This window comes from Lytechinus pictus, chromosome 5 (genome assembly GCF_037042905.1).
Source record: "Lytechinus pictus isolate F3 Inbred chromosome 5, Lp3.0, whole genome shotgun sequence".
Taxonomy (NCBI): domain Eukaryota; kingdom Metazoa; phylum Echinodermata; class Echinoidea; order Temnopleuroida; family Toxopneustidae; genus Lytechinus; species Lytechinus pictus.
This window is the reverse complement of record NC_087249.1, coordinates 50810517-50946878: the sequence shown is the minus strand read 5'-3', so window position 1 is coordinate 50946878 and position 136362 is coordinate 50810517. Positions and strand designations below refer to the sequence as shown.

At 36.3% G+C, this 136362-nt stretch overlaps 5 protein-coding genes across 5 annotated transcripts in view; 2 read left to right on the top strand and 3 right to left on the bottom strand.

The window, feature by feature from the left end:
- Positions 1–38540: 38540 nt before the first annotated feature.
- LOC129260119 (uncharacterized) lies at positions 38541–60579 on the bottom strand. Its single transcript, XM_054898165.2, has 6 exons — positions 60336–60579; positions 54148–54223; positions 53629–53729; positions 53061–53153; positions 44313–44375; positions 38541–41506 (listed from the first exon to the last, which is right to left on the bottom strand). Exons 1-6 carry the CDS (start codon positions 60408–60410, stop codon positions 41429–41431), a joined length of 486 nt encoding a protein of 161 aa, XP_054754140.2. The 5' UTR covers positions 60411–60579; the 3' UTR covers positions 38541–41428.
- A 12907-nt stretch (positions 60580–73486) lies between these two features.
- On the top strand, positions 73487–80099 carry LOC129261300 (uncharacterized). The gene is made up of 6 exons (XM_064099548.1): positions 73487–73571; positions 74197–74318; positions 75284–75388; positions 76114–76176; positions 76768–76854; positions 77726–80099. Exons 1-6 carry the CDS (start codon positions 73487–73489, stop codon positions 77795–77797), a joined length of 534 nt encoding a protein of 177 aa, XP_063955618.1. The 3' UTR covers positions 77798–80099.
- A 5672-nt stretch (positions 80100–85771) lies between these two features.
- On the top strand, positions 85772–106016 carry LOC129261301 (protein SpAN-like). Its single transcript, XM_064099546.1, has 5 exons — positions 85772–85990; positions 98707–98839; positions 99541–99740; positions 100011–100232; positions 103892–106016. Exons 1-5 carry the CDS (start codon positions 85772–85774, stop codon positions 104207–104209), a joined length of 1092 nt encoding a protein of 363 aa, XP_063955616.1. The 3' UTR covers positions 104210–106016.
- LOC129261302 (homeobox protein CDX-4-like) lies at positions 105682–121747 on the bottom strand. Its single transcript, XM_064099545.1, has 3 exons — positions 120939–121747; positions 110110–110255; positions 105682–109593 (listed from the first exon to the last, which is right to left on the bottom strand). The coding sequence occupies exons 1-3, from the start codon at positions 121483–121485 to the stop codon at positions 109054–109056; spliced, it is 1233 nt and encodes a 410-aa protein (XP_063955615.1). The 5' UTR covers positions 121486–121747; the 3' UTR covers positions 105682–109053.
- A 14524-nt stretch (positions 121748–136271) lies between these two features.
- Positions 136272–136362, bottom strand: part of LOC129261303 (fibrous sheath CABYR-binding protein-like) — a 7467-nt gene continuing 7376 nt past the window's right edge. The window contains exon 13 of the mRNA XM_064099544.1: positions 136272–136362. This exon is cut by the window's right edge and continues 1247 nt beyond it. Within this exon, the coding sequence (XP_063955614.1) occupies positions 136272–136362 (91 nt within the window).

Here is a 136362-nt window from a genome sequence, read left to right as displayed (position 1 = left end):
GCAATTTTTTTTTCCAGCTCGCTTTGCACGCTGGCGACTTTTTACAAATTTTTCCCACATTGCTATGTTTTGTCCCCTCAAAATATATGGTTCATTACGCAAATGGGTTGAATAAATGTGTTAATTGTGTAAAAGCTATATTCTGTATAAGCCCGCGATTTGATTAAAATAGCGGCAAACTGTGAGGTTTAACGGCTTTGATATCAAGAAGTTCCGGGGGCTCCGCCCCGGACCCCAACCGCACAGCACTGCGTATGGAAGGGTTGGGCCATGGCCCCAAAAAGTTCTACAAACAAGAACAAAAAAAGGAGGATGAAAAGCAAAGGAAAAGTGTAGGATATGATTTTATTTACTGAATATAATGTCAAAAAATAGCTCAAAGTTAGATTCTCGTGAAAAGGTGATTTTTTCTCGCTCGCTTCGCTCGCTCGGGACTTATGTAAAGCAGCTTTTTAGCACATGTGCTATACTGCGCCCTTCGTTTTTTTTTTTTTTACTCTTCACGCTACTGCCGCAAAGAATCCTGTTCACAGTGGCGTACAGACCACAAAAAAGGGAATCTAAAGAGAGAAGAGTGAAATATATTATTCTCTGGATATCATGTCAAAATCTATCACAAAATTTGATTTTTGCATTAAAAAGGTCAAAAATTTTGCTCGCTCGCTTCGCTCGCTCGCAAATTTTTTTTAAAGATAAATTTTGCCCGATACACAATATCTGGCCTTCTCAAAATAGTCGCCTCATTACACCATCACGCCTGTTCATACCATGATATGACCGGGAAATTTTTGGCTCCTGCCCCCCCTGGCCACCGACCCCTGTTACGCCGCTGGAAGGATCTTTGTCTTCACAAGGAGCTGATAATAAAACAGAGACAGTTTGAAGTGTATGGGGGCTTGGAGTGTGCGAGTGAGGGTGTGCGTGCGTGTGTGTGTGGGTGAGATTGGTGTGTGCGGTTGAAAGAGCTTCTTTTGACGTCTGTGAGGATTAAATCATTGTGAAAATGCGATAGAGCGTTCCAAAAACCAGACATGTTTAAGTCCGGGTTATAACTGAGCAAGGTGCCACTTGGAGAAGGAGAAATTTTCATATAGTGCCTCTAGACCAGTTTTTTACGCTGAATATGAATATATGAGATAAACAGGCTGTATCCTGAAAATTAACCTGTGAGGGCGCTTTTTTCAAAATGGCCGCCATATTTTCCGAGAATTTGAATTTTCGTACATAGATTTTGACATAAGCATTCAATTGCCATAAAATTAGTTTCATATGAAAGCCAAATAAATTTCCTACAATTTGGTACTATTTATAGGGGATAAGTTGGTCATTTGGCTGAGATTTTAAGTAGAAAACTGCATTTTTTGTAATTTTTTCCCAAAAATTAAAAATTTTACAAATACATGATTTTACATAATTTTATGAAAAATTAATCAATTACCTTAAAATGTTCCTGAAAACTTTATTGATATACTATTATTATGTGGATGAAATTCCAACTCTGAATCATTCTTTTTAGCAAATTTATAAGGTATCAAACTTGAATACTTCAATTTCAGAAATGTCGCTTTTTGTATGCATTTCCATAGATTAATACGTATAACATTACATGTACGTATAATACATGTATGTATAATGTATAGTTAAAACTTAAATGCTATTATCTCCGCTAGTTAATCACTTGCAGAGTTAAGAGTAGGCTTTTCTCTATCAGCTACATCAAACAAAATGTTGGCACATCGAAGCCTAACATTTTCAGGGGGTGGGGGTGTCGAAGTCCTTCCCCCCCCGTTGCTATATCATGTTGTTGTATATTGCCTATTTGTTAGAAAAATAACTGTTTTTAGGAGCACCCATTGAGGCAAAAGGCATTTCTGTTGTACAGTACATCCACTTTAATTACTTTAAAACCACTTGGAGAGGAAAAGAGTAGGCTTTGTTCTACCAGCTACATCAAAAGAAGTAGCACATCAAAGCCTAGGCCTACCCCTCTCGGGGGGGGGGGGCTGTTGAAGTCACCCCTCCCCTTTTGCTTATTGCTAATTTATTTGGAAATTCACCATTTTGGACCCAACATTGAGGCAAAAAAGCGTTTATGCTGTATTATTTATTTTATTGATTTTAAAGAGTAGAGTTCGTTCTACCAGCTACATAAATAAGCGCAGCACATCGAACGCTAGCCCTATCAGCCTCTCAGGTGCTGTCTAAGTCACCCCACCGGCTCACCCCCTCCTCTATATCATGTATATTGCCTATTTATTGGCAATTTCACCATTTTGGATCATCCATTGACATGATTGAGGCATAAGGGCATTTCTACTATATATCATACAGCCAATTTTATTTTCTTGCTATTACTTGGAGAGGAAAGCATGGGCTTTTGTATATCAGCTACACATTAAGAAGCGCTTGCACATCGAAACCTAGCCCTCTCAGGGGCTGTCTTAGTCAACCTCTCCCCCTCTATATTATGTTTATTGCCTGTGTATTGGAAATTACACCATTTTAAATCACCCATTGAGGCAAAAGGGCATTTCTACTATGTAGTATAGCCAATTTTATTTTCTTGCAATGACTTGGATAGGAAAGAGTAGGCTTTGTTTTATCAGCCAAATATGAAGAAGTGCTGGCAAATAAAAGCCTACCCCCTCCGGGTGGCTGTTGAAATCACACAATCCCTTTTTCATTATCGCCTATTTATTGGAAAATTCACCATTTTGGAGCCCCCATTTATGCAAAAAAGCGTTCTGATATATAGTTCTACCACTTTTACTGCCTTGAAACCACTTAGGGAGGAAAGAATAGATTTTGCCTTATCAGGCACATATAAAGAAGTGCCGGCAAATAAAAGCCTGCTCCCTTCAGGGGACTGTCGAAATTACTCCCCCCCCTCTTGAAATTCACCATTTTGGAGCCCCCATTGAGGCAAAAAGGCATTTCTGATATATAGTTCTGCCTTTTTTCACCCTTGAAACCATTTGGAGAGAAAATAATAAAGGCTTTGCTTTAAACAACTACATGTAAAGACATGCTCGAAAATAAAAGCATATCCCCATGAGAGGGCTGTTGAAATCACCCCGCCCCTTTTTCATTATTGTTTACTTATATGAAAATTCACAATTTTGGAGCCCCCATTGAGGCAAAAAGGCGGTTCTGATATATAGTTCTGCCACTATTACCGCCTTGAAACTACTTGGACAGGAAAGAGTAGGCTCTATCCTCTATCAGCTATATATAAAGAAGTGGCTCTACTATATACCAGAAACACATTTTTTGCCTCAATGGGGGCTCCAAAATGGCGAGTTTTCCAATGAATTGGCAAAAAATCGTAAAAAAAGGTGGGGTAACATCTATAGTCCCCTGAAGTAGGTCAGGCTTCGATATGGCAGCAATTCGACATATATAGCTGAAAGAGGGGAATCTATACTCTCCAAACTCTTCCTCTCCAAATGGTTTCAAGAAAATGAAATCGGGTGTTTATACAGCAGAAGTGCATATTGCCTCAATGGGGGCTCACAAATTGTGAATTTTCAAATAATTAGGCAATAATGCAAAAGGGGTGGGATGGTTTGACAACCGCCCAGATGGGTAAGCTTCAATGTGCCAGCACTTCTTTATAGGTAGCTGATAGAGCAAAGCATATTCTGTCCTCCTTAATTGGTTTCAAGGCAGTAAAAGTGGCAGAACTATATATCAGAGATGCCTTTTTACCTCAATGGGGGCTCAAAAATTGTGAATTTTCCAATAAATAGGCAATAATGCAAAGGGGGGAGGGTGTGATTTCGACAGACCCCAGAAGGGGATAGGCTTTTATTTGCCAGCACATCTTTATAGATGATAAAGCGAAGTCCATTCTTTCCTCTCTATAGGCGGTATCAAGGCAATAAAAGTGGCAGAACTATATATCAGAGACGCCTTTTTGCTTCAATGGGGGCTCCAAAATGGTGTATTTTCAACAAGTAGCCAAATACCGAAAATTAGTGGGGTAACTTTTACAGCCGCCTGAATGAGATAGGCTTCAATTTGCCAACACTTCTTTATATGGAGCTAATAGAGCAAAGCCTACCCTTTCCTCTCCAAGTCATTGCAAGAAAATAGAATTTGCTGTACTATATAGTAGAAACGCCCTTTTGCCTTAATGAGTGATCCAAAATTGTGAATGTCCAATAGATAGTCAAATACCGAAAATTGGTGAGGTAAATTTTACAGCCCCCGAACATTCTGAAGGGGATAGGCTTCGATTTGACGACACTTCTTTACAGCTGATAGAGCAAAGCCTACTCTTTCTTCTCCGATCGAGTCATTGCAAGAAAATAAAATTGGCTGTACTTTATAGTAGAAACGCGATTTTGCCTCAATGGGTGATCCAAAATGGTGAAATATCCAATAAAATATGCAATATACATGATATAGAGGAGGGGGGTTGACTTAGACAGCCCCTGAGAGGGCTAGGGTTCGACGAGCCAGCGCTTATTTATATGTAGCTGGTAAACTCTACTCTACCCTACGCTTTCCTCTCTAAGTGGTCTCAAATCAATAAAATGGGGTGTACAACAAAGCACAAACGCTTTTTGGCCTCTATGTTGTGAATTTTCAAATAAATTGGCAATATTAAGCAAAAGCTCCCCCTCCCCGAGAGGGGTAGGCTTCGATGTGCCACTTCTTTAGATGTAGCTGGTAGAAAAAAGCCTACTCTTTCCTCGCCAAGTGGTTTCAAAGCAATTAAAGTGGATGTACTGTATAACAGAAATGCCTTTTGCCTCAATGGGTGCTCCAAAAAAACAGTTATTTTTCTAACAAATAGGCAATATACAACGAAATGATGAAGCAACGGGGGGGGGGGGGGGGGGAGGACTTCGACACCCCCACCCCCTGAAAATGTTAGGCTTCGATGTGCCAACATTTTGTTAATGTAGCTGATAAAGAAAAGCCTACTCTTAACTCTGCAAGTGATTAACTAGCGGAGATAATAGCATTTAAGTTTTAACTATACATTATACATACATGTATTATACGTACATGTAATGTTATACGTATTAATCTATGGAAATGCATACAAAAAGCGACATTTCTGAAATTGAAGTATTCAAGTTTGATACCTTATAAATTTGCTAAAAAGAATGATTCAGAGTTGGAATTTCATCCACATAATACTAGTATATCAAGAAAGTTTTCAGGAACATTTCAAGGTAATTGATTAATTCTTCATAGAATTATGTAAAATCATGTATTTGTAAAATTTTTAATTTTTGGAAAAAATTACATAAAATGCAGTTTTCTACTTAAAATCTCAGCCAAATGACCTACTTATCCCCTAAAAATAGTACCAAATTGTAGAAAATTTATTTGGCTTTCATATGAAACTAATTTTATGGCAATTGAATGCTTATGTCAAAATCTATGTACGAAAATTTAAATTCTCAGAAAATATGGCGGCCATTTTGAAAAAAGCGCCCTCACAGGTTAATTTTCAGGATACAGCCTGTTTATCTCATATATTCATATTCAGCGTAAAAAACTGGTCTAGAGGCACTATATGAAAATTTCTCCTTCTCCAAGTGGCACCTTGCTCAGTTATAACCCGGACTAGTTGGAGAACATTGTTTTAATGGTATAATGCAAAGGTCTTCCATAATAGACCAGTTCGTAGTTACTTCATGGACGATTTTGGTCAAATGACCTTTCATTTCTTTCATTATGATAGGCAGATTTCAGAGCAAGATATTACGTAAGCATGTCTTACATAGCAGTATGAAGTATTTGAATAGACCAGCTGACTAGAATAGCACACCAATGAACACTCTAAGAAGGTACTATACATTTCTACTTTGAATTAATTTTATAGCATGTTGTACAATGTATACTTGGCAAACTGTGAAATACCAGTCGTTCGTGGACGCATTGTTGTTTTTTGTGGATATAAATGAAAAACACAATACAAAATAATATATGAATAATCAAGACATCAAAGTTGGTGCTTATCTCATTAGATTTTAAACCAACATGTCACTTTAGTACCAACGACCTTCCTCTGATCATGCGCAGAGAGGAACTACGAACTGGCTTGTTGTGCCTTCCACTGTAACATTATCTGTAACGCTGTACAATGCACATTTTTCAGACTTCTCTGTGTTATCTGAAGCGTAACTCGCAGCGATGCAATGGTCCTGACTTAGATAGCCATATTGCTATTGATAATTCCCTGTATACAGTTAGTATATTCCTGTACCAACCCAAGCCATTTGGCACGATCCGTAACGGTATTTTGCATTACAAGTTATCACAACAATGGCGTACGCAGAAAGGCCTAAGAGTGATTCAAACAAGAAACGAACTACCAGCAAACAGTTTGATTTATTAGGAGGCTACAGATCGAATATGAAAACAATATTTATTTGGTGGGGTATCGAAGGGGTCACTCATGGGCCCGCTGCTATTTTACACTGTGTATTCAATATATAAAATAATTATGATCATTGACACCATTACAAATTTCATTGATTTTAGTTTTACATGCAAAAATATCTGAAAATATACTTACTTGAGCAATCTGGACCGTACCAGCCATCTCGACAGGTACATGTACAGTCACGATTCTTTGTTCCACAGTTATGGCAAACTACCCTGCATTCTAGTATATTAAACCATAATGAAGGTGAGAAGCAAAGCAGTAATTAATGTTAGTAATAGAACAAACTATCAATTCGAGGTATATGTGAGCACTGTAACTTAAATGTTAGCGAATAATCGTTAATTTTAAAGAGAAATGCGGTTTGGTTCTTAGTCAGCATATACTACGAAAATTAGTATGCAACAATGATCTTGATAGGCCAATATATTCAGCGATTGCCCAGGTCAAACAAAACTGAGCAAGATGGCCGTAAGAGTTAGTGCGATGGTTTATGTTTGGGAGTTTTCACGACCGCTACGCAGACGCTTTCTGGAAGGTAGTGAATCTATTGTCAAAAGTCCCTCATGACAAAAAAGTCTTTGTCGAAAATGGGTGAATCAAAGCAGCGGTGTTGTCCATGGCTCTGGACAAACGACATTTTTGCAATTTTTCGTCAGCTCCGAATCTTAGGACAATCAGGTGTCCCGGTTCACCAATTTTCGACAAGTCCTTCCAGGTTTTCATTGTGATTAGACTTCCATTGTCAATGCATTTGCTGCGTGATGGGATTGATTCCGAGTAGTTGAGAGGAATCACTTGGTTTAAACATGGACCTATGAAAGCTGGACATTCATCGGTTAGTTAATGAATTCACTAACATCTGACTGTCATTGTCATGTGAATAACATTCTCTTCATATTTATCTCCTGTGATACCATCATGGTCGCCGTCAATTAAACCATGAGTTACAGAAGCTTTCGGTGATTAGACATTTAACATTAGACAAATTATATGCGCAGAAGGTAATAAATTACCTGAATTCTCGGAAATTAATGTGCAGTTCTGGTTTACAAATGGTTATCTAAGTTCCATGGTTTTTATTTGGAAAAATGTATGAATATTTCAAGATAGAGGCTGAAATGAAATTGATTGATTGTAATTTATAATCACATTTTAAAGATTTCCTCATAATATTCCAGAGAAACATGGTAGGTTTCTTGTAGGGGTCGTCCCCCTCTCGTTGTTAGAAAAGTCATTATGAGTGTGCAGAAGCGTGCAAATCGATAATAATAAATTTGATATCACAAAAATCGTCTGCTTCTCAATTTGCTGTTCCAAATCTGAAACATCTCATCTTAATTGAAAGGTATAATCTGCTACAAGACATCAGCCAACAAACGGCAAAAAGAGCAAAACATTCCTTTGTGAAGATCAGATTCGCCTTGGTAGTCGCTATTGTCAAAGCACCTGTATGTTATCATTAATATGCACATAATCAGGAGACGGCGACTATGATTGCATCAAAAGAATGCTCGCGTTAATCGTCCATTTCTTATAGGTCCATGGTTTAAAAGACGCAAGTCTGTATTTCAGATTGATAAAACCGCATGAAATTTTCATTTGATCTAATTGCCGTTTAGTGTACGCTTCACTTGGTCTGTTGCACCACAAATTGTCTATTCGACGATTCGGCAATTGTACCGACCAATTATATTCGACCAAGTCCTATAACATTAGACCCAGTGGAAGTTAGACCAAACTGTTACTAGAGAAAATGGGTTTAGCTCCTATAGTATTAGACGATCAGAGAGTTTGACCAACTTCTACTGCTAGACCAAGTGGATATTCCCCCTCAAACAAAAACAACAACTAATAATAACAAATAATGATAACAATACACAACAATGTGCAACATGGTCTAATACCAACTCAGTTTATTCACATGTATTTGAATGCCCAGTTTGTCCATATTCAACTTCGTCTACTTATGAGGGCACGGCCGTACGCAGCGGAGGCAGGAGGGCAGTTGCCCCCTATAATTTTTTTTAATTACATTTTTTACTGAAATTTTTCACAAAATTCCCCTAGAGAATGCACGAAATTCGTCAATTTCAATTTACAAAATGTAAAAGCGCCCAAATGACAAGCTCGATCGCTTTTTTTCTCGAAAAAATGATTTGTCCTGCCCCCGCCCCCAGCAAAATCAAATCTTCGTACGGCCATAAGGGTTCATATGTCTACGGGGACCAGACAAAAATGTCCCCTTTGCGTTTTTAGGGGTTTTATACGCATGTTCCATAATGGATGGAATAAATATTAACTGGAAAAGTAATCAGGTTAATAATGAAAGAGTTGAATTTTAAGTAACGATTTAAATGTTTCAGTGGAGGGAGCATTTTGAATATGAATTGGGAGTCTGTTCCAGAAGGTGGGAGCAATTACAGAAAACATTGATCAACGTATATGTGGTCGAAATCATGGCCCTGGGAAGCGGGGGTGCTGGGGTGGTATTCTGGAAAATGTGAAAATGGAAAAATGACCTTCATCCTTTATTGAACCCCCCTTTTATTGCTTTTCAAATTACCTGCGACCAATTTGATATTCAATTCTTTTATTTCATTTCCATTCAAAACATAATACAAAGTAATATAAAGTAATACAAATCAGGTACAATTTTACAGAAGGGCATTCTTACTTCGTAAAAAAACCCAGAAAAAACAGATCATCCACTAAAAAGCAAAGCTTGTAAAGTGTATCTATTATATGGTAAAACTTTTTTTTTTCTATTCAAATTTACATCAGCACCCCCAGTAAAAAAAAATTCCCAGGGGACGGGTAAAAATAATGAAAATCGTTTCGGATTTGAAGAATAAAAACAGTTCAGGATATGATGAAATCAACAATGTTATATTTAAATCCATAATACCGTTTATCGTCGACCCTTTGGTCCGTGTTTTTAATCTTTCACTATCGTGTGGTCAATTTTCCAATGCAATGAAAACTGTGAAGGTCATTCCACTTTTTAAAAAAGGTGATAAGCTTGATGTTGGAAACTATAGACCTATCTCTTTATTATCTTCGTTTTCTAAGTTATTGGAAAAGATTGTATATACTCGTGTAATTTCGTTTTTAAAGAAGTTTGATATATTTTCTCACTTTCAGTTTGGCTTCCGTGAGAAGCACAGTACCGTACACGCTTTATTGTCTTTTGTTGAGAAAGTCTCTCACTCAATTGATTTATCGTCCCACACTACAGTGCGTATAAAAAAAAAACGGGACAGATTTGAAAAGTCTATAAAAATTTTGTTTCAAATTATAATGTCTATATTTTGGTGTTAATAGGTGCTCTAAGGTCTTATCTTTCAAATGCTATTAAAAAAATTAGTTTCGTTAATGCTTGAGCGAACACAGAATGTTTTTGTCTGGGGTTAAACAGAAGGCTTGCGCCAAAATGGCCGAAAATGATAAATATGATGACCGGACTTCTTGCTAATTAGCAGACTTCCTCTTAACCTTTTCATTATCTTTGCCATAATTTTCAAATCATGCGGTCAAAATTCATTTTCAGATCTATTTATTTGCTTGAATTGTTCTGTTGTTTCTTTTTAATATGCTCTCTGTTAGCTTTGAATATTCCTCCTTCAAGCTAAAACAATTTTGTTTCAACCGAAGTATGGGAGAGCGTGGATTTTCTTTATAAATCCTTTCATTGTGTGCTACAAAGGTTATGGTGCTTTTGAATAGTGCCACACAGATGGACGGGAGCTTGGGATGCTCCCCCCCCCCTCAATAAAAAAAAAATCATGACCAAGAAAAAAGGTAGACATGAAATAAGATGAAAGATAGAAAGTAAAATATTATTTTATTTTCTGAATATTATGTCCAAATCTATCACAAAATTTGATATTGTAATAAAAAAGTGGGAATATTTGCGTGCTCACTACGCCCGCTCACAACTTTTTAATACATTTTACCCGATCTGCCCTATCTAGCTCCTTCAAAATTGACTCAATACACCATTGTCATTGAAAGACATGAATCCTTTCCCGTTTGGCCTGTCAAGCACATAATTAAACTTGGCCAAGGAATCAATGACCCCTTGGAAAATAGATTCATGTCTTTTAAAGGTACATAACATAATTTGTTTCACATAATAAAAGCATTTGAATAATCACAAGTTTTCCCAATTAATAATGCAAATCTTCTTGCTTGGGTTGACAAAAAACTTCTTTTCTCAGTTACTTATGAAGGAAAATTAAAAGGTAAGAGAAGTTTAAATGAAAAAACAAAATAATTCAAGTAAATTAATAAATTTGTAAATCAAATTTGACAGTATAATTCGAAAATTGTGGCACAGATAATGCAAAGGTCAAAAGGAAGTCTTCTGATTAGCAATAAGTCTGATCATCATATTACTCATATTATGCAATTCTGGCACAAGCCTCTTTTTGAACCCCCAACAAAAACGTCCCGTGTTCGCTCAAGCATGAGCAAAATTTATTTATTTTTAATTGCATTTCAAAGATAAGACCTTAGAGCACATATTTACACCAAAATATAGACATCATAATTTGAAGAAAAAAAATGTATAGACTTTTCAAATCTGTCCCGTTTTTTTTATACGCACTGTATAGGTATATTCCTGGACTTCTCCAAGGCCTTCGACACCATTAACCATAACATTTTACTTTATAAACTGTCGCACTATGGTGTGCGTGGGAAGGCCTTGGAGTGGTTCAGGAGTTATTTACTGAATAGGAAACAATATGTATCTTTAAACGAATATGAATCTGAACTACGAAACACCAGTTGCGGTGTACCGCAAGGAAGTTTACTTGGCCCTCTTCTTTTTGTTTTGTACATAAACGACTTCTATAGATCATCAAACTCCGTATCATTTATATTATTTGCTGATGATACCAATATTTTCTTTTCACATAAAGATCCAAATATTTTAGTTGATACAATTAATACTGAGTTATTAAGTATATCGCAATGGATACGTGCGAACAAACTTTCACTTAATTTACAAAAGACAAATTACATGCTATTTAGCAACTCTTTAGATTCATTACCTTCAGATATAATTCTAAACAACACACCATTAAAACAGGTTTCTCATACTAAATTTTTGGGGGTCATAGTTGATACCCATCTTACATGGAAAATGCACATTAACAATGTGTGTAAAACTGTATCAAGAAATATTGGTGTTATCAATATAATGAAATTTCTTTTACCACAATCCTCATTATTTATGCTTTATTCGTCATTGATTTTGCCATACCTGAATTACGGTCTTTTGATTTGGGGTAATACCCATCAAACATTGATAGAAAAGATGTTTATACTGCAAAAGAAGTTTATCCGGATCATTTGTAATGCTCCAATACGCTCTCATACTAATTCTTTATTTTTCGAAAACAAGATTTTAAAAATTAAGGATTTATATTCATGTCAACTAGGTCAGTTAATGTATCAATATAATAGCAATAATTTACCTATTGTTTTTCATGACATGTTACATAAAAATGAGAGCATGCATAAATACCCAACTAGGCAATCAGATGAATTCCATTTACCGCTTTTCAGGACGTTCAAAGCCAAAAATACTTTCATATATAAAGGCCCAACATTTTGGAATTCCCTTTTTAACGACTTAAAAAAAATCCCCCTCTCTGTACACTTTTAAAAGAAAATTAAAATCTTTCTTACTGAAATCCTATAGTCACGTCTAAAAAATACATCATCACAGATCTATATCTTCATTCACCGTTCCTTTTCACTCATGCGCTACTTTGCTTCTGTTTGTCTACACTCCTCTCTCTGTAGTTCATATGCAGTTCTCACATTCATTCCTCACCTTTCCTCTCTCTCCCCCTCTCTCATTCATCCGCTTCCTTTCTTTAGTTTCTCATTCCTGAGTTTTTTGCGTAATTGAAATTATTTAATATTTTCTTTTAATAATGTCTCCTGTTGGCGATCATGGTTTATATTTTGATTTGTATATATAAAATTTATTTCTCGCTTGACATATTTTGAGGAGCCCACAATATACAAGCTTTGCTTTTTAGTGGGATCCTCCACTTTCACAAATTGTAAATCACAAATCCTTTACACACAATTATTTTGTATGTATCTTTCTTATAACATGTCTTTTTCAAGTTGATTTTATGACCTTGGTATATTTTTTTATGATGTCGACTTGTTATGATTGTATTTATTTGATTTATATTTTGTTGAAATGAAATAAATGAAATGAAATGAAAATAGTAGGCCGACATATGCTTACCACAGTTCCCGTCTCTTTGCGGTGAGCAGTCACCTTAGGAGAGAGGGAGAGCGAGAGAGCGAGAGATATAAAACACATCGAAAAATCTCAACGAAAATTCATGTAAAAATCAAACAGGTGAGAAACAATTATCGCTATAGATTTTTTTAATAATAATTTTGAAATTAAAATGTAACTAATTTCTCAAATAACATATTCTATCACCAAACATCGATTGGTTAAATTCTGACAGTTGGGTACGAGACATATGCTGCCCGAAGTTGGTTAATAGCTGGCCAATGGGAATTAGCGAAGGTTGGGTAAAGAAAAATGGTCCATACTGGGTAATGCTATTTATGAACAAAAGTTGTAAATTTACGTGCAGTATAGCCAAACATCAAACGGACAAAGCAGCGGCGGATCCTTGATTCATATTTGGGTGGGGCACAACAGTTTATTATGTATGGTTATTATTAATTTTTGATGTGATTCAGGAGCGAGATACCAGATTAACCTAATAATGCAGCTCTCCTTTCGTAGGCATTACACAATAACACAAAGGTGCACTGTATCCAGTGGCGTAACAGGCGGGGGGGGGGGGCAGGGGGGGGGGCAAGCTGCCCCCCTGGCGAATTTCACCGGGAAAATAAAAGAAAAACAGGAAAAAGAAAGGGAAAGGGGAAGGAAAAGGGAAAAGGAAAGGAGGAAAAGGAAAGTGAAAGGGGGAAAAAACGAAGAAAAAACACTTTTTTAAAATGGAAAAGGAAGGAAAGTGGGAAAATGTACGAAAGAAGAACATTTGAGAAAGAACAAATCATTCCGAAATAGGCCTATGTAATGCGATAGTACGGTGGGAAATAAATTAAAAGATGACAAAACGGCAAGAAATAGCGAAAACGAAGGTAGGATGTAATTAATCAAAAGCTAAATTGGAAAACAGAGAAAAGGGACAAGAAAAAAATAACACGACCGGGCTGCCGATAATTGAAATTAAAGAGCGGGAAGAAAAGATAAATTTCATGCAAATAAGCTACCGGGGCTTTGCCCCAGACCCCACGCAGTAGGGGCTCTTCATTTATGACCTTCAAATTGCTCTATAACGCCCCCCCGTTCAATCACTTGCGCATAGGCGCGGGGGAGGGGGGTTGGTCTTGGTTCCACACCCAAGAGGAAATAAAAGTAACTATAGGAGACAACGTATAATGAAATGAATAGAAACAATGAAATGTGTTATTTGCTGAATATAATGGAAAAATCTATCACATAATTAGAATTTAATTTCAATAGGCAATTTCTTTTTTCCAGCTCGCTTTGCACGCTGGCGACTTTTTACAAATTTTTCCCACATTGCTATGTTTTGCCCCCTCAAAGTATTTGGTTCATTACGCAACTGGGTCGAATGAATGTGTTGTGTAAAAGCTATATTCTGTATATGCCCGCGATTTGATTAAAAATAATAGCGGCAATCTGCGAGGTCTAAATGGCTTTGATATCAAGAAATTCCGGGGGCTCCGCCCCGGACCCCAACCGCACAGCAATGCGCATGGAAGGGTTGGGCCATGGCTCCAAAAAGTTCTACAAACAAGAACAAAAAAAAGGAGGAAAGAGAAGCAAAGGAAAAGTGTGGGATATGATTTTATTTACTGAATATAATGTCAATAATAGCTCAAAGTTAGATTCTCATGAAAAGGTGATTTTTTTTCTCGCTCGCTTCGCTCGCTCGGGACTTATATAAAGCAACTTTTTAGCACATGTGCTATACTGCGCCCCTCGTTTTTTTTTTTTTACTCTCACGCTACTGTCGCAAAGAATCCTGTTCACAGTGGCTTACAGACCACAAAAAGGGAATTTAAAGAGAGAAGAGTGAAATATGTTATTCTCTGGATATCATGTCAAAATTTGATTCTTGTATCAAAAAGGTCAAAATTTTTGCTCGCTCGCTTCGCTCGCTCGCAATTTTTTTTCAAGATAAATTTTGCCCGATACGCAATATCTGGCCTTTTCAAAATAGTCGCCTTATTACACCATTACGCCTGTTCATACCATGATATGACCGGGAAATTTTTTGCTCTTGCCCCCCCTGGCCACCGACCCCTGTTACGCCGCTGACTGTATCATTTGATGTCCATGTGTGATGCCGCCAGTTTCATGGGAAAAGTGAATAATGATATGTTTTGAAAAGATGATTGGAAAAATCTCCTGTTTTATTCGGGTACAAACCATTATGCACACGACACAATATATAATATATCAGAACTTCATCATGCCCTGATATTTTGTTAAATATTTTATGCTAACACTTTAATAAAGAATAAAGAATAAACAAATGACAATTTTTAACGAACTTGATTCAATAAACTATCATGTCCTAACTTACAAAAAAAATGAAGATGAGCTTGTTGAAAAAAAAATTATATGAGGGGTTATGCGTCATATGCGTCATATGTGGAGCGTTGTGGCCCAGTGGATTAGTCTCCGGACTTTGACACAGAGGGTCGTGGGTTCAAATCCCAGCCATGGCGTAGTTTCCTTCAGCAAGAAATTTATCCACATTGTGCTGCACTCAACCCAGTTGAGGTGAATGGGTACCTGGCAGGAATTAATTCCTTGAAATGCCGAGCGCTGGAATGGCTGCTTAAGCTTACAGCCAGGGTAATAATATCCAAGTCCTTTGGAAGCGCATAGAGACGTTATTCATAATGTGTTATGCGCTATACAAGAACTGACTGTTATTATTTTCATTATTATTATTATTATTATCATATGCGTCATATTTGGGGCAACATAGACACAGTTTCTGAGTTAGTTTGATTGTCTTTATTTATTCACATTCAAAAATGATGATATTATCTATTCCTCTAAAATATTAAAATTTGTACTGTATGCAGATGATACTAATATTATATTGTCACATAAAAATGAACTAAAATTGATTGAATTAGCTAATAGTGAACTTTTGTCCGTTGCAAATTGGCTTAAAGCAAATGAATTGATGATTAATATAAATAAAACCAAGTACATAATATTCCGTTCATTCAAAAAACATTCTGTCTCCAACTTAACAGTTAAAATAGATAATACTGAAATCGAAAATGTTCACAGCATAAACTTTTTAGGTGTAATAATCGACGAAAGACTAAATTGGACAGAACATGTTAATAATATCCATGGGAAAATAAGTATGTACATAGGTATTATGCGCAAAATTCGCCATTTTATACCTTTAAAAACCCTATTCATGTTATACAATGCCTTCATCTTGCCGTATTTAAATTATTGTGGAACAGTTTGGTCAGGCACTAATTCAAAAAACATTAATCGGTTATTTGTTTTGCAAAAGAAAGCAATTCGGATTTGCACAAACTCGCACTACCTTGCTCACACTACTTCTCTTTTCAAAAACTTAAATACATTAAAGCTCTCTGATTTGATTAACCTGAAATTGGCAATCTTTATGTTTTCTCATTTTAACGGCTCATTACCTCCTATTTTAGATGATTTATTTTCTAATAGTAAATTCAAGCACTCATTTAATACACGTAATAAGAATAACACTATCTTGCCACATTGTCGTATAAATCTCACTCAGCGTAACTCCATCAGTTTTAAATGTACTAAGTTATGGAATGCTCTTACATCTGAAATGAAAAATATACATTCACAATATGCTTTTAAATCTAAATATAGAAAAGTTGTTTTATCTGCATATTGATTCTACAAAACCTACACAAACATTTTTTTTAATGTTTTTGTGTGTGTGTGTGTGTGTGTCTGTTGTTTGTAGTCTGGTTGTACTTGACCTATTGTAGATTTGATTGTTCTTTTAAGTTCTTGATTTACCATGTCATAATATATATTTTGTATGAAAGGGGATCACTGCTTAGCAAGCCATAGGCTTTTGTTGTGATTCTCTTACACATTTTATTGTATATATCTGTTTGGATTTTATGAATTATTAATAAATTGAATTGAATTGAAAAACATAAAATATGGACCTTTTGAAAAAAAATTAGTTTTTCATGATGCAAGCGAGCTGATTGATCGGTGTTTATGCACACTGTAAAGTATTTTTTTGTCATGAGTACGCTGCTAATCTTCTTCAGTAACTATAATAATCATGATTGTAATGTAACTCTATATATCTATAAAATTTGACGTAATTTTTGTTCATGGGTAGTTCCTACTATGTATTGTTATCTGCAGAGGTAACACTATTTTCTGTCAATATGAGTATTCATTTCGCATAGTGAAAAATAAAACAAATGACACAGTGGCGTACCGTGGGTCCAGCGGCGTAACAGGGGTCGGTGGCCAGGGGGGGGGGGCAAGAGCAAAAAATTTCCCGGTCATATCATGGTATGAACAGGCGTAATGGTGTAATAAGGCGACTATTTTGAAAAGGCCGGATATTGCGTATCGGGCAAAATTTATCTTTAAAAAAAATTGCGAGCGAGCGAAGCGAGCGAGCAAAAATTTTGACCTTTTTGATACAAGAATCAAATATTGACATGATATCCAGAGAATAACATATTTCACTCTTCTCTCTTTAAATTCCCTTTTTGTGGTCTGTAAGCCACTGTGAACAGGATTCTTTGCGACAGTAGCGTGAGAGTAAAAAAAAAAAAAAAACGAGGGGCGCAGTATAGCACATGTGCTAAAAAGTTGCTTTATATAAGTCCCGAGCGAGCGAAGCGAGCGAGAAAAAAATCACCTTTTCATGAGAATCTAACTTTGAGCTATTATTGACATTATATTCAGTAAATAAAATCATATCCCACACTTTTCCTTTGCTTCTCTTTCCTCCTTTTTTTTGTTCTTGTTTGTAGAACTTTTTGGAGCCATGGCCCAACCCTTCCATGCGCATTGCTGTGCGGTTGGGACCGGGGCGGAGCCCCCGGAATTTCTTGATATCAAAGCCATTTAAACCTCGCAGATTGCCGCTATTATTTTTAATCAAATCGCGGGCATATACAGAATATAGCTTTTACACAACACATTCATTCGACCCAGTTGCGTAATGAACCAAATACTTTGAGGGGGCAAAACATAGCAATGTGGGAAAAATTTGTAAAAAGTCGCCAGCGTGCAAAGCGAGCTGGAAAAAAGAAATTGCCTATTGAAATTAAATTCTAATTATGTGATAGATTTTTCCATTATATTCAGCAAATAACACATTTCATTGTTTCTATTCATTTCATTATACGTTGTCTCCTATAGTTACTTTTATTTCCTCTTAGGTGTGGAACCAAGACCAACCCCCCTCCCCCGCGCCTATGCGCAAGTGATTGAACGGGGGGCGTTATAGAGCAATTTGAAGGTCATAAATGAAGAGCCCCTACTGCGTGGGGTCTGGGGCAAAGCCCCGGTAAGCTTATTTGCATGAAATTTATCTTTTCTTCCCGCTCTTTAATTTCAATTATCGGCAGCCCGGTCGTGTTATTTTTTTCTTGTCCCTTTTCTCTGTTTTCCAATTTAGCTTTTGATTAATTACATCCTACCTTCGTTTTCGCTATTTCTTGCCGTTTTGTCATCTTTTAATTTATTTCCCACCGTACTATCGCATTACATAGGCCTATTTCGGAATGATTTGTTCTTTCTCAAATGTTCTTCTTTCGTACATTTTCCCACTTTCCTTCCTTTTCCATTTTAAAAAAGTGTTTTTTCTTCGTTTTTTCCCCCTTTCACTTTCCTTTTCCTCCTTTCCTTTTCCCTTTTCCTTCCCCTTTCCCTTTCTTTTTCCTGTTTTTCTTTTATTTTCCCGGTGAAATTCGCCAGGGGGGGGGGGGGCAGCTTGCCCCCCCTGCCCCCCTCCCCCGCCTGTTACGCCACTGCGTGGGTCAAGGCACGAGAGGGCACCAGCAAAATTTTTGAGTCACTTTTAGTGGGCGCGCTAAGCGCACTCAATTGCCAGGTATACTGAACTAATAGAGACATATTAAAGACTGGGCCATTAAACGGATATGTATCTCACGGATTAATTTTTTTATATTCAAACCTAAAAAGGGATATTGTAGGCAAATTTTTGTAATCATGATACGTACCCGTCTCGCTAAACAAACAATGCGAGCGCGAGCTGAAATTTTTGTTTGTATTGATCCCAAACAGGCACATTTTAAGGACTATTAAAGAGTATACATATTTCACCATAGTCATCTAATGCGAGTGCAAAGCGCTTGTTGATTTTGTTAGAATTACATTTAAACACTTGAAGCACTTATTGTAGTCATTGTAATCATGCTTAACAAACACATCTCACTAATCAAATATTGCGAGCGCGAAGCGCGAGCTGAAAATTTAGGAAATTCAGACCTGAAGAAGGGCATATAAGGCTTGTTTGTAGGAATTCACGAAGACCATACGTATTTTACTAATCAAATGATGCGAGCGCGAAGCGCGAGCAGAAAGTTTTGTATATGAAGAGTTTAGTTGCAAAAGGAGTTAGGTCAACTTTGGACTATTCCAAGAAAAAACATGTTTTTTATTTTCACTTATTGCAATATTCTTATGAAAAACTAAATTGTCATGATGCACTACCCTATCATGTGAACGTAAAATTGGGTATAAAAGAAATCTACCTGTCTTCAAATGTTTTTCTATGTATTAAAAAAATATCATTGTGGACCTAACCCCTTTTGCAAGTAAACTGAAATGAATCCAATCTCTTTTGATTAAAAAAGTGATTTTTCTTTGCCACCTTTATTCACGTTTTCATTTGAATTTCAAATTGTCTTTGGTATCATCAGAGTGACTAAAAATATAGAGGTTTAGAGACAGAAAACAATAAATTCATGAAAAATGGACCTAACCCCTTTTGACAAAAGAGTTCTTCAAAAGAGTTTAGTTGCAAAAGGGGTTAGGTCCAATCCAAGAAAATAATTTTTTCCCATATTGCAATATTCTTATGCGAAACTAAATCTTCATGATACCCTACCATGAAAACATAAAATTAGGTATACGAGAAATATACCTGTCTTCATATTTTTTAAGATATTCTTTTCCAAAAAAATATGTGTGGACCTAACCCCTTTTGCAAATAAACTCATATGGACCTAACCCCTTTTGAAAAAAAAATCACTTTTCTTTGCCATTTTAGTTCACTTTTTAATAGGAATTTCAACTTTTCTTTGGAATCATCTTACAGAGCTACTAAAGATCTATAAATTAAGATATAAAAAAATCAAATTTGATAAAAAATTGACATAACCCCTTTTGCAAGTGAGCTCTTCATATATTGACCCCAAACAGGGACATTTTAAGGACTATTTTTAGGAATCAATAAAGAGTATACATATCTCACCATAGTCATCTAATGCGAGTGCCAAGCGCTTGCTGATTTTGTTAGACCTACATCAAAACATAAGCACTTTTTGTAGTCATTGTAATCATGATTATCAAACGCATCTCACTAATCAAATCTTGCGAGCGCGAGCTGAAAATTTAGGAAATTCAAATATATTTGGTCAGCGGCGTATCCAGGATTTTCCAAAAAGGTCTTCAAGTTCAAAAGAGGGGGCACACGTCTGTTTTCAAGGCATTTTTACATTACACATTTTCCTCTCTTTCCTTATTCCTCTTTTCTTTTTTCTTTCCTTTTTTTTCGCTTCCTTTTTTTTTTTTTTTTTTTTTGGGGGGGGCTTGTGACTCGTCAGGGGGGGGGGGCAGTCGGCCCCCCTTAGATACGCTAGTATATTTGGTGTATATTGACTTGAAAACGGGATGTTTTAGTACAACAGGATATCTCGTTAAACAGACAGTGCGAGCACCAAGTAGAATGAACACAGGCCATAAAAAAAAGCATGTTTCATATACTTATGAAACAAATATTTCTTATGTAATATAACATAATATATATAATAGAACATATCATAATGTACAATAATTTATTTCCCCACTATGTTTCTCTTCCTTTCTCCATTTTTTGCCAGCCAATGGGGGGGGGGGGGGGACATGTACCCCGTACCCCTCCCCCCGTAGTTACACCACCGAAACAGCAAACAAATTAACCTGACGACAACTCTATCAAAATGGAATCTAGAATCTAAATCCAAATAAACTTACTGCACAGATTATCCTTACAGAACCTGCTTCACTGTCACATTTGGAACACGCTGGTCCTGTCTCGTATGGCCTTTGACCTACAACATTACCGCTGTGGAAAAAACAACAAAATCATGTAAAATAAGGCTATATTTCACAGCATATCCGAAGTTACGAAATGCCCGCTTATAATGTATCAATTTCAGGACCTTACTTGATATGATGACAAATAAGGTAAAGATGAAAAATAAAGATAACGGTAATGCTAATGATAATGAAAATGATAACGATAATGATAAAAAATAATGATAATGATATTACGATAATGATAACGAGAATGATGACAATGGTTACGATTATGATATAATAATAATAATGATTATGATAATAATGGTTATGAAAATAACGATACAATTATGATATAAATGTAACGACGATGATAATCATAATGATGATACTGATAATAATGATAATGACAATGATTATTATATTAAATGCTGAAAACAAACTGCAATAAAGCTTGAGATACAAGCTAAAATCTACAAATGTGTGATTAATTATCCTTGTTTTATTCCTACGAACCCCGGAAAGAACTTGCACAGTATGTTCACATATAGTGGACTATGTGAAAACATTATTCACACTGTTAAAAGACTCAAGTCCAACAGTTTGAAGATATTTCCACACTGTGAACACATCGACAGTGTGGCTGTTCACAGCATGTTCACACGGTCAACTATGTGAATTTATATGTGATTCAGACTGTTGAGATGCTCAAATTTAACAGTGTTAAGGTGATTTCACATTGTGTTACACACTGTGAACACACTGTGGCACACACTGTGAGACGCTGTGTTCTTTCCAGTAGGGAAATTACCTAGGTCCATAGTTGCAGGTGACTAGCCAAGCATTCCGGTATATTTTACCTGTGCTGCCGATTGCTAAAGGGCAGAATGCCCGTCCACAACCTACTGCATACGTCGACGCCCACACATTCTACACAAAAATGAAATCATAATAATCATCATTTGAAAATATACTGTAAAACTATTCATATTCAGGTTAGTCACACGTATCGAAGTGGATTTTGAATTCCCTCTTTTCCGGGGATCTGCAGAAAAAAAGTACTGACCTTTAAAAAAAAATCATATTAGATTTTGAAGAAAAAAATGTATACAAAAATCACAACAATATTTATCAATAAGAGCACTCCTTGTGAAAAATGATATAAAATGCATACTAAATTTGTAATGTACTGTATTATATATATTACTCGATTGATAACAGTACAGGGTGCCATTTCATAAAGATGTTCGTAAGTTAAGAGCGACTTTAAGAACGACTGGTGATCGTTTTTTATGCACTAAACAATCGCCAATGATTATACCATTTACCAGAAGAAAGGATCACCAGTCGTTCTTGAAGTTGCTCTTAACTTACGAACAGCTTTATGAAACACCCAAGTTCAGATGATGTCAAATTCACCCCCTAGTCCACCCTCTCCAATAAATTAAACAATTGATAAGACATTGAAAGATTGAACCCAGTTGTTTAATGAGCCAAAAATTATGAGGGGGCATATCAGGTACATTATTCAAAGAGTTGCGAGCAAGCGAGCAAAAATTTCAGCATTTGTTATCACAAAAATCTAATTATGTAATAGATTTAGAAAATAATATCATATTTCACTTTTCTCTCTTAACTTTTCTCTCCTTTTCCTTTTTTCTTGGTTGTGATTTATTTATTTATTTTTTTTTTAATTTTTTTTTTAATTTTTTTAATTTTTTATTTATTTATTTATTTTATTATTATTATTATTATTATTATTTTTTTTTTTTTGGGGGGGTAAGCCCCGCATCTGCACGCCACTCATTAAACCCTTATAAAACAAAGTCGGTGAATTTATGCCTCAATATTAAATATAAATATAGTTTCCCTTGTTTAGAACACACACACAAAGGAAAATCAAATCAACTTTTGTATTCATATGGGACATATGGGTTATTCTGATCGTGAATCAACCCGTACCTACGTGGAATTTGAAATTCCTCGAGTCGGTGCAAAAACGCTCTCAGCAAAGCATTTTTGCGCATGATATCGGTGTACGAACTGCACATGTAAGGGCTGTGTGCTACGGGCGTTTTTTTTGCGCGCATGCGATGCGCGAAATTGTGTTGTCACTGATTTTGTATACTATCCGGGTGTTATGGGCGTCCTTGCACCGACACGACGAATTAATGCAATGGTAACCCTACCTGAGTGTAATGTCCGCAAAGAGCATTTGGTTTGCATCTATTGTTATCATAGTTGTAATCCTTGTGCTCATCATACCAGTGCTGCGTCGCCTCAACCCCGTTAGGCCTTGGGAATCGCTCCAAATAATGTGGAGGTTTTGGCCAGGACTTCCAAAGACGGAATGGTCTCTTAGGTGGCCGTGACCATAGTAACAGTCCTTAGACCATCTCCGAGCCATATTAGCCAGTTCGTCATCCCACACCTGCATGGTCAAAGCGGGGGGGGGGGGGGGGGGGGGTGTAAAACAGACATGAATCATACTGGTAAACATTCGTTTTTGTTGTTGTTGAGCTATGGAATATGAGGAATAAAACATATAACAGTGGGAAATATAGACCACTAGAAAGAGTAAGGTATTCTTGACCACTAAATGATTGCAGATGAGAAAACAGTTTGTTTTCGTTCTGTTTTTGTTCTTTATGTATAATCAAGTCCTTATAACCTACCTCCAATTTTACTAAATCAAGGGATGCAAGGCAAGAGTATATACATCGACTATTTCAACATTAAAGAAAACTCTATCCACTTGTATGATACGGATGGACTTCTTTGTGAAGTGACCATCAATTTATTTACTTATACAGGATAAAACATCAGCAGTTTCTTTCCATCATGGTCCTGATATAACAGTTTAAAATGAATATAATATCATCAATTATATATTAAAAACAACAAATAACATTGCCCATAACTATTTTATAAAACAAATGACAAATGAAAATTCGTAATAGGATGTTACAAGAAAACAAAATTATACAAATAAAAAAAATATTTATATATATTAGGTAGTTGCTAAAAGTTCGGGAAAAAATAGACTAAGAAATAGTTCGAAAGTATGAGAAAGCAAATGATAAAACAATAAGAATGACAATAGTTTATGAAACGGCATTTTAAACACGTTAAAAATTATTTTAGTGATTAATTTGGGTTTTTGTGGGCAAGGAGTTTCAGACGCTGACAGCATTTTCAGTGAAAATTTAGCTGAAACAATTATTTTGGATTAATTTAACATGAATACGGGAATATGTATGTATGTATGTATGTATATATATATATATATATTATATAAATAGTGTACAATCTACAGGGGCCGCGGTGGGGGGGGGGGGGGCTGAGCCATAAGTGGGGGGCTGACCATGCAAAAAATCACAATCGTATGGTCATTTTTGCGTTTTTGTACACGGATTTGTAAAAAAGTGGGGGGGGGGGGGGGCTGAAGCCCACCCAGCCCCCCGGTTCCGCGGCACCTGATCTATTGTACAATATACTGGATTATATGTACGACAAATATACAATTATCCCGAAAGCAGGTTTATTTCAGCGAGGCCGAAGGCCGAGGTGAAATGGACCTGCACGAGGGATAATTTTATTTTGGAGTTCATATTGTCCAGTAATATTGTATAATAGAACGTTCACTATTTATTATTACTGGCTAAATGCGCATTGTCATTATTCTCCCCATTCATTTAACACGGGCTTTACCCTCCAAAACGCGAAAGTTATATTGTACATATGAATAACCTTTTGAAGGGAGGTTACGTGGTACCAAATTAGCCAATCACAGCTCGTATTTTTCTACCACTATTTACTATATATATATATATATATATATATATATAAAGTGGTAGTAAAATACCAGCTGTGATTGGTTCGATTGGTACCACGTGACCTCCCTTCAAAAAAGTTACATTGAACATTATGTACAATATAACTTTCGAGGGTAAAACCCGTGTTAAATGAATGGGGAGAATATCGATTAATGGCAATGCGCATTAAGCCAATTAAGCCCTACGCGTCTGCATTTACTAAGCGCATGTAATGCGTTGAATCTTAATTTTTAATGTGACGTCACCTTTTCCATGACAAGGTACATTATGGACGGTACATTTTGGATGGTACGTGACCAATGTTTGACATTCAGCCATTTGCTCGCGTACAACAAGCTGAGTAGGCGTTGTACAATTTACTATAATAAATAGCGAACGTTCTTTCATACAATATTACTGGACTATATGAACTCCAAATATGAAATTATCCCTCGTGCAGGTCTATTTTACCTCGGCATTCGGCCTCAGTGAAATAAACCTGCACTCGGGATAATTTTATATTTCGTCGTACATAATTATAATCCAGTATATTGTACACTTTTTATATAATATCTCTCTTGTGTATCAACATAAGTGCCGATTTGTTATCATTGGCGCCGCGGCGCCAGTGCTTAAAATCGATAGGCGCCAATAAGTTGGGAGCGGCGCAGGTGTTGGAATAGTCCGGACCTTTCGTTTGAGGACGCGCACGCTTATTTACGACGTTAGTTGATTTTGGAAGAGACTTTTTGGGCCCGTCATCATGGTCGTTCTGCAATGCAAATTGTGTGACATGAGATTTTTTTTTCGTTTCGCATCTGCGACGGAAACATTCAATATGCGTTTCGTGTGCAAAATTTTGGTTGCTACTATGGTAACAGCGATATATCTCATTGAGGACGACTTTCCAAAGCCACATTTGACTCCTCCTAGAGCTCGAGAGGCCGCCCGGGGGGCCCACTTCCATTGATTAGTGGATCCCAGGAGCGACCACGCGTAAAAGGGGACAGAGTGGGCAGGTACGTTACGTATAGGCCTATGTAACGTTATAAGGGTGTCAAAACGATGTTTAAAATGCTGACAAAAAAGGGATATCCAATACTTGTAGGGTTTCACAAGCCAAATTCTTGTTAAGAGATGCATTTTCATAATCTGGAAAAGAATTACTTCCCAGCTTGTTTAGGGTATTTTTCGAAACCCCATGGTCGTGCCTGGTATCCACTCATTAATGGAAGTGGTCCCCCCGGAATTTGAATCTAATCCCCATTTCTGGGGGAAGTAAAACATAATGCCCATTACATCGTGTGCGAGGGGCATATCGTTTGTGTAGAAGGAATAAACAAAAGAAACAAAAGAAACAAAAAGAAACGAGTTCAAATGTATTACATAATGGTGTGCACATATCAACTCACGCGAAATGTTCGGCTGGAGAGGTTGATCTGACCCATGAAATCAATTGCCAGTGATACACCAATAATCCACATTAAATGTAATATCGATTCGATGGACTGTAATGATCTATATCTAAGCCTTCATTCAGTAAGTTTTTCCTCACTCAATATGTACTCGATTTGTTTGAAAAACCACTTTCTTATCCATGTCATAATCTATTTTAGGTCTTCATTTCGAATATCTCAAACCATCAGTCGTAATATACATGCTATGTATGGTGCGAGTGTCGCAGAAAAGGATTTTGCACACGAAAAGCAGATCTGTAGGGCCTGTAACCCCCCTGTAACACAAAGTTTAGCATTGATTGTAGAGCAGTTTTCTACGTTTGATTCTATTGACTATAATGCACATTCAATCTTAAAAATCAAGTGTATGATTAAGCGTTAACTTTTGTGTTAGGGGACCCTAATATTAGCGTCCGTGAGGATTGCGAAAGGTCCCAAGTAGCGCCGATAGTACTCACCGGTGCCAGTGTTAGAATCAAGACGTTCTGATTAGTTTTCATCGGCGCCGGTTGAGATGCAGGCAGCGCCGATTTTTCTTGACAATCGCCGATTTTTCTTGACAATCGCCGATTCAGAACCGGTTGCTTTGCTCCCTCGCGTAGGGTCTCTCACTGTAAAAAAATGTGCCCCTTCAAGATCCCCCCTCGCAAAACTGAAAGTGTCCCGATGCGTTTGTGCATTAATATTACATAAGCGCTGATTAAAACAAATAAACATAATTTCATACGATAAAAAAAAAAAATAATAATTGGGGGACATGACATTATCAGCTAGCTCATACCATTAATGAGGACATGCAGAGAACTGTTTCACCGATATTGTGTAAGTTTTTGAATTGCAGTTGTTATTTCTTGTCGAATTTTGATGAGTAAATGGAAAATATGCAAAATAATGCAATGTTTTGTTTGTTTTATTTTCTGCCTTACCATGGTCTTCATGTTAGCAGCCGGTGGAGACACCATACCCCTGCCCTCATTGTGCTTAGCTACGATAGCATCTTTCTCGGCTTGTGTAAAACGGGGTGCGTTTGTAGCAGATCGCTTGATTCGGCCGTACCATCCATCATTATCATCATCAGCAGCAGCAGCAGCAGCATCAACATCAGCATCATCATCATCAGAGAAGTCGTGTTCTTTGCTTTCCACACTCGTTGCTTCTTGATAGAAAGCCTCGCCGTCGTAAACATCTGGCCCATTTTCTGCAGGTTCGCTACCCCGTACACCGGGGGAGATGATAAACAGCAAAGCCGTGACGGCGCAGCACAACCACAGAGGCGACATCTTCGGATGTTCGGCGATTGCTTTCTTCTGATACTCTCAAAGTCTGGTGGGAGACCCACTGATAATGAGTCGCCATGGAGGCGTCAACCATTATTATAGGGCAGTGGCGTAACTGGCGGGGGGGCAGGGGGGGCAAGCTGCCCCCCCTGGCGGATTTCACCGGGAAAAAAAAAAAACGGGAAAAAGAAAAAAAAGGAGGGAGAAAGAAAGGAAAAGGGGAAGGAGGAGAAGGAAAGGGAAATGGAAATAAAAACGAAGATAAAAATATTTTTTTTAACAGAATAGGAATAAAGGACAGCGGGAAAAGGAACGAAAGAAGAACATTTGAGAAAGGATAAATCATTCCGAAGTAGGCCTATGTAATACCATAGCGTGATGGGAAATAAATTAAAAGATGACAAAATGGCAAACAATAGCGGGAAATGAAGTTAGAAGGGAATTAGTCAAAAGCTAAAGTGGAAAACGATGAAAAGGGACAAGAAAAACAAAACACTTAAAAACACGACCGGGCTGCCGATGATTGAAAATAAAGAGCGGGAAGAAAGATGGACTGCATACAACATTGAGCTGTAAGCTTGCTAAATTTTATTCAAATAAAATACCGAGGCTATGCCCCGACCCCACACAGTAGGGGCTCTTCATCTATAACCTTCAAATGGCTTTATATAACTTCCCCTGTAGGGACCCTTCTTACATTAAGCTTTACGTTCAATCACTGGCGTACAGGCGTTGGGGGTCTTGGTTTCATACACAAAGGAAATAAAAGAAATTAAAGGAGACAACGTATAATGAAACAAATGGAAACAATGAAATGTGTTATTTACTGAATGAAAACAATCTATATATCACATAATTAGAATTTAATTTCAGCAGGCAATATTTTTATCAAGCTCGCTTTGCTCGCTGGCGACTTTTATTAAAATAATATTCCCACATTGCTCCCCCTCAAAATATTTGGTTCATTACGCAACTGGGTGGAATAAATGTGTTGTGTAAAAACTATATTCTGTATATGCCCGCGATATTTGATTAAAATAGCGGCAATCTGCGAGGTTTAAATGGCTTTGATATCGAGAAGTTCCGGGGGCTCCGCCCCCGACCCCAATCGCATAGCACTTTCGTATATGAGTATGGTAGGGTTGGGCCATTGGCCCCCAAAAGTTCTACAACCAAGAACAGAGGAAAGGAAGGCAAAGGAAAAGTGTAGGATATTATTTTTTACTGAATATTATGTCAAAATATATCTCAAAGTTAAATTCTCATTAAAAGGTGATTTTTTCTTGCTCGCTTCGCTCGCTCGGGACTTATATTAAGCAGCTTTTTAAGCACATGTGCCATACTGCGCCCCTCGTTTGTTTTTTATACTCTTCACGTTACTGCCGCAAAGAATCCTGTTCATATGATCAGACCACGAAAAAAAGGAATGGAATAAGAAAAGGTGAAATATATGATTCTCCGGATATCAAAAAATTGAATTTTTGGATTAAAAATGTCAAAATTTTTGCTCGCTCGCTTCGCTTGCTCGCAACTTTAAAAAAAAAGAAATAAATTCTGCCAATGCGCAATAGGCCTATCTGGCCCTATAAAAATTGCTGCCTCATGAATTTCTCCATTATGCCTGTTCATACCATGATTATGACCGGGAAATGTTTGGCTCTTGCCCCCCCTGGCCACCAACCCCTGTTACGCCGCTGTTATAGGGTAGTCACTGCAAAGTAATACATTATTCTTGGCACTCCTTGATGAAGCTTGCGCAATATCACTAATGATTTGTTAGTCTGTGAGAGTTTAAGTTATTGATTGTGATTTATGAAACGGCGACAAGAACAAACAAAAAACGGTTGTGTGGTTTATGGTCGGAAAATTTACTCTCCAAGACAATACAATAAAAAAGAAGAAAAAGGTGACCTATCTTTATTACTCGTCGTAGATGTCATTCATACAAAGGAGAAGTTATCTTTTCAAGTAAAGATTAAAAAGTACTCAACTGAGACAAAACTGCTCAAGTGACATGTTAAGAGAGTCTGAGTATTACTATCATCACCAGCATAATTAAAAAAAAATATTTTCATAAGGGCATCGGCGGTTGATGAGATTGAAGCCCCTACTTAAAGGGATCGTTTAACTTTGTGAGCAGCTGATTTAAAAAATTCTCAAACTGAGACAAAACATGTGTATGAGTGCATGTATTTGTCCTCAAAAACCCTGAAACAAACCACAATATAGAATGAAAAACTCTAATTTAGATACAAGTAGCAATTTATTAGCTTGATTTTGAGAACCGTCTAGTAGACAGGTTAAGCTTATGACCAGTTTACTCCAATTCAAAAAGTCCGTTGGCTATTTTGACTGCCTTCTGTTGTGTGTATCTCCTATTTACACACACACGCTATTAGCTGCACTGAACATTCAGTGTATACCTAGTACACACTGTATGTAGGCCATGCTGTGTTCATCTAGAGTTCGTGTGTTGTGGTGCACAGGTTCACTGTATACACATAGTCATTGAAACCAACTCCCAATTATTTTCAAACTTTGGTTTACATCTTTAAGGTTTTAAAATTGATCCTGTGGATATAATACTTTGAAATTTTTGGGATGGTATTTTTACACTATAAGCCTAATGTTAAGCCCAATTTCAAGAACCAAAATGAGAATTTTTTAAATCAGAACAAAGTGAAATGATCACTTTAAGCGACGCTGTGAAGATTCAATATCACTTATCTATTTAATTTCGTTAAGGACAAAATAGTAATAAACGGAGATAATTATAGCCATCACTAAAACCTCACCGTGTCAATAAGTATGCAGGCCTGTCAGTGTGAGTACTGAAAATTACAAGCGATAGCTTAGGTTTCTGCTCTTGAACTTGTCAGTTATCTTCCAGTTCGTGTGAAAGTATTAAAATGTACTGGTAGGATAGCAAAATAGGATGGACATGATATCGCTAACGGTTCAATTCAGTTCGGTTCAGGTCAAGCGTTTTTATTCCTCATGTGTCTAATGAACAATCAAAGAATACAATATAAAACATAACAAAACAAAAGTACATTAAAAAAATAAAGTAAATCGGCAATAAATCTTAGATAGGCTTACATGATACAAAATAAATAGTTTGATTACACATAATTAAAAAAAACATTAGTAATGAGACACTTAAAAAGAAGCTGAGCTTGTGAGTCGACCCAGTATACGTGTCGATCATGGGGGATAAGGGGGGTACATACTCCATTTATTTCCACGGGTGTAAATCCAGGGGGCAGGGCCGTAGCTAGAGGGGGGATGGGGTGTGACAACCCCATGGCAGTCGGCAAATCCATATACCAGTTGGCAAAATGGAGGATAGGGAAGAAAAAGAAAAATTGAAAGAAAGAAAGAAGGAAAAGAAAGAAAGAGCCTGCATGATAGAGGTACTACCTTCGAAGAAGGCTACAGAATGGAGACTTATAGAGTAAAGGCCCCCTCACACCTAACCGATTTGCCTGAAGTATGCCTTGCAATGGCTGGCGAAAGGCATTTTTTAAATTCGTTTTCAATGGTAACTGATAGTAATTCATATTTACCCTTCGTGTTTGGGTTCGTACACCTTCTGAACTGACAGCTGCGACTATTCAAATTCGCGCGGAAAATTTTGAACATGTTTAACATTTCCCGACGAATTGAAAAGTCGTTGGACATCTGTTTGAATTCGCATCTCTTATTTAGTCTGCGGTAATCGTTTATCGTTCATGTCATAGTCCCTCATCACGCTTTTGCCAAGGTGGACCGATCTCGAAAGAACCCCTTAACGAAGCAACACGATGACACAAACGTACAAGAACGCCCGATCTATTCCCTCGTCTTTGTTTCTAATCGCACGCCATATCAAACCATTGCTCACTGTTCGTTCATCTTATTGGGTTATATCAACCCTTCGCTCGCCTTCGGTTGCAATTAACTCAGAGAGGTAAAGCGAAAAATCGATATCCTTCGCACGTCATATTTATCATTCGCTTACCGTTCGTTGATAAAAATTGCATGATTTGACGGAAATTTTATTGGAATGCGTTGAATTCGCGTGCATTTCGTGCATTCTTCCCATTCGTCACCCTCCGTCCGCCTACATTCGGTCAGGTGTGAGGGGGCTGTTAAGACAACCAGTTGACATGGTTGACAAATTAAAGTTCATGTAGGCAGGCTTAGGGGCTCCATCTTTTTTGTTGACTAGTAGGGCCCTATCTTTAATAGAGACCTACCAGTCAGCAAAATACAAAGGACAAAAAATATGCAGCTATAAAAGGCTTATGAGTTTGCAAATTATACCACAATTATTGACAATTTGACCTGCACACTAGTTTTGCAAAATGAGGAGAGACAAGACGAGGTAAAGAATATGAGGTGTGGTGAATTCCAAAGTTGAATTAAATAATTAAAGCCATAGTATAGTTGGCAAATTATGGTATATTCCTATTAAAATGGCAAAACACTATAGGCTCTACCAGTTGGTAAAGCTCGGTAGAATAATACTGCCCAGTCGGCATTCAGATCTGAAAAGAACAGAAAACAAGTCTCAAAGACGGGTAACTCGTGTTCAGCAATGCAATCTACAGTTGATAAATTCATGATGACAAGTCAACAAGTTTGCAGTTGGCAAAAACAAATACAAAACTGTCCTAAGTTAATAGTAGGCTTCCTTTTTTTTATACTAAATTTTGCCGTAGACATGGTAGAATATTTTGGTTTTTTTTGTATTTTATGGAGTCATACAGAATATGCTTGGGGTGGGGGTGGGTGCATGGGAGTGCCCTTATGGAACAAACACAGTGTTGCCACAGTGTGTTCACATAGTTTACTATGTGTAAATTGTGTGTTAACCATGTGGTCACACTCCCACACTGTGACAACACTGTGACCGTCACAGTGTTGTCACAGAGTGGGACTTCAGATCACATAGTCAACCACATAATTACCCACATAGTTGGATAACAAACAATGTTGCCACAGTGTGTTCACATAGTTGACTATGTGTTAATTGTGTGTTAATCATGTGGTCAGAATGTTGTCACAGTGTGGACTTCAGATCAAATAGTTAACCACATAATTGCCCACATAGTTGGCATTTCGAACACAGAGTGACACACATATACCGCAGTGTTGTATGTATTGAACTATATGTAAACCAGTGTTTGACACAGTGTGCTCACATAGTTGACTATGTGTTAATTTTGTGTTAATCATGTGGTCACAATGTTGTCACAGTGTGGACTTCAGATCAAATAGCTAACCACATAATTACTCACATAGTTGGATAACAAACAATGTTGCCACAGTGTGTTCACATAGTTGACTTTGTGTTAATTATGTGTTAATCATGTGGTCACAATGTTGTCACAGTGTGGACTTCAGATCAAATAGTTAACCACATGATTACCCACATAGTTGGCATTCCGAACACACCATGACACATATATACCGCAGTGTGGTATGTATTGAACTATATGTAAACCAGTGTTTGTCACAGTGTGTTCACATAGTTGACAGTTGTAACTGTGTGTTAACCATGTGGTCACCGTGTTGTGACAGTGTGGGACTTCAGATCATTCATTTACCACATATCATCCCCACACACTTGGCATACTGAACACGCAGTGATTCGTATGCTTACCACAGAGTAATGCTGAACTATGTGTAGACCTTGCATGTGTTCCTAGTGTATCACACTGCGTGGTTTCACATCATTCATTAATTTACCACATCATTATGACGTAAGTACGACGTCATTTATTATTTATCAAACAATTAAATTTGTATCGACACTTATGAAGTGATTATTGATTAATCAACGACGAGTAAATGTTCAGAACTATCGGAGTAACCAGATTATATGACATTTATTTACCAAACAATCACATTTCCAGAATGTTCCTCAAACGTTTTTTTAAATGTATTTTTGCATGGCCCTGGGAAGCGGGGGTGCTTCCTTGGTGATGGTGCATGTATCATTCTCTATAAGCAGCATCCCCAGGTATTCTGGAAGATGTATAAAAATTGAAAAATGTAACCAGAATGACCTTCATTTTCTATTGTTAGAATCAAGTGGCATAGATGTATAGTTTCTCGTAATCTGATTGGTTAAAACTATACATGATTGTATTGGCTGGACTGGCATGGATGTATAGTTGGGCGGAATAGTGGTATACATGTATAATTTCTCGTAATCTGATTGGTTAAAACTATACATGTACTGGTATGCATGTATGGATGTATAGTTGGGCGGAATAGTGGCATAGGTGTATAGTTTCTCGTGATCTGATTGGTTAAAACTATACATGTATTGGCTGGACTGGCATGGATGTATCGTTGCGTGGAATAATGGCAGTTTGGCCTGCTTACTATACAACCATGCAACTAAACGAGCTTGGCTTGGGTCAGTGGGATAGATGTATAGTTTCCTGTGTTCTGATTGGTTAAAACTATACATATATTGGATAAATCTCGAATAGATGTATGGTTTCATAGTGGTCATATTAATTACCTATTTGGCTCCTCATACCCTCTTATTATACAACCATGCAACTATTAACTAAACGAGCATGGCTTGGGTCAGTGGGATAGATGTATAAATGTCTCAGAGATATATTATATCTATATGATAGATGAATAGTTTCCTGCGTTCTGATTGGTTAAAACAATACATGTATTTGACAAATCTCGAATACATGACTTGTATGGTTACGCAGTTGTCATATTAATGGCCTATTTGGCCCCTCACATATGATTCGTGCATTAAAACCAAGACATGTTCTGATATGTAAATGTGTTATATATATTTCAACCCCGGTTACGGTTTGTATACATGACTTTGTGTAAGGAATATTATTACATCCCAGTCAGGTAGATGTCATATTTTATACAAGTGTTGGAAATATCAGTATTTAATCATTTCAATTCAAAAGTGCTTCAAAAGTGTGTGTGTGTGTGTGGGGGGGGCACTGTGCCCCCCCCCCAAGATCGCCGCCACTGTGGAATACAGTCAAAGTGCCTCATTTTTCATCCTAAAAACGCAAAATTTCTCGCGCGGTGACCAAGTTCCCGCGCTCAATCTATTCTTACCAGAATTTGGCAATGACAAATCCGTATAATACTTTTAGCCCATTGCAAAAGGTTTTATCCATTGCATCATGAGAGTATAATCAATTCCATGATTTTAAACATGGTTATATATTTAAAGGAAAAATCATTTAAATACACTGTCGTGAATGTAGGGGAGGGGGGTGGGTATTATTATATCCTGGCATCTTTGTGGAAGCGGGGGATTTTATCCAAGCTTTACACTGCAAAAACGCCGGTGTAAAATTAACACCATCCTGGTATCTATATCGGTCCACACCGGAGAGGAGTTGAGACAACACCGGTTTGGCGTTAGTCTAACACCAATTCGGCATTTAAGCAACACTTATTAGTGTTGAACCAATATCGGTCTGATTCTTAACTGTTCTTTCAACATCTCTCTGGTGTGGACCTGGCTGGTGTTAAATTTACACCGGCTTTTTTGCAGTGTAGGGTAACACCTCAGTGTGTGACACCCTAGTGGCACCCTAGTGACACCAACTTGTTTCAATTTTAACACCCATTGTTTTCTTATTTTAACAGTATGCGCCTTTGAAGTTTGAAAACAACTTAAAAATGAATTTTACATGTTAAGCCCGCTGATAAACTTCACAATGTGGACCCTCAATAAAATATTTGCATAATGCGTACATGTATATTCTCAATCTTAAAAAAAGATAACACAATAAGTTTTCTACATTACACAATTCATAGTGTTGACGGATATTGAATATTTTAATACGTAATATTTCATTTGATTATGCTCATGATAATGCCGTCTTGTATTTCGCCTTATTTTGTGATTTTATTGTTGACATTTGAAGTGAGATGAATCCTTTATCGATCAATAATTCTTAATCAATTTTGAATACAATAAATTGATATACATAATACTTATAATAAAAAATGTTAAATTCTGTGTTGATTTTATTTAGGTTAACAACCCCCTCTTTTTTCATCAAACACAAGTCATGTTTCTTACACCCCACCCCAAAACACGGACCGGTAATGTTGATGGTCGGGGGGGGGGGGGTCCAATCACAGCAATACCATGTTTACTGTATATACATTCCACAGCATGACTAATATAGAAATGTCAACAACTTTTCCTGCATTCCGTGAACCAATATCCGCAAACACGTAACTCTGAATAATATCATTTGTTATCAGGTATCGCGGATCCTCTACCAGTAGCTTCCATTTTCTATGATTTTCCTGAAATAAATTGATTATAAGGGTATGATGGCGATTATGAAGCGTTGCTGTTGTTTTCCCGACACCCGAAGTGGGTCAATAGCCGTCGCGGCCTATTCATTGGTAAGTGCACACAATCATATAGAATCAAAATTCAAATCATATTGTGTATGTAGATATTGCAGTTATTATTTATGAATGGATCGTCAACGATTATTGTTACGGCATATTTGCAAATCATTCTTCCGCTGAGCTATTATAAACAATGTGCGTATTATAGACACACTGACATTTCATGAATCTGATCTTGTTAATTGTCGTTGTTTAAGCTTCGGTGCCTCTGTTGAGCAAAATATTTAATGATATTTTTTTTCTTTCTATAAAATACACTCACGGATTTCTAACCAATCCTTAAGTAGGTTGAAATGTGAATCGACCAAAGCCTTGATTAAAAAACAATCCTACACAGAAAAGGTTGTGAAAAATTAACACAACACTGTTTACTATAATTATGAACCTTGCAGTGGGTTTAATAAGTTGAAACAAGTGTTTTAAAACTTTATTTATTCATTCAGTCAGTTTTATTTCAAAACAGGGTAGCCCTTTCAAAGCCCAAAGGCCTGTTTTACAAAATAGCCCTGTAGATATAGAAAGATTTACAAAATAAATGAAATACAATTAATATAAAGTAAAATACAGTACACAATCAAAATTACATGACATATCAATGATATCACATTAAATGAATTAAAACAAAAATTACAAACCTAGATTGAGATCAAAAGACAGTTTAAAAAACAAAGAATATCATAGAAATAAAAGAAATTACTTCAAAAACATGTGACTAAAATCAAACTAAGTAAAATTAATAAATAAGTTATAAAATTGACAATTTAAAAGACAATAAAAATAATATCAATATAAAATGGCATAAAGCACATAGCATACAAGGAGAAATAAAAAATGGGTAAAATGAAAACAAAAAAGTATCATAAATACATAAAAACAATAAGAAAAGAAAACGTCAAGATAACATCAAAACAACAACAAAAATTAAATTAACCTCATGACAAAAGACATTATGAATAGGACCAGTGCATGCGTTTAAACAATAGGAGGAACTTAAAGAACAGAGTTTGGTTTTTTAATAGTAAATTCTCAATAGATAAAGCATGGTTGTTTAAAACTGTTAAACAACAACTGTAAGGACCATGTAGTAAACAGCGTTGATTAAAAGTTCAAACAGCGTTTTCACTGTGCATTTTTTTTTTTTTTTACCAGGTTCGTATATTTGAACCAACTTGTAGGTTGGCTAAAAAAATCTGAGAGTTTAAACGAGGATATCAGAGAGTTTAGAGGACAATACACATTGAAAACTACGATGCTCATTGGTGTATATCATCTTGTTCCGGTGTTGAATGTACAGTGTTATAGGCCTACATACGTGGTCAGGGGCCGCGGAAGCGGGGGGGGGGGGGGGGGGGGGCTTGGGGGGCTGGGGGCTTCAGCCCCCCCTTTTTTTCCAAAACAGTGTACAAAAACGTGAAAACGACCATATGATTGTGATTTTATGCATGGTCAGCCCCCCCCCCACTTTGAAAACCGTTCCGCGGCCCCTGGTGGTGTTATTACAACACCTTTCCCTATGGATGTTACTTTGACACTCCTTGGTGTTATGTTAAATATCCAGGGTGTAATTAACACCCGAGGATATGGTCCTCTAGTGACGTCAATTTCTATCAGTTTTAACACCTCCGTTTTTACAGGGTGTACTGTCAAAACATGACATTATAGCAAACCTACTATTTTGCAGAATCCAACAAGTATGTTTTTTCAAGCCAGTTTGATATGGAACATTTGAGTATAATTACAGTGCAACTTTACAATGGAATTATACACTTTAACGTGTGTATATTCATATTTTAGAATTTTTCATTAAACCTATTTTGATCTTGGCTAAATTATATACTTTTTTGTATTACATGATTTATGATGCTGGTAGATTATATTTTAGCTCTGTATAGTCCAGATCACAGGCGGTGATGGATAGGAAACTTTACAGTATGCACGCAATGTCTATCACAGGAGGTCGAAAGAACATGATTACATGTAGGGGACGGCGGGGTAAGTTGTGACACTTTGCAATTTGCACGTTAGAATTGATATGACTAATAATATTGTAGAAATAAGTACATAGCCTTTAGATTTGATTATTGGGAAATATTTTTCACCTATCAACCGCGTAGCCAGGATTTCATTTTGGAGGGGGCGGTAAATGCACGCGAAGCGTGCCAACACTTACAGAGCGCGCGAAGCGCGCTCCCTGGGGGTGATGCAGGGAGGGGGAGTTTCCCCCTCCCGCGCGAAGCGCGAAGCTTTTGGTGTTTCATAAATTAAAATGAAAAGGAGCCGTCTCTCTTGTCTCTAGTACCTATATCAGCTCCAATTCAGTTGACTATATTGTGATTTTGAACCTTGTTTTCTTGAACCTTGTTTTCAAAAGTGATTGTGAACACACAAAAAAGGAATACAATGGAGGAAATTGATATAATAATAACCCCGCGCGAAGCGCAGAAGCTGAAGCGTTTTATCATTTTTTTTTGGCCATGAAAAGGGTCCCGAGAAAAGGGTATTCTCAATGATATATTGAATACTTCCCTTGGAAAGATCAGATTTGATTACAAACAATTTAGCAAAACAGAGAAGAAGTGTATATGCCGGGAGGAAGATATTCCTCCCCGCGCAGAGCAATGAAAATGAAGGTTTGTTTTTATTATACATTACCATAAGAATTACTATGGCTCAACTTGCCCCATATAGGCTGGCTCAAATTACCCCAGTCCAAACTTAATGCGATATTTTCACATCCACACTTTCTTATGCATCCATCATGTAAAAGACTACGACAAGAATGAAAATCCATACCTGCATGGACTAACAATATTGTTCTTATTTCTATTTTATATTTAAAGACTGTGCGTGTAAAAAGCACTTATCTATTTCACACCCTTTTTTACTTTTTTGGCTGAAATTTGTATTATTCCCTCTAAAAATTATTTTTTGTTTCGAATTTGAAAACAATGTGGTGGGGTAAAGGGTTATGTAATGTGTCATCAATACATGACACCACCACAATGTCTGACTCATTCATTATTGGCCTGGGGGTGGTGGCTCAACTTGCCCCTATGCTCAACTTACCCCGCCTTCCACTACATAATATATTGGAAAAGGAAACGAATCATGCAATAATTGTGTATTTTTTTTTCCAATCGGGGCATTGGGAGCATTTATGCCAGGGGCCGTGATATAATAAGGAGGCGACAGCTGCCCTGTACGAATGTTGAACTCGGCCTAGTGACAAAAAGAATAGAACAAAAGATGGGGGGAGAGTAGAAAAAAAGTTTCAAAAGAGATTTACGAGTCGTGTAACTATATCATACTATTGATGAAATACCTTTCCGCCGCGCCCCTGGTCGTATGCAAAATCTACAGTAGAATTACAGACTTCATTCAACAGCATTAACAAAATCAGATTTTTTTTATTATAGTGCAACTATTTCTGATTTATTCATCCTTCGACTAAATTGCTCATTATATATATAAAAAAACACGTTTTATTCATAATTAAAGTATAAACGAACTAGCAGTCTTATAGTAGCTCCACGTGAAGCCCTCAACTACTCAAAAAGGCCTCACATTGCAACATTCTGATCTGTGTAGTCTTGTAATATAGACCTACTTGTACGATATCATACTCATTCACTATAATCGGTACATTTCATACCACACTAGTTATATTACCAAGCAGCAAAATAAGTACCTTCCTATCAAAACATGTTACTTTCTCTGTATGAATGAAATCATAGGCTAATTCTTTCTCTCCATATTATTGATGGTTATCTCGAAATGTATATTTTTTAAGATTAGTTGTTCATAACACACAGTCACTGACAGACTACACAAAAGTGTTGGTCAGTTTGCTCCCCGTAATAGTTGCAGCAAACAATTATTTCATTAGAAAGCCTTTAAAATCAAGGTTAATTGTCACAATATTATCATAAATCTAGATCTGGTACATTGCAATGAACTCATCTTTATGAAATCATGAAATATTAGCTGAAAACCGATAATTTTGATGATCACTGACGCAAAAGGAATATGTGGGACAGTGCATTAATATTACTTGGAAAATACCCGACATTTTATGGAATTCCGTGCTTTAATATATTGGTAATTTCTCAGCAATTGCACATTTTTTTCAAAGAAATTTTAGTACATATTTTGAATATAATATTATACATCCAAACACTTGGATGGCGATGTTATTGGATTCTGTTCGAACTCATTTTGATGTCGTTACCACAACCGGCCTTTATCTTGATTGGATTTTGCATTATACCATTAAATGAGAAGTTCACCCTGAAAAAATGTTTATTGTAAAGATAGTAGAAAAAAAAACAATAAAAAGCATTGTTGAATGTTTGTGGAAAATCCATCGAATATTTGAAAAGGCATTAGAATGTTAGATTTTTATTTATGACGTCATATGCAAGCAGCTTGCCATGTATCTATCGTGAATTAAAGATATCAATGAATCTCATAAAGAAATTGAAAATGGGTTTTATTGTATCTTCAGTATATACATACATACATACATACATACATACATAACAGGTACTTATATAGCGCTTTACCAAAAATATGATCAAAGCGCTTTGATATCAACAGACAAAAAAAATTCACACCCGCTCATGAAAGAAGAAAAGTTTTAGTCATCACGAACCATTAAAAACTTGGAGTTTATGCATTTTACATTACAAAAGGGCTGCTGCTCGTATATAACGTCACCAATCAAAATATTGAAATTCAAATAACTTTCTTAATCTTTACTGGATTTTCCTCAAACCCTCACTAATATTTTTTTTCTGGCATTTTACAACAAACTTTTCGTCAGGGTGAACGTCCCCTTGAAAAGCTTATTACTGCAAGACTGTATTTGGTAAAAGGAAAGGAGTGAATTTCCATTCGTTTTTTCACTCCCCTTGCAAGCGATCACTTTGGAGTGAATTTAGAGTGAGCATGTTTACTTTTTCAGAGCTAGGGGAAAAGGCGTACTTTAATTGGTTACCAATAAAAAATAAACCTCAGATTGCATAGTATGTTACTGTGAATGTATAAAGAGACAAACCATGCTTTTGAAAAAAAAATCCTTTTTCTTTTCATTTCAATTCATTTTATTGACCACTAAAACACTAGGATATCAACAAAAAGATAAATCAATAGGAAAATACCAAATAGTCTTAGATCAATCCATGTATAATATGCAAGTTACAGAATAACAGTATAATAGCAAACCTACTTTTCGATAGACATGATAGATGGCGCAATTTGAAATACATTGCAATACTTTTTATTCTTAGAATTGTACGTTATTTATGTAAAAAAAATCACAGAACCTATGCCTAAACGACGCCATCTTTCACTGTTATTTTTTACTCAGTTAAAGACTGACAGCGTAATATACAAAAATATGTGTTTGTTCCTATACAGATTTTATTTCAGCTAATAAATAAAATGATGCATTATTAATACATGAAGCCTTTCTACTTTCAAATACATCTTCAAAGATCATTGCTAAAGCTACACTTTTGCTAAAAACAGGCTTGCTACAATCTTATAACATTGTAGAGAAGATAATTCGATTATTAAGGTTGAGAAAAAAATAATAAATTCCGTGAGTTCCTTCCCATAATACCCAGCGAGGCACTTATTATATATTAGCCTCTTGGAAGATAAGGGAAAAGTTGATATTTCAAATCGTGAATTTCTGTTTACACCACATCACTTGCTTTTCCACGGCCGTCTCGAAGCTCCTGATATTGCGAAATAACGCAGAGGAGACAAGTTATCTGAAAGAGAAGATGAAAGTTATCATCATTTTAAAATGAAAAACACATATAGGCCTATACGAATTTGTACAATTTAATATCGATGGTATACTGCAGGAAGTTGGTAATGACACCCCCTTCTTCTTTTGTCTGCTATTGAATTCATTTAACATATGCTCTTTTGACAGTTGCGTAATCTTGAATTGAGAATAAATGTAATGAATCAATAAAGTTCCTAAACAATGCTAAATGGCGGCATGCAAAATCATTATCATTCACCATTATCGTCAACATTAATACCATAGTTGAATTACATCCTAAATAGCGCAATTTGCTTCTTCTTTTTTGCCTCTTTTACTCCATAATTCTAATTTTTGGTGATTATTTCTATATTTGAAAAAAAATATCAAGTTTCAACATTCCCCTTAATTGCGTGACAAGTAAGAAAAGGCTACTTGAAATAATGGAGATTGCTGGCAAATGCAACACCTTTTTCACAAAAAGACGTCTTTTACCGTTTTTCAGTAACTCGCTGATCCAGACCAGTCCCGGGCTTTGTCGTAAAACCTATACCGTTTTCAGTAACTCGTGATTTTTTGGTCCGCAACAGTCCCGCACTAAAATAGCCCGCACCACACGCGTTCAGTAACTGTAGCACAGCTGCGATACATTTACGCTTTTTTACGATGGCGCTGATACAAGCAGCAGCAAAATAGCCCGGGGTGGCGGGGGCTATTTTAGCAGGTGCCATTCATAAACTCAAAGTTTTACGGCTTAGCCCAGGCCTAGTCTGGATCAGAGAGCTACTTACGCTTCAGTCACAACTCAGAGCGGCGACCGACCGATTAGTAGCCTGCTCGGGCGCCGCTAGAATTTTTGCCGATTTTAGTAGAAGTCGAGCGGGCTGCAATACTTATCAGTGGCCGAGCAGTGCCCTGTCGATTACCCAACGGTCGCTGGTCGATTCAAGGCCTAATCTGGGGAACTTTCTGTTGGCGTCCGAGCAGTGATCGGCTGTCGTCCTACCGACTCCCGGGCCACCGGCCTATTTTTAAGCAATCGCCCGTCGTCTGCCAGGTGATCAGCAGAGCATCTGTAGCCTGTAGGTCTCTTGTAGGCCTACGAGCGGCGACCAGTCGGGCTCCACCACGGGGAATTTTTCACGACCTACCTGGGAAATTCGCCTCGAGGCCATCGACCGTTCTATGAACGGCCAGCGGCCGGTGACCGCTCGACAGAATTTGATCCAACGAGTTCAATTTTTGACTTAAATCGTTCGACGGCGACCGCTCGATTACGTCGGCGCCCGGGCACCGAGCGTATTTCGGGCGGCGAGTGAAAAGTGAGCAGGAGCCGCCAGAATTTTAAATCCGCGCTAAATCTTTAGACCGAGTGATGCGCTCAAAACCAGCGGTGCCTGGGCGAAATTGGCCTAAAAAAACACCGCCCGGTCGCCGAGCAGGCTAATTTGGGGGTCGAGACCTTAGCCTAATAGCGGTATTTGAGTTTATGAATGTCGCGGGCTAAGGCTAAGGTCACAACTCCAAAAATTAGCCTGCAAGACGACCGGGCGGCGAGTTTTCAATTTTGGCCGGGCACCTTTGGTTTTTTGGGGCATCGCTCGGTCGCCGCTCAAGATTTAGCGCGGAGTTAAATTCTGGCGGCGCCTGCTCACTTTTCACTCTCAGCTCGGTGCCCGGGCGGTCGCCGTCGAACGATTTAGGTCAAAAATTGAACTCGTTGGAACAACGGCTGTCGAGCGGTCATTGACCGGTCGCAGCCGCTGGCCGGTCAGAGATCGGTCGTTGATCTAGCGGCAAATTCAAGATCGGCCGTGCAATTACCTAAAAACAGGCCGGTGGCCGATGGGAGACCGTCCGAGAATCGGTGGGTCGTCAGCCTATCACTGCTCGGACGCCAAACAGAAAAGTTTCCCGATTTGACCAAGATTAGGCCACGAGTAATGGGCAATCGACCGGGCACTGTTCGGCCACCGCTAAGTATTTTACAGCCCGCTCGACTTCTACAAAAATAGCCTAAATTCCAGCGGCGCCCGAGCAGGCTACTAATCGGTCGGTCACCGCTCTGAGTTGTGACCTTAGCCTAAAATAGCCCGCGTCACTCCCGGGATATTTTGATGCTGTTTTTAATCAGATCCGTCTGCTAGAGTTTTTTAATGGGTGATCGTAAAAGTACAACGGCTATGCTATTTAGTTACAGTTGTGGTGCGGACTATTTTGAGTGCGGGCCTGGTGCGGACCAAAAAACCAAGAGTTATCTTCACCCCCATGGCCCCAGGCACCCCCCCCTTCCTGCCAAAAGTAGTTGAAAAGGAACCATCTTGGCAGTGAGGCGGGGGGCACGGAAAAAATACATTTGTTTACAAAAAAATGTTGGTGGCACAGAGGTATTTTGGAGGTTTGGAGGTCAGAGAAAGGGGCAGAAGATTTGTCACGTCATTTTAGTTCCCCTAATCATATCAAATAAGAATGGCATTAGGGGTACACGACCAAATCACCCCCTTTTTTGTTATCCAAACCCTCTTTTGTACCATAGGTGTAGCGACCCAATGACAATATGTGGCGTAATGGCTCAACAATTCTGAGGGGTCAGATATGGCGCAAGGTGCCAAATTTCTAAATAAAAATTTACCTTTTTTTTAACTCCAAAATTCTAATAGTTAATAGAATTTGACATAAAATTCAGAAAATAATTTCACATATCACCCTTTTCCCTTTTATTTTCTTTTTTTCTCTTAATTTTTCTTTATCGTGAACAATTTGGGGGTCCATACCCCCATCTGTACCCCATAAGAGACAATACTTACGTTGAGGGCAGTAAATAGCAACCAGACTACAAGATTACCGATCAGGAGAGTACCACCAAGGCCCTGTGAAAAAAAGTCCAATAAATTAACGTTATGATAATATCAAAATTATAATTTCATTTATCTATAATCATCATAAATTTCAAGATGACATGCGGCTTCATAAAGCTTGGGGAAGTTCACCCTGACGATAAGTTTGTTATGGAAATAAACATTAAAAATCGTGAAAAAAATGTTGGTGAAGGTTTGAAGAAAAGCCATCAAAGATTAAGAATGTTATTAGAAGTTTTGATTTGTGACGTCATACACTCTACAAATATCGGGTAAAAATGCTCCAGGAGGGTAATTATGTATCCAACCAACATTGAGCATTTCTTTGGGAATTTTTATTCATCCAGTGTAATGAAAATTTTGCCCATTCTAAAGTAATTGCTACTTATACTTTTAACCTTACTGGACAATATGCTTCCCGCAATGGGTAAAACAGTGCCCCAAGTTGGTTGGACATATCATTTCCCTCGTGGTGTTTAAATTTTACCCAATTTTTTACAGTGTATACGAGCAGCTGCCCCATATTATGTCATGTAATATAAAATGCACTAATTTCAATTTTTAGTGGTTCATTTTTTGGCAGGAGTTTCTGAATTTTATTCATAAATCTATAACAAATTAACATGTTCACATAACAAAAAAGAACGAATTCATTTTAATGTGGCAATCGAAGAGATGAATAATACTGACAAAGACTGCTAATTATTCAAAATCATACATGAAGCATGTGATACAGTAAGTTCAGTTAAATACATGGGCTAGCTATGTTAAGCACAAAGGTGCTTGGAGTGAAAGCCGCCAGAAGAGGGGGGTACATGAATAAAACCACCATGAAATGTAATACCACAAAAATAAAAACTCGGTTGGGAAGAATACAAGATTAATTATGGTAAAGAGAAGTGCACGTGCGTGCATGTTGGGTGATTGCAGGTGATAGAATTATGTATACTTAGAAATAAGAAACTTTTCAACGAAGATTTACTGTGGCAAGGCATTCCAAATATCTGGACCATGGTGTCGTATTGTCTTATGACCGAGTTTATTAGGGTTGGTTAAGTGGAGATCTGTTGAAGATCTTTGCTGTAGACAAAAGGATTACGAAATGGAATCGGAATAGCATTGGTTGAAAATCTATTCATGAATAAAGTCGTGAAATATGGGATCAGTGTGTGTGTAGTATTTTATTTTAGAAATACTCGGTAACAAAGAAATCGGTCGGTAATTGGGTCATCTTTTTTCTTATATATATTTGAATAATTTTTGCAATCTTCAGTGGATCGGAAAAAATGCCATGATGCAGAGAAAGGTTAAAAATGTGCATGAGCGGTGAAGCTATAAAGTGAATTATTTGTCTTAATACATAGACACTTATTCCATCATGCCCAGAAAATTTAGTCGGATTTCAAAGACCTAACAATTTCTAAGAACTCATGAGTATAATTTGAATAAAAAAATGAAGAATGTTTCGGGAAGTCGTTTAAGTATTCAGAAAAGTCATTGTCATTAAATATTATCTTTGAAGCTAAATTTGGACCGATATTGTTGAAGAAGTTATTAAGAGCATTATCAAAATCAGTTGGATTTTGCAAGTGTTGACCATTTGCTACGAAATTAATGTTATCATAGTTTTCTTTTTTCTTACCTAATTGTTCATTTATAGATTTCCTTAATGGATTTATAGTATCTTTATTATTCTAAATTTTGTCAGAAAAGTAAGTTTTGCGAGCAAGGCGAATAACTGATGTTAATATGTTAAGATATCTTTTGTGTTTGTTTATTTATATTTTGAATAGTATTTGTATTCCGAATAAATCTAGACCAAATTGTGTAACCCATGGTTGTTTGTTCTTCTTTTTAGCTGTTATGGATGGCACGTTTTTAACATATACAGCCAAATCTACCTTCAGTGATTATATTCTACCTTGGTTTTTAATGTTTTCTTTGTCCCTAGGTTTGTGCGGGCATTTATCATTTGGATACATTGCCAAAATATGCAGATGGTCTGAAATATCATGGTATATTATTCCACTATCATTTTTATCAAGGGAATTAGAAAAAATATCATCAGGTATTATGTCAGATACGTTTGTAATTTGAGTCAGTTTATTTATGAGATGTTGAAGTCCAAATGATCATAATGAATTAATAAAATATTGACCTAATGTAGCATAGGGAAACGACAGATCAATGTGAAAGTCACCCATGATATAGATACCTTTCCTTTCACGAAAAATTGATTCGAGGCCTGATTCCAATTCATTAAAAAATATGTCAGCTGATTGGGGGTCTATGAATTACACCAAATATTTCATTCTTGTTTTTAGCGTTAGTAATTTCTATCAATATGGATTCTATATTTTGAAGTTCAATATCGTGTCTTACTTTGTAATTAAGATCTTTATGAACATAGAGAGCGACACCTCTCCCTTACCAATTTTACAATCTATATGTAGAAATTTGTAATTATCAAATTATTGAAAATGGGAGGAGACGTTGAATGCAACCAGGCCTCTGTGGGGCCAAAATTAGAAAATGGAAATGTGTTTAATTTGGATTAAAATTCGCAGAGGATATCAAAAATCTTTTGTAAGCTTCCTATATTTAAATGCATTAAACTAAAGTAGTCAGGAATATCACTTTGAGCAGATTTATAAAGAGCATTATAAAATTCATTATCTGCATAATATTGGGGGGAAAATGCTTCACTGTTTAATATATCTTCCCTATTGGAAGTGAATAGATAAGCTTTGTTTTACAATCGTTGAAGAAATAACCGAGATGTTAGGTGCATGTGAGTGCGTGTAAAGGTGTATTGCCAGAAGCATTAAACAAAGTGTGTGATGACTAGACATACTCGGGGCTGGCGCTTCATATTATTGTCATTAAAATTAGTTATAATGGGGGGGGGGGGGGTGATAAAGCTTGAAATGATTGTCTTTTTTTAATCCAAGTTATGAATATAATCTAAAACTGATTAAAAATGAGTTTTTTAAATTCTTAGTAAATCAACAATTGGTAAGAAATATTTTTTTCAGACGGTATAAGTATAATTTCATAACATCATCGTGCCTTAAACAAATTGTATACAACATAATTTTTTGTACTATTCAACCTTTACCTAGAGCAGGCCTATATAACTGTACATATAAAATTAGATAATGAATAGTCCATCGAGAGCCATAATATAGCCAAACTCCTATAAATACGGCTCTCATTACAAAGCGGCATGAGACTCGCCATTTATCATAACACTTCAAAGAAATTTCATAGTTCAAAATGACAATGCCATTGAGAATGGAGGCAAGAACTTGGAAATAGCATATAAAATGGGGGAAAACCGCATTGGGACCTTAAATTCTTAACTTTGGAGGCAAGAGTATACGTATTAGCATATCATTTGAAAATAAATTGATTGATATTCATAAAAATTGGGATACTCATGTATATACAAAAAGGAATGACATGCAAGTATATATGACATGATCTAATTCATTTATGCAAATAAACAGGCGTCTTCATTTTGTAATAGAAAGTTTCTCGTCCTCTCTGAAAAAAAAATATAGAAAAAATAGGAAAATGTCGTGGACGTGTGAATGGGATTGGAATGCATAGCAAAGTGTTCTCTTCTATGTCAGCAAGCCATGACTGATCGATAATGTACTAGGACAATATACCACTATATTGTAAATCAAAGTACAAGATGGATAAGCATAACAAGGTCTCCATTTGTATAAAAACTAGAAATACACAGTCATTAAAAGAGCAATAAAGATCCTCATTCACATGGGAATCTGACACACCCATGTGCTGTAAGTAACCGAATTATCCAAGACTGAATTGGTGATGAAAACGATAACATATACCAAGAAAGTATGTATCATTAGACCAAGAGAGTAATCGAATCATTCGTAACAGGCATGACAGGAGCAGATGTATGTTGATAGACTCAGGGTACAATAATTGGGGGGGGGGGAGAAAATTACTTTTCATTGATTTTTTTTTAATTCATGATACATATAAAGCTGCTCGCCTATGTCGTCACAAATCAAACAAATGAAAATTGTAATAACTTTTAAACTCTTTCATGTATTTTCACCAATATTTATTATTATATCCCTTACTTAAGATTGTTGTATTGAGAGTGTACACAAGGAGAAAAGGAATAGTTTTACTACGATAAACGTTTGCCATGAAATAGTTCATTTTCCTTGCTGACGTCACGCATAGTCCATTTTTTCCCTAGGGAAAAAGTGAACTATACGTTTTTTTGACCCCCCCCCCCCCTACTTCGCGATTCGCGAGCTGTGCGGCGCGATGCGAGCAGAGCGCTGCTCAGCCAGACGGTACTCTCCACTGTATGCCACGGGAAACTTTCGGCGAGCTGCACTAACCAGGTGCCGGGCCAGGTGCGCTCGCTGAACAGACGATCCATACGGCAAGACGTATTATTTTCTCAACTTCTCAACGATTGTTCTATATCGACTTATTAAAAATCGTTTCGCTGTAAAATGGTATGAGTGGAAGGGATATAAAACAAATATACAATGACCCATTCTCGGAACAGGCTAAAACTATTCGCACTCAGGAACATCACATAGTACTATTCTCCCTCGGGCCGATGGCCCTCGGGAGAATAGTACTATGTGATGTTCCTTCGATGCGAATAGTTTTGGCCAGATCCTCGAGTGTCATTGTATATTTGTATACTATTTATTCTGTCACTTTTAAAACGAACTTTTGTCAGGTTGAACTTCTCTTTTAAAGTTCCGCATAACTTTGTAGACAGCTGCGCAGTATTTGTTCTTGCGCTAAATTTTACCTAGTGTTTAACCCTAACTAGGCCGGGCTTTTTTGGCTGTTCTGTGGCTGGGGGGGGGGGGGGGGGTTGATTCAACCCCCCCCTGAGATCTCGGCCGCCGATCACACGAGCGCCGCAAAATTTTGCACGCTGGTAGTGTGCGATGTAATCTATAAGGCTGTATGGTAAAATTATCCAAAATAATGAGATTTTATTTTATATGAATTAATTATGCTAATTTATGCATAAATTATACTTTTTGCTCTAATTCACTAAATAAAGCTCCTAGAATGCTATTTTTTGGTAAAAATATTCTTTGTAGCATTCTTAACAATCGCACTTAAAAAAAACTTCGGTTTGGAAATCAATTTCTTATGTATTTTATTGTTTTATGAATTTCTTATGTATTGCTTTGTTTTTCAACCTTTTGTCTTTCTTTGTTTTTTTCACCAGATTTATTGCACAACCTTTTTGAAGCATAATAATGCTCAAATCAATTGATTTCAGCTGTTGAAAGTAAAAATAATCATATCTTTATGAATAAAATGAGAAAACTCAATTTGCATTGACTTTGTAAACAAAATCACGTTTTGGAACAATTTTTGGTCTGACATGCACTTACGAAATGTTGCGTAATTTCGGAACCGCGTACCCGGGCGTCGTAAATTTGGTCTAAAAAAATGCGCGAGACTTAAAAGTATAAACTCTGCGAGTGGCGCGGTCAAAAAATTTCGCGCGGCGGAATGATCGTGGAAAATGTTGAGGGGGGGTTGATTCAACCCCCCCCGGCCATTTTAGGGTTAAACAAGCGGGGACGGCGAATGATTTCCCCTATAAACAAACTTTGTAAAAATAAGTGTACTTATTTACACATCCCTAAGGAATATGGAGGCAAGCCTTTAGAATTGTCTGAAAACCTTCCTCCATGCATATTTTGCTTATCGGTCTCCAGCACCTAACACAAAATAATTTCTCAAATCATCTTATTCGTGCTATTATTTCCATCATTTTATTTCTATGTCGAAAAATATGGATTTTCATTTTTGTGTGTTCATTTTCATTCAGCCCGACATAATATTGTATTCTTTAAAGGGGAAGTGAACTGTGTGTGATCTTTCATTGACTGTGTGTTATAGATGTATAGTCTTAAAATATACGTTTTCAGATACCTACTAACACTACAGAGAATAAATTAAACATGTAATTGTATTTGTTTAGAGAAACTAAAATGTTTTTGCTAATTTGTAACATAATGATTGCGGTATAAATGTATTGAGTAGTTAATTAACATGTTATCATTCAAGTTGGTCTATATTACTAGACTACAGTAGCATTATGGGTCAGGAAACTGGCCAGGTATGAGTAGTTGAGGACTCGAGATGGCGCTATTGGTTCGTATCTGCTTTAACCCACCATGGGTTTACCATTTCATTCTAATGTCCCATTTTGCCCTTTCTGTTTGATTTCAACAACATATATTTTTTTCTCACTATTATCATTTATGAACGATGGCTGATGGGGCCCCGGTCGTTGCATAAGAATTACCATTATGGTAACTTTGCCATCCAATGGTAACTACCATGGTAACGCTGATCAACAGCCAATCAAAATCAAGGATTCCATGCAAGTTTCCATTGCATGGCAAAGTTACCATAATGGTAACTTTTATGCAACTGGTCCCTAGGCCCAGGGTCTCGTTGGTTGAGGCTGGTTTACTCTCTTCTTCCTTTCTGGCATTTCACATATCCATATTCAATAAATCAAATTTTATTTTATTTCTTTGTTGGAATTACATTGTATTTCTGATTTAATATCCAAGAACAGCCTAAGTAAACGGAGCCTTTACTCTTCGCAAGAAAATAGAACAACTTCCAATTTTCAGAGGATAATTAATTTGAGCATCGAAATTGTATTTTTCAACAATAACTCAGCTTTGTGGAGTCTTTGAGAATTACATTTAAAGAGTTCTGTTTTACAAAAGACTAACCAGCTATTTTCGACAAATCTATCAATATGGAGAGCAATGAAACAAATAGCACTGTAGAAATTCAAAAGCTAAGATATTGTGAAACTCTTGGAGGCGTATAAATTCATGAAGGTAATCCGGCAGCACAATTATTAATATAGGGATAAAAAACAAATATCATTTTGCTACTAAATTTTATTTAGTTCCCATGGATTTGAAGAAAAAGAATTGCAAAAAAAAAAACGCAAGAGAAGTTACAGATAATGAAACCACTTTGAACTGTTGTCTTTTTAAAGTCTTAGATTTCATATGCAGATATTTTCTATGTTAAACAAACGTTTGCACAATTTTTTAGAAAAAGATAAGAAATCAATTAATCATTTCAAGTGAATATTGTTGAACTCTACGAGTTAAGTTTTGAAGTGTAATTCATCATAACAAACGTCAAAACCACTTTATAGAATCATCCGAAACCTGTAGCTTATGACTATAATTATGGGGGTTTGTTTTCATTTTCCAGGGTTTTTTCCTCTTTAATTCCAGGAGTACAAGTCATAACAATGAATATTATCTACGATAGAGTTATATCCGCCATATCGCATCATTGGTGTCGTTAGTGTTACGAAGTCGGAGTGTTTAGTCACATCAACGAAACTAACTCCAGACCGATCAAAGATGTTATTACCAATGACATACCATTAATCGATTTGATATCGTTTTCGTTGGTGTGACCAAAAGCATTACTACTTGAATAGGTAATGTTTTGCACACGGCACGGTTTTTTGCTTGATTGATCTCGCAAATAACGCGGCAATGTTATTTAGGTTTCAAGTTTCGACTTTTGTTATCTTTGTGATTGAGAGAGGATATCAATCAAACTTGGCTCAATAAAACAGTAAAACTGAACTGACTCAATGTAAATGTAAAATAGTCCCTCATCGCGCTTTTGCCAAAGTGGACCGATCTCGAAAGAATCCTTAACGAAGCAACACGATGACACAAACGTACAAGAACGCCCGATCTATTCACTCGTCTTTGTTTCTAATCGCACGCCATATCAAACCATTGCTCACTGTTCGTTCGTCTTATCGGGTTATATCAACCCTTCGCTTGCCTTCGGCTGCAATTTACTCAAAGAGGTGAACCGAAAAATCGATATCCTTTGCATGTCATATTTATCCTTCGCTAACCGTTCGTTGATAAAATTTGACAATTAGTCACTGATCGCATGATTTGACGGAAATTTTATTTGAATTCGTTGAATTCGCCTGCATTTTTCCCATTCGTCACCCTTCGTCCGCCTACATTCGGTCAGATGTGAGGGGGTTTTAAAGCTAATACCGGAATGCGTTTAAGCAACACCGGTCATGTGCAAAAAAAACCCCATCATCGCTTTGATTCCAAATTTCATGTTTCACAACTCTGGTGTTAAGGAGATACCGGTGTTTTTGCCATGTACAAGCCTATCACCCTGTCGACGACCTAGCTCAATACACCGCACCAGACACGCCCCCTCCCTACTTACGCCTCCAATCAGTAAATACAATAGAGTACCAAAGTGTGACGTCATCAATTTTCTGAATCAGCATTTCAGCATTTTGATACCATATTTGAGTAGAGCATGATGAAGTAGACTCCAAAACCCTAATTTAGTGCGGATCGGTCCATGGGGGCCTGAGATATGCCCTTATAAATACATAAGTAGCTCCATTGAAGTCGATATATTATTGGACTGGTTCTACATGTGACATCAAGGGGGCTAATTATGTATTATTGAGGTCATATCTCAGGCCCCCTCCAATTAGCACCTATATTTGGTTGTGGAGGTATTTCATCATGCTCTACCAAAATATGGTATAAAAAATACTGAAATGCAAAAAAAAAAAATGTGACGTCATCACTTTAGTACTCTTTTAGTGATGTTGTCACTTACGAGCAATGCGAATATTATAATCCAGGCGATGGCTTGAAGAACCATGAGCAGCATAATAGCTACCATGTACGGGATTAGCATCTCTTTATTATCCTGAAAGTGAAAAGAAATACATTTCAGTATAGAAGCTGAAGTCATACAAACATAACTGACTCAAATGTTAAAATCATTGGCCCGAATTCACAAAGGAATTTTAAACCCCCTCGGGGTTTAAAAATCCTTTGTGAAACGCAAATGAAAAACCCAGCACGGGGTTTAAACCAGGAGGGGGTTTAAACCACCAAAAACCAGGAGCTAGGTTTTTTTGTGAATTCGGGCCACTATGTTATATCAAGGGTGTATTTGGCACGCCGAAGGAAAACTTCCCTTATAGTCACGCCTACTATTATGCTTTATTTTCTTGAATCTATATTAGATACACCCAACATGCCCAGTGTGAGGTTGAGTCCTTTATCTTGTCCCTACACTGGACACGCCCACAACGACAAGAATGTGGGCAAACATGACTTGAGCATACGTTGGACATGCCCCCTAAGAGGACACAATATCTTGCCTTCCTCGAACTTACTTTAGACACGCCTACAAGGAGGACAATGGACGCGATGATCAGGAAAACGGCTACGATGATGTCAATACTGTATGCCGCGTAGATTCCATCAACTGCTGGATCTATGTAATAAAATTGCATAATGGATAATAATCCTCTATGGTCAGTTATCGAGGTACCATAATGTTAATGATAATCGAGATCTAGTCCATTGAATAAGTGTTATAGTGTTATGGTCACCTAGAACCAACCTGAATTTACATTTCAGCGAGGGGGGTAGAGAAATTAAGAACATTCAATTATTGTGATCTATAGGTAAATATTACAAGGCTGAGCGAAATACGAAGTTTTCACAAACTTTAAGGGACATGTCATGTTATAATATCCCCTTTAAAGGGAAGTGTCTTGAGGGATGTACCCCCCTAGGCCTTCCTCCTTCCCCATCCCCTTTTCCCCTCCCCGCCCCGCCACTGGATTGACGTCATGAGTTGTATCATGCGTCGAATCAGACATTAGGTTGATGATTGATGAAGGAATTACCTGATACTCCTTGGAATGCTGTAACAGCTTGAGCTAAATTGTAGGCCCATACTGCCAAATAGATGCAGGCACTTATCTGTGATTAAATATATTTTTTAAAAAATCATGAAAAAATTACATTTCTCAAATGAATTACTTTCTAGAGAATCTAGAGAAGAATGGAGCTGGATCCGGATGGCAGAAAACAAATAAAAAAATAGGATTAAGTACGGTATATATTATTATAGGGATTGGAATGTTACTGCGTGAAAAGGACATTAAAGGGATGGTCCGGGCTGAAAATATATATATTTATATCTAAATAAATAAAGTAAAATTCACAGAGCATAATGCTGAAAAATTTCATCAAAATCCGAAAATAGATAGCGAAGTTATTGAATTTTAAAGCTTAGCACGTCGTCATGAATGATCATTAGATTGGCTGATGATATGACATCCACACTTTCCTTTTTCTGATGTTATTACATAAAATCACAAATGTTTCATTTTTTTCATACAAGTGTGAATGATATGTCTACCTTATAATGAAATAAGTTCCAGTAATAAATATCTAATGCACTTAATCAGTTGTTATTCCAACATTTTGGTACTTGAAGGAAAAATTGATAAACCTATATAAAAGAACAAGTCGAGATATGACATTACCAGTTTGCTAATTTAATATTTATGAAGACGTGCCAATAACAATTTTACCGGAATAATGCAAATCTTTAAAATGCCATAACTTTGTTATTCTTTGTCCGATTTGATCAAATTTTCAGTGTTTTGTTTTGTCTGATTTTACTTAATCTGTTCAAATCGTATTTTTTCAGTCTGGAGTACCCGTTTAATCGTGTTGGTTCTGATTCGGCCTTTCGCCTCGTAGTCGGATCAACGGGCAGGGCCCACAAGGCCGAGTGTCCATAAGACCCACGAGACGTTTGTCTATAAGTACGTATTGTCAAAAGACTTTCCTCTTTTTAGCCTGATCTTCAATATAAACTGAAATTCTAAAAACACCATAGTCATTTTGATCACGTAGAAGTAAACCATGCACCTTCAGGGCGTGTTATGAAACCAGAAACAAGGTTTAAAAGATTAGGCTAAGCATAAAATAATATTTATGTAGACGGATGATAATCCTCGGCCTCGTGGACTGTCGGTCTCTTGGACCATCATCGGCCTCCCTGATGGGTCAACAGTGGCGTTATGAATCAAACATTTACAATGCATAGTCGTATTTTTTTTCTTTAGTAGACGAGAAACTGTGCAGTTTTTTATCATTATTTTAGAAACAGGCTCAAATTAATTCATAGAAAATTTTCTATATGGGGATTTTGAATATCAACAGTGAAAGAGTGTCATTTTAAGAATAAGTTCGTTTACAAAACGAACTAAACAGAGAGATATTCCGTACATGGATGAATAGAGTAAAATTTCGTTTATTTTGGTGATACTGATGGGCCTGACATTTTTTTATCTCAGGTTTTTTAAATTTTATCCAAGCTTGGTCAGTTTTCAGGCTAGTCAATTTGATTGCATTAAAACTGAAGCTATAATACTTGGCTCAGAAAACGATTTCATATACCGATTTTGCCTTCACCAATCTTGGTTTATCATGGGAAAATTGATATAAGTGTTTGGGAGTAAGTTTTTATGAATTATGAAGAAAAGATAAAGATGAATAGTTGTTGGCGTATGAGAAATTTTCTCTTGTTGAACAAGTATGTGGTATAACAAACACAGGAATTACCACAACTGATTTCTTTTTCTTCCTTTCACTATCTGGTAAGATCTCAAAAAAAGATTTATCTTTTTAAGTATTCTGTATTCAGGCATTAGAACCATAAATTCCTATTTTCAAAAAAATTGAAAAGAATTGTTTTTAATTCATTTATAATTGTAGGAATGGCAACACGTTCGGAGATGTATTACGCAAAAATAACTATTCGGAAAGTGGCCTGAAAATGATCGGTCCTTTAACATTTCTTCATACTGAATAAATGATGTGGGTAAAATATGCATATAACATGGATATGCATTCTAACATAAACACATAAGTCGATTGACAACTTGTAATTTTCACGATTACGGGACGTCAATCATGCTGAGATAACTAAGGGAGTAGAAAACAATATTTTTCAATGTTTTCTTGAAATAAATCAACATAAATACATATTTACAAAATTTGAAAGATTCCAAATAAGTACAAAATTCAAAAAATAATTATATACAGCAAAATCAAATTCAAATAATGCTAAAAGTGATACATCAGAAAGAAAAAAAAAACAAATAGTAAGATTTATCTCATAAGATAAAGAAGTGAAAAAAAAGAAAGAGGTTTTATACATCGATATGAAATCATGTTAATACAGGAATAGGTCTCAGTTTAAGGACGTTCCACAGTTAAAATTAAGTCCATGTCATTTTCACCAAATTTTGCAGAGAGTTACTTTGGTATCTATGCATTATGAAAATGCAAAAAATAATAGAGGTTCATGTGCTTATTTTTTTCTACGGGTCTTCAAAATCGCCTTTTTTTTAATGATATGCAATCTTGCGCAATCAAGAGAATTATGCCTCTCTTAGACCTCACGAATTCACCAAAATGAGTTTTAATCATCTTTACTCAGTGGATACCGCATCAAACTTCATCAAATTTTCAAGATATATAACAAAGTGTATACCAAAGTAAGAGAAAGTCTTTTAATTGGTAAAACTATATCCATTCGGAGTCAACAGCGCCCTCATTTGGCAAGAATGGTGCAAAAACTCGGAAAAAACAAATCTTCAAAGACGTGAATGTACTCAAAAAAAAAAAAAAAGTATTTTGTAAGCTGCACTTTTTCAAAATCCACGTCATTTTCATCAAATTCGGCTAAATTGTAGAGGAATGCATATCAAAGGTGTAGGGAATTTATAAATATGGGGTCCATGTGCTCGTTTTTTTAACTACGAGTGTCCAAAGTGTTGCGAGTTGGCTTGAAAATATTGAAATCCACCTAAAATGCTCCGAAAACGTGCAAAAGTCTAATAATACAGTCTAAAATGCGAATGGTTCCGTAATTGTGTTCCCTAACATTCAAAATCCATGTCATTTTCATTATACTCTCTACAACTACATCTAAGTTTCTCAAATCAACTTCTTTCTAGAGAACAGAGGAGCTAGATCCAGATGGCAGAATTCAAATGACATAATCAAGCATAATTATATCGCTTTGGACGTTGTAGTATGATGAGAATATTGATCGTGGTGTTTCCGATTCCGACTCTCGCATTATAGTCAGATCAATGGGGGGGGGGGGGGGCAAAGAGCCCTCGAGACTCACATAAGTTTGTATACATTCTAAAAAAAATAAATTAGCCATTTTAATCACGTACAGAATTAGAAGTCAACGAAGAAACTTCAGGGCATGTTTTTGAAACCGAAAGCTACGTATATCGTATGATTCTGCATATTTTTAATCGTTCCAGTCTTGTAAATATATATGTAATAATGCTGATTTATTCAAACAAGATAATAAAACAATTTCAAAGAAATATTATGTAATAATGATGAGAAAAATTACAATGCTGAATTTTATCAAAATTGAAAAAAAAATGGCTATGAAGAAACTGTAGACAGATGATATCCTCGGCCTCGTGGACTGTTGGCCACTTGGACCATCATTGGCCTCCCTGATGGGTCAACAGTGGTGTAATGAATTTAGAGGCGGCAGTGCACCGCGTATGGGGGCAATATTTAGCAAGGGAGACAAGTGAGCGAGCAAAGAATCTATCTTTGTCCTTATCAGGCTTATCAGACAAGAAATTTTGCAATTTGCTTGGCTTTAAGAACAAAATCAATTCAAGTAATATTATGCCGCATAAAAACGCTGGAACTCTGACAATTAGATTTTTTTTCTTGGTATTAGAATCCTAAAATCCCTTGTGAAGAAGTTGAAAATGAATCTGGTAAAAAAAAAATCATTTAGAATGGAGTTATTGACAGAATTGACTGACGTATTATAATTATTATTTCATACTATTTTTTCAGTAATTCTTATTTTCTTTACAAAAAGACAGGCATAATCGTCCCGTTCGCGATTTTTGTTTTATCCATCAGCACTTGTGTACCCCATGCAAGAGAGCAGTAGACCTATACCGTAACCATAACTTTTTCATGAATAAGCCTATGTAAATGACGATACAATAGGATTTATTTAGTCAGACTACAGCTCATGAATATCAATGGTGACACGAAACGTTATAGGATATATCATAATTTTCGACCCATCGAACAGCTCGAGTGATGCGGCTCAATCACTATAAGCCAATCCTACAGTCGAGGTTTAGAAGTCTGATTCAAAGCCTACTGCTCCCCCCCCCCCGCCACTTCATGTCGGGTTCACAAGTACGACGGGGGAAAAGAATTGCGTCCCGTTCAAGCAGAGGAGTCCTGTCGAATGTATATTCTTGTAAACCTAAAACACGCACAGGAATAATGATAAGAATGTCATAAGTTTTCATAGAACAAAATCATAATATGTGACTTAAGAATAACATGGAAAATGGAATGGAAATTGATATGATATTCATACAAAGACATGGTGACAGAATGAAACTTAATGTGTTTGATTTAACATTATGATATGAAAATCGATTAAGAATTTGAATATTAATAAACATGAATTTAGATGTCATAAACTGTATAGTCGAAGAGATTTTAAGCACAAAGAAATTCCCAAAGGATAATATTTGACTTTGCTCAGATATTTCCCGATAGGAGGTTTCCTTATTGGTGCAATAAAGTTCATGCACCTGCCAATTTTCAAAAACACTTTTTGTACTATTAAAGCGAAATTTACAAGGTTTTGAAGTTATAAAATATCTTTTTTTATATAAGAGAAGAGTTTCTCCAAGTCGCCCATTGTGTGATACCAAAAGTAAAACCATGGGTCATGAATATGAAAAGGTTAATTGCTCCATTACAAAGATACTTTGAATGTAATCTTTATATATCAATGTAATTAATTTCGACATTTATTTGGTATTTGCAGTCAGTTCCTCGCGTATTTGTTTTTTTTTATATTATATTCACATGTATCAGATTACAAACAATCTCTCTAATTTTCTTGCATTCCAATGCTTTGTTAAGAATTGAGACGCAGATAAATTGAATACATTTCACCTGGCCAAAAAGAGAAGAAAAGGAATACCTGCTCACTGCAAGGAGTGGCGTTTTGAGTATAGAATCTAGATGAGACTATTTCATCTGTACACATTTATTTTTTCATTTTGTCAGGTTTGCGTGTGTGATTTGCATCAGTTTCAATATCTTTTCACATAAAATTTGATATATCCACGCCTATATTCATTTGTTGGTTTACTTTTGCATCCTTCAAGAGTTTAGTATTGTATTTAAAAATAATTTTCAACGTCTTTCTTTCAAATAGTGAATGCTCTTGATTCTTTATTACACTTTAGATACGAAGGAATAACAAAAAGTATTGTATTGTCTTACCGCTATGAGAAGTCATATTTCCATTTAATTGTTTGGTGGAGTTTGTGTGAGAATGATCAATGGTGTGTTGAGTTGAAAAGTATTGGAATGGTCTATTAGGAACATTTCACCGCAGCCATAGGCTGAATTGCGAAATGTGATATGCAAATGAGAGAGAGGTTCGATGATTCCACTCGCTTATTATTTATATATTTTGTATTTTATAGGATGAATATTATACGAAATTTTGATTTTGTGTAGATTTGAAAAATTCAACAAGGCGAATCTTTATCGAATCACAGTAGCAGTTGTGTACATGGATATTCTCGTTAGGAAGGTGGATTTGCATAATATGACCGTTTTCGTGAAATCAAGAAAACATGTCATATCTCTTTAATTTTACATCCATCTCTGATGATTTTTTTTAGTATTGTGCTTTTATTATTTTCCTTTTATTTCTTTTCATGAAAATGAACTATTTGTATAAAGTGTAAAAACATGCTTGTGTTTTGCTTATCACAATCAGGCCTGTTTTTTTTTATAAGAATTTAAAAACAAATATAAGTGCTGAATAACAATAAAAACAAATTTGAAATGGAACTTGAATGGTTAAAATAATCTTTAATTGGAAATTTCGATCTGAATCCTGCACTTTCAGAAACACATTCTTGATAAAAATTGCGAAATAAGAAAATAAAATTCATAGAGATAAGAGTTACTCCCTTACCAACGAGTAGACCCCGCAAGCAGTAGAACCAGCCCTGACGTTAGAGAAACAGCAACATCTTTGCATAATCGCCATGATCTATTCCTTTCCCTTCTTTCAAATGAGATGATTTTGACAGAAATTGATTGGATCTCGCGTTATGAAAGAGAACCTTTGTCTAATAATGTCGCAGTAAGGATATTATCGGAAGCTTGTCCTGTCAGTTAGAGGTTCCACTTGGGTTTTATTCTTTTAATTCGTCTCTTTCATGTTCACCAAGTTTGGTTGCGTGGCGTTTTAACTCGCGAGAACGTGATTGGCTGCTATTTTTATCCATGGCGCAATCGTTCCTCGAAAATCGTGCCTGTTGGGGAAAAATTTCCCAAAGTTAATTATGCCATCACTTATAATAAAACCAGAACCTGATTTTTTAACAATTGCATGCCTGTGCTATGTGATCCGAAGTGGACTTAAAGAGAAATTCCAGTATTCGCAGTAAACACTGATTTCATGAGAAAGTCTGTAAAACAAGGCTTAATTGTCAGTATATCATCGAGGATCTAGATCTGGTACAGTTACATAAACTGAACTTTGTGAAATCTTGAAATCTACGCTGAAAAATGTTCACACTGAAGATCACCAACACAGATAGGCACACGTGGGACACTGTATTATTATTGCTAAAATAAAGACCCGACGGAAGTGACCGAATCCGCGCTTATTTTGCTTATTTCTCAGCAATTACACAATTTCTTCCAGAATCCTTTGGCACATATTTTTTATTCATACAAACAGACATTTAGGTGGTCATTATATTAGATTCTGTAAAAAGTCATTTTTAGATCGTTACCAAAACTGGAATTTATCTTTAATACCTCATACATTCAGCCAAAAACAATTTTATACCTTGCTCGCGCCCTTGGAATAGTAATTGCCGAACCAACCTCGGGTAAAAAATATTTCCACTATACTTTCTCAAACCCGTTATATTTGTTTAATTATATTCATCTATATTCAGGCCGAGGCTAAAGGTACAAAGTTTAAGTGCACAAAATTATTGTGTCAGAAAAAGCGTTTAACGTATTTTTATGGTGTTTAAAGAGAAATGCCAGTAGTTGCAGTAAACACTGATTTCATGAGAAAGTCATCAGTATATCATCGAGGATCTAGATCGGGTACAGTTACATAAACTGAACTTTGTGAAATCTTGAAATCTACGCTGAAAAATGTTCACACTGAAGATCACCAACACAGATAAGCGCACGTGGGACAGTGTATTATTATTGCCTTGAATGCATGTCGGCCCGACGCTTGACCCGAATCCTGTGCTTATTTGCTGATTTCTCAGCAATTACACAATTTCTTCCAGAGTTCTTTGGCACATATGTTTTATTTATACAAAAAAAACAGACACTTTGGCGGTCATTTCATTGGATTCTGTACGAACTCATTTTGATATCGTTACCACAACTGGCATTTACCTTTAATAAACACTACTCATATAGTAGACGCTTTCACAAAACCCTTTTTCCCGAAATTCTCTGATATTGTAATTTTTAAATGTGAAATGAAACGTTATTGTTTTCATCCTAAAGCTAAATAGAATACAGTGACGTTATAAGCCCCATCTTCTCAAAAATATGTGCAGAACATGGCGTCTGTGAAAAAGAGTCCCGAGCGAGGTTAAGCGAAGGAGCAACAATTTGACCTTTTTTTTAAATATGAAAGTCTTTTTTATGATAGATTTTGACATGGTATTACAGAAAATAATATCACGTCGAACCCTTTTCCATTTCCTTTTCTCCCCCCCCCCCCATTTTTTCATGGTCATTGAACCTGAAGGAGGGGGCAGGGGCATGCTCACCAAGACCTCCTCCATGATATATATGCCTCAGTGTATTTCTATGATGATTGCAACATCCAGTGTTACGTCCATGCACTTGCATTTTCCTGCGTTGATTTATATCCTTTATCACTGTTGGTCATAGCTGCAAACAGGTACTTTTCGATCCGCGTAACACAGGAAATGTATTGAAAATGCACGTCAAAATGACAAAGAATAGCTGGGGGAAATTTGTCGAAAATTGATGAACCGGAAAAGCAGTTTTGTCCATGGAAATCAAATGAATGTCCAGTTGTCTATTAACTATGGACCTACTGCCTCTTGATGTGTATTTTAACTATGCACCCTATACCGTTTAGGAATGACTTCAGGTAGTTGGCGATTGTATACCGGCCAAGAAGCCATGACTATTGGTCCGTGGGAAAATAGCTGTCGTGTTCACAAAGCAATGCGTTTACAACATGAAGAAATCAAGCTTATCTTTAGAACACGTATCGAATTTGGATTCTCTTGTCTAATTTCACCAATAATGTTTTTTTTAAACCAATGAATTGATCAATATCTACCATGGGGAAGGGGTGGTCGGACACAGACATTCACCGATACAGTATTATTATTCATGCATTTTGCTCCGTGAATTTTACTCTATTTATTGAGATACAAATATTTCCAGCCTGGACCATCCCTAATGAGCCAATCGTCGAAGATGCACGGTCGTCTATCACGAACCAATCTTGTCCAATTTTTCTGCGCAACCTGGTTTTGACGTTAAAAAGTCAAATTCGCCTTGCTCATTAATGCGTGAAGTGTTCGTCTCATATTAGGTATCAAAATAAAAAAGAATAATTGAATTATATGATTATGTAAATGAAATGTCATAATTCATTTTCCTTTGAATTAAAAAAGACATGGGAATCCCGGTTTCCTTTTTTCTGGGACGCACTGTACATGCATCATCTCAGGGTCGCCATTTTTTTTCCCGTCAGTACTTGTACACCTGACGCGAGAGGGCAGTGAAAATGGCGAAGTAATAAGGTTCATTTTTTAGTAGTTTACGCCTCATGACTATTCATGGTACACGAAACATGATCGTTTCCGACCAATCAACGAGCCCGATTGGTGTGGCTCAATCACTAAGCCAATCCTGCACTCGAGTTCATAGACGCAGGTTCGAGTCTCTCCTCGAAATATTTTTTTAAAAAGAATTTTCTTTCAATTGAATATTGAGGCAATGCTCTGAAAAACAAGTCCAAAATTCTTAATCTGATTGAAAGCAACCTAAACGATGCTCCTGCGACAATTGCGACAATTTCATCTAAGATTTGGGGTTAGAGGTGCAATAGTGTTTTATGTTACGTCTAGGGTTAGGTTTAGGGTAGGGTATAGTGTTAGACCCCAGGGTTGAAGTTGGTCATTCGATTAGTGAGTGGACTTTCGAGTGGAGCAATGGTCGCCGGAGCAAATGTCATGGAACCTCTAATACAGCCTATTATATCGTCATTCCAACTGCCCTCTAGCGTCGGGTGCACAAGTACTGACAAAAAATAGCCTCATTGCCTGCTTATGATGATAATCATTCTCATGCAAATTGAATGTTATAATAATCATCTTTGTTCGGAATTATTTATTACACTCAATTTATATGGTTCATGTCCCAAACTGCCCAAAGTAATCAGTCACCATATTGATATTATGTTTGTTATGCTTATGTTATGCAAAATCAAATCAAAGAATGTAACTAAACCTAGCTGACTATTATTTTTTTGTTTACTCTTTTTTAGCTTTACAGTATAGCGTACACCGTTATTTGGATCATACAATTCCTAGGTCTGCAGGGGTCTACTGGTGAGTCCAACAATGGCAATTCTTTATTAGTATCTGTTTATGCAATATATGAACGAAAAATAGGAAAATATATATCCGGGGTTAGGGGCACTCGGATTAGGAAAGAGTAGAGGTGTACGGCCGATAAAATCTGAAACCAACCTGAGGTTGCTTTGAAATGGGGGAGGGGGGGGGGGGGGAGAGAACTAAACGACCCCCTCCAAATTAGGGGGGGGGGGTTCTTGGGAACAGGAATTTAACATGAAATGGGTGTCTCTCGTGAACTGACCCTGAAAAAACGCATTGGTCGATAAAAAGGATGAAAATGATTTGCCTGGGAACTGCAGCTGACAAGGCGTGAAGGGGGGGGGGGGGGGCTTTAAAGGAAATCAAAGTACAAGGAGAGAATCAATCTTATCAGGTAGAATGAAATGAGAGGAGCAATCTAAAACTTGTTTCATCAAAATCGGTCATAGAATAAGCGAGTAATGAAAGTTTTAATAGTCTTGTTATACCTTCGGGATCGTCAAAATGGCAAACATGCTTCAAAATGGCTGATTTTGTGGACACTTCTCTATTTGTTTTGTACACACATTTTTAGATTTCCCCGTTTATTTTACATATTTCACATTATCTCCTCCTGACCTTGACATATTTTTTTTGTGGTGTGAATTATATTTTCCGAGTTATGCTCAGAAGGAGGCAAAATGCATTTTGAAAGAGAATGGGGAAAATCTGAAAAATTGTGTACAAAACAAATGAAGAGTTGTCCACAAAATATACCATTCTGAAGTATGTTGGCCAATTTGAGGATCCCCATAGAAAACACTTTTTAAACGCCCATAACTTGCTTTTTCATCACCGATTTTGATGAAAACTATTTTGTTCCTCTCATTTTACTCTTGCCAATAAGATTGCTTCTCTTCTTGGGATTCGGTTTGGTTTCCTTTAAAGGGCCACACATACCCATACTGCCATTATACGTGCGTGCCTTCCCCCCGGGTGGGGTACAAGGTGAATTTTGAAAACAATGTTAGACAAAATATAGAGTTTGTATGTTTGTAATAATTAGTCCGAAATATAAAATCTAAATTATGATAACACTCAATTAAAATTAAATTAATTCATTTTGGTCCTCAGTTTTTTGCCTGATTTTAACCCCTTTTTAGTAAAACCATCTATTTGGAATCATGATATGAATTCATATCATTTTTATCCTCGGATTGATGAAGCGAATATTTACTATATACATCTTTCATAAAGCACCGCTGATATACATGAATTAAGCCATTTTGCATTTGTTTCTCTCTTATCACTAAACCACCTTAATTTATGATGTTTTAGTGATAAGAGAGGAATAAATGCAAAAGAAAAAATAAAGGTGGTTTCAAACCGCCTCGATCACAAGAATCCCCGTTAAATTACGAGAACTTTTTTAGGCTGAAAAATACCCATTAATTATTCCTGCATTCACACCGCCCTGAAACATACCCTTCGGGATAAGTTCCTGAAGTTACGAGCATGCGCAGTATGGTCTGATAAGCAGCAAGGCGCGAAATTCAAAATCACTAGCCCAGCAGCAACCCATGCACGGCGCCGCACCCAACGACACGCTGGGCTAAAAGTTCCCGTAATTTGCTTTCAGACCGCCAAAATACCCACGACCTTGGAAAAATCCCCGCGAAAGTTCTCGTAATTTCGCCAAGTACCTACTATTTATCGGGTATTTTCTTTCGGGGATATTACGCGTAGTTTGCTTTCAGACCGCCAAAATACCTGGTATTTTCTGATCGGGGTAAATTTCCCGATCAGAGAATACCTGGAACTGGCGAACTTCGAGGCGGTCTGAAACCACCTTAAGTGCCAGATTCGCATTTTTGAAACGATGTTTGTACAACCATGCATGGAGCTATTACGAATGGACATTCAACGAATCCCAACCTTTGGGCCGTCACCGCTAATCCTTTTATAAACAGAGCGCTGGCAGCTGACGCCGATCAAGCCGGTCGTAAAAAACGCTCTCACTGATGGACAGCGGAAATAAATTGTACGCTGCTCCTACCCATTGCGATGTTGTTCTTTCACTTTATCAAAAGGAACGCACAGCAGCGAACGTTAGCGTTATGAAAATGATAGCAGAAACAAGAAAACAGGCGTGCATAAACGAATTTTTTACGTACATCGCAAACAACCGCACATAAAATGCATTAACTTCACATTGCAGATCCTTATATCTACGGCAAAAAACTGTTGAAATTCGACGGTGAAATGTGCGGAAAAACGTTAAAAATGCATCTTTTTCGGACAGTATTGGTGTCGGTAGTAGCGCTTACCTTCGGTCAGGTTGATTTTCATTTGGGCATAAATTCCACAGGATTGATGAAATTTAACGGGATTTTTTTGATGGTCAGACGACAATCGCACATTAAAGACAGCCTGAAATAATGTAACCGGATAACCGGATATGAATTGCGCATTGCATTCTAGGTAATGTAGGGACTTTCCCTATTGGCAATCGGGGCTAAAACATGACCGTCTTTGGTCGAAAGAGGGCCAGTGATCGATCGGTGACGATCAATGGCCGAAAGGAGCTTGTGTAAACAATCGCCCCGGGCAGTCGTCGTAAAAACCGCGTAAAGAGAAAGTTAAGGGTTAGACAGCGATTTTGACAGCTGGAAACAGGTGGTGGTCATAAAATGCTCTCGTTGAATGTCCATTCGTAATAGGTCCATTGTACAACATTCATGGACGACAAAGATGGCAAATATAGAATTCTCTTGAAATTATGTTTGAAGTATAGACCAACCATAATTTTCCTTCATTAATATGAATAAAGGAGCACCCCTTCTTTCCTCTCCACGCTCCCTGTGTCTTTTTGTTTAATTTTTAACATTTACTTCCTTCTTTCGAAACACTGCCAAACTGATATTCATTGTGCATGATCAATATTATTGTTTTGTAATTGACAATTAAATTAAATTAAAAACATTGCAGAAGATGTGAAACTTTTGAAGTCTGCCTCTCTCTCTCTCTCTCTCTGCCCATGCATGAAGGTTGGTGTTTGAGGCTAGGGAAGTGTTGAACAAACATATGCCGCTCTCTCAGGCCACTCAACCACATTATGGCCGACGCCTCCATGAATGTGCGGCAAGGGGGCTGGATAATTTTGGAAATTTAAGGGGAACCCTCTTCCACATTCGATACTGATTGATTGATTGATAACAACAATTGAAACATACACCATAAAATGGATTAACAATAATATTTCATGGTCAATTGTTAACATCCGATGCGTAGGAAGGTACAGTCGCATTTAAGCACAATGGCTTGGAAAAGGACGACTCTCTCTCTCAAAAAAAGAAAGGTAATAATGGCAGAGGTAAAAATGGCAGAGGCAAAAATGGCAGAGGTAAAAATGGCAGAGGTAAAAATGGCAGAGGTAAAATGGCAGGGGTTATAATGGGAGAGGTAAACATGACAGCTCTAGGTAAAATATGGCCAGTCTTAAACCCCATGCAATGAATTGTCAAAAAGCCCCCGCTTGTAAAATCCTGAAGATTTTTCCACATTTTAACATTAGTACAGATCCATTTAAGCAAATGACGATATAACTGTCAAAAAAGATTTCCGCTTGAGTGAGCACCACTTACTTTTGAAAAGTTAGTGAAAAGTGGGGTGCTGGTTTGTTAAGAAGCAGAGAAAAAATAGTTTTCACTCCAAAATGAAAGGGGATTTGGTTAAGGGGGGAAATGACACAAAAAATTATTTAAACTGAATGAAGTTCTTTTAGGTCAGAAAAAGAATTACAACAAAAATAATAACAATTAGATAATAAACAATGTTTTTTCTTCTGTTTGAAAAATAACAGAGATTTGTATCAAATCTCTACATTTTAGCATACCAAGCTAATTACCAAGAGGGTGCTGCTTATGGTGTACAAAATACCCAACAGTACTTCCGCTTTCAAGGGTTATGACCATCAAGGCGTTTATATCATATTGGATGCAGTGGTAAAGTTTCAGGGTATTCTTTTATGCAAAGAATCTGAACCAGACGGTCTCCCTCGATCGACCCCAAATTGGTTTACCAGTCAAAACGAGATTATTATTGATTTTCATAATCAGTTACATATTCAGTGCCAAGCCTGGGAACGCATGCTTATTGTCATTCAATTATTTAAAAAGAATAGTACAGACGACATTACAAAGAAGGACATAATATTTAACCACAATCATTCGTGATAATTTCAACGTCTAAGCTTTCCCCGCTATGTTCTCTATGTTTTTCCCCGCCCCTAACCCTCTCTGTCTCTCCACTTCTCTTATGTCTACTCCTTCTCATTTTTGCATCGGTAAACCTGGCAAAACTTTAGATATAAAAAAAACCAGCCAGACAAAAAGGAATGTTATCAAATAATGAATGAGAATAGTGCAGTTTCATTTTGCTCCTGATAAATTGAATGAACAAATATCTGTCGTTTGATTTCTTTTTAAAAAGTGTTCACGGTACACTTCCAACGAATTCGTTAATAGCATTGTTAGGCAGATGAAGACATAATGATGATGAAATGCCTAACCGTGACATGCACTTCTTATCTAATGTATATACATGCGGGGGCTTTTTGACAATTCATTGCATGGGGGTTTAAGACTGGCCATATTTTACCTAGAGCTATCATTTTTACCTTTCCCATTATAACCCCTGCCATTATTACCTCTGCCATTTTTACCTCTGCCATTTTTACCTCTGCCATATTTACCTCTGTCATTTTTACCTCTGCCATTATTACCCCTGCCATTTTACCCCTTCCATCATTACCTCTGCCATTTTTACATCTGCCGTTTTTACCTCTGCCATTTTTACCTCTGCCATTATTACCTCTGCCATTTTTACCTCTGCCATTATTACCTCTGCCATTTTTACCTCTGCCATTTTTACCTCTGCAATTATTACCTCTGCCATTTTTACCTCTGCCATTTTTACACCGAGCCAAAATGGCAAACATGCTTCAAAATGGCTGATTTTGTGGACACTTCTCTATTTGTTTTGTACACAAATTTTCAGATTTCCCCGTTTATTTTACATATTTCACATTATCTCCTCCTGACCTTGACATATTTTTTTGTGGTGTGAATTATATTTTCCGAGTTATGCTCAGAAGGAGGCAAAATGCATTTTGAAAGAGAATGGGGAAAATCTGAAAAATTGTGTACAAAACAAATGAAGAGTTGTCCACAAAATATACCATTCTGAAGTATGTTGGCCAATTTGAGGATCCCCATAGAAAGCACTTTTTACACGCGCATAACTCGCTTTTTCATCACCGATTTTGATGAAAACTATTTTGTTCCTCTCATTTTACTCTTTCCAATAAGATTGCTTCTCTTCTTGGGATTCGGTTTGGTTTCCTTTAAAGGGCTGGGCTAGCTGCAAGTACGTTCCATAGGGATGCATACGCACTCGCACGCAGGCGACCCGTTCCAAGGACCCCCGTTTTCACAAACATTTGTAGTTCCGAAGCCCGTTCCGAGGACCCTCCTTTTTACAATAAGCCCGCTCCAAGGCCCCCGTTTTTTGTCTCGCCCGCGGCACACCCCTACCACTTTTTTGGTCGAGTGCCCCCCCCCCGGGGGCCAGTGATCGATCGGTGACGATCAATGGCCGAAAGGAGCTTGTGTAAACAATCGCCCCGGGCGGTCGTCGTAAAAACCGCGTAAAGAGAAAGTTAAGGGTTAGACAGCGATTTTGACAGCTGGAAACAGGTGGTGGTCATAAAATGCTCTCGTTGAATGTCCATTCGTAATAGGTCCATGGTACAACATTCATGGACGACAAAGATGGCAAATATAGAATTCTCTTGAAATTATGTTTGAAGTATAGACCAACCATAATTTTCCTTCATTAATATGAATAAAGGAGCACTCCTTCTTTCCTCTCCACGCTCCCTGGGTCTTTTTGTTTAATTTTTAACATTTACTTCCTTCTTTCGAAACACCGCCAAACTGATATTCATTGTGCATGATCAATATTATTGTTTTGTAATTGACAATGCTTCCTTGTATAAATGAAAATAACAAATTAATTAAATTAAAAACATTGCAGAAGATGTGAAACTTTTGAAGTCTGCCTCTCTCTCTCTCTTCCCATGCATGAAGGTTGGTGTTTGAGGCTAGGGAAGTGTTGAACAAACATATGCCGCTCTCTCAGGCCACTCAACCACATTATTGGCCGACGCCTCCATGAATGTGCGGCAAGGGGGCTGGATAATTTTGGAAATTTAAGGGGAACCCTCTTCCACATTCGATACTGATTGATTGATTGATAACAATAATTGAAACATACACCATAAAATGGATTAACAATAATATTTCATGGTCAATTGTTAACATCCGATGCGTAGGAAGGTACAGTCGCATTTAAGCACAATGGCTTGGAAAAGGACGACTCTCTCTCTCAAAAAAAGAAAAGAAAAAAAAGGACGAGGTCATGTGATATCAGGCCAGTAGCCAGGGTTTTCAATCGGGGGGGGGGGGGGGTCGATCCCTTCTCTTTACCTTTCTCTCCTGCTTTTCCTCCCATTTGCTTATGAAAATTTTTAGTGTTTCGATTGAACCCCCCGGAACCCTCTCCCCACCCAATCTGGCTACGGGCGTGCATCCTTTACCCGCTATTTCAATTCATTGAAAAGCCAATCAGAATCATGGTTATGTTTCCGCCAAGCATGATCAATCACCTTACTGATTTATTTCATTTTTTTACTAGGGCCTATTGATTTTAAACAAAACTATTTATCCTGGCAAAATTCGAATGTAAATGATCACATTTCGAAGATGCTCGATCTTGTGAGTCGTTTTTTTGTGTAGTTGTACTGGTTTCGTTGTTGAGTATTTAAAAGCCCTTTTATCAGCGGAGTAACGAGCTCAATAATTTTGAGGAGTCAAACATGCCGTGATGGGGGGGGGGGGGGGGGGGAGAAAGTCATGATATTAGAAAGCAAGCGAGCGAGATTTCTGACCTTTGTAAATGTGGAAATCATTTTATGTTTATAGACTGACATAATTATGCAGAAAATACTATAGTATTTTGCCTTTTATCTTTTCCCTTTTCTTTCATTTTCTCTTTTTCTTGGTCGCGGTAATGTTAGGGGTCCAAACCCCCTCCCCCATCTAGACGATCCCACTATGATTCACAAAAATAAATCGTAAAGAAGTGGAGTATACACATATCTTTAGGAGAGAATTTCCTCTGTAAGGATCAGCGTGTGGAACGTGACTTGGTCGTTAACGATCTTCACCATCGTATCTCGCGCGTATATGAAACACAGTGAAGCGCCACCGTCGTCTTGGCCCTGAACATGGTCATATCAAGATCGTGCGCGGCTTTCGTGTCACATGAGCGTAATGTTAGTTCTCTATGCCGAAGCTATTCCATGAACAATGGACGACTCACCCGATTGATATCACGGTTGATCGGAAATATGTGGGGGTTCCGTGGTGGATGAGCAAATGCCGTGGCCGAATGGACAATTTGGGACCTTTCGCAGTCCTCACGGACGCTAATATTAGGGTCCCCTAACACAAAAGTTAACGCTTAATCATACACTTGATTTTTAAGATTGATTGTGCATTATAGTCAATAGAATCAAACGTAGAAAACTGCTCTACAATCAATGCTAAGCTTTGTGTTTATACAGGGGGTTACAGGCCCTACAGATCTGCTTTTCGTGTGCAAAATCCTTTTCCGCGACACCCACCATACATGCATGTATATTACGACTGATGGCTGGAGATATTCGAAATGCAGGACCTAAAATAGATTATGACATGGATAAGAAAGTGTTTTTTCAAACAAATTGAGTACATATTGAGTGAGGAAAACTTACTGAATGAAGGCTTAGATATAAAGGCTTCCATAAAAATGCATCCGTACACTGTTACCCAACAAGGCATTGACAATATTATCATCTCCCATTAACAAGAACTCTATTTGCAAAGAATTCATTTGTCTTTTCCGGGCCTGCCTACTGGAACTCTCTGCCTCAAGATTTTAAAGAATCCCCTGATATAAATATTTTTAAACGCAAACTGAAAAAAATGTTAATATTGCAATATTCGTTGCAAGCAGATCATGCTGAATAACTGAATATTATTTGTTATTACTGTTTTCTTCTTAAAATTGCAACTAGCCAAAGTACCTGCTCCTGCTGCCTGCTTTCTTTCTATGTTATGTACCCTGCACTTCTCTGTCCCTCACCTCACATCCCCCCTCTCTCCCTAATGCTATAAAACAAAATTTTCCTCACATCAGTTACTTCTTTTTTCGTAAAATGCACCAAAATTATATTTATTCTTAAAATTCTTTATATCATTACGACCCAGTGTTTTTTTTTTTTTTTTTTGGTAATGTAACTAAGTTTATTTAGGGGCTTGCCTTTTGTACAAGCTTTGTTTTTTTCGGCAAGACCCTCCGTTTTACTTTGAAATACAATTGTCATACTAGGTAATTTTATTTATTGAATTGTGTTCCTTAAATCTAAGATTATGTTATGTATATTTTATTACGTCTTGCATTATTTTCGACCTTGTTTTGTTATACTTATCATGCTTATGTTGTGAAACGGAAATCAATAAATCAATAAATCAAATCAAATCAATATAGATCATTACAGTCCATCGAATCGATATTACATTAAATGTGGATTATTGATGGATCACTGGCAATTGATTTCATGGGTCAGATCAACCTCTCCAGCCGAAAATTTCGCACGCGTTGATATGTGCACAGCATATGCAATACGTTTGAACTCGTTTCTTTTGTTTCTTGTGTTTCTTTTGTTTACTCCTTCTACACAAACGATATGCCTCTCGCACACGATGTAATGGGCATTATGTTTTACTTTCCCCAGAAATGGGGATTAGATTCAAATTCCGGGGGGACCACTTCCATTGATGAGCGGATGGATACCAGGCACGACCATGAGGTTTCGAAAAGTACCCGAAACAAGGGAAGCAATTCTTTTCCAGATTATGAAAATGCATCTCTTAACAAGTATTTGGCTTGTGAAACCCTACAAGTATTGGATATATATCCCTTTTTTCAGCATTTTAAACATCGTTTTGACACCCTTATTGCGTTACATAGGCCTATAAGTAACGTACCTGCCCACTCTGTCCCCTTTAACGCGTGTTCGCTCCTGGTATCCACTAATCAATGGAAGTGGGCCCCCCGGGCGGCCTCTCGAGCTCTAGGAGGAGTCAAATGTGACTTTGGAAAGTCGTCCTCAATCGGATATATCGCTGTTACCATAGTAGCAACCAGAATTTTGCACACGAAACGCATATTGAATGTTTCCGTCGCAGATGCGAAACGAAAAAAATAATCTCATGTCACACAATTTGCATTGCAGGACAGAGTTTTACGACCATGATGACGGGCCCAAAAAGTATCTTCCAAAATCAACTACCGTCGTAAATAAGCGTGCGCGTCCTCAAACGAAAGGTCGGGAATGGCGCCTAACAAGAGGCATGAAAATCCAGGGTTCGATTCCCGGTTACGGCACCTATGCCCCTTGAGCAAGGCATGTTGTTGTTGTTGGTTGGTTTGTAAAGGCGCTCTCATGAAAAAAAATATATGCGCCAATCTTTTTTTCATCATATCGCTTTATAAAGTTTTTAGTTTTTTATTACTTTCAGTAGATAAGGCCTTATATTTTAGGAGATTTGAGAATATAAGGTCGGTAGTTGGATAGAAAAAAAATTGCAAGCGCACGCAAGCTTAGTACTCGACTGTACTCTTATATCCTACATTTAAATACATGGAAATGCTACATGTTTTCTTTTAACAATGTGTGAAAAAAAAAAGGAAAAATAAAACAAAATGAAATTCTGATTCTATATCAAAAATTCGATCTCCGGCCTCGTGGAACATAATGCGAAAAAACCTCGATATTTCCCATATTTGTGATCAAGCAGATAGTTCTGGTGATTTTTTTTTTTTTTTTTTTTTTTTTTTTGGGGGGGGGGCACTTATGGAACCCCAAAAGCTAGGCTATCTGTGGATGATTATCAATTAAAATTGTATTTTTTCTATTACAAAAATCGCGATCCTTGTCTTCATCTCTGAGGAATGCGAAATACGTGTAGATTTTGGTTATAATTATACTAAATATATCTTTAGGTAAATAAAACGTCAGCGTTTATGTCTTCATAATAATAGGTGGATTTGACAAGGTATCCAGCTCAGATGTATATGGGGTCTATACCTCTTATTTCATCGACATCATTGCACTCGGACTCCTCTTCATCGCCTCCGTCATCCTCCTCATCGGTGTATTTAAGGTGTGTGGAAAACTACTTCAATTGTGTTTTCGCTCCTCGGCGCACGACGGATTCAAAAACACAGTAAATGTATTTACATTGTACGTCAAATGACAATGAACAGCTGGGAAGTCTTTGTGGAAATTGGTGAACCTGAACAGCAGTTACGTCCTAAGTTACAGAGCTGACGGAACATTGCAAATATGTCGTTTGTCAAGTGTCGGGGACGAAAACTGCTGTTTTGAATTACCAACTTTCGACAAAGACTTCTTGGTTGTTCTTTGCCATGAAAGGCATTTGACAATACATTTTCTATGTTCTTAAAGTCGTCGTGCGTCGTGAAAGCGAAAACTTCCTCATAATAATAATAATAATAATATCATAATAATAATGATAATACTATTAATAATAAGATAACAATTATGCTTAATTGTGACGTCTTGTTCGTGACGTCATCGCTTATACCGTCATCATATCGAAAGTACCCGTTTGTTTGGAGGATACAACCCATAGGTAGGCAATAGTGATAATAATGCCCATAGCCCATTCAAGCTTTTGGGTAGTCGAGAATCAGGGGCGGTGATCCGGGGACGGAGGAGGGAATAAAATTTTACCCCCGCAAAAGAATATATAATGAAAATTAATGAAATAATAAAAATGAACAAATAGAATAAAGAATGAAATAAACTAAAAATAGATTTAAAAATTGAAATGAAATTAAATAAAATGGAATAGAAATAGAATAGAATGAAATGAAATACAATAAAAATGAAATAAGATTTAATAAAATGAAATAAATTAAAATAAAATAAAACAAGATAAATTTCAATGAAAATAAATGAATGAATAAATAAAAAAATAATATATTGAATTCATTATTATTTACAAATTATTCAAATATATCACATCCATAAAATGTGAAAGTGTCATATCAATAGAACTATGTTTCCTTTTTGATCCTGGGTTTGCTTTTTTTTTTTCTTCAGAATTCCAAATGCCTCCTGATCCCGTATATGGTGGCTATTACGGCCCTCATCGTATTCCAAGCTATTGCGTGGTTCCTTCAACTGTTCAACTGGTATAAAATAAACGTGAGTATGAAATAGATACACCGCATGGCAGTGAAGTAATGCTTATTTATATGATAAATAACGATAATACAAACTTCTTCAGCATTTTAGTGTATTTGCCTGGAGCTAATTAGATTACGTAATCATCGTGCACACAGGCTATGCATATGGCCTTAGTTAAAATACAACCTCGGCAGATTACCTCTGAATGTACAGTATATGTTTTAATTTTGATAGAGTTATTAAAATTATCGCTAATCTAATGATGACACTCCGCACGTTCTACAGTCCTATATTTTTTGGTTCATTTATTTTCATATTTCTCTTGTTACCTATTATTACCGAATTAACAACAAAGTTTACTTCTTATTCCATAGAAATATAAACGATAGGCAGATAAGGGAAAGAAATGCTGAAAAGCTGTCGGCCCCGTCAATGCTCGTCTCATTGAATGCAATTATTAATATATGCAATGATTTTGTAAACTATTTTCTGTTGGAAAATAAACTTGAATGTGAATTTTATTTTTCGGGGAATTGTTTGATTCAAGTAATTTGTATAAAGTAGACATTAATAAGTAGATGGAAAATTGAATCTCTAAACTCGTGATTTGTGGTTCTGTGAAGGTATGTTGTCCAATGCTAGTTTTTCAGATTTATCTCGAATCAAAATTCATGACAATCTTGATTAAGTGATGATACAATTATCCTTTTTTTTCTTTAAAAAAATTAATTTCCTTTTCACAGAAATCCTTGACAACAACTTTAATTATAAGTCTCATTGCATGGATTTTACTAGCATTTGTAAATGTAAGTGCCAATCTGAATACAATTCTTTTATAATATCTAAATAGTGTTTTAAATGGGAATTTAAATAAGTTGTGTCAATCCCCCTCCACCCCGAGTCGTGTATATCCCCTATCCCCCACCCCCCCCCTCCTTCCACCCTGTGTCAAGATCAATGTGTTGGTTTCATAATTGACACTGGCTGACCGTTGGTGGGGGTAGACACACAATGAGCAGAAAGTGTGGAGCTCTAATATAGCTATGCTCCTCAAACAAGTATAAATCATAAAGGTGGATAAAAATCCACCTCTATGGTATAAGTAAATAAATAAACATATGAATGAATAAATTGATTAATTGATAGATAGATGTACGAATAGATAGATGGAGAGATAAATAGATAGATAGATAAATGAATAAATAAACAATAATACGTTCATTGCATAACAGCATGGCATTGATGTATTGAGTTAAAAAAAAACACTAGTTAAGGTGTTTCATCGTGTCTGTTACCATGGTTACAATAAATAGTATTTTTGTCGTTGTTCATTTCTGTCTATTGATCGACGGTTTTTCTATTATTATACAGATATTATTTATGTTCTATTTTCTCAGGTAATATGTCTTCTTTGTGTCATTTCTGAGTACCAAAAACTAAGTGAAGATCGTGGCCAGAAAAATGATGCCGCAATAGCGTACACAGTAAGTCCATATTTAGGAATACAAAGTGTTGTTGTTGTGGTTCCTCTTCTTATCTTTATTCTTTCCTCCTCCTCCTCCTCCTCGTCCTCTCCCCTTTACCTTTGTATTTCTTTTTTATCTTCTCATTTTCTTTCTACTCATCCTCCTTATTCCTTCTTTTATTATTTTACTCTCTCTTCTCCTTTTCTGCTTCTTTTTTGATATTTTTGTCTTAATTCCCTTTTTATGTTTTTATGTTATTATTCTTTTATATCTTTTAACATTATCATTATGCTTATATTCATCATCGTTATAATCACCAATACTTTATCATCATCGTAAATCATCTTCATCATGATCATCATCACTACAAGCACCACTACAACCACCGCCACCATCAACAACATCATCATCATCATCATCATTACCATCATCATCATCATCATCATCATCATCGTCGTCATCATCATCATCATCACTACAAGCACCACTACAACCACCGCCACCATAAACAAAACCATCATCATCATTACCATCATCATCATTACCATCATCATCATTACCATCATCATCATCGTCGTCATCATCATCATCATCATCATCATTTTTAATGAATTTGGAAATGAATACTTCATTCGAATCACCATCATCACTACCACCGCCACCATCAAAACCAACACTACCCCCCACCACCATTGCCTCCATCCATACCTTCGAACTGTATTCTCGAATATGTCTTTTATAGAAACTTTATCAATGATAAAGTTCGAAACCAAAATGATTTAAAGCACATTTAACGTAAATCGAACAAGAAGCGATTTCTCATTTATCATAAAAAAATTAGTAATTTTCAATCATAATTGGGTTTTTTCTTGTTTTTTTTAATTATTAGCCGACCTGTCCCCATGTAATCACATCTCCACCCGAGACTCAAGTGGCGAGCTATCCAATCGAAAACATGTAAAGACGTCAATAGTAGTGTGGTATACAACCAAGTTTCCTATCAACTCATAGCTACAACATTTACAACTGATCGCAGACATCGATCGGACAGACACCGGGACCCCGTCTCACGAAGAGTTGTGATCAATCACAACTATGCAAAGCCAGCGACCCCAACATGTAAAGTTCATATATATGTTCAAAATACTTTCTAAATATGGTGTATACAAATGCGGGTCCATGTGTCATTATCTTGACAATCAGGCGTGTTCTTCTGTTTCCAGGATATCCGATGGAGCATTCAGCAAATTTCTGGTATGAAAAGTTATGACAGTGGCCGGTGCAGCTCGATCAGACCAATACTAGTAACTCTTTATAAGAAAGGGTCCTGATTTAATTTAGTTTGCTGGAATCATCAGAAGATTCGATTTCGTCTCATGTAAAATATGATAACGTACGTGTTTGCGCTGACGATGAAAATGATGAATTGGAAAAAAGAGAAATCGATAATAATTATCAGGGAAGAAAAATACTTATAGAGGGCGCTATACTGCTACTGATTTCAGAGCCATTTATTCGGTTAGAGCATGGACCTACTAGGTCCATGGTTAGAGTTAAATAGGAAGTACATAAATGTATGTGTCACTCCTGTAAAGATTTTTCCATAGACACCTGTGTCAAACTAAAACTGTAAAAACATACATTAAATAAAAAAAGGATGACATTACGGGGGATATTTTTCACTACCCCTGGATAGGAAAATAATTATATGAAATTTCATATCTGACCAGAAAAGGGTATTTCGACCTGCTCATTTCGAAAATAAATCGACTTATAAGAAAACATCTCGTGACGAGATCTCATTCTTCACATGAAACGGTAAACACCCTAATTCTCCTGCCAGTCAACCAGTTCTTAAAGTTAAGTGATATTTCTTCCCCATATGGACAAAAGAAGAGTTGTGCATATAACTGTTTCGTGAAAAAAAGTTGTCGTGACTGTGTTAAATCGCTCAGTACATAAAACAAAATAGTAAACCGACAAACATACTTGCATGATGTGCAAAATATAATAGCTTGTTAAAGAATCGGACTATATATAGGCGTGGTAAGATTACAGCTGCAATAAACATGGATGAATTACTTTCATCCATGCTACAAGCCTACAAGGCTGATTCACTAAAACAAATTGAACATTGAGGTCGCCGGTGATATTTTGCTCCTTCTCATCAAAGAATATCAAGCCTATGTAATTATGTTTAAAGCTATGATTAGTTCTTTTTTTCTTTGTTTTTAAATGACTTTATTTTGTAAGGGTTGGTTATTGGTTGTCTATGACATGATATCTGTTTCTTTCTAATTTATATTCAGAATAGAAACTATGTATTTTAAGTGCATGTACTTACAACAACTTCTAGCAAAAGGAGTCAAAAGATAAAGACTCGAGGAAATGAAGTTAGATTCGGCGATGCGTCATTTCTTGAATGTTACGTAATAGCTCCTTACATGTTTCATCACTCTCTTATAATCATGTTCCCAATTTTGTCTGGAGCGGCGTCGGAGGGAGGGGGGGGGGGGGGGTAGTTGCAGTACGACCGCCCTCTTTAACGTACCAAGTGTAATATGCATGATATGGAAGGGGAGAAGGAGAAGGAAAACGGGAGAAAGAAAACAAAACAAAAAAGAGCTGAAAGAAAGAACTGCGTCTAGTAGAACTCAGTGTATTATCCAAATTCGTATTTTATCCATTTCCACAGAATTACATAAAATTATATATACATTCATTGTAATGGCAAAGCTGATAATAATCAAAGAGTACGAAATATAGATTATCATTGATTTATTATGTGCTTGTGTAAAAAAAGAATGATGACGTCACACTTAGGTACACTGTAAAAACAAATCTTTGAATCAGTAGTTAACACTTAATGTATTTAAGTAGAATATACAATTTGTAATTATTTTTCGTTGTTTTTAAGTAGTTTCAACTTGTCTTTTAATTTACTTGATTTACTTGATTTATTTGGGTTCAATATACATTTAAGAAAATTCACGTATTGATAGCTTGCTTTGATTGAGTAAATCTAACTCAATTAGGCAAAGATGATTGTTACTTATAAAATCATGTTGAATGTACTTATATTTTTCAATTAACGCCATATTTAAATAATGCATGAATATTCATTAGAGCAAGTAAAGGTTTTTTTTTTAATAACTGTCATATCTATTTGTGTTTGAAATTGTTTTGGATAAGGGTGTGCTAACTATTGTATTCTTTTGTTGAATCAATGAAAAGGCAATATTAAATAGTCATTTAGCAGAAAATTATTCTCACTGTTTTATTTGTAAGAATGAAACGATCGCGTATAAATATAAATGTCAGTACCTATACATGTACAGGTAAGTGACAAATCACAAAGTCTAATATTTGGATAAAACATGTCTAAAATGAAAATGATGCCACCAAAAGTGGGACGATGGGGGAGCGGACTTTCGAATCACGAAAGTCCACTCCCCCATTTGATATTTTCAAATATTTTGTTGATTGTTTTACTTAATTGAATTAAGTTATTGTAACTTAATTTTCTTGAGTAAAATGGAAGCAAAGAAAATAAGTAAATTTTACTTAAAACTGCCAAAGTCATAAATACTTGAAAAAATTAAGGCAATTTTTTGCCACAATTTTATTAAGTAATTTCTACTAATTTTTTTTTACAGTGTAGTCTGATCGCCTCTCGTTTGAAAATGCCAAGGCGCCGACCCTTTTCATAGTTTAACATTTGCATTACCATGATAATAGCGTCTCTCTGCGCTCATAATTTTGGCATGCATATTGTCATGATCAATATTTCTTGCTAAGGAGAGGACAACGATAAAAAAAGGAAAAAAACTATAAGCTACAGACTTACGACGCCTTGTTCACATGTGATTTTGTTATGCCTTGCCAGAGGACGTCGCACAGTGGGCCGAGGCGAAACAAAAGTGCGCCAAAAGTCATTTTGGGCAATTTCAGATTTTTAATTTTTGTCATGCCGAACTGAAAGACAACACTTTGAAGAATACTTAAGCAAAATATTTCATTCGGGAATTTGCATAAAGGTTGTTAATTTCCAACCTCAAATCGTAAAATGTGACATTTTGCGAAATGCCGCGTATATGACAACCTAGTTGAAAAACGAGCCATTTCACAGGAGGTTTTTCATGTAGGAATCTGAAATGGCACCCACATAATCCTGATATATTATTTGTTCGTGTTAAATGGTTCAAAGTAGATAAAAGACACATTTCAGGAGGTTTATAAGACAATTATTCCTCGAAATAGGCTGATAATCCATGTTTTTTACATTTGCATTAGAAACGTTTAGATTTCCGTAGATTTCCGTTTAAATTCTATTATCATCATTTTGCCAGATGTCTAAGCTTTAAGTTGATACCAAATTTAGCTGCCCGTTTTTGCCCGTTTTCATGTTAGAGTCTATTTTACTTGACACAACATCCCCAAAACCTGTTAAAAAACGTATATTTTTATACCGCGCAGTCATCGCAGCGCACCGTGTGGCGTGTACATTGCCGTTCACTTTTGCACGGCGAGGAGGATTCCCCTTCCATTCCATGAAAAAGACATGAATTCCGGGCAGAATGCAAACAAAATAAAGGTTGATAGTGCATATAAGGGTTACCCGCCCCTCTTCCAGAGATAAAATTTACTTGTAGAATAATTTTAGCCAAAAACCCTCCTCACAGTAAAACATTAGTGGTCCTATATACTCTGCGTTTTACCCAAGTCTACACCGCTTGATAAAGCACGGTTAATATTTTTCAGATTTTTAAGTATTTTTTAAATCTAATGATCATTTTGATGCCATAAAATTGTTTTCAGGATCTCATACACACTTGTTAGGCATGTGAGAAGCATAAACCAACATTCACTCTGGCCAATCTTAAAGTAACACATAACACAAAGTTTATATACTACACATTGTTTAGCGTAATTTGTCTTTCACAGATAGGTTTTAAGTATCCAATCAAATCTTGGTATCAAAGTGACGTCATATCGGCTTTAAATTATGTACAGTCGATTCTACGCCCAAAATTACCCTTAATCAACATGTTAAAGTAAAAATATTACACGGAATATAAATTTGGCGCACTTTCAACTCATTCTGGCGCACTGTGCGTCGGTGCTGCGATGTGTATTTTCCAATCTGCATACCTTCACTCACTTTTAATAAGAAATTAATAAAAAATATATCTTTGATGTTTGTAGTTATGGGAATCACAAATAAACAAGTTAACGTAATGCAAATAAAAATTAACCTTACAATTTGCCCCTTGTTACATTTTAAGCGTAATTCTAACCATGGAAATATAGCGTGCAATTAGACAATATAATTACAGTACAAATAAGTAGGCCTATATTTATAAGAATACAAATATTGTTTCTAAATTCGCTGTAATTAACATTCATAATAAAACTTGCTTTATTCTTATGATTAAAATGCAAAATTTATTGTACTGTGTATTAAGTTGTAAAAATTGAATATCATCATTATCCTTGTTTATTGTCATGGCAATACTTTCTGCTATGAGCTTTCGTGTATTAAGTTGAAAACCAAAGTCTGTTCTATCTTGTCATACTTACCTAAGAGGAAATCCAGGTTTTTATTGGGGTTGCCTTGAATTTCCCCTAGTCAGCATAACCGCATTGAATTTCTGGAGGGGGGGGGGAGACACATCCCGAGTGGGGGCTCACTCTTTTAGGGGGATGGGCTCATGTCATATTTTTTCGGCGCCACAAAGGGCCGTACAAATCATGTTCACTTTACTCAAACCGATCAATCGTAACCTTTCCCCCATATACTTTTTTTTTATACCGGAATATCAATTCAAAATGCATCCAAAACATGCAAAATGCGCACCAGGGTCACGTACCGTTAATTACTTTTTTCGAAATGACAATGACTAATCAAGAATATTGTCATGATGGTTGCCTGTTGTGATCAGTAACAAATTGACATGAATGTTTAATTGTGATTCGTTAAAGCAATCCTTCGTGACACGGGGACGGGGCCTATAAGATCGTGCAAATTTCAATTTTCAGATTGAAAAAGTTCAGTCCCGCGGGTTTTCGCGTTACCACATGCATTCCCTCAATTACTTACTGAATACCCCTCCCCATCCTGGGAAAGTTCGCGCTTCCTTGAACCATGCAGGAATTAAGGCTAGTTTGATTGACCTCTTTGAATGAATACGAGGTAGAAGAATAAAAGAAATAGGCCTCTGACTATATGAATCTCCTGATTGTTCAAGACTTCATTGAAACAGGTTAAATGATTATCTATCGTCGAGCCAAGAAAAGAGATCTCCCCTCAATGTGAAATTGTATTCAGCTATTCCATGTCATTCCTGCCAAAAATTTAGAATCTTATGGTTTCAGATCAACATGATCAATGATCAATAAGGCACCTAAACGAAAAGGGACAGATTATACCATTGATTTGGAAGTCATTGGAATTATATGGAACATATTGGATCAATGTCATCAAGAATCAATGAAGAATGATACTTCCCAGTGCCACACTTATTACCTTTTGCCAATATATCTATAAATCCTGATCTAATATCACCTTACACTCTAAAAACAAATCAGTAAAAATGACCCGTTAAAGGGATGCTCCGAGCTGAAAATATTTAATAAATAAATAAAGTAAAATTCACAAAACAAAATGCTGAAAATGCCATTAAAATTGGATAAAAAATAACAAAGTTATTGAATTTGGAAGTTAAGTGATATTTTGTGAAAATAGTTAAATGGACGTCATCATGAATATTCATTAGGTGGGCTGATGATGTCACATCCCCACATTCCTTTTTCTTATGTTATTACATGGAATCATAATTGTTTTTTTTTTGTACATAAATTATGTAAATGATGTGTCTCCATTATGATAAAATAAGTTGCGGCAATAAATAACTAATGCACTTAATCAGTTGTCAATCCAATTGTTCTTGGTATAATTTTTTGAATAAACCTAATTTCACACAACAAAAACAAGTGGGGATATGACATCATCAGCCTACCTAATGAATATTCATGAAGATATGCCTAAAACTGTTTCCCGGAATAATGCAAATATCTAAAATTCGATAATTTTGTTATTTGTTATCCGATTTTCAGCATTTTGCTTTGTAAATTTTACTCTATTTATTGAAATATAAATATCTTCAGACTGGAGCATCCCTTTAAAAGTGTCAGCTGTGTGCAACTGTATTCTAGTCAAAGTTGACTATTTTCTAAGTCGTATTTTACTCGAACAGAGTTATTTCTAACTAGAATATATGTCAGAAATTTGACTAGCATATCAGTTGCACCCAGCTGACTACTTGCCTAGTCAATTTGACTGATTGTTTTGAGAGTGTAACATACTCTTATAAAGTAAACTTAGGCATGAGCCTACCATTTGTTGGTTAAAAGAAAATTACATGTTAATTAAGCAATCCGACTATTTTCTTGTATTTTTTAAAACATTTTTTACACTTTTATTTTATTTTATTTAAAAACAAATTTTTTACCCCATGAAATGGGTAAAACTCCTGATCGGTTGCTTAAAATATTTCTTAAACTGAAGTGATTATAATGCAATGAAAACAAACATTTGCAATTGAACGAGCATGGCCTGACTAGTCTTATATAATATTATCATGATAGAAAACATTTTCTCCCCAATTACAATTGTAATTGATTTAAATTGTCATACTGCCAATTATCCTAAAAGGTTAAAACAATGGATGTATTTGAATTCTAATGCTAGTAATTATGATCATTTCAATCATTAATCGTTGTTTCTGACGTTAACCGGGGTGCTCACCAGGGTTTTGGCAATATTTGAAAACAAAACGAGAGAACACAGCTGTTAGCACATCTTCGTATTTAAAGAGTGACCGGAAATTCGGGAACCCCTTTCAGATAAGTGATTACGTCATATCTAGGCAAAACGGGGGCACCGGCCGAACACAGACCACTGTGTGTCACGTTTTATGGGGTTAGTCTGGGGTTCGAAGGGGGTAGTGGGGAGGGGGGGGATCGCTTATTGAAATGAAATGAAATATATATATATAATAGATTTGTGTCTTGTTTTGGTATCAACCTTTAACCTGTCAATAGCGTTTGATGATGAGATCATAGCTGTGATGGGTACTGTCGCAAGAAACGCAAAGCGTGCTGACGGTAAGACAATATTACTTTGAGTAAATCTCAGATGACAAGGTAAGGATAATGGGATTAGAAAAGATCGATGCGGGGCTCGATGCGCATAAGCACATTTAGACTCTACGATTTGGTTGACAATAATGTCAAAATATTCGTTCAACGAGAAGGCAAGAGATGTGCGAGTGCGTGTGTGTGTGTGTGTGGGGGGGGGGGTTACGGGTGGTCGAAAAAGCTGATCCAATAGAATATAATATGATCCCTCTTCACATATTATATGTTACTCTCCCCCCCCCCCCCGTTCGACTTCCCGCAGCCCTTCTCATTATTCGCATTTAGAATTGGATATTGGCGTGCTAATTGTCTTTGATTGGGATTCACAGTGACACATTCGCACGCAAGGCTCATCGTTCTTCCTCTCTCTCTCCCTCTCTCTCTTTCTCTGTCTCTATCGTTTTGGTTCTCCCGATCTGCTTTTCTCACTCTTCCACATCAGGGATGTCGCGTTGCTTTGTTGCCAGAGTTTTTTTTTCTTTTCCAACGGATCTGAATTTCAAGCAGCCCTGATGGACAAGGGAAACCATTAATGCAGGATCCCAGCTGATTCGTGTACTCATTCCGCTGTGGGTAACGTCGGAAACCGACTAGTGGTAGACCACATTATTTGGTCGAAAATATCGACGAAGCATTCACAGCGAATAAATGCAGATATCCAGCTTCAAGAATTTCCAACAGTTATATAATTCGTTGTCTCGAAAACTTCCAGTTTTATTCGCTTTCTTGTGCAATCATGGATCTAACTTCGTTGATCATTGGAATAGCATGGGTATTTTTCCAGCAGTGCATCGCTCGACCCGCCCCGATACCACGCCGCATCATGGACCCAAAGCAAGTGGGCGTGGTCAGATCGGGGAATACCCAAGTCAACGCGGGGAACGAAACCAAAGGCATGGATGAAGACCATCTCAAGTACCTCATCACGCACTTTGAAACCTTTACAGATGAACAGGTATGTCAGTCGCGAGGCTTTGATATATTACTCTGTATTCCTTTCCTTTTCATTATTTTTCATATTTTTTTAACTTTTTACCAAATGATACTATTCTGTAATGATATTATTAGATATAGACTACCGTTTTTACAGCTTTTCGCGAAGTCATTTTATCAATATGAATAGAAGATCATGAAGATGACGGGGGGGGGGGGGGGTCGAGAAATGTATATATAGAGAGATAGAGGGGGAGGATGGGGAGGTATACTATATATTTTCTTGTTCAGTCCAGTAAGGATAACTTGCAGTTGTAATTGTGCTTGCTCCAAAGTAATTGAATTGGTTTTATTCTTATTTTCTAATCTCTAATAGTAGTTCATGAGGTCGCATGCATATCAGGTTTCATTTGTTGGTTTCTTCTCAATCACTGTTCTCGGATTTCTTAATATGGAAATAATTGATTCCATCGTAGGTCTTTATAGAAGATTAGAATGACTTATAAAGACTCTGCAACTGATATTCGTAACAAGAGAACCCGATTAGAAATTAGCCGAACTGTCACTTTAATTGTGATTGCAAATGCATATAGATGTGATAGGCACGAATTTTGAACTCAACTGCAACTCCCAGTGGTATATGTTTGTTTAAATATATATAATATATATATAATTTTTGGCTTATAAAGTCAAGTGCATCTATTGGTCGGTTAGATACCATTTTCTCTCATGACTTGTCTCTCTAATAAATTTGATCTTAGTGAAATAAGAAGGCGGATGGCCAAACGTACAGTGCATCGCTTTAAGCAGGCTAAAACGTACAAGACCCCGTTGCACAAAATAGCTGCGTTTGAACGCAAGTACCAAAAAATCAAGCAAAGGTCCCTATACTCGTATTTCCTTGGTTGAAAGTCAAGTTGTGTTTGATTTCTAATTTAATGCTAGGAGCCCCACCCCCCCCCCCTTCCCCTGTGTGAAAACCCATTTACTAAAACTGCTCATGATAAAAGGTCGCTGCCCGTTGACGGTTGATGAATCCGACCTGGGGCCGTTGCAGAAAGAGTTGCGTTTAAACGCAAGCCAAAGCATCAATTGCAAGTCCCAAATGCGCGCTGTTGATTGGTTGAAAATCAAGTTGCGCGTGATTTTTTAGAGTTGCGATTGATTGCAACTCTTTCTGCAACGGGCCCCTGTGCAGCAATGTTAAAGGCGGCCATATGCGGGGGGGGGGGGGGGGGGTTCCAAGTAACAACAAAAAAACTTTCAATGGGCTCTTCCAGGGATGTCGCGGTTTCAAGCTCTGCTTTTGCGACGACCCTTGCAACGATCTCATTTATTGTGTAATAGACAATGCCTCTTAAATTATTTTTTGAAATTATGTTTGTATTTTACATTAATTCATATGCAAAATCATTTGTTCATCATCTTCATGTCATATTTTAGAAATGCATTTTTGTCAAGATTTTCGTTTATGGAAAATGTTGCAAAAACCAATGAACCAAGTGAAATTAAATGAGCAAATTACATTGCTATGTCAGTGCATACATAATTTGCTGGTGGGCATACCTGAAGCCCCCACTTAGAAATCAGCATACAAAAAATGAGGCCTAACCCGAATTGATGTATTCCGGGTTTACAAAAGGCATGCTTTGCTTTGACCAGTTGCTAGGCCTGGATGCTTCATGTTTTCTTGCAAGGGTATTGTAATAACTCTGCATTTTAACACAATAGTTATTTCAGGCTTTGGTTAGCATAAGTCATGCACATTTTAGACAGGACTGAGTTAAAACTTATCCACGGTCAATTTTTACTTTTAGATGTCTTGAAAATGCATTTTTTGCTGATTTTGAAATGCAACTGTCGCTGAACTCGAGATGTATTGAATCTGGTAATGTACTTGGACAATATTTGGTATGCATTATTATAAGCCAAATCCTGATAACGGAGATTTTCGTCGAAACCATGAATGTTGACGACATAATTGATGGATATTCATCCGCGAGTTTGATAGTTACACTTTCTATTTCCAATATTAAAGTCGAACGTTTTTTTTGTTTGGGCACATCGAAACTTGGGCAAATGAATATGCACCTGCTGACCTATTTTATCACAAGGTCAAGCATTGTACAGGTAATAAATTGCTGTCAATCAAATTACTCAGCGTGAACATGATGAACTTGTCAGAAATCACAACTTTCTTTATAATTTTAAAACAGTTGATTGTTTCTTGTTTATCTTTCACTTTTTTTGTTGTTACTTGTTTGCGTGGGGGCGTAGATCATTTCCGAAAAAAAGGATTGTTTCAAAACCATTATTGTTTATATTATTTCATTATAAAAGAATACATCATAAAAGAGAAACAAGATTGGTATATAACATGGACCTACAATATAACTACGGAAGAATCATCTCAAATACGATATACTAAGGCCTGGGGCCCGTTGCAGAAAGAGTTGCAATCAAACGCAACTCTAAAAATCACGCGCAACTTGATTTTCAACCAATCAACAGCGCGCATTTTGGACTTGCGATTGATTTTTTGGCTTGCGTTTAAACGCAACTCTTTCTGCAACGGGCCCCTGTACATACAAAACAGCAATGTTCAACTTGCGGTAATTCAGCGAGCAGTGAACTTATACATGTTATATCAGAATAAGGTACACTCATTCCCCTTTTCGGTCCATGGCTATAACCTATCCACTCTTGCCATGCATTAATACAATCATATGGCAAGTATCCAACATGAAGCTTCTATTGCAAATCTCCTTTAAATGAATTAATTCTCTAAAATGTCCAAATCTAATGTTTCCGCTATTATAAGAAGACAAAATGATAGACAACTTTCAACAACGCCGCCCCAATGGAACATCACCCGTTAATCCCCAGAGCAATACCCTGATTAACTTAAGCTAGACTTTGGGGACTTCCTTAATTATTTTCCGAAAACAGTATTCAAGTGGCAAAAGTCGCAAAACTGGACGATCTTAATTATGGGCCCTTATTTGATAACCCCCTATTTACATGATTTATTCGAGAATTATCTGAATTTTACTCCGGAAAGAATTCAAATTAATTACTTAGTTCATTAATTTCATGTTAATCTAATTCATTAATTTAATGTGAATAATCATTTTATATCGTATGCCATTGAATTGATTCAATTTTGTTTAATCATAATGGTACTTTTTTATCTTAAATTTCTATTAATTATTCCACTTATTACTGTAACTCGGTAGTTTTCTTCTAGAAATATCTAATTTAGGTGCATCAAGTTTTAATCATTGTATTCATTAGACAGATTCTTAATTTTCTTTTTATTTCTATTTAGGAGAGGTATGAAATTGTTAAGTGTATATATTCTTGATTGGGTTTTCCCTTGAGGTTACTATGCTAATATTTTTTGGTTTATATATCTGTAATATTTGTTTTTAAATTGTCATGACTGTTGATATGAACTTGTTGATTAATTTGATTTAAGCTTTCAACCTTTGTCATGCCAGTGGTTGCAATAAAGACACTCACATATATGTGGAAGCGCCGTGGTGTAGCGGTTCTTATACTCTCGCCTTGTAATCAGAGGGTCGTGTGTTCGAATCCCACCATGGCCTAGCGTCCTTTGGCAAATCGTCAATCCACAATTTGCCACTCTCCACCCAGGTGTTAAATGGGTACCCGGTAGGATGCGAAAGCCTATGTAATATGCCTAGCAATTGAGTATTTGGAACTCTTGTTGGAAAGCTCCCCATGGAGTGGAGAAGGTGCATACATTGTATGCAGGCATGCAAGGATCCGATGACCGGGGTAATAATATATCTGTAAAGCGCTTAGAGGCGTCGTTCCGATGTGTTAAGCGCTATATAAATGCGGAATATTATTATTATTATTATATATGTCGAAAACATTACCTATTATATTATCCTCCCTATTAGTTTCTTAACTCCGTCGATATTTATAATTTCCGCAATGAAAGGGAATACATGCGAATTAGCATCAACAGAAAATGTGTCAATTATTTGTAAATTGTTGATTGTTCATGGCAGATGTTTTCCGTTAACTAATGCAACCTGGATTCGACTGATGGGGACAACATCTGGTAGCGTGGAAATAATAGAAGCAAAATGTGACAGAAGTGAATTTACAATGAATTGATATCAAAATGAGTGAATATGAAATAAAAAGATACAACTGGGTATGATGTGAATCATTATTCTCAATCGAATTCAAGACGATACGCAAATAAGTATACATGAATGCCGGTCGCAACCGCTTCTCTCTCCGTTAATATTTCCTACCTACGTGTTTACCATACGTTCCTCATTCATCTCCTTCCCTTTCCCCCTCCCTACTCCTTCCCTTCCACCTACTCCCTCCTTCCCATTTCTCCTCCCTCCTTTCACCTATACTCCCTCCTCCCCTTCCTCCGTCCACCCCACCTCTCTCCGTCTCCTTTACCCGCTCTTTAATTCCCCTTACTACCTTCTTCCCATCCCTTCCCCTCCCTCCTCATTTCCCTCCGCCCTTTCCCTTTCCTCCGTCCTTCCTCCACTATCACTCCTTTCCTATCCCCTTCTCCTCCCTCTTCCTCCGCCCTTCCCCCTTTTCAGTCTGTTTCAGCTCCCCTTTCATTTCACTTATTTTTATGCCATGATATATTTTCTTAAAGTAGACTTAAGTTTTTGACGAAATACTGTTATGTTTTTGTTATTAAAAAATCTGCTTATATTCCTCAAATTGTATATTTGTTTTGTATATTCTTTGTATTTTTGTTTTGGACAAAATATTGGCGAATGCCAGTGATGTTAAATAATAAATTCAATTCAATTCTTTTACTCTGTCCGTCCCTTTATTTTGATTCGTCTGTTTCCGTTCTTTTTCTCTCTTCCATTTCTATTCTCCTCCTCCTCTACCTCCCCCTCCTTCACACTCCTCACTTCTCCCTCTTTCTTTCTCCTTGTCCCTTCTCCCATTCTTTCTCCTGCATCTGTCATCCACCCAAATCGGGCTTTCTGTAAATAGAACCGCTAACATTACTTTGAGCTCGTGGGACTTAAGTGAAAGTTCCTGTTTTACCCACACTGGTATGTACTCAGAATAAAGAAATAAAAGAGACAAAAGACACATGAATGTTGGTTTAAAGGGGAAGTTCACCCTGACAAAAATTTTATTGTAAAAATAGCAGTAAAAATAATTAAAAAGTATTACTGAAGGTTTGAAAAAATCCATCAACGAATTAAAAAGTTATTAGAATTTGAATTATTTGATTTGTGACGTCTTAATGCGAACAACATTCAAGTTACTTAACTTATCGTTATTTGTCCTATTAGGGTTTTTTCTGTAAGTTATACTTGTTTAATTGGTCTAGGAAATTGATGAATTCTACCATCAATAATGGACCAAAGTTTTCAAAGATAACTAAGCTTATGCATAATGATTCTATTATTGAAGATAAAGTTCAGATGGATTTAACCTCTTTAGAAGTATACCAACAAACTCCCATTCATTTCATCAATATCTGGGAGATAGAAATCAAAGTTATATGTTTTTCTCTCCTACGAACGCACAGGAGATAATTAGAATGATATCTAGCCTAAAATTAAATAAAAGTGCAAGATTTGATAACATTGATAATAACCTTCTACAGAAAACTATGAATTATATAATTGACCCTCTTATTTATATATTCAATTTGTCATTATCATCGGGAAAAGTACAAAAATCAATGAAAATTTATAAGATAATACCAGTCTTCAAAAAGGGTGATAGTTCTTTAGCAAGTAACTACAGATCCATTTCATTGCTTACAAACTTATCTAAAATTCTCGAAAAATTTGTTCATATACCAGTATACTAACTATATGTTTTTTTAAAGCACAACATCCTATCCGATACTCAATTTGGTTTCCGGGAAAAGAGTAGCACTTCCAATGCAATACTATATTTTGTCCAAACAGTTGCTAAAGCTTATGACAAGTCTTCGAATATGATTGGTTTGTTTTTAGATTTTTCAAAAGCATTCGATACAGTTGATCATAACATTCTCCTTTATAAACTTTCTCATTATGGAATTAGAGGGGAACCATTAAAGTGGTTCAAGAATTATCTAACCGGGCGTTTCACTTGATTGTAATATTTCTGAACGTAAACCTGTCCTTTGTGGAGTTCCACATGGCAGCATTCTTAGCCCACTTTTGTTCATTACTTATATAAATGATATTGATATGTCATCTAGATTGCTTCAATTTATACTTTTCGCTGATGACTCTAATATATTTCTGTCGCACCCCGATCCAGAGTAATTGACGCTAATTTTCAATGACAATGACAAATTTTTGGGACTGATCATTGATGAAAAACCTTCTTGGAAAGCACATATTGATAATATTTGTAAAATCATTGCTCGCAACATTGGTGTCATTAGAAAATTAAGTCACTTCTCACCCCATTATATTTTGGTATCATTATATTCAACGTTAATTTTACCTTACTTGAATTACGGAGTTGTTGCATATGGGGTAACGCAGCGAATTCTCAAATTAATAGACTTTTTATATCACAAAAAAAGAGAGATTCGTATCATTAGTCATGCAGAATTCAGGGCACATACAAACATTCTGTTCTTGAAAAATAAAGTCTTAAAGGTTACAGATTTATATTCTTTTCAACTCGGACAGTTAATGTACAAGTTTATCAATAAACAATTACCGTTACCTTTTAATAATATGTTTGTAAAAAATGATAAAATATAAGCATTTCATTCGCCGGGTGAGATCATTTCATTTACCTCTGAATAGAACATCCTTTGCACAGAAGACATTTGTTTTTACTGGTCCAAAATTATGGAATTCTTTTTCAAAGGATATTATACAATGTAATTCTATACAAAATTTCAAAGGAAAACTTAATATCTTCTGAATTTATATTAGATTATCGTTTTTCCCCAAAGTAATGTAATTCAGAACTTAATATGTAAATGTGTTTATTAATTTATCTTTGTATATGTTTAATCGTTTTATGATTTCTGTATACAGTGTATACTGAATCATTTATTTTTATTATTATTTATTTATTTTTATTTGTTTATTTTTTATTCATTGTATATACATATATATAAATATTTATTTCTTTATTTCATCTTATTTTTTTATTCATAAAATGTACTTATAAAAGGGGGCCTTCACCCTACAAGCTCTGCTTTTTAGTTGGTCTCCTTCCCTTTCGATTTCATGGTATTATTGTATTATAAAAAATGATTTAAATATTATATTTTGTAAATATGTATATTGAACTATCATTATAAATATAAAAAGATTGAAAGAGGAATTAAATAAATTGAATTGAATTGAATAGTTAAATTATACTCTCATTGTTTCTTCAACTATTTTTTTATTTTTTTTTATTTTTTTTTATTAATCAATTATTACATTCATGTGTATTCATGTAACAGATTTGATGTGATGGTTATGATAAAATTGAAAGTTACTCTTCACAGTGGCGTTATGAGTTTAATAAAATTGAGGGGAAACAGCATGACTCAAAATTTTCTTTTAAGATTACGAGCGAGAGAAGTGAGCAAGAGATTTTTTTTTACTTTTCAAGTTGAATATTTGATAATTTTCCGGACACAGCATTTGCATTTCATCTCTTTCTTTCCCTTTCTTTCTTGATCCCCTCCCCCTAGTTTTTCTTTGTCCGGGAACTTTTTTTTTGGAGGGGGGGGGGGGTGTCCAGTGCCCCAATGCCCCTATTTATTTGTTAATTTCACTCTTTTCTCTCGTCCTTACGTGAAATTGCCTTACTCATTTCTTTGAGAGCCAATGAAGACAACGACAGGAAATGCGACAATTACAACACTAAAAAATGGCTGTCGTAATGAGCAGTAGTTAAGCCCCTTTCACAATTGACGTACGACCTGTTTACGACCACCTGCAACAGTTTTTTCTTGTTGTTGCACGATCGATCCCTTGGTGTCTTGCGAGCACTCGCAGTCGTTGTAGACAATCGCACAAACTCGAGGTGGTCGGAGGTGATCGTGACTGGTCGCATCTGAACTATGAACATGTTCAAAATCCAAACGCGATCAAATACGATTGATTCACTCGCAACAGGTCGTACCATCGGTCGGGCGATCATCGTGTGAGTGTTGTTCAACGTTGTACGACTTGGTGCGAGAGGTGGCACACCTAAGTATAGTCGCATTTAGTCGACTGGAGGTCGTACAACACTTGCACATGTGCTGGAGACCTACAGAGACCAGTCTTGCGACTGGGTGCGATAATATGAGACTGTTGCAAGACCGATCGAAATTACGGCTTACTACATTCCACTACCGTTGCATTCGCATGTATGCGACCGTTCAGCCCCTTTCACAATTGAAGTCCGACCAGTTTACGACCGCCTGCAACAGTTTTTTCTTGTTGTTGCACGATCGATCTCTTGGTGTCTTGCGAGGACTCGCAGTCGTTGTAGACGGTCGCACGAACTCGAGGTGGTCGTGACTGGTCACATCTGAACTTTGAACATGTTCAAAATCCGAACGCGATCAAATACGATCGATTCACTCGCATCAGGCCGTACCCGGGGTCGTACCATCGGTCGGGCGATCATCGTGCGAGTGTTGTTCAACGTTGTACGACTTGGTGCGAGAGGTGGCACAACTAAGTAGTCGCATTTACTTGACTGGAGGTCGTGCAACACTTGCACATGTGCAAGCGACCTACATGTACAGAGACCTGTCTTGCGACTGGTTGCGATAATAATATGGGCCATAAGACTGTTGCAAGACCGATCGCAACGGCTTACAACATTGCACTACCGTTTCATTCGCATGTATGCGACCGTTCCACTCGCAATCCCTCGTGCAACACTCGCATGTGATCGCACGAGCACAATAAGAGCATATGCGACTTACTCGTGCAACGGGGTTTGCTGGTTGTTTTTGTTGTACGACAGCTGTTGCAACTGTGAAAGCCTCTGTGCGATCTTATGAGATGACTAGCGATTGATGCCTGTTGCAGCATGTCGCAAGACCAAAAGGTCGCAAATGGTCGTAAGTAAATTGTGAAAGGGGCTTTAAGCCCCTTTCACAATTGACGTACGACCTGTTTACGACCACCTGCAACAGTTTTTTTCTTGTTGTTGCACGATCGATCCCTTGGTGTCTTGCGAGCACTCGCAGTCGTTGTAGACGATCGCACAAACTCGAGGTGGTCGGAGGTGATCGTGACTGGTCGCATTGGAACTTTGAACATGTTCAAAATCCAAACGCGATCAAATACGATTGATTCACTCGCAACAGGTCGTACCATCGGTCGGGCGATCATCGTGTGAGTGTTGTTCAACGTTGTACGACTTGGTGCGAGAGGTGGCACAACTAAGTATAGTCGCATTTAGTCGACTGGAGGTCGTACAACACTTGCACATGTGCTGGAGACCTACAGAGACCAGTGTTGCGACTGGGTGCGATAATATAAGACTGTTGCAAGACCGATTGAAATTACGGCTTACAACATTCCACTACCGTTGCTTTCGCATGTATGTGACCGTTCAGCCCCTTTCACAATTGACGTCCGACCAGTTTACGACCGCCTGCAACAGTTTTTTCTTGGTGTTGAACGATCGATCTCTTGGTGTCTTGCGAGCACTCGCAGTCGTTGTAGACGGTCGCACGAACTCGAGGTGGTCGTGACTGGTCACATCTGAACTTTGAACATGTTCTAAATCCGAACGCGATCAAATACGATCGATTCACTCGCATCAGGCCGTACCCGGGGTCGTACCATCGGTCGGGCGATCATCGTGCGAGTGTTGTTCAACGTTGTACGACTTGGTGCGAGAGGTGGCACAACTAAGTAGTCGCATTTACTTGACTGGAGGTCGTACAACACTTTCACATGTGCAAGCGACCTACATGTACAGAGACATATCTTGCGACTGGTTGCGATGATAATATGGGCAATAAGACTGTTGCAAGACCGATCGCAACGGCTTACAACATTGCACTACCGTTTCATTCGCATGTATGCGACCGTTCCACTCGCAATCCCTCGTGCAACACTCGCATGTGATCGCACGAGCACAATAAGAGTATATGCGACTTACTCGTGCAACGGGGTTTACTGGTTGTTTTGTTGTACGACAGCTGTTGCAACTGTGAAAGCCTCTGTGCGATCTTATGAGATGACTAGCGATTGATGCCTGTTGCAGCCTGTCGCACGACCAAAAGGTCGCAAATGGTCGTACGTCAATTGTGAAAGGGGCTTTAGAGACCTGTCTATTTCAGTGTCATCTGTGAAATTAGAAATTTAACGAGCTATTTATTTTCAAAATGGAAATAGGCCTAGGAGTACGTGTTAAAACCTTCCTTCTCTGTTAATTTTGGAAAGGTGTTATAGGGTTGGTTAAAATCAATATACCTATTATTGAGAGGAAATAATATTTTCTTTTACATGCTATTTTGATTTAACCAACAGTTGGTAAGTTCCATCAAAGCAAACAACAATTTTTTTCCCTTGCGACAACATGATCAAAAGCGCAGACAAGGGAATATATCCCATTAGATTTATTTAAAAAATAGAAAAATTTGACAAAATCTAGACATGACAAAGTAATGTACTCTACAAGAATAGTTGTATGAAATTGAGAGGTTGCTTTACCTAACAACTGAAGTTGCTAAATTCAGCTACAATGAAAAAACCTGACACCACTTTCTACAAAGTTGTTCTCAGAGAGCGTGCAGAAAAGAAAAATATTCGAAAAGTACATTCATTCACAAAAAGAGAGTTGACTCAGTGGCAGATCGGGGGTGGGGGGGGGGTGTAAACACATCCGGCCAGTGCATCCCCCTCCCCCGTTCTTGAGAGAGCCATAATAATTAAAAAAATGAGTGGAAAATGTCGTGCATACGCAAGAAAAAGAAGTGAAGACCTGGGAGGAGGGCAAGTCAACATTTCTTGACAAAAATACCCCCTTCTGGAAAATCCTTGATCCGCCCCCGGAGTGACTTGATGTTGTAATTTTCGATTCAATCTTCAGACCTGACTGAAACATCCGCAGTGATTCGGGGAAGCTTTTAATTACTCTCACCAAGAAAAGAGAAAAGACGGGGTCACGTACATGTCATCTAAAGCTACATTGATTCACCGTGCTAACCAAACCAAAACAACAGTTTTTAACAGTTGTGCCCAATTTAAAGAACTCGCAACATGCTCGATCATTATCCTTTATATCATATTGGGGGTAAGAAAAGAGTCTCTGATTACAAAGGGAGTATGCGTTGTTTTAGGAAGTTGATATGTCAGGGATTATGAGACAAGGCATCCGAGGAAAATGTGTCTGGAGATTTCGTCCCTGTACGCAACTGTTTAGTGTTAGGATGCAATGCACAAGGGAAAAAAAACATATATGACTAGCGGCCCACTAATTATCTTTTACAAAATAATAATCATTTTCATTTTGTGTTATTTATCTATTTTTGAAAAGTAATCTATACTTCTATCTACCCATTCATCTTGTATATATTTATCAATCATTGATTCATTGTTGAGCTGCGGTTGATTGATTAATCCATTAATTCGTTCATAAATCCATTCATGCATATTCAAAAGAGCTATTGGGTTCAACTGACATTATCAAAGAGATCAGAGTGAAAGTTGAAAAGTGCTCCACCCTCCCACAAAAATTATAACAAGACCCCCAACAAAAAATAACAACTGAAACAAAGTACAAAAAACACAAGTGGACTCCGAGTCAATGTAAATGGCAATTGAAAGAAAGTATTATAATTTTTAAACTATTATCATTTAAAAAAAAAGAGGATGGGCTGAATCTACCACCCCACTACTTTCAATTGGTTACCATGGTTACTGATTACGGGGAAGAAGGAGTGGTCGCTAGACGAATGTAGTCGATAAAATAACAATCATCATTGTCACGCTGACGGCATACCGAACTTAGTAGTGCAATGCCGGTCCGGGGCTTAATTATTTCCCGAAAATAGAATGGTCATGGTCGTCGCGATATGTCATTTTTAATCGTTCATTCCGCACCTATCAGCTGATATCGGCAATAAGGTACATTAACAATAGCCACGTTCACACATCGACCAAAACAAGATTCGTTCGCGGCTTGCCATCCCTCATTCGCTGACAGTGTAATTGCATTTTCCGGTTCCATGACATTTGCTCTGGCGACAATTGCTCCGATGGAAAATCCGCACTCTTAGCCAAACATAAAACCTAAACTCCAACACTAATTAAACCCTTATCCTTATCTTTACATTATCCTAAGCCAGAATTCAATTACAATCCTCACCCTAACCCTATGCCCTCTGAGATATTAAGACCGAGCAAATGTCGCAGGAGCAAATGTCACCGTATTTTTATCCCTTAACCATTAGCCCTTTACTTACATGTTATAATAATTTAAGATTAATCTGTGACACTGCAAGGGAAATCTAAAGTTTTAGTCACAATGTGGACAAAGTCAATGTTTTGAAGCGGGTTTCCCATGCTTCTTACAAGGCTCTTTCACACCCATCATTTAAACAAAAAATCATATGGATAGAAATCTTCAGAAAGTTATTTAACAAATAGGCCTACTTAAAAATTGAAATGAAAACATCAATGCAAAATGCAGGATTGATGTTGGTTAAAGAATATCCAAAAAAAGCGCGAAAAGAATGAGAATTTTTGTTTCTTTTTTCACAGCAATTACAATAACTTTTTTTTTTCACTCTTTCAGGGTGTGAATGGTTCAACTGCGTCCAAACCGTCAACAAGCCATCTCCTCTCACGAGCTAAAAGGAAAGCTGTCGAACCCCATCATTTCTGGCCGTATGGGATCATACCGTACGAGATGACAAATACGTATGATGGTAAGGATTAAAACAACGTCTTATTACCCTTTTCAAGGGTGGCGCTACGGGGAGGGGGACTGGCGACCGCCCCCTATGGGTTTTCACGTAGTGAAGAAAAGAGGAGAAAAATGAGAGATAAAAAGCAGAAACAAGAAATAAAGATGCCGTGTAACTTTACACTCATAGAATTCAACTATAGAAAATATTATAATATGAACATAATATGGCGTTGCTTTCGGGGTCGTCTGCCTTCTCACCAACTCTCTAACAAAATATCCCAACTCCGCCTCGACCCTCTGTGAACTTAACAATAATGACGCAACAATCGGCTTTGTGAAGATGTCATTGTAATGATTTTCAATTTCAAGACTGCTCTATTGGGTCAGGAGGCAAAGCTTTTAAGGGATCATTGCATATATTTTAACTGATAAACGGAATGTTGATTGGGGGCGGGGCAAAATGACTTGAAGATGTTTTTTATCAGTATAACATAGGTTTAGAGTAAGATTGCCAAGATCTCCCTTTTTTCTATCCCCTTACTTATTTTTCCCTTATCTACCCTCTGTCTCACCCATTTTGTGGAGTGGGGGTGGCCGCACCCTTTCGAGACAACCGGGCGGCGGGGGAGATAAACTAAACCGCTTGATTCCTCACACAATTCTAATAATATTACTAGTAATGCATGTTTTGTTCTCTCTTTCTTTGCTTAAACCTTTCAGAAAAAGAAAAGAGTGAGATTTACGAAGGAATGAAATCTTGGGAGAAAGTAACATGCGTCCGTTTCGTGCCATACACGCCCCTTCTCGTTAAACAGCTGGGCCATTCAGACAGACTTTATTTAGAGAAACGGGAAGTGTGTACATCTTTTCTGGGACGACGGGTTAAAGGGCGCCATCTGATGTCGGCTTGCCCACACTGGGTAAGGAAATAACGTTCATGTTCATTTATTAAAATAAAAATATTACCTTATTAATTTCAGGAATAAGGATATTTGTGTTAGCTGTCAGATTTCCCTTCTTTGTAGAGCCGTAATTTTGATTAAAAGATGGACAAAATGAAATCCAATTTCTCATTGTGAATATTTTGAACAATTTGTTTCAACATTCATAGACAATTGATTATGTAAAATGTATACACATGATATATATTTTGCTGAAAAAGACTATAATGAAACCCCTTTACGTTGCAGACGTACACGATGGTCCACGAACTCGGGCATGCAGTTGGTATGCGACATCAACATCAAACACCGGATCGTGATCAGTACATCGATATACATTGGGAGAACATCGACGAGAAGGTGAACCTTGAACAGTCGTTCGGCATCGTAAGAAACCCGTCACTGTACGACCAGTCGTTGCTCAAAGCCACCCCCTACGATATCAACTCCATCATGCATTATCCGTTCAATGTAAGCTCTCTGATATTTAAATAAAAAAAATGTATAAAGGGTAAATGACCAGGGCCTCGGTGCATCAAAGTTACCATTATCATGATTATGGTAACTTTGCCATCCAATGGCAACTTGCATGGAATCCTTGGTTTTTTATTGGCTGTTGATCATCGTTACCATGGTAGTTACCATTGGATGGCAAAGTTGCCATGATAGTAACTTTTATGCAATGGGGCCCAAGCATGCCAGGTGTATATAATGTACACAGTATTAATGAACAATTACAATAACAATTAATAATCTAAATTATGAAATAAAACATGTGGGATGCCTGGCAAACCGCCTCCAAGTAGCCCACTTGAATTTAAAGCATAAGTTTATTTCCTGTAACCTCTATCCCACTTGTCTTTCAAAAAGCACCGCCTGGTGTCTATTTTCTGGATTTGCTTCCCCGTTCTCATTGGTATTAGGTGGCTAGTGACACCCTGCCTATTCTTTCTTCTTTACATCACCTCAATACTTCATTTTAACTTTTCTGTATCCTCACTAATACTGTATTCCTCCATTATGCAACAACACATCTTCGTTCCTATATTGAAACGTCTTTACCTTTTTATCAGTCATTATGCACAAATATCTTGCGTCCCTTTAAATTCTATCCCTTTAAAACGTCAAGCAGGAAGTTCTTAGGTACACATAAAACGCCCCCCCCCCCAAAAAAAAAAAAAAAAAAAAAACAAACTGGAAAATCTTCAAATTTTGTCAAATTCCATCCATTCAATTTTCTGCATGGGGCTGCCTTATTGTCTGTCCCCCAAAATCCAGCTGAGTCAATGTCCCTATCTCTAGATATATGCGCCTGGTGATCTTGAGATTTACGGTCTTCGCCTTTGCATCGCCGATACATTTAATTAAGTTCAATTCAATTCTTTTTTTCAATTCAATTCAAGTATCGTCACCCGCATGTTCTTCACATTGGAATTCATTGGTTTTTCGCATATGTTAATGAAAATACTGGCCGTGGTCAATTTAATGGCGTATCTTCCAAAAACAGCACTGGGGCGGGGAGGAGGATAAGAAATGTACAAACCTTTCAAATATCTTGCGTCCCTTTTAATTCTATCCCTTTAAAACGTCAAGCAGGAAGTTTTTAGGTACACATAAAACGCCCCCCCCCCCCCAAAGAAAAAAAAAAAAAAAAAAAAAAGGAAAATCTTCAAATTTTGTCAAATTCCATCCATTCAATTTTCTGCATGGGGCTGTCTTATTGTCTGTCCCCAAAAATCCAGCTGAGTCAATGTCCCTATCTCTAGATATATGCGCCTGGTGATCTTGAGATTTACGGTCTTCGCCTTTGCATCGCCGATACATTTAATTAAGTTCAATTCAATTCTTTTTTTCAATTCAATTCAAGTATCGTCACCCGCATGTTCTTCACATTGGAATTCATTGGTTTTTCGCATATGTTAATGAAAATACTGGCCGTGGTCAATTTAATGGCGTATCTTCCAAAAACAGCGGGGCGGGGAGGAGGATAAGAAATGTACACACCTTTCAAACATTTCACGCTTTGCGAACTGATGCAGAGGATCGAGGTTTGAGCCCAGGTCACGTCTTTCGGATGTTGATTACTCGGTACCAGACGTACATAATAATACCTTGGCCCCGTCTTAAAAAAAAGCCATCAATCTGAAACCACTGTCAATATCTAAACTGCATGTTTTTCATTTTCGTTTAAAATATTTTCCAGATATATGATGTATATCTTTTTTGAAAACTCGGTGTCCTACTTTTTGGTCAAAAAGGACATTGTACAAATTTTAGGCAGAAAAATATGATATTGATGGATTTCCATACATCTAAGGTTGATTAGATTGATATCCATCTGACGAAACTCAATCACAGGCAGGCGCACACACTAGAATTGCGCCATCATCAGTTCTGATCATCTTATGTTTGTTTTGCACTGGTGGCTTGATGTTCAGGAGCCTTTCTTTCTTTCTTTCTTCCTTTTTCTCGCCCTCGCTCTCGCCCCAACCCCAACCCCCGATCATCCGCATAAAATTGATTTTTGTCTGTTTCTTGAAGGGGTAGTCCTAGCAGTCACTATCGTAGATCTAAATAAAAGCTTTATTCTTTTAAAACAACATAAATATATAATAATCCCATAAGCCATATTTAAATAGTGCAAGCGCGGAGCGCGAGCTAAAGCTTTTGGAAATTTCATGTATTTTGTCCTAAAGATTGAACATTCTGGGCAATGTTTTTTAAACTGACCATATTCTATATGCGTATGTAACTAAATGATTAGAAAGTTTTAATATACATTCTAGCCTGATCGAAAAGGGACCTGTTATGGACTGTTTGGAGATAACCATGAAGACAATACATATTTCAACAATCAAAGCGCGAAGTTCAAGCTGAAATTTGTTGACGTTCTGACCTAATAAATTGAAATCTAAGCACTTTTTTGTAATCATGAACAGAAGGTGATGTATATAACTAAACGATTGGTGCGAGCGCGAAGCGCGAGCGGAAAAAAGAGAGTTAGACCTAAAAACGGGACACTCTATTCATGCTTTGTTAATCATAAAAACTGGTGGGCAATTGGGTATCTTCCTACATACATAATGCGAGCGCGAAGCGCGAGCAGATTTTTTTTTAAATATTCTGATCTGAAACCGGATAATTTAAGCACGTTTTAAATAAAGAACGAGCTGCGTATCTCAATAAACATCCGTGCTCGTTTTATAGATTTAGAGATAGAATCTGTGCGTTCTAAATACATTTTTGTATCATGCAAATCAATTATGCAAGCGCGAAGCGCTAGCTGAAAATATTTGACATTCCGATCTGAAAAGGCCCCCTGGGCCCCCTAGGATCCGCCTTTGTAACCCTAATCCCGACCCCGACACTGGGGAGGAAAAAATCCAAATAGAGTCATGTTATTTTCAAATCTTCAATCTTTTTATTAGAATTTACCATCTTCACAAAATAATTATCAAAGGGATGGTTCAGACTGGAGGTATTTATATCTCAATAAATAGAGTAAAATTCACAGAGTAAAATGCTGAAAATTTCATCAAAATCGAAAAACAAATAACGAAGTTATTGAATGTTAAGGTTTATCAATATTTTGTGAAAACAGTTATATTATGCACATCGTTATGAATATTCATTAGGTGGGCTGATGATGTCATATCCTTATTTTTTCATTTGTATTTTATTATATGAAACTAGGTTTATTCAAAAATTTTCTACCAAGAACTAAAACAATTGGATTGAAAACTGATTAAGTGCCTAAGTTATTTATTGCCGCAACTTATTTCATCATAATGGAGACATATAATTTACACATGTATGAAAAAATGAAACATTTATTATTTCATGTAATAACATAAGAAAATTGAAGGTGGGGATATGACATCATCAGCCCACCTAATGAATATTCATAACGATGTGCATAATATAACTGTTTTCACAAAATATTGATAAACATTAACATTCTAACTTCGTTATTTGTTATTCGATTTTGATGAAAATTTCAGCATTTTGCTTTGTGAATTCTACTCTATTTATTTAGATATAAATATTTTCAGCCCAGACCATCAATTTAAGTGGAATTAACATAACCTACCAAGGAGTTACTCCCTTATCTTCTCTGTTTTCTCCTCCAGGCGTTTTCAAAGCACTACACACTACCAACAATCACTGTCAAAGGAAAACCTAATCGCATTATCGAGTGGAGGACGGAGCCAAGCTTCTACGACCTCAAGCTCGTCAATCTGATGTACAAATGCGGCAACCATTGCAGCTTCAAATTGAACTGTCAAAATGGCGGCTACCAGAGTCCCACCGACTGCCGGGTCTGTCTATGCCCTCCGCTGACCTGGGGAAAGACGTGTGAGAGTGTGTCGGACCAGCCTTACGATTCGGGGAAGTCGGAAAAACCGTGGTATACGAAAACAATATTTGAGCATAACTGGTGGAGATAAAATTATGATTAATATTTATTATGTTAGATGGAAAACAAGGGTGCTAGAATCAATATACACCATTCATGTATAGTAAGTTTTTTTTTTATAAGTATACAATGTGACCTGGCACCACATAACCAACAGTAAGTAGCCAAAAAATGATTTGTAAATTATTTTTGATTAGGTTTGAAGACAAACAAAACACAAATCCTAAGCTTTAAAATGATATCTTGTCAAAATGGATCAACAATATCCCCAAAAGTACTTGATTGAATGCAGAAGAAGCGAGAGCTTCAAAATTTAAAGAGAGAACAGTGTTTGAAGTTTGAAAATCACTCAAGCATGATATAGCACACTGTCATTATGCAATCCCAATGAACAGATGAAACTTCAAGCAGTCTGCAAAAATTTGGCTCAAAGAAACTCTGGTATCTTGTTTTTCTATTTTACTTTACAACTTGATATTTTGACAGTATGAAGAAGAGGAATGATTCTTTCAAATAAGCTAAGTTTTTTTGTGTTTTGCTTTGTGAAGACCAAATTACTATTTTGGTTATTTACCATGTTTACAGAGAACCTTCCCTGGCGACTTATTATTTGTTTTTTGGTGGGTGGCCAACCATGGACCTACTACAATAATGGTCACTAATGAACATCCATCACATAACAGGGGGGGGGGGGCGAAATGATCATGTTTACCACGTTAAATATCATTTAATTACTGTGTATAGGAATAAAATAAGAGAGCAAACTAATTTAGTTTGTTGCAGGGGCCGCGGGACCAGGGGGACTGGGTGCTTCCGCGCCCCACTTTTTTTTTCAACAAACGTACAAAAACGTAAGTCCATTTTGCATGGTCAGTCCACACTGAGTGATGGTCACTTTATGTGTTTCATGATGAATCATGTTTTTTATCATGTGTTAAGAAATGGAAATATTCTATTTTTATATCTAATTGTCTAATTCAAGTCAATATGGTGAACCCGACCTCTTCGTATTCTCTTCAAGGGCTTCGGGACAGGGGGAGGAGGGGCTTCAGCAACCACGTTTTCAATAAACGTGTAAAAAAACCACGTAAGAATAGGGATACTTTTTTTCTGGCATGGTCAACCCCCTCTCTCTCCCACACACACACACACCCTCACACTCTTTCCACTCGGCCATCTACTTTCAAATAGTTAGTATAAAAACCTTGTTCTTTACAGGTCGAATTGAAACAAAAATGGTAATGTTGATCACACTGCTTGTTCGTATTTTCATTCATCATGTTCATAGGAGAGTTTGTTAAAATAGAAGCATTTGTTGATATAGTAGTATAGTCCATAGGTTATAGACTGACTGATTCATTATTTTGATTTGACCCTGCTTTTGATTATTTAAACAATTTTAATTCCCAAAGGCTTTGAACAGGGACAACCTGATTCCAATGCCTGTTGTCACAGAATGCATGCTGATGATACGCAAATAAGTACTGTAAGTAAACGTGTGTGTTCATAATTAATAAATTTATTTTATTTTTGACCAGTACAAGTAAGAAGTGTCAGAATGTGACGCTATATACATTCCTGTGTTTTGATTGGTTGTAAAAATCATGTATTTCAAAGGAAAATAAGAAATGCATAATCTTGTATTAGGAATATTGAATTCGGCTGTGTAAAAAGAATTCAATAGATATTTGTTTACATAGGACGATGATAATCATTCCAGTTATCAAATATTATCACAGTGTTGGTAAAGGAATAATTATGCAACGAATTACGAAGTATATTTATTACGGTATGCGAATACACAGGAATAACAAATAAATGCTAATGTTCAAAGGCAATCACGATATTTCACTTTTCAAGATATATTATAGAAAGAAATATAAAAATAAAGAGATGAAAAGCGAGAAAGTAAACTAATAAAGAAATTGATGAGGGGGAGAAAACATGGAAAAGAAACGGTTGGAGGTAAAGAGAGAGAGAGAGAGAGAGAGGGAGACAAAGAAAGAGAGATAACATTTATTGTGTCTTTTTGAGGCATTTTCATAATTTTGCTTATATTTATGCTATAACGAAATAAAAAGAAAAATCATTTACAGCACTGATTTTTTTTTCAAATCCCATTTCATTTCACATTGAAGACAGACTATCTTAACAGAGTTCTTCCCATGTAAAACTGATAATTTTTAAATGATAATATGCGGAAAATACTGAATATTTGGTTTGAGATGATACTGACATGTACAACGTTTTCATAAGCAAAAAAAAATCGACAACATGTCACGAAATATATGAAAAGTATTTTTGCAATGCTAACTACCCATGAAACAAAATTTGTAAATGGAATAATTTACATATTTGTGTAGATATATTGGCAACAACGTGATGATATTTACATATGGCCCGATAACCAAGAAATATCTGGATTACTAAAGTAAATATTTTCTGTCGGATATAAAACATTCAAATATCAACGAATCAAACATACATGAATACATTTTCACCATCACAACAGTGAACAAAAGGCGATAAACACTCTAAAGTGACACAATATATTCAACCATTTTCCTCTTACATTTATAATTTTATACAAGCAATATAAAACCTCGCAATAGGGCAAATTAATCATGTTAATAGTTCCAAGTAAACACTGTTCATGGTCCTGAAGAACACGATTGATTTGAAAATAAGGATAAGTAAAATCCCTAAAATTAACAAAGGAAAACAAAGAAAGTAACCAAAAACAGTTTTCTTCGTATTTTTACGGAAAATTTCGATTTGCATATTGAAAATTGAGTAAAACAATGAGAGAAAAAGAAAAAAGTTAATTTACGAAGTAAAACAAAGATAAAATAAGGGAATAATACACTTTATGTACAAAATTCAATCAGAGAGTCTGTTTTATTCAAACAGTTCTCAATTGATATAGCTAAACCCGGCCAAGCCTCTTGAAGTATGGACATATATCCATGCTGGGTCGCAAATAGCATACCCAAAAGTTTGTAAAACATAAGAATATGAAAACATAAATGTAATTTAATTATTCATTTATCTATCAAAATTGTTATAATTCCATCATACATTATTTTTATTACTACAATTTTGGTTATTACTATAACTATTATTATTATTATCATTATTACTATTGTTTTAAGTAGTAGTAGTAGTACAAGTAGAAATCGTAGTAGCAGCTTTGTTATTATTATTATTCTTTGGTATCATATAATTACTATTGTTGTTGCCACTTTCATCATACAAGTGCTAATATAGCACTTCCAGTGCTTGTATAGTGACTGCACTACCAGTGCTGATTTTCTAGTTCAAATTTAAACCAGAAAATCAGCACTCGTAGTGCAGTCACTATACAAGCACTTTAAGTGCTAAATTAGCACTTCATTTTTTACAGTGTAATATCATCATCATAACCGTAATGTCCCCCATAAAATTTGATAATTTTTTATTGAATTTTTTAAAAAGATCACCAAAAATATGCATGAACTTCTTCAATTTCACTTTACAAAATGCAAATCTCTCCAATGACAAACTCGATCGTTTCGCTCCCTCGCTTTCGATTTTTTTCGAAATATTTACCCCCCCCCCGGCCCCAGCAAAAAAAATGCATACGGCCATGATCATCATCAAAATTACAGTTTCTCTATCGTAAGTCATTCATATAAAATGGCAGAATAAAAACAAGTCGATCTGTAACATAATAATCGACTATCAAATAAATCTGTCAATATGAAAAAAAGCAAAACAAAATAAGAACAATCCGATAAACAAGAGCAAATCAAAACTAGAGTGTTGATAAAGAATAGGCATAAATAATCAAAACCAACGTATATGGTTATGTACGTTTTTTTAACGAAGGATACAAAATACAGAAAGTTAAAATAATGTTTTTTCACCCACCCCCTTTTTTTACACAAGATAATCCCCATATATGATACTTATCAAATATCATATTGATGGACAGTGATCGTCCTGTTTATTTATTAATGTATAAAAAAAAGTTTTGCATCATAAAACAACTATAAACGTAAATAATAGCTCGCAAAACAATACCCTCAACATAAAGAATAAAAGCCAAAAAGAAATGACAAAACAGTCAGCATATTCTATATTCTACAGAAAATAACCTCACGTGAAAGCTCGGTTGACACTTGCATGTATTGTGGTTCCCGCATAGTTTGCGTATGGGCACGAAATCATACGGGCCAATGCGCGAACTATGCGTACCAGCTTGCGGAAAGGTGCGTGGCAGTGCGTGAAATGCGTGCCAAAATTTTCAACATGTTGAAAATTACAAATTCGTGAACTATACGCAACCTAAGCGCAACAGCGTGGCGTCGAAATATAAATTTCGTGGCGCAAAAAAGAGTAGTAGACACACCCCCCCGGGGTATAGTGGCACGCAGTTCACGACTATAGTATTTCACAACAGGGTCGAGTATACTTCGTGCATATATTATAGGCTAATTAGCATACTTCACGCATAGTTCGCGAATGATATGCGCAAAATTGTGAGTGCAGACCACGTGATCAGTGTAAGTGGTCCTAATCAACGAACGTAGTGGGCGTCAACACCAGAACGTTGGAATAATTATTTGAATTTGCGCTAGATAGTCACAAATAGGGTGTCGAGAATATTCGCTGGGCTTAAAACACGTCGTCGGGACCGTGCGTGAACACTGGGTGAACTTCGCGCAAGCAATGATGAAACATGTTGCAAGTATGTCGTGAACGTATCGAGACAATGCGTAAATATTATTGATAAAGCCAAGTCATGCCATAAAGTGTCCCGCACTTGCATGCATCAATGCGGGCACCACAATGCGTGCAAGTGTCAACCGGGTATTTGGTTAGCGTATTATGTGATCACTGTGCTTGAAGTATGGTATTCTTATTGTTTACTAAAACAAGATTTGCAACTTCGGCAGCGGTGATGGGAATATGCAGCGAATTGTCGATCGTGTCTGCGCCGGAGCTCAAGGCGTGGCTGCTCGTCAGCGCCCTGCCATCCATGGTGACATCGTTTGACTGCAAAGTCACGTGATGCGGCGGCGACGTCGTCGGCGTCAACGGGGTCGTCTTAATGACCTCGGCGGATATCGTGGTCATCGCGGTCGCGGGAATGATAGGGAGTTTGGGCTTGGTGTCGACAGCGGTTTGGTTAGGGCTTGATGAATGCTGTAAAACGGAATGATGATGGCTATGATGATGATGAGTGTGATGATGAGGAGGAGGATGATGATGATGACTGTGTTGACTTGGATGATTAAATTCTTTACGACGTTCGTTCGGACTTCGATCATCTTCATGATGCGTTGACTGATTATGCGACTGCCCGTCTTGCATCTTTATCTTCTTTGCCATCTTTCGTTCCTTAGCTCGCCGATTCTGGAACCAAATTTTCACCTGTCAACCAATAATAATTATTAAACAAGTTAATAATGACAATATAATAGTCCAAATATAAATCATTTATGAGTCGCCGATTATCTAGTTGCCTTTTCGATTGCGCATGATTTAGTGAGATGTCTAGCCACTGTCAACTTCTCCTGCCTTCTAAAATCCGAAGTTCTGAACTAAATTTACAAATTTGAATGCAAACGAACGAACGAATTTTCATCAATTAAATAACCTACAATGAATGAATCTTTATTATTTTTCTTATTTAAATAGTAAGTGCTGAGAGTATTACGGAATCAAATTCAAATCCTGGTACACTGTCATGTAATCGTACCAGGGTATTATTTATCATCGAAATATTCCGTCCACCATTCGTCCCATCTCCTGATTACAAATATAATGTTATCATAAATGGTAATCATAGTAAAGATAATAACATCTCGCAAGTTTAAACAAAAATAAAACATGAATAAGGAAAGAAAAAAGGAAAAATTTATGAAATAAAACATGTAAAATGCCCACCTGTCTTTCGGAGAGACCCAAAGCTAAGGCAAGCTCGCTTTTTCGTCTGATAGTAATATACCGACTGTAATGGAACTCCTTCTCCAGTTCCAGTCGCTGATGATCAGTGTATACAACACGATACTTGTCTTTTGTTCTCGTCTTGCCTGAAATAGAGAGAGAAAAAAAGGTAGACGGAATGAAAATTTGCATCATTATTCCGAATCAGCAAGGAAAAATATAAAAATAAAATAAATAAACACTGTAAAAAAAATTAAGTGCTATTTTAGCACTCACAGTGCTTGTATAGTGACTGCACTACGAGTGCTGCTTTTCTAGTTCAAATTTAAACTAGAAAATCAGCACTCGTAGTGCAGTCACTATACAAGCACCGTAAGTGCTAAATTAGCACTTCATTTTTTACAGTGTACATTGTCATGATTGTGAAGGTGTCATTAAAAGGGCAAAATACCATCCATTTTCTAAAACAAATTAGTCAAAGTTAAATAACATCACTACTGTATTGATGCCATATTGACCCAACATGACGGTTTCAGGCGTGTGCCGCGAAACAATCTTTATTGTCGTTTTTATGCGCTTTAAATTCTGTGATTAAATACCTTCAAAATGTTGTATAACACTCCTATCACTTTTTAAAATTAATTACCATAATTATCCAACTCCTCTCAATATAACAGAAAGAGAAACACATATGGTCCGTGCAAAACCTGTATTTTCATCGATTTTAAAAGCGGTGCCATTGTTTTCTGATTGGAGGGGGGGGGGTACGACTCAAAAGGGACGTCGTCTTTATTATCAACTCATTAATAGGGATACAATGAAAACTTCTTCTTCTTTTTCGATGCTCCCCACCCCCTTTTTTAAATACATTTTTATTCATTTTTATTCCTTTCTTAATACTTGGAAAATCACAAGGGGGGATGTTTCAATTGTGACGCTACTAGTCTGTACCATCACCATGGTAATACATGTATGACTCCACTATATGTATTTTTTATATAGTGGTGGTGGTGGTGATTTGTTTTTTACCTGATTACTAAGAAAGGCATGAATGGTTGTAAGCAAGCAACTAGAGGACCGACGGCTTAAGGTCCTCTCCGAAGGACCTGGTACTGAGGATTAATGCCTTACCAAAGGGCACTAGCGCACCAAGTGGGAATCGAACCCGGGTTACTGGGAATACGAATCCCCCGCTCTACCGACTGAGCTATCGCGCCTCCAGCACTGGATGTTTTTAAAACTTCGCCAAAATAAAATTTTCCACCAGTATGTTCCCTCATGATAACTTCAAATACTACAAATGTGGCGACAAACATCAACATCGTAAATACGTGACGATTTGTGCTAATTGAAAAACCGTGACACGGTACAACGTGAGGAATAAGGCGCGCCTGCATGAATGACACGATGTTGAAGACTCTATCATTGTAAAAGTTTTCATGCATAACAAGTAGAAAATAGTTCAAAGATACCGAAATATCTATCGGAAGATTTATGCAACAAAACACATTTCAATATATTTACATTTTTTCCTCCACGTCATTTAGATATATCTTAACATCCTAAATATCATGATCATTAAAGGAAATACACATTCATGATATGTGATAATACATTCATAATGAATATGAATACAGACATTTATTTTGGGGGTATTTATACTTAAAGTAAAAATACGCTTTAATGATATTTTTGTAGCGTTTTCCTTTTTTATCTTTATTATGTTTTTTTTTTTTAATTCCGGAAATAACTGTCTCTTTTCATATAATCTAGTCATGAAAAGGAATAGAAACGTTTATTTGGGGGTATTTATTATTCAACTTAAAATACGCGTGAAGGATACTTTTTGTAGCATTTCACTTTTCGTTGAGGGCAAACTGTTCAGATCGCTACGGTTATTGAAATGTTTCTACATGTTTGTTTATTTACTTTTTTTATCTTGAAAAACTGGTGTATTCTTCGACTAAACAGTAAATAGAAAGCAATAAGCGTCAATCAAAATGCATGCATAATGTTGTCAATTCTTTCCAAGCAAGTCAGCGCTAATTGAGGAGAATGTAATACGGGATATGTTTACAACACATGCTATTTTCCCGCGTTTTTCATGTTGTTAAAAAGCTATTAAATGACAGATGTGCATTTCTCACAATAATCCAATCTCAATTTGTATCATGATTAAAAATACTTTTCTGTAATGGCGAAGTTGTACTTACGTGATATACTTTCAATGTCTAGAGATTAAAATGAGAGATTGAGAAGAAGAAGAAACCTGTTAATGATTTACTAAAAGAGCAACACAGGCGATACTAAACTCTTGTTTGTATAATCAGTTTCATTTTTTCGTTGTTTAAACTTATATTTCTTGTTATATAGTTAGCAATTTCTGTCTCACTCATGAAATATTCTGGCATGCATTTCAACAGAAAATGGACGTTGGCAACGTATTCCTGGTTCAAAATAAGGCAATCAATATAGGGAAATTTATGGGAAAGAATTATGAAGAATCCTCAATTTCCTCTTCGTTCTTTCGAAGGGTTGACCCGGAGTTAGCCTTCCTAGTAGGACCTCATTTGCATCCTTTAACGGCCCATGTTTTATGGCACCCCGATATGTTGCAGTAGTCAAGTAGAGAGTAACTTTATGGTACTCTTGTCAAATATCGGTTTAATATTTAACTCGCCTCGGGATTCGGGATTATAAATCATTTCGGGTTCAAACTTGTGTCAGAGATATAAGAAGGTAAAATATACATATTAACCAGTGGGAAAGTCACGCTAATTATTCGTTCATTCATTCGCCTGGCCTGTAGAATATACTTATCAACCCACAAGCCCACTCTGGCACTAAAAGACGGAGATTTGTTTCTGGTTGCATCTGTAATCCCTCAACAATAGCTTCAAATTATATTATTTTACTCTAAATGGTTTTGAAAATGATAGAAAAGTTTAGCCCTACCCCCAAACCACCCTAACTTATATGTATTATGAAATCTATATAATTATGGAACACATCATCATTGGATTATTCTGTTTACATGACCATATATATCTATTCATTGAAAACCACATGGCAGTGAGTTAGCTTTTGTCAAGACGATGAAGCGACAATGAAAACTTTTTTTATCCAAGTATAAGAATGGAATGGACAAGACGAGTTTAATTATATTTCTTTTGTAAATTTCGACGAGTTTATTTCAGTCAAGGAAAGGAAAAATATATGCGTAATGATAGGATAAGATACGGCAAATGGTAGGAGGGGGCCTACCCCTTTCGTTGACAATTCAAGAATTGAAATTCTTCATTATAATTTTCACTGAAACTGTGATTGCCATAAGAATTTTCTTTTGGTGTATTTATGATGATCTGTAAAAATGTAATGTAAAACCATTGTATTTCTGCTTCTGTTATTGTTGAAATAAGTGAAACGAAATGAAATTGAAACTTTTTTAATAATGGGGAAGCGGTGAGCCGCGGCGTTGCAAGAAACTTACCTTCAATTACAAGCAAATACATATTTGTGTTTAATAAAAGTATTCATGCCTAATTTGGGGGCTGGTGGTGGATTTGGAATTAAACCAATTTCCTTACAACGGCCTATAAGTCATCCCATGATGAAGCTATATGCAAATCGGGGCGGCATGAACACTGGTTTCAAAAGGCGTCGGGGCGTTTTTATTTTCATTAGATACTTTTCTTGTGGTGTGGAACAAATAGATACAATGAATGCAGACTATTCGTCGTTATCTATCTGCAAACTGTAGAATGATTTGCTCGTTCATCCCACTAACGAGATTTTCATGTCAGTTGGTGTTTATTTACAACGGTCTTTGACACCGCTAACGGCTTCTTCTTTTGTTTATTTACCCCCCTCTTATCTCTCTCCTCTCTTTTTGATGATGGGGCGAAAACATTAGTCGCTATTGCAAAGATAAATAAAAAAAAGGCTTAAAAAATGGGTATAAACTGTACATATAAGGTTCTTTACAAGATATGCAAAATATTAACAATGTAAAATGTGTTAAGATATAATTTATTACAGTCAATGCTTGTAAAGTGTGGATCCCCCTTGGAAATCAAAAAAAAATTAGTAAATTGTCGACTTTATGCGTATACAGGAAAAAAAAAGGGAAGAAACGAAAGGTGGAAATCAGATTGATGTAAACAAATTTTAGATTACTGATCAGGTGCAGAGCTAGTCACACATGTTGGATGAATCGAGAATATTACAAGGTTTCAAATAACAGGTGTAAAGCAATATAAAGCGGATATATTATTTACACGAAAATATTTAAGAAGAATAATACATTCTCATATTCTACAAATGTTACTAAAATGTAAAATTTATGCATTATGTAATGCATTGTAATAAAATAATAAAGAAATTATAAGTATAGCACTTGATAATAAATCAGTTGGTTCAAGTGCTGTTTTGTAAACATTTCTTACTGAAGGTTTCAAGCATTCCTGTAAAATACCGTGGATGGACTTACAACTGGCACAGCAACCCACCTGGTTCATTACATAACCCATTGAAAAAAAACTTTTATTCTTCAGTGGAAGCGCCATTTATGTCCGCCATAATTACAGTAATCTGAGATCGGATTCAACTACAGACATCGGGACGAAATGTAAAGTGCTTTACTGTGGTCTTCAAATTCACATTACACTATGTAAGTACTTTCTCCACTCCTTGAGGAGCACTCCTACATATTTTCATTCTGAATATTTAGGTATGTCCCACGCGATATTCATTTCGAGGGCCAAAGTTTTCAAAATTCGCTGCGTGTTATCCGAGCCCGATTTCATGAGGGTTATGTATTGCATGCGATTATGTTAACTAAACAGTAAAAACATTGTTTAAAAGTTTTAAACAACGCTGTAACTATAAACATAACACTAGTTGTTTAAACAGTTTAAACATGTGTTTCAAATCTTAAACAACAAAGTGTGTGTCTAAAATGTGATTCTTATTTCATAAAAAATAAACATTCATATTTTAACTATTTTTTCAAACATTTTTTGAGAATGCTTAAGACACCAGAAGGCCAAAATAAAAACATATCGTATTAAAAGCTTATGTAGGCTGATATCCTCAGACAGTATTATAAAGAAATCAATCAATGTAAATCTTTTGAAGGGGGTCGTACTGCAATACAAAAAGCGTCTATAAAACAACTATTACAAGTCAACTTTATTGGGCCATGCAGGGCCCAATAACATCAGGAAAGAATAACAAATTAGCACATTAAATGCTACTTCTCTGGAGAAGGTCTAATGATATAAATGAATAGCATATTAGAGACAGAATTACAGGCTGTTATATCATAAAACACTTCCAACAGGTGTAGTAGCGCGGTTGGAACAGCATACCAGGGGGTCGTTAAAGAATTAGCAATGGATTGTTTTATAACCCGTTCGAGTTTCGTTATCAGAATAAAATTAGAACCAGACAATAAAATAAATCCATGCTACCAAGAATGCAAGCACCTAGAAAAAAAAATCTAATGCAAAATAAACATTTCGATTATATTTCAAAAATATAAATGGAATATTGTAATGTATCTTCGTAAGTTGAACGTCACTCGTCAATGTCGTGAGAATGTTTGCTACACAAGTTTTAAGGTTTTAAGGGAAATCTCAACACGATAAAGTCTTCCTTTTTTTAAAGAAATGCCCTTCTCGATATTCACTTTCAAAATATATATCCCAGATTATTTTTATTCCTTAATAAGGGGTACATGGTTTCTCTTTTTGAATATAGGACCTTTCACTTCTTACTCTTTGTCCATTCCAAAGTTGATAACCCCCAAAACAACTTTGATGGTTGTGAGGATGTTGATGATGATGTATATACGATATTGCAAACTAAATCTTTAACGTATATGTTTCGTTTTATTTTTTTGATAATGTGTTCATGTTGTAAATCACATAATTTGTTATATTTTGATAATCGTAATTAATCACAAACAAAAATCAAATCATGGAAATAATTATCGAATTTCTAGGTAAAAACACCTGCTGGCTGTACATAGACCCTATTCCCCAAAACGAAGTTCCATAAAAAGCTGTTAGCATGCTATATGGATTATAAAACTGTTATTGACCGTCATAATACCCCGCGCTTTTATGGCGTACACGAACCCAAAGTTTTGACGCCACTGGTGCCCCCGTGTTTCCTTGGCATGCGCTGGCGACGGTGTCTAAATTACGTGCCATAACCCAATAAAACTAGTATAAATCCGCCGGCAATTCTGGGCAATTTGACGGTACTTATTTCATAAAAGCTTATAAACCTTTTAAAAAAGAAACACTTAGACAGAATACAATTACGAATTTGTTGCTGTAAATGCAATTCATAAATGCTTATAAAGGTAGGGTTAAGGCATTTTTTGTATCACAGAACATTTTTGATAGCGCTGGAGTAACAACATGAACAATGTATCGAGGGAATTAAGTTTTATTTTACATTATTTGATATTCTGTACAGAAATTATGAAATGGAGGAAGGAAAGTACTTTTCAGGACTCTTTATCAAAGATCGGATTGGAATAATAAAATGATGTTCGTCAAATTTAAGGTAAGATCACACAGTTGGAAAATTGACAATATTTGCATTGAATATTTCACATATAAAGTCCATTTTTGTTAAATTAATAAGCATTGCATGCGCCTGATAAATCATCTGGAATATTAAGATAGGGATAGTTACAAATACTAAACTTCGAGACAAGGTCAAAGATTCATCGTTGTAGAACAGAAATTAATTTTTCGGTGGCAGAAATAGATTTAAAGATCTAGAAAATATTTCATAGTCTGTTCAGAGCAGCATGGATAGTCGCAATTGTCAACGGGTATTACTGACTCTGTGACATTCATCTAGAGTTTAGTTGAATGTTTCTTATCTTTATAACAAATTCAGAGATCAATGCAAAATTCACACTTATTATTTTGAAATCTAAACATCTAAATCGTCACAAGTTCAAAATATTGCAAGAGGTGCTGCATAGTAAACATGTACTGTGAGATGCACAACGAATAGTCTCGCGAACGGTTACTTCGTCATACTGCAACAACACACGCTTATAAATCATTTTGTTAAAAGAAAACGGTTTGCTATTCTCCCCAAAATGCAAACTTGCAACTTTGTCGAATAAACCGTTAAAGATACTTGAACATGATGAAGGAGATTCACATTGTTAACAAACAATGACAATGTTTCCTTCAAATCTGTATATATAATTTGGGATTGTTTTATTGCTGCTATGTATGTTTACCTTATACGAATGGTTTTTCCAGTTGTAGTTTTTTTTAAGAAAAGAGCAACATATCATTATTTAACTTCACTCAGGCGATCATGGCGTTTGAAACTATAAGATTTACAGACTGAAAAACATATTTCACTTAAGTTCAGCTTTTATTTTGGTGTCGTGTTTTATCACATGGATGGTGCACGGAGGGGGCGTGTTAAGATACATTTTGGTCGTTTAAGATTCAATATCTTTATGATTTACCACATTTTTTACATAATCGTTGATATCATGTTTACCATGTGTACCACTTTTTATATACTAATAGTCACACCAACGAAACCGACTCCATACCGACAGATATAAATAACGTAATAGATTTGGTTGGTCGGATGGCGGTTTCGCCGATTTGACTCCATGTGACATTTTATAGGCCCACTCCCAGACTTCTGAAAAATCACGCATTAAGCGTAACTTAAAGGTCAAGTCCACCCCAGAAATGCTGACTAGAATAAATATAGGAAAATCAAACGAGCATAGTGCTGAAAATTTCATCAAAATCGGATGTTAAATAAAAAAGTTATGACATTTTAAAGTTTTGCTAATTTTTCACAAAACAGTGATATGCACAACTTGGTGACTCAGTCGATGATGTCAATCACTCACTATTTCTTTTGTTTTTTATTGTTTAAATTATACAATATTTCATTTTTTTTATAGATTTGACAATAAGGACCAACTTGACTGAACCATATAGTATTAAACAATGCTAATTCCACATGTTCAGGTAGGAATTAATCGTTGTATCACTTGACAATGAGGAGAAAATTTGAATATATCATATTTCATATAATAAAATACAAAAGAAATAGTGAGTGGATGACATCATCAGTTTTCTCATTTGCATACCGACCATTATGTGCATATAACTGTTTTGTGAAATTAAGCGAAACTTTAAAATGTCATAACTTTCTTATTTTACATCCGATTTTGATGAAATTTTCAGTGTTATGCTTGTTGGATTTTTCTCTTTTTATTCAAATAAACTTTTTGTTGGGGGTGGACTTGTCCTTTAATACAAATCAAACGCGATCCCAACGAATGTCCATTTCTGACTCTTTGAAAATTTAGTTAGGTTTGATTACGCGGGCTGTTTTTTATGCAACAATTTTGCCGCTAGACGCAGAATGATAGTATAATCTACACAGTTGAACTGATTTATATTTCATATTTTCATTTTTAGAATAATTTCTTCAACACAATATTGACATGGTTGACAACGTATGTAATACCCTTATTGAGAAATTCATGTTTGTACAATGAATTACATTATACCACTTACATTATACAGTATTGCTTATATACATGTAAGCAAGGTCATTGTGATTATTAAAGATTGAATCTAGATTCTCTATCATCATTTGAAAACATATAATTTTTTTCCTAATGACAATTATCAAATATAAACATGAGAATATGTGATCATAACAATAGGGATAAATTAGCTGAGACCACCGTCTTATGATAAAAGCTTGAAATTGATACACAGAGGCCTCTACCATGAACGTACAATTTAAATAAAGAAAAATAATACTCATAGTTACTAAAAAGTTACAGATTATGGAAATTATCTCTTGTATTTGTTTTGGTTCGAGGTAGGCTTACGCATGAGTGTAGAAATAGGGAATGAAAAACATCCCATCTTGAATCGTATTTTAAACCAATAAGTCTAACTGCTGTTTAGAAGTCTGCTTTGTTCGTACAATATTTTCCTATTTTTTTTCTTCAAAAGGAGTATGGTATAGCAGAAACCAAATCAAATGAAACTGTATATCGATTCATTCAAATATTGATAATAACAACAATAATTATAACAATAATAATAATGATGATAATAATAGTAACAACATATAGGAAGGCAAACAGAATGACCTACAAATTGAATCAATTTTTAAAAAGCTGATAAATTTGCGATAGGTATGAGGGGGGAAGGGTCAGCCCTCCCTTGTATGCACAACAAACGTAAAACGGACTATTTAATTATGATCATGTACTACCTCACCCCCCCCCTATTCCCCCAGTTTCAAAACCATATACCTTAGCAACTGCGGTGTATGAAATTAGACAGTACCTTTTTTATTTATATAATTAAGTACTCATTTTCAAATATAAATCATCTAAATTGACGAAGTGACATGAGTGGCTCAATAAAATCCTCTTTCTCACATGACCTTTTGTCTTCATTATGTGTTTAATTTACTCTCAATTCAGAATATTCATGTTATCATTTGTGTTGGATAAGAGTTAGACTGAGAAATGTACTTGTTGAAATGTACGATGTTATCTTAAGTATTTGTTTTATCATTTCTCATTGAAGTCATAGAATTAAATCGGAATACATGTTTATTTTTGTAAGCCCCCACACTGCAAAAAATGAAATGCTAATTTAGCACTTACAGTGCTTGTATAGTGACTGCACTACGAGTGCTGATTTTCTAGTTTAAATTTGAACTAGAAAATCAGCACTGGTAGTACAGTCACTATACAAGCACTGGAAGTGCTAAATTAGCACCTCATTTTTACAGTGCATGAACAGTAATAAGTGGTATTTTTGTAGCCCTTTTGAAATTATTGAACAAAAAACTGTGTCCCTTTTGCATAACATAAACTTTAGTGAATTGTGTCCTCTTATGCGATGGTTGAAATTATTTTGAGAAATTGCAGTAGAATTTGCCCATACACTGTAAAATATGAAGTGCTATTTTACTTAAAGTGCTTGTATAGTGACTGCACTATGAGTGCTGATTTTCTAGTTTAAATTTGAACTAAAAAATCAGTACTCGTAGTGCAGTCACTATATACAAGCACTGTAAGTGCTTAATTATCACTTCAGTTTTTTACAGTGTATATGCATATCATGTTTGTAGAAATAATTTTATATCGTATTTTAACTTGGATAATTATCATTTTATGTCATTGACTGAATAAACAAACCATATTATAGTAAGCATTGTAATACATGGAAAGGGAACTTTTTTTACTCTAAGCGTGAGTATAATACGATTTGAATGTTTTGATAACATTAACTTGGACATTTTCTTTTATGTTCTATACAAAATACCTGATGGTGATCTTCTTCCTATAAATTTCAAAATACATTTCATCATTGGAAATAAATTCCGTACTTATTTGTATCAAGTTTGTTCAGAACATTTGCATGATTTTCGTGAAGTTTAGTTTATTCTATTAAGGTAATGAATGTGTACTAGAGATATCAACAAATTCTGATATGAAAATGTATTTTTTTTGTATGTTCAAAGAATATAGAAAAAACATAATTCCTGAAAGCCAAAGCGACGATTCTCGAATAAGAAGAACGTTTTCTTAACAAAAAAAAAAACTTCATACAATTCATTTGTATAAAAATGTTGTATACTTGTAAATAATTATGCCAAAGAAATTAGTTTCAAATGCATTTGAATGATCATGAATGGAAGATGAATGAAATGATATGAATTTTCAAGCTTATTTCATCGAAAAGGTGAACATTATTTCACTTTTTTATTAGTATTCGTTAAAATACCTGTTTGGGGGTTGAAGCGATATGTAGAGCTTTTCATCCAGTCATAGGTAGTCATCATTGGCCGGTGCAAAGCTTGGGCAACTGTTTGGATCCCACCAGGGCTAACATAGGCTTGCCCTTGACTATGACCTCCAGCGAAGTCGTCAGAAACTCCGGTGTAAAGCGACGTCGGCGGACACGACGCCGTGTTCGAGTTCTGCGAGGCGTGGTGGATATACTGCCATTCCGTCACCGGCACCGCGCCCCCGGCGGAGGCGGCGATGGCGCCGGCTAGCCCACCGTTCGTCCAACCCGGTGTCGAGTTTGGCTGCTGGCTCACGGCAGTGTTGGACACGGTGGAACTGGCGCCTGTTACCGGTGCGGAGTGGTCGCCACCGGCGGTGACGCCGTGCAGCTGCTGCCAGTAGTCGGCGGATGCGAACTGGTGGTGGGGTGGAGCAGGAGGAGGCGGATGGATGCTTTGCTGCTGGAAGCCCCCCGACGCGGAGGGGTGGTGGATGTACATGTTCTCGGCTTGCTGTGGGTGAAGATACTCCAGCGTCATCATAAAATATGGTTTTATAGACGTTACGCCCTGGTAATGAATATTATACGACCGCTAGGCCAATAAGCGTGTTTTATATCGTCAACCAACTACCGGGCAACAATCACAGTTTAATGTCCACAGTATACTAGAAACTCCCAAACAACCAAACCTTTTACAAATGTTAAGAAAGGTTGAATTAAAACTAAGCCAGTTGGATATTTTTACAAAAAATATAGTTCGAAAGTTTAAAAAGGAGAAGCTGGTTGTGGAAGATGCGCGTTCTAAAGGTATCGCGATCTGTCTGTTGAACGAAACAACCATGCATCTAATTTTAAGGTATCTCTTGATCGGCGGTTTGTTTACCTAACTCACTGGCTTGTCTTGCAGCTAATCAACCAACATAAATTTAGGGGGGGGGGGTATGGTTGCAGATGACTCTTCGTTCATAAGAGTTGTGGAAGCCTCGCCATTAATCCGCTATCTAGGCCTATATGTTCTGTCCTGCCCCTTTCGACATACCAAAGAAACAATAAGAACAGGTAGTTTAGAAGCTTATTCAAAGTTATTATCATGGTAAAGACAATAACTGTCTTTTATATATAATTGATATACATGTACGGGATTCTCTTAATGAAGCTGTATGCATCATAGGAATGGGTAAAAAGTTAACACAAATTGGACAACAGTTTAAAGTTAAACTCAATATTTTAACTTCTTTTTGCTTTTGATGCTTCGATTTTTTGGAGGGGAGGAGTGTCAAATTGCAATCATTACGAATAAATACATGTATTACTTTATTTCCTTTGCATTTTATACCATATAAGAATGCAATGTGTAAAGAGCAAAGGCCTGTCACATAAAGATTAGTGATTGTTCTTGGAGTTGATTTTTAGGTGACGCATTATTATGCTCCTGCAACATTTGCTCTGGACAGTCTTAATATCTCAGAGGGCATAGGGGTTGAGTTAGGATTGCAATTAAGTTCTGGTACAGAATCAGGCGCGGTTGTAGAATAAGCAATTTGAGGGGGATCTGAATGGGGGCTTGAGAAATTTTCGACACTGGTTTATTCGTTACAATGGAAATTACCAATCTTGCAGAATATACTTTGGAAACTATACTGATCTGACCAAGCAGCTAGTCCCTCGACCCGGCCCTCAACATGTTTCTAATATTATGCGAAGGAGTGTAGCCATTGAGCAAAAAATAAAAATCACATATTCATTATTCCCATATTCGTTCCCATGAAAATATTGGGGGGACAAACTTTTTGATTTGCCCCCAGATAATCTTAAATTGACAACTTGAAAATTTTATAGTATTCAATGCAAAAATATGATTGAAAACCATTATATTTGACATTGAATATATCATTAAACTAATCAATCATAGAATAAAGAGAATACAATATGACATATTCATCAACCATCCAGGTCCTTGTATAATCATTCCAGGAGATTTCAAAGTGTTAACATGTGGGGCGCCGTGGTCTCGAAGTTACGACTCTCGTCTTTCAATCAGGGGGACATGGGTTCGAGTCCCAGTCATGACGTGCTTTCTTTTAGCAAGAAATTTACCCACATTGTGCTGCACTCAACCCAGGTGAGGTGAACGGGTACCCGGCAGGATTAATTCCTTGAAATAACTGAACGCTGAAAGGCAGCTCGGGCTTAAGCCTAGGGTAATAATAATTACAATGCGCCTCGGAATAGATTATATCTCTATATAGGTGGCGCTATATACATTATTATTATTATTATCATTATTATTATTAACATAGCCCCACTCCTTATTGTCTACAACAAGTAGTCAATCTCCCAAACCCGCAATGATAATAATAATACTTACATTAATAGCGTAATTATTACACTTTGTTTCTAAGCGCTCTATATATTGCAATTATTATTATTCCGGCCATCTGATCCTGGGTATGCCCACACATATTTTTTGCACTATCCATGAGGACTCAATGTCCAAGACTCAATTGTTAGGCATACTACATGTACATAGGCTTTAACATCCTACCGGGAATCCATTTAACACCTGAATGGAGAGTGTCAAATTGCGGATTGACGCATGCCAAAGGACGCTATAGGCCATGATGGGATTCGGACACACGACCCTCTGATTGCAAGGCGAGATTACCGCTACACCACGTTGCGTCCACATCTTATTATTTACAGAATTCTATACTTTATGTTTACCTTGTTGATTATTGTTAGCAATGACTTTCATGCATCTTTAAACTGTTTTAATTTATAGTTTATAGTACAATTAATTTGTCATCATTATTGAGTATAATTACAATGGTTGTCTTGTGATTTATTTTCTTAATACTCTCACTCTAGCCAGTTAGCTGAGTTTACCTTTTCAATTTCCAAGACTCAATTTACTTAGGCTTAAAATACTGATGGCATCATTTTGATTTCATGATTACCGTCCAACCTTCTCAGTCTATCAAATCTAAGAGTACATTTTCTCGTAGCTCTTTAAATCTTATCTCATATAACTATCATCTTGATTATACCGTAATATTTTGAATTTGTATTGTAATTATTTTGTTGTAGTTGATTTATTATTTTGTAATAATGCTTATTTGTTAATTTTAAGTGTTTTTTTTTACTTGTAAAACCTTCGTCAATGCAGCTTTTAAGCTTTGATCACATGTTTTTTTTCTAATAAATCTTTTATAGAACAGTAAATTATCTCAAAGTTGGGTTGTTTGGTGCAATTTTTTTTTGATCCATTGACTTTTCTTGGGTAGACAGTGTACATGGTGTAAGGACTATATCATGAACATGAAGCATGCAGCAGGTGATACGAAAGTCTGATAGTTGTTTGATTTATTTACTTTTATTCTTCATGACAATATTATTTAATGGTGACACCGATATAATAAGTTTTGACAATAAATCCGAAATACACATCACTGAACTTAAAATCTCTTGCGGAAGACGGATTGTCATGGTAAACAGATATGCTTGAGAATATGCAAAATCATAACTTATATAATCATATTGAATGAGCAGAAAGAATGACAAATAATGATTGGCAGAAATACGAAAAATTGAAGAAAACAAAAAAAACACACACACACAAGTATACCACAATGTGGTAGCAGTAGTAATTCAAATGTTATGATATAATAATTTGATGAATAAAATCAGCCAGATACAAACCGGAACATTTTCTTCTCCCAATGTAAGATGTCATTTACAAACCACTCAAATTCAAATTCATAACATCAAAGGGAGACCGCCTTTCGCATTATGGAGCGCCAGGCCATATGATGCGGTGTCATCAAAACATTATAGGAAGGCGCTAATGAGATCTTTAATGAGCCCCGTTGTGTAGTGAGGTCCCTCATTTATATATTTGGTGACGAAGCAGGGTATATGAAACTGATATTGTCCTAATGGGGGAGTACCCCCTTCAAAAATGTCAAGTTACCGTAAAATACAAACATAACATATTATGATGTGCGACAGCGAAAATGTATGTATTATGCATAATGCATGTGTTGTGTAAATTTCTATAAACAATAATAATAGTTGCAATTTTGATAATAATGATAATAACAATAATAATGATGATGATGATACTAATAATAATAAATAATAATGAAAATAATAATGATGATAATAATAATAATAGTAGTAGTATAAGTATTATTAGTAGTAGTAATAGTAGTAGTACTACTACTACTACTACTACTACTACTACTACTACTACTACTACTACTACTACTACTACTACTACTACTACTACTACCTTATTACTACTACTACTACTACTACTACTTCTACTAATTCCATTATTAATATGAATAATTATGAAAATAATAAGAAGTATAAGAGTCTACCAGAGAATGGAATTGGAATAGAAATCGGAATCAAAATCACGATGATAAATCTTCGAAACATCAATCGTCAATTGAAATGATACATTTCCTTAGCATTATCGGTGTCATTAGCAAACAGCCCCATTATTTATCCACATTAATAATACTGTCTTATCACTTTGTTGTACTCTCCATAATTTGCATTACCTATTTTTTTTTACATTTCTACTTTATTATCAAGAATACTTTTACTCTACGAATACTGATTTTTTTTTCATGTTTAGGTGGTTTCCACCTTTTTCTTTTATTTCTCTCCCTTTCGCCCTTCCTCTCTCTTTGCATCTGTTTTTTTAATCATTATTTTGGTCCAACCCATTACATGGCAGACCAGTTGCACATAATTGCTGCAGCTGGAGATAGGCGTTCCACCCGTCTTTTTGTCTTTTATTTTCTATAGAGAATTGATTTAATTCAGATGTCAATGTCAACAATTATGTATGTTATTATCTGTGTTTCTTTTCAATATCTATTGTTGCGTGTATTTGTGAGGGGAAAAAATAAACAAACAAGCCGTGACCCTGCTTTCTGCAGCTGCATCGTCTGCACATATAAAATATAATGATGAGAAGATTCAAGAAATAATTAGTCATGTTTTCACACAACATAATGTAAAATGTTCAAGCGCTATAGCCTGGGCAATTCATTAAGAATGTAGGGCGAAATGAACCAATATCTGGATTTGCACAAAAATTAGAAAAAAATAAATTGAAATGTGTTCAATCAAGCGTGATATGAAATAATAGTAATTCTTTGCTAGCAGTTTTTGTTAATGGAAAGCTACCTAATGAAATTAAATAAGGGGCTAAAACCTATCAAAAGCACAAATCTCGCTAGGTGCTGCTACAAGCTGAGGAGAGACCGCCCTATCCTACATTGTCCTATAACTACCCGGGAGCTTCGGGGTTTATTGACTATGTTGACGGCATACGTCGTACATAGAGAAGAAATATAATTCCAACAGATATGATTTATTCTAATTCGTTCCATTCATAATTTATTTTGCTTTTTATTCTTTTAATAAATACAGCTTAATGATTTTGGTCTGTTCTCAAGTTTTTTATGACTTACCCTGCTTTTTCATGACGAAACTCTGATTTCTTTTAACGTTAACTGCCGCGCTTTGGGTGTTTGTCGCCTCTACACACAGGCGCATATATACGCCAGTAATTTGCAGATTTGAAATAAATTGCTTTATTTAAGATTTGTGAGATTGGAAAATTACTGCAAAGTAGGCATACTAGAAACTACAATTCTGGGGGGGGGGGGGGGGATATAATATAAGGTACTAACGTGAATAGGTGTATATAGACACAATATTGACACAGTATACATGGTACATGCATATTCAAATTGAATAGGTACAACTTCAATCGATGACGAATTGACAATTCGTTATCATCATAGAAATAAAAAAGATGGACGCGTTATACGTAGCTAAGAAGTATCAAAATGAAAATTTAGCAATATAGCCGTACAACTTAAGAGGGTTATAAGAAGATGATCTCACGAAGATTATTTCACTGTCCTTTAATATTTTACAGGGAAAACAAACCGGAGTGTCATAAAATGGATGCTTACTAATCTTTCAACAAGAAATTGGTTAGACGTAAAGCCAATGATGATTATAAAAGTCAAAATGTGTTATAACAAAATGATTGAGGGTACTTATACACACTTAAAATGTTGGGCAACATACTGTCCACTGTGTTGTGTAATGTATTAAGGGAAAAGGAACTAAAAATGGGGGTTAATAGACTTTCTGAGGAGCTATAATGAATTTTGTATAACCATGTTTTTGCACATGATTATAGCCTATGGCGAGAGCGCGCGTGCTGCAAAATTTGATGAAGGCTAGTTCCTTTATCACTGGTTGTAGAAGGTTGATCAAGGTATCAAATCGCTCAGAATTTTGTTCAATGCATTAATATAAAAATACGGCGATTCTTGACCTGAAACGTACTCTCATTTGGTCAAATGGTGATTTTGAGGCTTTTTAACACGCACGTCATGACCTCTACATTACTTTTGATGACATGAATGGTTGACCTTTGACCTGAAGTTGATATGATATGAATATGATTGCTTTTTGAAAATTGACAATGAAGATGCGGCTAATGTGATTTTACAAAATGGCGTCTAGATGGCGTCACGATGACCTTTTGACCTGGAACTCGTTTTATACACATGACAATAGATCCGCATAAGTGATGAAAATGTCGGAAAAAGGAAAATAAATAAAAAAAAAAAAAAAAAGAAGAAGAAGAAGGAGAAGATGCAGCGGAAGAAGAAGAACAAGAACAAGAAGAACAAGAAGAATAAGACGAAGAAGGAGTTATGTGCCATTTTTCGTTGTTGACGCTGCATTCACAATAAGAAAAAATCGACATTTTGATGGATTCAACTACATATATTATCGACATCTCTGCTTTATTTATTTTCATAACAGTCATGCACTATCAGTCGTTTGAAATCTAAAAGAAACGTTTGCTGCATTATGTGTTGGTAGAGGCGAGAATATGGTATTGTGATTACTGTCATAAAGAGTTGTATAAAACCAATCGTGGACCATATACCCTTTAACTCCCGTGTATTAAGAAATCAGCATGCACTACTGTGTTCAGCTTAAAGAAACCTTGGCCACCAGTCCTTCACATCAAAGTGTTATCATTGTCCCTATACGTTTTAAAAGTTTATTAATGTTGTAAAATCCGGACTGTGACGAAAGAAATGATAACCAATTTATCACTCTTAGCCTATTTTGTTGTCAAAATCTATTATTAAAATGTTTCAGTCCTGACGATGAAGCATCTCAGATTCTTTATTAATGTTAGGCGTGACTATTAATTTATTAGCTTCCAAAAACAATTAACGTACATCTGTTTTATAAATATAAATATTCATCAATTCTTTAAGTGATTCATTTGAGGTGATGACATGCTGCTGTTCATGTCATGGCCAAATATAGGAATTCAGAAATTGTCAAGATCCAACCTTCATAATTATCTCGATGCGTGTATTTCTGCCTCCAAGCGGTAATGCACGTAACATTGAGAAAAAGAGTACCAGAGCGGAATACCTTTTGAAAGCTTTTATTAATTAAAAAAAAAAATCACCTGACTATTTAGTTAGAACTGATCAATCACTCGTGAATTTGCATCTAGAAATTGTCATTGATTGCAAATATTTTCTTGCAACACTCCTAAGACTCTACCCCGTTATCATGTTAATATTTTGCCTAATTATTCACCTCTTACCCCAGCGCCCTCCCCGGAGGGAGCGCAAATTTAGGTCACTCAATAAAAATTTGAATACTCACGGTAAGCGATACTTCATGTGAAAAAAAAATTATTTATACTGCATAATTTGACAGAATACAATACTTGCTCGTATAACTTGACTGCTAAAGCCGCTAAAGAGGATTTGTTTGTACGTCATGAGCTGCACGGGGTTATTACATGTATGCCTATAATACACTACAATAAATTAAATATTAATTCAAATGATGTTATGGACATCCGTATGTAAATCAAATAGTAAATGATTTTTTTTTATTTTAACGGCAAACAATCAATAATTCTATAACAAATGAAATAAAAAGACCTAGAAACATATTTTATGTTTAATCATAAACGTTTTTTGTTTACCTACTGTGTATATCGTAGCTACCAATAACCAGGCTACAGTGACAAAAAACGAAAGCAACTCAAAATCGACATAATTATAATATGTTATTCACAGTAAAAACGCTCTTCATTTTTGTTCATACAACGCTGTTTACAATATGAACCCTACAGTGGTTGTTTAAACAGTTTAAACAAGTATATGAAATCTTAAACAACAAAGTTTAATTGTAATACTCAATTTTCAATAAAGAAGCATAGTTGTTTACACTGTTTAATAACTACTGCAAGGTTCACATATATGTAAAGAGCATTCATTTGTATAAGATTTTAAACACCATCGTTTATGTGTTGCAAGTAACGCAAAACACAGCAAAAACAAATCAAAATAATATATTTAACTCTGACACAATAACCTTTCTCTACATACGGATTTCCGTTGATAGTTTAAGGAGAGTCAAACTAATATTCTAAGTGTAAACAACATTGTTCAAAATTTAAGCAATAAACTTTAGAAATTGAAATTTACTGTTTAGAATGCAACATTTTGTGTTATAGTTCAAAAATATCTTTACCCTGTGACTTAAAAGCAAATCGCTGGATTTTTGTCTATGGTATTTTTTTATGCAACAGGCCCCTGGTCAGTTCTTATCAGTGGTGTAATGTATGGTGGCCCTGAAGGGACATCGCAAATATAGACCAAATCGCGATTATTCACGACGAAATTCACGACGTCGTGAATTTCGTCGTGAATTTGTTTTGCTTGCCTGGGTGGTATGCGTGTTGAAACCAATTCGTCTGCTGCTAATTCCCCCACTGCAGGGTCGATCTACATTCATTTAGTCTAATGCAATTCTGTCCATTAACTTTTCGCCTAACAACCATATGGTCCAATAAACATTTGGTCCAGTCATCACTTCGTCTAATCACCAGTTCGTCTATGACCATTTCGTCTCATAACTAGTTGGTCTAATATCAATTTTATTTTCCTTAATTTCGCCCAATTTTTAACAAAAAAGGAAGGGAAAAGAGAGAAGAAAAAAAAAGAAGAGGAAGAAGACAAGTTAAAAAAATAAGATGAGGGGAAGACATGGAAATAAAAAGAATCTTTCATGTCACTATATAAAATTTTCGCTCGCGCTTCGCGCTCGCATTGCCTGTTAGGTGTTCCAGGGGCGGATCCAGCCTTCGCCAATAGGGGGGGGGGCGGAATTATTTTTCAGCTATATTTTCCCCGATCGGCCGCTCGAAGATGATTTTTGGTTTCTGTGAAGGGGTGGTCTTCTGAGCTTTATTCTTATAAATCAACATAGATATATAATATCATAATCTTTATTTATATAATGTAAGCGCGAAGCGCGAGCTAATTTTTTTTGGAAATCTTATGTATTTTTTCCTATAATTTGAACATTCTGGGCAATGTTTGTTTTCCTTAAAAAGATGTGTATGCAAATAAATAATTACTACGAACGCGAAGCGCGAGCAGAAATGAACTGGTGGAATAGGTACCTGTTAAAGACTGCATGCAGTTAGTCATGAAGACGTTATATATTTTAAAAATCAAATAATGCGAGCCCGATGCGCGAGCTGAATTTTTTTGACATTTTTACTTAAAAATGGAAATTCTAAGGACTTTTTGTAACTTAAACAGAATAGGTATATAATAAACAATTGATGCGAGCGCGAAGCACGAAGCACGAGCCGAAAAATTTTGACATTTCTACATAAAGAAAGGAAAATTTTAATCAATTTTTGTAATCGTGAACAGGATAGCTATACTAAACAATTGATGCGAGTGCGAAGCGCGAGCGGAAAAAAATCGAGATTTAGACCTTAATACGGGACACTCTATTCATGTTTTGTAAATTTGGGAAAGAATGAGTAATTCCTACATTAATGATGCAAGCACAAAGTGCGAGCAGAAAATTGTTTATATTGTGATCTGAAACTGGATAATGATTTAAATAGAGAACAAGTTGAATATCTGAATAAACATGCGCGCGCGTGCCTATTTAGACCTAGAATCTAGGCATTCTAAATACATCTTTTATCATGAAAATCAAAGCGAGCGCGAAGCGCGAGCTTAAACTATTTAATATTCCGATCTGAAAAAAAGAGTCAATTTCAGCTCTATATTTCAAGCACTTTGTAAAAAAATTGTAAAGTGGATATGGATTGCACAGAGCTGATTTTTTTCATTATAATTACTTTGAGTTTTGACATAGGACCGGTACATCCTTAGGACATGTAAGACATGTCATCATATGAAAATGATGAATGTCTTCCTATTCCTCTTGCTAAGCGCGAGATGAAACAGAAGGGACAATTCAATTATCAAATTAATATCTTATTCATTAATGCCTAAGGAGGGCATGAAGTCTGATGATATTATGGCCTGAAAACTGGACATTTCAAGCACTTTTTTAATTATAAATAGGATGCATCAGTTAATATATTTTAACAATATTAACACGAGCGCAAATTGCGAGCCTAAATCTTTGTATTGTCATGAAAAGGGGATTGTATAATCAATATTGAGACATACGATCAAAATGCGAGCGTTTAGCGCTAGCTGATACGTTTTGACTATCAGACCTGAAAAGGGATATTTTGAAAACTTTATGGAATACACGAAAATAATAGGTACCTGATAAATCAAAATTTGCGGGCGCGCAGCGCGAGCGGAAAATGTTAATATTCAGACCATAAAACTGTCATATTTACAGAGCACTTTTTAGAAATCAATTTGTAAATCACGCAAAATAATGAAAGTTTGATTTTCGAGATGAAATATGTTTTGTATATTGACTTCCAAACTTGATATTTAAACTCCATATTGAACAAGATATGAAAATCACCTAACAGGCAATGTGAGCGCGAAGCGCGAGCGAAAATTTTATATAGTGACATGAAATATTATTTTTATTTCCATGTCTTCCCCTCATCTTACTTTATTCACTCGTCTCGATTCTCCTCTTCTTTTTTTCTACTCTCTTTTCCCTCCTTTTTTTTCTTTCTTTCCTTTTTTCCTTTTTTTGCTCCGCCAATAGGGGGGGGGCGGGCCCCTCGGCCCCCCTCCCCCCTGGATCCGCCTATGCGTGTGGATAGCAGTGGACATCGTTCTGTCGTTTCAATGTTTTTTTTTCAATTGGTCTAATGCCAACTCGTCTGCTTTCATTTGGTCTACCATCAGTTCGTCCACTATCCACATGGTCTAACTGCTATTTTGTCTAATAACCAATTTGGTCAAATTGCCATTTATTCCATATGCCATTTGGTCTAATTGAACTAAGTGTTAATTGGGCGAAATTAAGGAAAATAAATTTGATATTAGACCAACTAGTTGTGAGACGAAATGGTCATAGACGAACTAGTGATTATAGACGAAGTGATGACTGGACCAAATGGTTATTGGACCATATGGTTGTTAGGCGAAAAGTTAATGGACAGAATTGCATTACACTAAATGAATGTAGATCAACCCTGCAGTGGAGGAATTAGCAGCAGACGAATTGGTTTCAACCCGCATACCGCCCAGGCAAGCAAAACAAATTCACGACGAAATTGGCGACGAAATTCACGACGTCGTGAATTTCGTCGTGAATAATTCGCGACGAAATTGGCGACGAAATTCACGATGTCGTGAATTTCGTCGCCAATTTCGTCGTGGATATTCAAATTGACGACGGAATTTACGACGAAATTGGCGACGTCGTGAATTTCGTCGCCAATTTCGTCGTGAATATTCGCGATTTGGTCCCTTCAGGGCCACCATAGTAATGAGCAAAACGTTTTTAGTTGGCCAGATATGGCGTATCGCGCAAAATCTATTTAAAACAAAATTGCGAGCGAAGCGAGCAAGCAACATTTTTTTTTGTTTTTTTGTTTTTTTGTTTTGTTGTTAATTACAAAAATCAAATTTTGTGATAGCTTTTTACATAATATTCAGAAAATAATATCATATTTCACACCTTTCTCTTTCATATTCTCTCTTTATTTTCAAGGTCTTGATTTTGTTCATGGGGGGGGGGAGCACGAAGCTTTTCCCATCTGTACGCCAACTTATTTGACCAGGCTGTAGTAGGTCCATGATTAAACATGGACCTACTACAGCCTGTGGTCAGTCTGCTGCGCATGTCGGTTCCGCTGGCTTGACCATGTTGACACTGTGAAATCAAGTTAGATGTACATTATGTACAATTGAAATATTGGTTAATTAGCATTTTTAGCTCATATTGATGTCACTAATTTTAAAATTGGTTAGTATTCAAGAATGTAAAAATTGTACTTCAAAGAGGCACATGGGTTTAGAATGTATGCTCGACATAGAAATTTCATTAGAATTGGGGCGGGGGGGGGGGGGGTAGCTGGAACTTAAGATAGTCAACTTACTACCATTTCTTCCAATCATTTTCTTCGATAGAAGATAATGTTTATATTCACGTGTTGTTGCCAATCATTGTATTCCAGTAAAAAGCTTTTAGTGGGCTACCGTGCACAAATACCTTGAAAGGTGGGAAGTCAGACCAAAGATGGCGGCCATAAACGGTTGTAAAGCAATTCCAGGGCCCATATACCTATTAGAGGCGGAATTTCATTTACTACACACGTAGGTGGGAATGGCTTCGATGTCGAGGTTCTTCATAATTGTAATTCATTGTCTGGTATTATTTGTTCTGACGGTATATTTGGAATGTTTATCAACATATTAGTAACGGATCGATAGGCTTATATTGCTTCCCCCTTCAATCTCTTCACTGCCTATACACATTAGGCCTACATTGCATTTTCCTGTGATGTGCATTCCAAGGTTTACCAAATATTCATGGATAAAATGCTGCTTTAAATGTGTTGTGAACATTTCCCCACAAAGCATGCATTTTGGATAAACATTTAAAATAACATGGATATTCTGTTTTACCAAATACAAAGTTAGCATAATCAATTTGATTTAAGTGCGGTTTTTATTTGATCATTGAGATATCGTTTTACATTCAGCCTGAATGACGACTGCGTGCAGGAAACTGTGCTAACCGTAAGCTAGCAGAATGGATTTAGGTTCTATACAAAACATCGCCAAAGAATATGTAGTGACGTGCAGAATTAATGAAGCACAAAAATGAGGAGTGTTTAAAATCAATTGTCTTTCTGTTCGTCCTGTTGACTTCATAAAAATAAATTATATTGTGTTTCTTCTCAAACTTCCCCTTTTGAATTACAACTACACACCAAAGACAATGCAAAGTTATTACATTGAAATATTGAAATAATATACAAGGACATTTTTTTTTCAAATGAATATTCAACGGGCACGTTAATTCACAGAAATCGAAACAAAGGGTATCGATTGGTAACAGTCGATTAATTCCAAACAGAAACTTCAAATCATCACCAGACAAGCATTATCGTTATTGAACTCTATCCCTCACAGTCATCTTAATGTGTACCGCTATAATAAAACAGCGAGATAGCGCTAACAACGCAAACACTACGCCGTTGCTGCAAATTGTTTAGAAAGAGTCATAAAATTCATTGGTCTTAATGACCATTTGGTATTCCCTAACTTGTTTGGTCGAACGGTATTAAAGGCCACTTCGATATCACTAAAATCCAATCGGAATCGTCACCACATCAAACGTACCTCTGCCACTCATTCGACCTCTGACACTTTCAACTTCATCGTCAAGAGTGTGACGTCATGTTTTTTATGTCGATGTATATTAAGATGCGGCTTGTTGGCACGGGGGTAAATACGGCGCCTTTTATGTGGGAGGGGGTGGTTTGAATGTACCGCTAGCTAAACAATATAACGGTCCACGAAACTAAGCTATTTAAGGGAATTTGGTTGCGAACGTCAACCAAAATATCTCAAGTTCATCTTGAAGATAAAAGAATACTTCCTTTAAGAGTGATCGATATTTCCCGCTAAAATAGATATGCAAGTAAAACGAGAACAATATTTCAACTTTGGCATTTCAACGTCACTATTGAAATTTTGTTATTTTCAGGAATTACACGAAAAGTGTGCAATTTAGCTCTTTCACAGTTGGTCTTTCATTCTGCCATTTCGTGTTGAAGGTTATAATTACTTTTATGTCAAAACTAACATGTAGAATATATAACATTCATTTGAAAGTTCTGAATTTTTAATTGTCACATGAATATAAAAAAACGGAGGAACAGGGAAATATAAAATTATTCAATGAGTATAATGTCTGTTTTTTCTTTAAAAAATACTCATCATTTTTGTTCATTTTTATAATACAGTGTTTATTATCTGAAGCTCTGAAACTATCATGAATATGTCTATTTTCATATTTCAATATTTTTTTCATGGTTTTATTGTTCTCTCTCTGTTCCTAAGATTGCTACGATAACGAATTGTCTTACTGGCCCGTATTCTGAAGGCGGGTTTAATTTAAACTCTGGTTTTAAGTTGTGGTTTAACTATGGAAGGCCAGTTGTTACATAAATATCTAATAGTAGAGGTATAATGTATCAGCTCATTTGACTCCCAAAACAATAACTGCCTGGGAAGGATAAGTATGACAGTTGTCTTCACCATTAAAAAAATAGTAAAGAGCGCAGTAAACATGACAAGCATTCACTGTAAACAAAATTTTGAAACGTTTGGCTTCCCATTATTTTAGCACAGAGTTAGATGGTCTAAGTTAAACCCGACTTCAGAATACTGGCCAATGTGTTATTCAAGACTTTCTTCGCTTTACGTCATCTTTTGTTTATGCATTGTTCCTACTGTGTTTACTTGTTTGTGAATTAAACACCCATTTTTGCCAATGTAGATATCATTTAAACATGGTGGATAAAACAACAAACAAAGAAACTAAACAAACAAACTAAGTAATATATCTTAATTCGATTCTTTATTGAAATAGTATTTACATTTGTATTAATTTCCATTTTGCGCGGTTTTTGCTATATATTTTTTCCAGTTTTATTTATTTTGTTAGACGAGGGATGATTTATTTTAATATTTGTTATTATCATTCCTGAAATTGTTTGTTAGTAGAGGCCATTTCATCAAGTGTTTCTATTGGTTAGTTTCTCCAATTGGAACGTTACTATTGTCCGGAAATTTATATTGGTATTGCTCATGGCCGCGTGGTTTCTGCAGAACTTATATGCGTTTCAGATCAAAGCCAAGTCAACTACATGTAGGGCATGGTCATTGACTTCATCTTGAGTATTTTTTGACAGCATTGGAATTTCAATCCGTCGTCTGAAAGCCTGTACATTATAGATGAAGCAGTTCTGAGTTTGGGGATCTATCTGCGATTGGTGTGACCGCGGTAACCACGGCGAAGGTAGCTCTGATCACTCGACCTCCTGACAGGGTTGCGGCGAGTGTTGCAAGTT

Coding starts and splice junctions, on each gene's coding strand:
- LOC129260119 (XM_054898165.2), bottom strand. CDS start 60,410: ATGGCGATTATGCAAAGATGTTGCTGTTTCTCTAACGTCAGGGCTGGT. Junction 53,154..53,628: donor TCCTTGTAGGCGTGTCTAAA/GTAAGTTCGAGG, acceptor TTTCACTTTCAG/GATAATAAAGAGATGCTAAT. Junction 41,507..44,312: donor TGCTATTTACTGCCCTCAAC/GTAAGTATTGTC, acceptor CTTCTCTTTCAG/ATAACTTGTCTCCTCTGCGT.
- LOC129261300 (XM_064099548.1), top strand. CDS start 73,487: ATGGCGCCTAACAAGAGGCATGAAAATCCAGGGTTCGATTCCCGGTTA. Junction 73,572..74,196: donor GAGCAAGGCATGTTGTTGTT/GTTGGTTGGTTT, acceptor TCATAATAATAG/GTGGATTTGACAAGGTATCC. Junction 74,319..75,283: donor TCCTCATCGGTGTATTTAAG/GTGTGTGGAAAA, acceptor TTTTTTCTTCAG/AATTCCAAATGCCTCCTGAT.
- LOC129261301 (XM_064099546.1), top strand. CDS start 85,772: ATGGATCTAACTTCGTTGATCATTGGAATAGCATGGGTATTTTTCCAG. Junction 99,741..100,010: donor TGTCGGCTTGCCCACACTGG/GTAAGGAAATAA, acceptor TTTACGTTGCAG/ACGTACACGATGGTCCACGA. Junction 100,233..103,891: donor TCATGCATTATCCGTTCAAT/GTAAGCTCTCTG, acceptor TTTCTCCTCCAG/GCGTTTTCAAAGCACTACAC.
- LOC129261302 (XM_064099545.1), bottom strand. CDS start 121,485: ATGATGACGCTGGAGTATCTTCACCCACAGCAAGCCGAGAACATGTAC. Junction 110,256..120,938: donor TCGCTTCAACCCCCAAACAG/GTATTTTAACGA, acceptor TCTCTATTTCAG/GCAAGACGAGAACAAAAGAC. Junction 109,594..110,109: donor TGGGTCTCTCCGAAAGACAG/GTGGGCATTTTA, acceptor ATTGGTTGACAG/GTGAAAATTTGGTTCCAGAA.